This window comes from Patella vulgata, chromosome 8 (assembly GCF_932274485.2).
Source record: "Patella vulgata chromosome 8, xgPatVulg1.2, whole genome shotgun sequence".
Classification (NCBI taxonomy): Eukaryota; Metazoa; Mollusca; class Gastropoda; family Patellidae; genus Patella; species Patella vulgata.
In genome coordinates this window covers 19,683,346-19,827,524 of record NC_065886.2, presented here as the reverse complement: position 1 = coordinate 19,827,524, position 144,179 = coordinate 19,683,346, and the positions used below count along the sequence as shown (strand labels likewise).

Here is a 144,179-nt window from a genome sequence, read left to right as displayed (position 1 = left end):
ACTGTGTCTGTTGATATCTCATTGGACTGCCGGCGGTAATTGCACAAAGACAGATGGACGACTCCTTGGTCAATTCTGAAAATTCGACTGGTTATTCGATTGCAAAGAATTCAAATCGTTTCCGGGTGCCACAAACAGAGATCTTGATTCCGAATAATAAATACCACCCGACGGATTAAGAGACTTAGAATTACGATTTGAAAATCAGCAGGATTAGTAAGTGGACTGTCAATTACTTAGCGGTTTCGACACTATACTCATTTTTTTTTATCAAGAAATGATAAAGTAGAGAGGTGATAACTCGAAATAATAATCAGTAAATGTATTCCATTCCACGGAACTGTGTCATTCTTACCCAGTTAACCTTTAACATGATTTAATGAAATGCTCCAAACTTACCTTGTTTTGTTCACGGTATTATCATCAATAAATAACGACAGTTGGAACTTTACTATTTATAGAAAACCGCGCCGCTTTAATGATTTGGAACACGTCATTATAAACTATATAACTACAAAAAAACACTAATTTTAATTAAGTAACAAGTAGTTTATGATAGAAAATTCTTTTATATCGTCACGTTCGTGGATCAATAGCGCGTTTATATTTTTATAATTTAGGTTAATAATTTACCATTTTAATTATGAATATTTCTATCGAATAAAACAGAATGCTTTTGTAAAGACATTGTGATATTTTGGCCCTATATATTGAGTGCCTTTTTTGGTGAAGGAGGCTGGTGTGGTCATGTAACTAGAAGACTTAGCTCTCGATACCTACCTCTGCGGTCTGTTTCTTCTCTTTACTTTGCATGCTGTAAAAATGCATGTCCGGACTGTACTTAATTTCTACTGTTCTAGTCGCGACATAGTTTTTATGAAAGTATACACACAATGTATACTATAAATAAAAGTTGTGTAGAAATGAAAGAAAATACAATAGGGTTTAGCACAAATTTTCCCTGGACAGCTGTAAGGCTCTCCAACCTACACCACCGGCAAGGGGGAATCACGCTGGAAAATCCCGAAGTCCTTTCTTGGCTAACACCAGAGTCGAACCTCCTGGTTAGTGACCCAGTGCGTCCTTTTCAAGACTAGAGGTATGATTGATCTTTCGTGCGGTCCATTATCTCCCAGGTTCTATCAAAATCGTCAACTTTGAGGTGGACGCGATGTTGTTGTTGGGGTTCATGTTTTGCACACCTTTGAGGATTGAGACATTCAAAATGCTACAAAAATAAGCAATAAACAATTCCGAAATTTTGTCGATTATTATTATTAAAACGAAATTTATACAGCGCTCATCTTCCACCGCAAAACAATGCTCAGAGGCGCCTTACAAAACCATAAACAATATAAAATTTAAATGTACATAAAAGACTACATAATAAAATTACGTACATATTGAAAATAACACGCACAAATTTATGATTAAAATGCTATAAATACAAAATCTTTTTAATTAAAAGCCTATGCATAAAAATTGTGTTTTTAGCGGTTTTCTGAATATTGTAATAGACTCTCTTGACCTTATGGAAACGGGGAGCTTATTCCAGAGTTTCGGTGCCTGGGAAGAGAAGGGTCGTTCTCCAAAGGAAGAAAGATTAACAGACATGGATATAGGGCGAAAGGGGTCACTAAATGATCTCAAATATCTGGTTAGTGAATATACAGTGATCAAATCTTTTATGCTAGAGGGTGAAGGGTCATTAAAACATTTATAAACCAGTAAAAGTATTTTAAAATTAATGCGGTGCTTAATAGGTAACCAGTGTAAAGACACCAAAATTGGAGTTATGTAATTATTTTTTTTTTTGGGAAAGAGTTATCAATCTGGCAACATAATTTTGAACTTTTTGAAGTTTATCAAGGTGTTTTACAGGAAGACCAGCAAGAGCGGAGAGGTGTATAATGTAAATAGAATTATTTACACACCCTCTTGAATATCCATTCCATCCAAAGAATGGAGGCGGTGGAGTTTTCATAATCGGCTGTGAGGAACATTACTTGTGGTCATGCCATTATAGCAGGATGAGCTAGTAATGCAGTAGCCGACGAGATATTGTTGCTACTGCATCGACATACGGCAAATAAAAGACCTGGCACTGGATCTCCATATTGAACTCGAAAAGTGATTAGAAGTAATGACACATGATTACTATATGTGATTGTACATTGATACGCCAGACTGTTAGGTCTATCCGACTTAGAGGCATCAGGTACTGGTCGGTTATCCGCGACCCTGTAATTGTATGAAGGAATTTATGAACATAACTTCGCAGTATTTGAAATATCCAGTAAATTTAATTCAAAGAAGTAAATAGTCATTTTTTTATTTTGTGTATATTGGTGTATTTTTTACGGAGTTCGGTAAGGGACAAAACATGAGGCACTACAGAATACGCAGCGCGATACTCAGTGCGCTTACGATAATAAATAACTGATTAATGTAATAATTGTGATAACAATAAGATAGTTGGATCTAACTGCAACCCTTTATTGCTTTTAAGCACGTATAAGAGTGTGTGATGTGGTGTGGTGTGGTGGGCCAGAAACAGCTGGTAAGAAACTCAACCAAAATAATGCCTTCTAGGAATTATTTAAAAAAGATCAAAATGTCATTTAAAAGGTGTGATTTAATTGTTTCTTTAAATAACTCCTAGTGGTGATTATACGGATTGTGACATTTGCTTTTTCGCTAATCCGAATAGTGCATTTAAATTTCCGCTTACAATCTCATAAATGGTTTCAATGGCATTTAGTAACTGAACTGGAATATACAGGTTACAATTCTATGGAATACAATTACTGCTTATAACTGAGCGACGTTTCGACTAGGCTTCTCTAGTAATTAACAAGACATTGGACCCTTTACTCTCATTAACTAGAATGCGATAATCACTATCCGCCTGGTACTGCTGCACACTAGTTTGTTATATTTTCTTTATACCTTGAGTTTTTACGAGTTCCATATGTTTCTTGTAAATTTGGAGACGCAGAAAAATGGTGCCGTTTTCATTATTGAAACATGACCACTTTTCAGTTTTTAAAAAAATCATAATTGGATGAAAACAATTTATTAATTCTGGAACGTGACTATAAAATCAATTTTAATTTTTCTTAGGATTTCAGTTTTAATGATGTATCACTTAGGTTATAATGAGGCGTTAAAAATAATTAAAACATAAGTTCATTTATAAAGAAAAGAAACCTCCCACACAAAGTAGGAGTGTGGATAGCTGCAAAAGATACCATTCTAGTCAGGAAGCTAAACTATACATAATACCAATCACTATTTTATGCAAGTTTACGATTAAACATGCAATATGTGGAGAATAGCTCATGATATGGAAGATTATTCGGATATTGTTCGGCTAGTGATTGATCTTTATGCCAATAATTCCAGAAACTTTAGTAACTTTACAGGACCGGGAGGATGTGCGGACGCTGATTAGGTAAGTGAGCATTGGAAGGTATCAATTTCTTGTAGTTTTGTTTTAATATTTACAACACCATTGAACTTTAACCGGACTTTATGTTATTTAATGTAACGAACGATTCAATCTGATTAAAATACAGATCTGTATTTCGTTTCGTTTTTTATACTTTCGATGTCCTGCACTACATGAAGATCTGACCTGGAGGTCGTGTCAGGGGTCATATGAGCGGCTTTTGACCCTATGGCGTCAGACATCTGATTAACCAATCTGCGTTGATGTTTCTGGTGGGATACCCACAGTTCCGTGCTCCGCACGCCAAGAACACGCTAATCCCTCACATCTTCCAGAACGCCGCTCATATAACAACTCTTCCAGATCCCAGTGTAGGAAGGCAAGTAAAACGAAATTTTAAACTATAAAAAACGAAACGAAATAGGATCTGTGTTTAATCAAACTGGGAACGATTCAGTAACATTAAGGCGTCTTTCCCTAATAAACCCAATATCGATAAACTAGTAATGTGTCTATCAAATGATGCCACTGTATTCTTCAAACTGCTGACCATTCATTATGTAAATCGTTTGCTACTTTCAGCGAATTGTTAGAATGTATGGTTTGAGTGATGATCAAGAACGTGCTCATTTTGGAATGTGGGCGATGTTCGCCTCTCTCCTGTTGCTGGCGGCTGATTTAAGTACTAGCTAATAAACAAGATCCACTTGGTTTGTCGATCCGTGCAAGAATATCCAAATCAACTTCTTCTTTGGGTCTATATTGGTATTTTATGTAATGTGCGTCCCATTACTATCAACCCAAGAATTTCGATGTCTTTTTTAAAGTAGCAATGGGGATTAACTGGCATTAAGCCGTTAATTTTATAAAATTAAGACAAATCTGCTTACGAATTATGTTTCAAGATCTGCTGCATAAGGATTGGGGGTGCGAGATGTGAATGCGCGGATATGTCATTTTTTATAGCAAAGATTTTTTTTTTCAGTTGGGCCAAGACAATGTCTACCAGTTTTTGAAAGAACTAGCTGGCAATAGAACAGCCGGATTACCATGGACAACCTGGTAGAGCCACGTTCATGCTCAACTAACTTAGATTAGCCTATGGAAATGTTTACAGCTTCTCTGGCGGTTTTATTGGCATGGCTCGTGGAAAGTATATGCCTGCTACAGAAATGAATATAGATGTTAACCCTACTGGCATAGTAATACCAGTGTAGATTTAATTAATAAAATTTCATTGCTATTAAACTTTACAACGAGGCCTTGTGGTTATGAGAGGACGAACCCTGTACACGCTTCCGCGGCCTTACGTTTGCAGCCCCCCCCCCAACACATACAACCACCACCAACAGTCCTTTATCGAAAATGTTGTTAAGACAATAGAGAATAAAAGTTTAACTGATTCTCCTCAAATGTGGTGGGAACACTGAAGATCGCGAGAGCACGAACCCAAATCGACGATCAACATCCAGCGAATTTCCAGTTTCCAAATTTAAAGTTTTGTGCAAAGCGTCCGGGTCGGGGATATGATCCCTGTTGATTTCTGCAATTTGGGACTTTCGTGTCCGGAAAAGCTTGCGACCACAATAGACATCATACAGATTTCTTGCAACAAGAAAGAATCCTTATTTAATTCTCGATAATTTGAAATTGATATCTGTTAAGATAAGTGCTTTCAATCTGCATTTAAGTTTACTTTGACATTAACGCAAGACCATCTAGAACTGCGGGGTTGGTTGTATTTTTTCTTTAAAACAAGCGTCATTTTGATTGATAACTAGCAGTTGCGAAATTGATATCTGATACGACGAGTACATTTAAACTACAGGCGAGCTTACTTTGTCAATAACGAAATAAAGAGTCTGTAATCTCTTCGGGGTCATCACCATCTAGAACTACCGATTTACCGATTTAATTTTAGTCTCCTTTTATTTCTTTAAAACACGCGCCATTTTGATTGTTAATAAGTAGTTGCCCCCACTAAGTTTCAGGTGAAAACAAGCAAATTGCAGACTATCCTAATACTTCAACAAACTGCAAACATTTTAGGGAAGCTCGTCAGATCTAGGACAAGGTGTTTAGCAAAAGAAACGTCAGTACGATTTCAAAATCAGAGAGGCACTTTAATCAAATCATTCTAGAAAACGACTTACTAAATAGATCAAAGCAATTCTTTGTGAACAGTATGTTGACACATTAGTGATTAATTCATCACAATTCCAATACATTACGAGAAGGTTTAGAGTCTGTACACAGTCTATACATCAGCATCTGGTGTGTCCACCGCGAGTGTGAATAACAGTCTATACATCAGCATCTGGTGTGTCCACCGCGAGTGTCAATAACAGCGTCTGTACATGGAGTGGACCAGACGATTGATGAACGCCATTGGCACCTGGAACCACACTCGCAGAAAAGCCTGGCGCAATCCATCGGCTGTGTTTGGTCTCGGTACGACGTTATTAAGTCTCCTCTGAATTTCATCCCAAATATGTTCACTCGAGTTTAAGTCGCAGAAAAGCCTGGCGCAATCCATCGGCTGTGTTTGGTCTCGGTACGACGTTATTAAGTCTCCTCTGAATTTCATCCCGTTCTGCTGTAGAAAGTCCCGAGTAACTTTGGCGGTGTGAGCACGGGCGTTGTCATGCTGGAAAACGTTGTTTTGATGACATGCGAAATGTGGTATGAAGTGGGGTCTGAGAGCTTGATCGATGTAGAACACTGCTGTGATGCCGCCTCCTCTCCCTGGACCAAGATTTTGGAACACCACAGGACCCACTCTCTGGTTCAGGCCGATTCCACCCAAACCATTATGCCTGGACCTCCCAATGAGTCCCGTTCCATGACACATTGGTCAGAATAACGCTGTCGCACAACATGGAGGTTTTGTCGCCTTGTGGTAACCCTTGGTCTACCAGTTCGGGGGCGATCATCCGTGGTGTTGGTGGCCCGAAAGCGTTGCTGAAGCCTGTAAATGGTCCGAACGTCCTGGAAGTGATTGGCAACGGCTTGGGCAGTGTGGCCAGCGTCGAGTCTTCCAAGCGCCTGGTTCCTCTGAGCTGTCGTGAGTCGTGGCATGCTGCTGACGTAGTGTGAATGATTCAACCAGGTATATGGGGGGGGGGCATTTTATAGGGCTGATCCCAGTGAACAGCACGCATAGCATGAGTTACATGTTAATCATGGAGAACACATTACCATCTCAGAAGTCAGGTTGCGTTTTTAAGAACATTTCCTGGGTTCAATTCTGTATTTGGAAAAGAGCCTTATTGCTCAGGTAAAGTTGGAGACGTGGTCACAAATATACAATAAACACATTTGGCAAGTTTTATGCAATGCGTCTATTCAGAGTAACATACCAACCTGATGTTTCTTTTGCTGTTCAGTATATTTTGAATAGTTGGTGAGACATACGTAGGTCTAATAACAGCATTAACCTAATCTTTAACTCATTCTACTAATATGATACCGGTACATATATAGTAGATTAGGTGGAGGATTGACAGCGCTCGGTCATAATGCATGCCCTTAATCATGTTTTATTCGATACATATATTATGAATCAATATTGATGTGCCGACCTAGGACTGTTAGCCCGAAATTTGAAATGTTTGCTTCCTTTTATTTCTGTTTTCTTTTGCCGTATCGTCGGTTTGATATGATACCTTGTAATACACTTTTTATGTCTATTTTAAAGTGTGTTATCGATGTGTGTTGTTGTTTTGATCCCATGCCTGTATGTGACAAGGACAAAGGTCGACAGTTTAACATTTCCCTGCCAAAGACCCTCTCGTGCTAGCAAATTATTGAATAAAGTTCCAAAATAACATAGTTTGTGTTAAATTTCATTTCTCGCCAATGTTTCGGGGACGTCAATCTTATAGCATTTAAAACTAATTCCCGACAAGGAGTAAGGTCAGCTCAATCAACTTTCTATTGCCTACTTTCTCCGGGTTTCTTTCCCTGCCAAAGACTCCCCATTGCTAGTGAATTATTGATTAAGAAAAAAAAAACAAAAACAAAAAAAAACCCAACAAAAAACAGTGACGCCAATCTCGTAACTAATCCCCGACTGGTGTTGTTGCATAATCATGTTGTTGATTCAGCTGGTCGGCAATATCTTAAAAAGTTTGAGCTGAGAGTAAGACCTAATTAGGTGTTAGTACATTTCTAGTACATGAAACAAGGCGATAATGAAGGAAAAAGGGCGGCGATGTTTAAAGGGGGCGGACTACAGCGTGGGAGGAACCGGAGTTTTTGAAGAAAAAACAACAAACTATGCTAACTCCTCAATTGGGAAATGATGCAAGGCGTTTTAGAAAGGGGAAGTTTGTCTCACTCGTTTTCGCTTCAGGTGTATCATATTGGAACGCAAAAAAACAGATGGCGTTAACATAATACCATGCAAAACACTCGAGAGAGTTAATTATAATTTCACTGGATAAAAATCCGACAAAAATACAATCTCAGCTTCACCGTGTCTGTTAATATATTATTGAAATGACGCTATTGACACAAAGACAGATGGACAACTCTTTGGTCAATTCCAAAAATCCTTCTGGTTATTCTATTGCAGTGACACTGGGCAAACCTCAGCAGATTCCAGTACCCAAATCTAGCCTCGGATGTATGAAGAAGTCCGCCATTGGAACTACTTTCAAGTTCCCGGATTACCAACGGCGTCGTCATGGGCAACGCCGTTGAAGAATGGTTTATCATACAAATATTTCAAAGTCTGGAGCTGTTTTTCTTTCAAGTTTATCCTATTTTCTTCAAACAAGGACAACTTTGCAATGACAATTTTAAACACGCTTCGAACGACGCAATTTTGTAACTTCTTTTTAAAAGCGGCAAGTTTTCCTAGTAAGAGCTGAGGGATTGCAGATAATTCAAATCGTAACGTTTCCGGGTGCCACAAACAGACATCTTGAATCCGAATAATAAATACCCCCCTGTGGATCAAGAGACTCAGAATTCCGTTCTTAACCTGTTACATTAGTAAGTGAACTGGACACAGGGCACAGTTCTATGGAACCGAATCCTTACTGTTAATTACTTAGCGGTTTCGACTACGGTTCCCAATTCTTTATCAAGAATTGATAACGTAGAGTCACGGTCAATCGAAATAACCATTTATTCCATTCCATGGATATATGATTCTATTTAACCTTTTACCTGTATTGGGCTTTGACGGAAAATTTTGCCTTGACAATTGTCATGGGACCCCGGTTATCTGTCTCACGGGAATGTCTTGACAGTGTACCTTGTCGAATCACCCGTCCTGCAGCAAAAAGCAAGGTGAAATCACACTGCGTCAGTGAATGAGGGAAATGTGTAACAGGGAAAACACGCGTGTTGTAAACAGGGCGCTGTATATGAATATAGATACATAGCACGATTCACTGGACGAAAGTGTCTATAATAACGTTAACACATAACTAATATGCAGACTACTGTACAGGCGCTGGAAAATCCAGTGCTTTCTCGGCGAACACAAGAGTCGAACCCCATGGTTAGTGACTCAGTGCATCTTTTCCAAGGCTAGTGTGATGATTGATCTTTCATGCGATCCATTTGATCCCAGGTTCTATCAAAATCGTCAAATTTGAGGTGGAAGGGATGGGGTTGTTGGGGGTTCATGTTTTGTACAGCTTTGGAGATTGAGACATTAAAAATGCTACAAAAATAAGCAATAAACAATTCTGAAAAAATTACCTCAATGATTTATGAAATCATTTAAATTTTGGATATGCATATCGATAATATATCTTACCCTGTTGGTCACTTCTTGCAATAACTTAGGGAATAATTGTCGTTCTTGTTGGTGATTATAAGGACCTGTCATATCATGATATATCACAAAACATGCAGGGAGGTGGTTAAATAGTACTAAGATTCAATGAATCTATCGCCCGAGCAAGTATAGTCACGCCCCTTGCCAACAACGTGATGGGCATCTGTCCCAACATCCAACATCCAACGTTTTTCGAGGTTTCTGAAATGGTCAATGAAAGTGGCATTCTTTTGCAGAACGTTCACATATTCAAATGTTGGAATTTAAACAATACTCCCATACTTTTCATTCTAAAGAAAATTTATATAATGATGAAATAACGTGAACTTGTTATGGAACATTTCGATTTTATGACGACATAATCTGGGTTGACGTGGTGTATACCTATTGTTGTCGGAGATAATGAGACGCTTGATTTTTCCCAGTGTGCATATGTACTCAATGTTTACCTGCAGATGGCGTGTTCCATGGAGTCTATCTGTACCGATTTATTCATATACACTCCCATTTTATATAACTGTCATGTTGGAATTTGAACACCACACGTTTTACACGTGGTTTTGATATCAAATAGGGATAATTGAAACACATTTGATTTCAAAAGAGAGAGTAATTGGTGTATTTTGGTGTTCAAGGAGATTGCTACCACAAAAAGCTGTTTTAAATGAAAAATAGGTTTAATATTAGCATATTCTCGGCCCCGCGAAATTTTAAAAGTCATTCTGATTATCTTTAAGGAAAAACATTCCAAATAACTCTAATTGACATGTATACATCTGCAACACCGTTTTGATTTTTGTCGTGAATAACGTCGAAGACGACATGGGTTGTGAACATCCTTTTGAAACTAAGCACTGCATCCCGCCATTTTGATCCGTCTTCATTAGCCCAGTCGGGGCAGAAAAGTAGGACGTTAAACCCCATTTCATTTCATTTCATTTTGACTAACGGGAAGAATAGATATGGTCAATTGTCTTGTTTGGAGATGTACCACTACTACCAACACTAAATATGGTAGAACGTGTCATTTTTTAAAACTTTACAAGAGAAGAAATATAGCGATGTCACCGGTCGTCATCGAATCATGCTTCTCTGTTCGGAGCATCGGGTCATCAGTCAATCGAGTGATCCAGCTCGATTGAAGGAATATGTCGATCATAGCTATGCTAGTATATTAAAGCTATGCACGTTACGCCTTCTGTCCCTCCTGTCTATAAAATCCAAGTGTGTGAAATAGAAATGACTGATTTAACCATAGCAACGACGTGTAAACAACACAGGATTTTAAACTTAATCGAATTTGAGATCAACTGACATGTGGCATTATGCCCATAATTAATTATATCTGTAAAACCTACCTTCTCCACCTCCGCTCTATCAGAAACATTCGTCATCTCATACTCAGGTTCCATCGCTCGTTTTATCAAGATTAGACTATTGCAATAGCGTGTTATCTGGAATAACCTACAAACTGATATCAAAACTCCAATCCGTTCAAAATAGGTCGCTTACTCAAAGAACTTCATTGGCTGCCAATTAAATTAAGAATAGATTTTAAACTCTTTTGCCTTGCATACAAGTGGTAACATGGAAACGGACCTTCCTATCATGTAGATCTTTTATCACCATATTTTCCTGGAAGTACACTCCGTTCTCAACAAGAACACCTTCTTATAATCCCAAAATATAAACTCAAATCATTTGGATACAGATCGTTTGTTCACATTGTGTATGTTCTGTGGACTTCATTACCCTTGAACATTAAACTATCGTCCAGCCTAGACACATACAAAACTAATTGAAAAACTCGTCTATTTATGACCTATTATGGCACCCAGGCTGTGTAGCGCATTGGGCATGCATATTAGCATGGAACTACTAAAGCCCAGAAGACTCATTCCAAATTCCAAATTCCAAATGCGAAATTCCAAATTCCAAATGCGAAATTCCAAATTCCAAATGCGAAATTCCAAATTAATGACTTACCAATCAAATGAATCAAATAGAAAATTGGCAGACCCCCCCCCCCCCCTCATTAAACAAATTAGAATTTAAATAAATTGTAATTTTACACAACTTATTAGTGTAATTAGTGCTAGTTTACCTATCTGATGCCTGGGCCGGATAAACACCCGTTCCAAATTATTAAATTTGAAATTGCAAATTCCAAATGTGAAATTGCAAATTGCAAATTCGACATAATCACGTGACATTACAATCATCATGGCTGCTGCAGAGAAGATAATGCGCCCACAGCAGCTAAATCGTCCGCGAGTCAACAAGAGTTGTCGCATATTTTTACTTTTTGCGGTAATGAAACATTTATAATACACAAAAATCTGCTTAAGAGTAACAACTCGTTAAATAATTATCAGAAAATCATTCGAATTTTTTTGATTTTTATAAAGTTCTGCCCCATGCTAACGTTTATTATCACCCAATAATACATTCTACAGTAGATATCGCTTGTGTGATATATTTCATAATCTACTGCGATATCTCCTTAGGAGATATCGCTTTACATGAATTTTTTTTATTAAAAATGAACTATTGTTATTCAATTGACCTTGATGGAAACACTGGGTCAATATAAAGGACTTAGCAATGGTTGAATTGCTGTCAAAAAATGATGTATCACTACGCCATAATGTTCAGTAAAAGTTAAATCTACAGCAAAGAATAATATTTATCTATTTGTGCATGTAAGAAGGGATTGGGTGATAAATAAAATCTCCTACTCGTCTTTTTTGATATCAAAAAAGACTGGTAGGAGATTCTCTATGTATACGAAACATTTAATATCATGGATTTAGATGTTCAAGTTATCAAAATTCAATGAAAATCAGTATACTTGTTCGTCTCATGACCCTAAACTCGTGTATCAATCTAAAGTCAAGCGGATTATAACTTTAACCTCTAGAGCGTCACAAGATTTTTCAAAGTGATCAAGGGCCATAACTTTGGCAGTAATCATCGGAAATAGCTGAAAATCAATAGGCTTCGTCTATTTACATTGGCCTTTAGAGCGTCCACAAAATTTTGAAAGTGATCAAGGGCCGTAACTCGGGCAGTAATAATCGGAAATAGCTGAAAATCAATAGGGTTCTTCGTCTCACAACCTTAAACACTATGTATAAATTTAAAGTCAATCGGATATTTACTGTGGCCTCAAGAGTAACCACAAGATTTTTTGAAGTGACGAAGGGCCATAACTCTGGCAGTAATTATCGGAAATCGCTGAAAATCAATAGGATTCTTCGTCTAGTGACCTTAAATACTGTGTATAAATTTATAGTCAATCGGATATTAACTTTAGCCTCTGGACGCCGGACAGACGAGCGAACGGGCGGATGGACGGGCGGGGGCGACTACAATATACGACCACATTATACGATCGCATTTGGAATTTGGAATTTCGCATTTGGAACTTGGAATTTCGCATTCGGAATTTGGAATTTCGCATTTGGAATTTGGAATGAGTCTTCTGGGCTTTCGTATAGGTAAACTAGCACCAATTAGTTGTGTAAAATTACAGTTTATTTAAATTCTAATTTGTTTAATTGAGCGGAGATGCCAATCGCTATTTTATTGGTAAAACATGAATTTGGAATTTGGAATTTGGAATTTCGCATTTGGAATTTGGAATTTGGAATTAGGAATGAGCCTTTTGGGCTTTCGTATGGAACTGTGCGCGTTATAAATGTACATTATTAATTCGATTGTGTGCTGATAGCCATACTGGTGTCAATCTTTTGTATGATTTAACTGTAGTTGTTTCGACTTCCGCCCCAATCTCGGCATGCACCTATACACCTCCTTTTTCATATCCATTCCATCCAAAGAATGGAGACGGTGGGGTCATTATAATCTGGTGTGTCAACATTAATGAGGTGATGCCATTATAGCAGGATAAGCTTGCATTACTTAAGCGGCGCTGTAATAGTGGGAGCCACTGCGCGTCGTGTCGTAGGAGAGACTGATGGTACGGCATAATGGAAGACCTGGCGTTGAATTTGACGCTGTTAGCGTATCTCCATATTTAACTGGAGACCCGGCACTGTTTCGACTAGTGATTAGAAAAATTGCCAGTCTGATAGGTCTATCGGGTGATCCGCGACCCTGTAATTGTATGTAGGAATTCATTAATTAAGTTTCCAGTATTGCAGACTAAAATACAAACATTCCCAGACTAGGAATTAATATTCGATGATATTCGAAGGACCTTACCGGTCACAAATAAATGTAGGGATAAAACAGCTCCCACGCTAAAACAGGGAACGGAATTGTTACTTAACTGATGATGATTCACTTGAGTCCCGTACACAGAGAACCGAACTTAACCGGGTACTGGGTTTAACCGGAACTCCTAAAAAACGTTAGATTTTAGATTATGTTTCCAGTATAAATTAAGTTGACCTATCTAGTAAATGCATTTCAAAGAAATAAATCGCCATATTAAGGGACAAAAGATAAGGCACTACCGAATAAGCCCTGTGCCTCCGATATTAAATAACTTATTAATGCAATAAATGTGATAAACATAGGATAGTTGGATTTAACGGCAACCTTTTATTGTATTACACGTATATGAGGTTGTGGTGTGGTGTGGTGAGCCAGAAACAGCTGGTAAAAAACTGAATTAACCAAAATAATGCTGTTTGGGGAGTATTTGACTAAAAAGACAATAATGTCATTTAAATGGTTTGGTTAGTTTAGTTTCTACAGAATGAGCAAGAGCAATATGTAACACATGATCAAAGATCTATTGATAACGATGACTGTGGTTTTGGACTTCTTTATTTTAACAGTACAGGAACACATATTAAAAATTATTACATCTATAATTCTAATAGCCAATACAGGACAAAGGAACACAACATTTTTATATTGTAGTCATTGCGGCCATCGTCCTTATTCCCATCTGCCCCCATTAACCCTCGTTCTGTCTTGAGCTTCCCAGCCCCTCTAGTGAGCAACTAGAGCCCGTCTTTCTGTCTGTCCGTCATAGTTAGGTTTCTACCGGAGATCATTTATAATGGTCCCGGTGTTATCAAAAACCTTATTAGTATTTAACAGCCATTCACAAGTTATAATACATATACATTAGTAGCCTTCATTTAACGGACAATCATGTAATATTATCTAATAATATGAGGGGATAGTAACTTAATTATTAGATGTGTGATACATCTGCCAATACCATTATCTTACAAATAACTCCTAGAGGTGATTATCTGAGATTGTGGCATTTGCTTTTTTCGCTAATCTGAATAGTACATTTCCCGTTTACAGCACTTACAAGATGTTCAGATATCAAAGAGGGTAGGAACTCTGCAATGTGTATTCACGCCTTTCCCATATATACAGTCACTATAAAATTCAAACACGTCCAATACATGTAATATAAATCAAGGACAATAATTCTGACAGTTATGAGAAGAAACTGGATAGATGCATTGGACTCTATGGTCTCAATAACTACGAGTAGAATGCATTAATAAATATCCGTCTGGTGCTCTAGATAATCTCTGCTGCGCACTAGTTTGTTACATTTTTCTTTACATCTTGTGCCTTTACGGCGGCTTCCATAGGTTTCTTGTAACTTTGGAGAAGCAGAGGAATGGCGCTGTTTTCGTCATTAAAAATTATAATTGGATGAAAACCATCTATTAATCCTGGAACGTGACTATAAAATGTTATTGTTTTCATCATTAACTTGCCATGCAATTAAAATGTCAACATCTTCGTAATTCAAATTTACTTTTTGTTAGGATTTCAGATTTAATGATGTATCCCTTAGGTTATAATGAGGCGTTAAAATTAATTAATACATAAGTGCCTTTAAAAAGACAAAAACTCGCAGTATAGACACTTATTGTTTCGCCAATCTCCATTCCATTTGCAAGGTAAGATAGTTTCGACATTTTTCGTTCCTGGTGTGATTAATAGTAATTCATATTTTGTAGCAGGTATTGTACGTCAAATATTATTTCACTGTCGGGATGTCAATTATTTTGACAAGTTCTTATTTTAAAAGTACACTGTCAGAATACAGGGTACAAAGGAATACTCTGGTGACTTTTACTAATGGACGTTATTGCCTTTTAATTATACTTAATTAGTTGGGGTAAACAGCTGTAAAATGTGTTTTTCTAGCCAAGAAGTGGAGCTATGTATAATACCAATAACTATTTTTATTATTAAAGATAATGAGCAAGGGTGTGGGTGTTTCGCTCTTTTGAATAGTGCATATAAATTACCGATGCAATAACAGCAACGTAACCAGGACGGACAATGTCCAAGTAAATCCATGTCACTATGAAATGAATTCTTGTCGGAACAGATCAGGGATACAATTTAAAGGAGCAGTTTAACCCATCTTATCGAGATAGGCCAAATGTACATTTGTAACGATCGAGATGTAGAACCCTATTTCAGGAGTTGGCATTAAGGGGGTGTTTGCTGGCCGAGTGATCCCACTACTCCACATGATAAGGAGTAGGGTCGTTTTCTCGATCTTCGGTTTCCCCGACTTACAAGACCCATGTGCGCCATCTTCAGTAGAAGGCTTGATCTCGTCTTAACTACGTACATCTTACATGTTGTAAAACTCCTGTTCGTTGCTTCAGGAACATGCATGTGCGCAGACCAATAACTGACATAAAGTGTACCGTATAACAATGTTTCTGTTGTGTGGACCTTACACCCCATTTGTCTAAAATGACTTTTAATGTTACATTTATATTGAGATGCTTTACCTTTTTTATATAGTAACAGCTAAGATGATGAAACTGATTCTTCTAGTGACTGTAGCTGCTTGTACAACAGCTCAATATTTTGATCAGTTTGGCCAACTACTGACACAACCGAACACAGAATCCGGATTTCCAACACAAGGATATGGTAATTCAATACAAGGGTATGGTTATCCACAAGGATACGGCTATGGCTATCCTCAGGGATATTTGCAACAAGGAAGCGGAAGCCACGGAGGAAAGTCAAAGGGCAAAAAAGGAGGCAAGTCAAAAGGAGGCAAGTCAAAAGGAGGCAAGTCAAAGGGAGGCAAGAGCAAGGGGGGCCATAGTGGGGAAGGGTACTACGGTGGTTACCCATACGGTTATCCACAAGGATACGGCGCTTATCCACAAGGATACGGCGCTTATCCATATGGCTACCCTTATGGAGGATATCAAGCTGGTCAGTTCCCAACTACACAACCTTGAAGCGGCAAGAAAGATAATCTTCAATCTATCCATTGTTTGTTTCTGATTGAACTTATTTAGTGCATTTGATTTGTAGCACAGTTTAAATCTGCGTTGTTTAATAAAGTTGAACTTCTGGGCTTAATTATGATTATTAATTTATTCGGATTGTTTTTGTTTGGTTTGTGATGTATTGCAGAGATGTATTGCTGAAACACAATTTAAAGAGCAGTAGGCAAAAAGTCAAGGGCAGTGGGGCACTCTTCAAGGGTTCCAGTGCCCCTATGTTTTAGTAGACCTGATGCTGAAGAAATGTCAAACACCATTTCATCAATTCATTTGCATTCCTTTCGCCCCCCCCCCACCCCCACATGGCACATTGATTGTATTAGGCGATTTACGTATTGCCCGAGCAAGTTCAGTGGGATTTTCCGACGTGGTTTTCCTTGTCAGTGGTGCAGGAGGGAGGACATCTGGCTAGTCGTTCCGAAGCCCCGTGTATATATTAGCATGCACGTAAGAGATCTCCAGGCAGTTCAGGGCAACATTTCCCTCGTCCCTCATAGCGGACTGTATGGCGTATGTCTGTTTTCAATAGCCCAGTATAGGAGAAGAACAGTGTGACGTTAAACCTCATTTCATCTCTTTTTATATAACCGCAATTCAATTATTCAAATATGAATGTGTGGTTTTATCGGGGGGGGGGGGGGGCTTTAGTCGCGCTTGTGCTCAGTGTCTTAGCTGTGGGGAGAACCAGAGACAAAGCAAAGAGGTTAGACAGCTGACTTTGACTCTTCTTGTTGCCTTGACTAAACAGTATAAATACCATAATATAGACAATACCATTAGATGTATGTAGAAAGGGAAAGAAAGAAGACACAATGAGTTATCGAAATATTTATGGTAATGTTCTCGGTTACGATACATTTATATTTTCTCACGATTCAATTCATCTCACTATGGTGTTGGCCCTACTGCAGTTGCCTCCTCTTCTGCAGTTAACTCGTCTTCTTGTGAATTACTTCCGGAACCGCTCCCGCTTTTCGAGCCACTTCCGGAACTGCTATCACTTTTCGAGCCACTTCCGCTTCCGGAGCCACTTCCGCTCCCAGAGCCGCTTCCGGAGCCACTTTCGCTTCCGGAGCCACTTCCGCTCCCAGAGCCGCTTCCGGAGCTACTTCCGCTTCCGGAGCTACTTCCGCTGTCGGAGCTACTTCCGCTTCCGGAGCTACTTCCGCTTCCGGAGCTACTTCCGCTTCCAGATCCACTTCCACTCTCGGATTCAGTCTCGTCCTCTACCTCACCCCCGTCCTCTAATTCAGCTTCGTCTTCTAATTCAGCTTCGTCTTCATTTTCAACTTCTTCTTCTGATTCACTTCCGCTACCGGAGCTGCTTCCGCTACCAGAGCCACTTCCGCTACCAGAGCCACTTCCGCTACCGGAGTCACTTCCGCTTCCTGAGCTACTTTTTGAACCGCTTCCACGAAATAAACTTGCCCAATCAAATCCCATCGGAAAAGGGGGGAATAATTGTTGTGGATCCGAACCTTGCTGAAGCGTTTGGGCGAAGTCGTCAAACCCGGTCTGACCTGATACACAGACCAGTAAAACAGCCATTGAAATTAACTTAAACATGATTGCTGGAATAAAAAAAAACATGTGAAAATATATAAAACGTTAAGAACAGTTGGTTCGCGTAGAGTTGATTAGCGTAATTCGTATAAAATGAAGAGAAAACATTAATAGTATGGGGTGTTACTCTCTGTTGTTATCCTGACACAACTTAGATCTAGCAATCTAGTCACACATGTTATGTCGTTTCTCTGGCTAACCAACTTTCTACCCCAAGAAATTATTTAATCGCAGCGAGGTATCTCAGATCCAATAATAATCTTACCTTTGTATCGTCTACGCTGTTGCAAGAAATACTGCAGAAAATCTCCAAGAGCTTTTATTTATACTAATAATGGAGGGGTTCTTTTTCCAGTTAATTGTCAATTATTGAAGTATTTACTTGAGTTGTTAAAATTTCCCTTAGAATCTTTAAACATGTTGTACTGTACAGCCAATTACTATTGTATGCTTTAAAAAATGATGTACCACTTATGACTTATCAAATAATGATTGATTATGAAATAATCGATACAAATAATCGTTCGTTTCACACCATAGATGTGAATACTAGCTAATCATCAAAACAACTAGGTGTGAAAAACATGTAATTTGATCAGGATTGAAATATTATATTGATATACTATTTTCTTCCCTGTTAACTTTATATCACCGGGGTGTCGGTTAGACATCATAATATTATATACTATTCAAAAAAAGTAGGGGATATTTGATTTTGGGGGCATAATACTAAAATATGCAAATGACTACGAAAAAAGTCACTATAGAACCTAACAGAAGCAACATTTCCAGTTACATGTGACGCCCAAACGCACCAATAGCTACCGCATGGAATGCAGGTGATGCTTGGTATCATCATGGGGGTCCAACCCAAGATTTGCACGACTCTGACTTTGAATGTTATAGTCATTGTGGCATTGAATTCCAGGGTGGAAACATCAGTTTAATTGTTTTAGTGACCAGAAAACAAATTTTGATATGCGTCGGCTTACCCAAAATGAAAGGTTACGTGCCCTTGGCATGCTACAGATCGGCACAACACAGGCGGTTGTGGCGCGAACGATGAATGTTTCTCAGTCTGTCATAAGCAGGCTATGGTCCAGATACCGTGATACACAATCTGTACAGGACAGACCACGCTCAGGTCGACCAAGGGCGACAACTCAAGCCCAGGATCGATTTATCCGTACCTTGACCTCGAGAAATCGTGTCATCATAGCAAATCAGATCAGCGCTCGTCTTCAAACAGACACTGGTGTGAGAGTGAGTGGCCAGACGATTCGGAATCGACTGCATAGGGGTCACCTTCGCGCCCGACGTCCTCGCGTGATCCCTTGTTTGAGAGATCATCACATTCAGGCAAGACGTCGTTGGTGTAGGGATCGTCAACACTGGGATAATCGACGCTGGAGCAATGTGATGTTTTCAGATGAGTCAAGGTTCACTGTTGATTTTTTGGACAGACGTAGGAGGGTCTGGCGTCGTCGAAACGAGCGCTTCCAAGACGTTAACGTCATCAGACATGATCGATTTGGGGGTGGTTCTGTTATGGTGTGGGGAGGCATCACTGTTGCTGGAAGAACGGCTTTACATGTTATTGCAGGGCGTGTTACAGGCCAGTATTACCGGGACAACATCTTGGCAGTCCATGTTGTGCCGTTCGCACGACGTCATGGCCGCCGTTTCATCTTCCAGGATGACAACGCAAGATGTCACAGGGCCAGGATCGTTACATGTTACCTCCAACAACAGAACATCACCACATTACCTTGGCCAGCACTGAGTCCCGACCTCTCCCCCATCGAGCATGTCTGGGACATGCTTGGACAGAGGTTACGTCAACGTCAACAACGTCCTGCCAATGTCCAAGAACTTGCTGCTGCGTTGCAACAGGAATGGGGCAATCTGGACCAAAATGACCTTAGACGTCTCATTAGGAGTATGCCACGTCGGATCAATGCTTGTTTGGCAAACAGAGGAGGATTTACCCGTTACTGACTTGGTTGTGATGCTGTGGTAACTTTGCTGTTTGACCCCGGGTATCATTTTACCCTTATAATGGTCAGTCTGTGCCTTACTTAGTCTAACGATCATTTGGAATAAATCGATGAATGTGAACTTCATTTCATTTTGTCATTTGTTTCTTCGTCAGTTTCATTAGGTGACTTTAATAACACTTAAAAATCAAATATCCCCTACTTTTTTTGAACAGTATATGTGAATGTTGGCACAATTTGGGTGTGTGTGTGTGTGTGGGTGTGTGTGTGTGTGTTGCCTACAGGCCGCAATTCTGAACAGAGCCTGTTGAAACTTTGCATACATATTCCTTATACCCTATGGATGATCCCTATTGTGTTTAATAAATGCCCGACCCCCAGGGGCAGAGCCATATCCTTTTTCGATTTGTTACCCACAGGTCACATTTCTTAATGGATCGACTTGAAACTTGTCCTAATTTTTGTGTTTCCCGTATACAGGCCGCAATACTGAGTGTATGGCCCGACCCACAGGTTGTGGTGTCACACCAATTTTTTTTTAAAATGATGCTCTTGTTATAGTTTGGTGTCTATTTGGCGGTCCTGGCTCGGTAGCCTTGAGGTTCATCGGTATTTTCCGATGTGGTTTCCCCTTGTCAGTTGTGCAGGACGGATGCCTGACAAGGGCAGCTTTCTAGTCGTTCGGATGGCACGAAAAACCGAGGTTCCGTGTATACATTGATATCCCCTGGCAGTTAATTCGATATAAGAATAGTCCGGGCACAATTTCCCTCATAGCGGACTGTGTGGCGTATACCCGTCTTCATTAGCCCAGTCGGAGCAGAACAGTAGGACGGTAAACCCCATTTATCTGGCGGTCATTTTGGATTTTACAATGCGTTGTCTATCTAACGTTCGCTTTTAATGGGATGCTTAACCCATAAATCCTCGGTATAGACAGCAAAATATCCCCTCTCCTCAGGAATAGCATGGCCGATGTTGTCAGTTACTATGGAATGGCGCAAACTTGAACGTCATCTTGAATTCTACCTCTCCTTCCCATATTCCAGAGTAGTCACCCAAGTTTCCATATGACTCAAGGGCCAAACTGAGGGAACAAACAAATACACCCAGGATAACTTTACGTTTCGTTCTATTTAAAGAAATGTGTGTTCATAGAGGTTCTGTTGATGGATCAATTACATGAATCTGAATTCGACTGTTACTGAAACAAGCGCTTGCCATGCAAGATTTGTCGACATTTTGCAAGAGATGGCAGACAGATAATAACCTAAGAAAGCGATTTATCGTACAATCAAGGGCCATAATCCAGGCTATCATGGTCCGACATGCGTCAATATCAATAGGAGCCGAGATCTTTGGGATACACATGTATAATATATTTCAAATTTCATCAAAATCGGATAAACATTGTGACTTCTAGAGGGTCCACCAGCTAAATATGTGATTTTTCGTAAAAACCAATATCAAAAAGAACCGACATCTTTGGGTTATAAACATACATTTCAAAATTAATCAAAATTGGATAAATATTTGACCCCTCGACAAGTTAAATACGTGATTTTTCGTACAATCAAGGACTATAATCCATGCAGTTACGGTCTGATACATGCCAAAATCAAAAGGAACCGAGATCTGTGGGATATACTCATTTTTCGAGTTTCGTCAAAATAGGAGAAAAATTGTGACCTGCAGAGAGTCCATAAACAAAATGTGAACGGACACACGGACGTCCGGACACACAGTGTGAATGACAATTATATCCAAATGAAAATGGGTTGTATAAAAAAATCCCCCAATATAGTTGTAAACGTGTATCAGTAATTGGATAAAAGTTAATTTCTATAGGGAGAGAGAGAAATTGGGTTTAACGTCCACTCGACACAAACTAGGTCATTTCGGGACTAACTTATGGTTCAATTTTATTTCTATAATTCGCTTGTGCGTAGGGTCTTTAACAGTGGGAAGAAACCGGGGGACCCGGAGAAAACCCACGAGATTGGTAACAGGTGAATTCAGATTAGATTGAATCATTGATTCAGAACCTTTATTTAAATACCCGAGGGGATGTAAGTTCATTGTTATGTTCATGGGGCTATTAGGAACGGGCATGATACGCCACACAGTGCTATGAGGGAAGTTTTGACCGGACAGCGGCGATGCGGCTTACTCTTATACCAAATCCAAACTGTCTGGGGGTATCTCTGTTTCTCGGCTAACACAGGGACTTCAAGATTAGCGAGTCAGCACCTTACTCACTGATCCACCACAATACATCGACATACAATGATGGGCTTGACTTCGAAAACTTAAACAAAATTACAACAGGTCAACAAGAGGCGAACATATCGATTTCGTTTGGGCGTGTGTTTAGCACAGGTCCTAATATGAGTGGCGCAGTCACGAGCCGAGCACTGCCGGTACGAGCTTTCTAGGGGGATCGGGGTCATGCTCTCCCGGAGAAATATTTGAATCTAGTGTACCTGAAATGCCATTTCCTGGATTTCGCGGGGGGGGGGGGGGGTGTCAGAATTCTGATTGTCAGAAAACACCCATAACATCAGTAAAATTACGTACTACGCATGGGAACGTACAAAGTACTGTGAAAGAGATAGTAATTTCATCATTTACATGGACCTATATCTTCGTTATATTGTTGCTTATATCGGGTGCTTATTTACAAAAAAACCCGTTCATTATATTACAGGCGGCAATTCATTATGAAAATTGTGAAACCCTTGTGGTTATTTATTATGCAAGAGGTAGCACAGTCCTCGTCCAGTTTATACACACACTATACATGTATATAGCATGACAGAATCATGCAAAATTTCATAAGCTTCAGATTTTGTAATGGCGAGGTTATAGCAGATGATATAATGAACAATATTCAATATTGGGTGTGTGCGATATAATCAACATCTATCCCATCATTCCGAGTATAGCAGAGTTCTGTTTACCCCCTAGATTCAATCGTGGAAACAAAATTAAGGCAACTATCAGTTACTAAAGAAAGTTAAAAAGCAATGTTCCATTAATTTAATGTTTACATATATTTATTGGAGAACAAACGTTGGATCACTGCAAAACCAATGCCCAACAGCACTGGCGTTCACGTCCAAACGGACTTGTATTTAAACTCTATGAAAATCGGAACGATCCCTTTAAGGTAGGGTAGGGTTATTGAAAATGGTTCATGGAATGCTCGTAAAGATGAAAAATAACCTATAAATATTATCACACAGAATAAGTTTTGAGACCGGAGTATAACAATATAATAAGAAACTTTGTAACGATGGTATCAGTATGAAATGTACGTGTTTTCCCAGGATTTACAAGTGGCTATTATAAAAATGTCTATATTATTAACAAACAAGAACATGTATTTGTTTTCTACGTGAACAGATGCTCTTTTATCATGAGAAAATAGACTATTTTAAGTAAAGGAACATTGTAAAATTACAGATAATATATTGATTGTAGTTTACATCCAAGTCGTGTGAGACGAGGTGGTATATATGGATAGATGCTCACGCTGATTTATAAGGTAATGTGTTAGTTTTTATCTCTTTTTGGTATCCAAATCAGAACTTTAATATTGCATCTTCTCAACTATGTAATATTTTGTTTACCTTTCATCAATTTAAAATAAACTTTACAAAAAACAGTTCATCAGGAAGAGCCGCAGAAGTGGGATAGTAATTGAACTGTTTGTGGGTATTATGTAAGTCTTTAATACCCCGAATATTTCGGTTCCTTCACCCATGGAGTACATCACGACGTCAACTGCATCATCCGTCACTATGCTGTACAATATTCGGACCAGTAGAACCTTTACTTCTGTTTGCGTATCTGATTTTCGATTTAGCAATAAAATGAAATGAAATAGGGTTTAACATGCGCCATGTCGTGACTACAAATTGCCAGACCCCCCGTTTTGAAAACCAGGGGAATATCCTCGCATTCCTCGGTCAACACGGGGATCCAACCAGGGACCTACCAGTTAATGAGTGAGCGCAATACTCCCACCGAGCCCTTTTCTGACACGACGTCAAATATAAATTTCCATCCGAACTCACAAGAGGTTACCGATTGCATCCAGTTTTGTCGAAAATGTCAATGCTACTCCCCATCTCCGCATGTGTGATATACCAAATAAAGCTACAATAAAGATATTATTACAGCACTTCCCTGGTGGATGGGAAAAAATACTAGTCTTTATATATAATAGAGTAGGGATGCCAGGTTCTTGCATTTAAATGTAAAGTACATGCTTTATGATCGTTCAGCGTTTAACAGGCCTCGTTTTCGTGAACGCCTCGTTTTCATCATAAGCGTCATACGCAGCGTCTGTTACATGCCGTTCAAGTTAGAAAAATAGTTACAAGAAATCCATTTCATCCGCAGATTAGTTATCGAAATAATCGACAATAAAGTATTCACAAAGAGCTATGGTAAGTTTCAAGTATTATATCCGAGCTTTCGTCAATATGTTCCACATCCTGTACCGGTACGCGGAATCATCTTTTGTAAGCGAGCTGCATACTTCACTATAGAAAATTTTGCATTGACCAGAATTGTTTAAAACGTGTTTCCTTCTGCAGGGTGACGTTCTAGATAAAGAATGGCCAGAGCCAGAGAAATGTTGTTTAACGTCCACTCGTCAGAAACTGTCATTTCGGGACTAAAATGGTACAATTTTATTTCAATGATTCGCTTGCGCCTAGACCCTTTAGATGTGAAATCTGAAACTGCGCGCTGGATTTGGATTTCTTCAGATGTCATATGAACATGGCCGAATTTATTTGTGAATGTGGGTCACTGTGCGCATATACTTATTGTACAGGGGTCCCACACATATTGTACAGGGTCCTAGTGATTTTAAACATATTATCAAATAAAATCCCCGGTGTACGCTTCACTTGTTCCACGCTGCACGAGAAATTAGTTTCAGATAGCCCCCAGATACCCGTGGGCCCTATGCTTATTGGTAAATTCGTCCCTACATATGAAGTAAAGAACGGGGGCTGAAACAAGGAGAGACGGGTTTGCACAAATCTGAACCTTATAACCAGTGCAATTCAAATTATAATCAACCAAATATTTAGAAACTCGGGGTACTGACACGGCGCCTCTGGGAGACCAATCGGGTGGCAAATATCTTTTGCCATTTGGAACAGTAGAAGATGCCAGAATTGGCCTGAATTACAATGCTTGCAGTAACGGCTTTGCTCTCTCGGTTCTTGACAATCCTGATGTTTTTGTGAATTGTATTGCGGCGATTAATTAAATCAGTCACGTCGGCGATTGGAAGCTCGAGAGCCACTAGCGATTTATTATGGATACATAATATAAACTAATGTCCAAAAGAAAGTATACACACTAAAAATATGACTAAGTTTTGTTTAAATAAAAAAAAACTGAACATGTCTCGTGCGTCCAAACTCAATATTTCTAAGCAAATAAACGGCAAAACAAATGGACATTGTACACAAATACCGCATGCAATGGAAAAACGACTTTGTTTGAAGCAGGACAAAATGCTCAGTGTATTCTTTCTTTTGGACATTAGTATATGTGTCTGTCGCTGTACGTTTATACTATCACGCAACACCTACAATTTCCGTAGGGGTGGTAAAAGGGCTACAGTGTCAGTTCTAGTTGAAGCTGGTCAAGGTCACCCCCCCCCCCTTCTTTGTTTTACGGACCTACAATGTAGTCGGAAGGAATAATGTGTGATTTAGTCTGGTAGTAGGGTGGAAACATGGACTCGCTCGGAACGCCTCAGATCAAGCCTACGTTAAAGATGGGTTCCCAGAAAAGTATTTATCGGGTGGTTATTTCTAATAAAAGTATGGTAATTTTGGTATATATGGAAAGTAGAGATATCCAATCTTACTAGAAAAATACTGGATTCCCCGAAAAACACTCATGGAGCGTATACAGGACAAAAATGTAAGGGTTCCCCTAATCAACAGCCCGACGATTAGGAATTTCTGCACGCGTGATGTACAAGTTGATAAACTTTATGTAGAGTTAGACGTGAAACACTTTCTGAGATAAAAATGACGGAAAAAGACGCGGGTAGTGGATAATTCGAGAATTTAATTAGGATTCGATATTTGTAATAAATAGTAAGCAATTAAAGACAACATCGTCTTATGTATGCAATGAATTCTCCTCTGACTTCCAAGAGAGGTAAGTCGCGTGACCTGGTTTGATCGAATTTTTATAGCAGGACATTCCTTCGCAATTACAATGTTTGAGAAGGATTTGAAGCAAAGTTATGACAAATTAATTAGTTTGAATATGTTTTTAGTCCATATATACCATTAAATCACGGGGTGTTGGATGGCCGAATTGTTAGCACGCGCGCGTTTTATCATACGGTCTGTCATTGAGTCAACTGGCGGGGTTTCGATTCCCCAGTTGTATGTGACAAGGAGTAGGGTCGCCTGCCCAACCTCGAGGGTTTTCTCCGGGTCCTCCGGTTTCCTCCTACTGCTAAAGACCCCTACGCACAAGCGAATTATTGAAATAAAATTGAACCATGTGTTAGTCCCAAAATGACCTAGTTTGTGTAGAGTGGACGTTAAAACCCATTTCTCTCTCTCTCCCTCTCTCCATTAAATCACCCCGTTTGTACGCGGGAACCCATCTTTAACTGCATTGTACTCAACTGATATTTATTGTGGGTGGCCCTGAGACCTATGCCTCGAAAGACCTATTGTCGATCCGGTACTGCCACTCCCTTAAAAAATGGAATAAATGTTATGTAATATCGGAAAATATTACTGTAATATTTTCGGAAGGGATAGATTTCATTTTTAAAACGTACCAAATAGTTTTGATATGAAATCGCGATAGTTTTCTTGAGAACATATGCATATAATAACTCATATTCAGATAACAATAGTATCCCAAAATTAGACTGTATGTCTATTAGGGAGGTATGAAGGAGATGGACCTCTTGTGTTATAAGGGAGACAAATCTTTTGGTCATAATATAGGAACCAGACCACCATTTCTCTATTAACTTATAATAATATGTTAATTCTGGTCTCTTTAATTGCTTCCCCTGCATAGGCGTACGAGACGGGGGAGGGGACGGGAGAGCACCGCCCCCCCCCCCAATATTTTCATGAAAAAAAATTGAAATCTGAAAAGAGCTCAGAATTGTGAGATCGGTCATTAGCCGAGGAGTTTTTGAAAATGGGGTGGGGTAGGGGTATGGCCTTGTCGGGGAAGGCTATGGTCTTCTCGGGAATGAATGCTCAGTTTGTCGGGAAGCGTCGCGCCGTCTGTCGAGTTTTCAATATTTTTAATAATATGGAAGCGGAAAGAAGGTAGTCTAGTCAATGATGAACACGTACGCCATCTGAATAGAACTAGCACGTACACATGGCCTTTCTCAGTTCTTGAGTACTGTGTTCCTGTATACTGGCATCCTACTCCATGCACCGGACGAGCCCAGTGATAGAAGTGAGTCTTCTATCTTGATTCTAGATCTATCTATCTTAGATATGGATAAAAAATGTGAACTGTCATATAATGAAAAACGTGGCAAAAGTAAATCGTAATACGGAATATATAGATTGTAAATTTGAACTCTTTTAAAATGGTCATTCATATATTAAAAGTAGATAAAGTATATACAAGTCTTCTATACATCTGAGATCTGGATAAAAAATGTGAAGTCTCATAAAATGAAAAATGTGGCAAAAGTAAATCGTTCGACATGTTCTTGTTTTCGTAGTAATAGAGCTTTTATTTCAAAGATGACTTTTTACCAGTTTTTATGCTGCAACTGACATAATTTACTACCCACTCCAAATTACTAGAAAGTATTCGAAATGCCTGGAAATCGCGTCTACGGCCGTCTGGTTTTCAAAATTTTATGGGGGAGGCCCCCCAGACCCCCCGTCGGACGCTTCGCAACTCCGGGGCTCGCGGGCGGACGACTTCGCCGCGCGCAGCTCCGCGGACTCTAAAGAAATATATTTGTCGGGAAAATATGCTGTCCCCCCCCCCCAAACAAGTTCGGCAACGTACGCCTATGTTCCCCTGATAATGGTTATTGTGAAGTATTCCTGTAGTATTTATTGACAAAGATGACATATTTTATCAACCAAACCAAATGACCCCAAACATGACCTTTATGAATAGGCTGTAGAAATCTGAAACCAGATATTATAAGCTTTTCAAGTGCTACATATAATTGGTTCATTTAGAACTTTTTACATAATCTGCTGCCAATAGGGCTACGCATTTATGAATATTATTAGAGGATAAATAGACAAAACTATTATTAAACATATCTTCCCCACCATCTGACAGCCATTTCTTTTTTGATAATATCCACTAACAGTCAATGTAGATTCTTTTAGTTGAATTTTGTGTTTTGGCTACAGCCTGGAATATCAGTCAGAAACCATAAAATTATATTTAAAGCTTTATAAAAATATTGATCTGCAGACTCTGGATTCAACAAGCAAAAACATGGCTTCCGTACAATCAGGGGCAATAACCCACAAAGTTATGGTTTGAAACATGACAAAACCCATCCGCTATCCTTGGAATATAAACATACATGTATATTTTAAGTTTCATCAAAATGGGATAAAGTTGTGACCTTGTAGAGGGTCCACAATTAATGTGAACAGACATGAGGTCATATCCTACCAATTCATAATTAATTAGGGCAACACATACAAACTCCTCACAAGGCACTAAGTTACATGAAGGGTGTGTGAAATCTGGTTGTCTCTATATGTACATGTAGTACATGACAAGTACTATGAATGTTTATGTATTGCAGAGGCGTAGGCATATGGAGTAAGTAAAGGTACAGAATTAAAATAAAAGTGCAAAATTTTTTTTTCAGTTGTTTTATTAATTATATAAATTTCTATTTATATACATGTATAATATAATTATGAATGAGATATGATATAATGTACATGATGAGCAACAAATGAGAACTGATCATAATCACTTCGGTAGTTTAAAACAATAAATTAAAAAGGACTTTAAAAGTAATAATAATACCAAAAAATAGGAATACCATTCCTAGTCAAAGAGCAAATAAAAATTATTTTGATATGATATATGAGAAAATTGAGTATTCTTGTTTGGTATTAATACTAAATATTTAAACAAATAATAACTTTGGCGTTTTACTGTTTTGTAAATTTAATAAAACAAAATCCATTGGTCTCAAAAATTAGTATAACTATCGGATTGTAGTGCTTTCAGATCTTAAATTATCAGTTTCAAATCTTATAATTCCATAATTTTGACTTAACTGTCATGTAAATTAAAACAATCCTTTGGTCTAATATTAAAACATAATCCTTTGGTCTAAAAAAATTAGTATAACAATTGCATTTTTAGATCTTAAATTTTATTATAATTTCAAATGGTAGATGTCCACAGAACTTGGTCCTTTCTTAGTATTAATTTCACAGCGGATGGCAAGCAGGATACTTTAATAGTTCCATAAGCTCAAAATGAATAAACACAATATTGCAATTCATCCAGATCTTATTTTTCAAATATAAGTATTCTGTGATGATGTCACTAATAAAATATTCAGTATTTGAAAGCCTTGTATTTTGCCATTTTACTTGGATTCAAGTATATATTTTATTTAATTTGTCTTCAAACCAGATTTTATCAGAAGAAAGCATATTCTATCAGTCAGAATACTCAAAACCTTTCCTGTTGTTTTTGTTCTTTATTTTCTCTTCAAACCTGATTTTATCAGAAGAAAGCATATTCCATATTTTGTCTCGGAACAACCAAACCTTTCCTGTATGTTCAGTCTTATTGATAAAAAATAACAGATTTATCTTGAAATCAAATATAGGAAAATTCCCAAATGGCTCTTCCACCATAGATAATACAGTATTATCTATGCTTCTGCATGAACTCAATTGTTTCATTCATAAAATCTTTCATCCTTCGTGTATTGTTAAATAAAATAGTTTTTATCACAGGATTAGCATTTTGAAACGGGTAATTGATCACAGACACCTAATAATGTCACTTGTTCTGGAATTGGAGAGGGACATTTTTCTTTGATTGTTGGCAAGGTTGTAGGTAAATAAATAGGTGCAGTAACTTCTCTATATGTTGGACGTTTCGATGGTTCTAAGGTAGCCAAATATTCTTCTCTGTGTTTATCAAGAGCTGGTCCCCAATTTTCAGCAGGTTGAATCAATTTCTTGATTCTCTGTAAAGGAAAGAGTGACGGTAAAGTATGAGTGACTGACACTTAAGGAGAATTTGAGTCCCGTTAAGCAAGTTATCTTAAAAGTTAAGCTAATGTCTCGACATCAATATGGGTAGATCCATCAAACCTTGTCTGATAATCCAATCCAATTAAAGGTTCACATAAAAATTTCTACCAATGAACTTTAGTTGCACGGATTTACAATGCTTACCAACAGTGTTAATGAACAGACACTGGAAAATGACACCCTTTCTCAAACTACACATTAGAATAATTTTATTTATACTTTATTAGGTGCATTCAATTAGAAATATTACATCTCAATGTACAGAAATAGACTAAAACCTTTGATAGCCAACAATAGCTATAATGGCAAGAGCTCAAAACTAACTACATTTCTAGGAACAGACATGTAACAAAAGATATATCTCACCTGCAAAAGAGGTCCCTCTTCTTTATATATCTCATAAATAGCTACAATAGGTAATGGTAGAATAGATATCACACTTAAAGCCCAGCCAATTGATATAGCCCAAGAAGGATACTGGTAGTCACCATATGATACAGGTTTCATAGAAAAAACACTGAATATCCATATAGCCTGAAATAAAAATAAACATCTTGTAAAACAAAGTGTCAATACAGCAAAAAAACCCAACCCAACCCATTATTACTTCAAAGCTGTATTCTGATGTCAATCATCAGACTATCCCCAATTCTGTACTTTATTTTGACCCAAATCAAAGAGGCTTAGGCTGTAAAGCCTTCAATATACTAGAAGTTTATGTATATTAACAGGCGATAGGATTAGCTGTTGTATGGATTAGAGGTTGCTGGTTGCATCTATCTATCTGAAGTTTCCATGTACAATTGAATGGGGTTTTAGATATTGATTTACGACAAATATACTTACAATAATAAGTGTTGGGGTGATGTATTTCCAGCAAATCTTCCACCAAGGTCCAGGTTGATAACCAATCATAAGTTCAATATCTTTGTAAAATCGGTCGGCTCCTAAAAGTAAAAAAATTCCATATTTTATTTGTGAACTGAAATATGAAATACTGCCATTTTCTGACAAATAGCGGAATTGGTAAATTCATGAAAATCAAAATTAGAAGTACTTGTGAGGGAACTGAAATCTGGAATATTGTGATTTTGTTAATATTCTGAAAATATAGTAATTTGAAATATGTGAATCGCTTATAATATACATTTAAATTGATAGAAATCAAAATTGATGGTACTTTTCAGGCCAAAGTTTTCAACTTACCATATATCCAAGCAATGACAACACATTCTGTTAGAGATAATAACATTAAGGAGAATGAAGAAGCATACCAATCCATGATTTGAAGAATGTAAACACCTCCCTGAAACAAAATTCACAAATATATGAATACTTATTCAATTACTGGTATAATATGCTTGAGTAACAAACTGTGCTTGCCCAGAGTTAAATTATAAATATTAGGTAATTCACGAATCATAATTCATAAATCTATAAATATACTAACTTGTGTTACACATGGAATACCCAACACAAACTCAACCAGGCACATCCCAACTGTAAAGACCATCTTCTTATGTTTTAAGAATCTGGGGAATTCATCCACAAAGGCACTGGTCATAGTTTCAAACATTCCAAACTAAAAAAAATAAAAGCAGTTGAATTAAGTAAAAGTATCAGTGACTAGTTTCTGCTGAAAGAAAATGGATAAAGTGAAAGCTTACATTATAACCAAAAAGCTGCAATTTCAATATCCGCATTAAATATACATGTTAGTATGGTATTGAAATGTAATGCACCCTCAATGCTTATGAAATATATATGTAATTTAGCAATTAATTTCAAAATACAACAGCTAATATCTGTCCATTCAATATTTTCCCATTTTTTTAAAAAAAAATTTAAAAAAAAGACAGCTTTTTGGTAAATGTAGATCATTTATTAGATCTATGAACAATTGTATATAAACTTAACCTCAATTAATTGGTGCTGTTTTGTTAATAGGTTGGTGATTGTTTTTAGCAAAGTTTCTTTTACAGAAATGTTCCTTTTTAACATTTTGAAAATTAAGGGTATCCCAAAAAATAGATTTATATAACAAAACGTTCATAAACCTATTCACATGTTCACAAATGTATATTTTCAACTACTCTACAGCGAATGATTTGAAAATTCGAACTACAGTTTTATAGTTTCATTTACATCTTGATTTGAAGAATGATTAAATGAAAGTTTGATCAGGAAAGATGATTTAAAATTGAGTTATCTAGATAGATCAACTAAAAACAGTTGTGAACATGTTAAAAGATGAAGTGGGGGTTAATATTTATCAAACATCTAGCAAGACTTTTTGAAGAATCATTAATATATTATTTGTGATTGAAGACACTTTTATAATTATAATTTCATCATTTTTGTGCTGAACATTTTCAGATTTCAAAAAGGGAAAATATGCCCTTTAAAGTGGAATTATCTGATGAAAAGAAATGCAATAATACAATCAGAATATAAATAGTAGGTCTTCAAACTATACAAAAAATTTATTTGAATTTTAAATGGGCAAAGACGGTACATTTCTTTGGAAATACAATTTTAAAGATACATTTCATACTATTCGTAAGCATGACGGGCCAAGAAATATTTCAGTATGTCAATAATGATGAAGTTTAACATCAGTTTATAATTGCATTTCCTTGAATTAAAGAAATGTTTAGTGTATTAAGGTAAGGATATGGTAAAGCCAAATTGATCCAAAAATAAAACTTTAAAAAAGTCTTGATAGAAATTTGAGTTTGAAATATGATATAGATTGATCAAATGACATGGAGACTTAACAACAGTTGTCAAGGTCAAACCCTCAATCTTCTGCAGGTCATGACCTTTGGCGACCCTTTAGAAATGATGAAAATAACATGATTAATATAAAATTTAACAAAGGCTGAGAATGGTAACATTTTTTCTATTCCACAATACTAACCAGTTTTAAACCTCACTATCAGTCCGCCTGCTTTCATGTTAAAATGGCTTTTCTGTAAAATATTAATTTACCCCCACATTGAGTATAAGTTTTCAAATTTAAAGGTGCATTTGAATTCAGATGAGATGTATTATAATGTGCTAAAGAAGAAAGTCTCTGCAACAGATTTTCAATATGTGTGGTTTGTAAGTGTAATGCCCTGGTATCTTTCCTGTGTTTTTTATTTAAAAATCTAGGACACATGTAAAATTGACTGCTTAGTAATTTTTTGAAAGATTATGGGTACAATGTATTCAATACATGTAAGCATAGTTGTGAATAAATTCAGGCTCTATTGTGTAATTTAAAATTTGAATTCACAATTAAATCTGGTGTACTTTCTTTACATGTTGAAAATAGAATTGAACCAAAAATATTAAAGCAATTAGGTAACTCATAATAGGTGATTTAGAAGGGCAATTGGTCCTTTCCTATCCTTGTCCCCAAAACTCGACTCAGTGTGTAGAATGTGTGTTCTTTTTGGCCCTGTTCAACAATTCAATGATCTGTGTTTGTTAACAACAACAACAACAAAACATGAATATTAATACATCGTGTGACAAAAAGTAATGAACTTTGTTATTTCCTTTGGGGAATATAGGATTCAATTCAATATCAAAAGAGGTTTATCTAAATTTAAAAAATACCTGCTTTCAATGCTACACCAGTAAGATATAAAACTATATTAAATAAATTTTAATTTTGATAATTATTTAGTTTTCTTTTTTAAAAAGTTTTGTAATATGTTGTCCATAAGCGGAAACAATCAGTTCTTCAAACTGGGACACCTACTGCCTGGAAAAGGTTGTAAAAAAAGAATTAAATTCTACATTAAAACCTTTTTCAGGAGTCATAAATGATAACTACATGAAAAATGCATGTAAAACTCTTAAAACATTACGCAAATTTACAAAGCTTTTTTTAGTGTGAAAACTAAATAATAAAAGTGGGCATTGAAAGAGGCACATTTGGAACTTGTAAATCAAAAAATCCTTATTCCAATAAACACCAACAAATAAAACAATTCAGCCTTTGTTTAGCAATGAATACAAAAATAAAAACACACTATTACATTATTTTCATATCACGTAAAGTGATTACAAGACATATTTTTACTCTTTTCTGAATTACTTACTATTTTATATCTTAAAATGTTATCAGAATTCTTTACAAATAGAATTTTTTGATTCTCCATAACTTTAAATTTAGAATTTGTTCAATCATTTCTCAATTGTTTTCAGTTAAAATATCTCCAATCTCTTCATCTATTACAATTTCGAAATGAGTAAAAATATGTTCTTATTTACAAAAATACTCCCCAGTAATATATAATTAACCATTCCCATGGATTTAACATCCCCCTCAAACATTCCCAAATAGTTATTTATTATTGCTTCCTAAAGTAATATTTTAAAACAGAATTTTCGAATCAAAAAAAAATATATTTACGTAATGTATATTTGTACAAAGTTTTAGAAAATTCTTTGATAATAATTCATGTTTATGATTTAGTTTCTTATAGGATATTACTCAAGTATTCAAAAATTACACCTAACAGCATCTTAGAACTCGATCATCTTTTCTTAAAAATATATTACAACTTACTGTTACCTCGAGAATAACAGGTTCTTGGTGCAACCATGCCCATACCGAGAACACTTTCACCCACTTTCTTATAAAAAAGATATCAACCCCTCAAATATATCGCACCCTAACACTCAACTCTCTCACCCCCAATTCATACCTTCATGCAACCACGCCTAGTTTTATTCATTCACTCATAGTTCTTACGCTGAAACTAAACTAAAGACATTTTAATACATGTACAATCCTAAAAGCCACAAAGTAAATCTGGTTAATTTTACTAGAGAACCTAAATCTAATTTTGAAATAAACTGAATTTGCTGCTAAGTATTGCAAATAATCAAAATCAAACTTTGTATTATACAACAAGATTTACCAGTGGCAGTCGTATTGTGAATATGAACTCTTTTCAACAACGACTAATCAAATGATATGGATAAATTTTGATTCTGAATCTCAAATTTACATGTGCACATATGTAATTTATGTGCTTTGATAATTTGTCATATAATTATGAAATATATCTCTTCCAAAGGGTGTATTATTTTTAGAAATTCAATTCTTATCCAAATATCCATAAAATGTAATTAATCTTTTGTTTTCAAAGTCGATAGCTCAAATGCATCAGTGAAATAGGTATAGAATGCTATTTATGCCAAAATCATTTAATTTTTATTCCTTGTATGGTATTATCACTTTTAAACAGCATTTTAAATTGTTGGATATAATTTATAGATTTTCAGTATGGTATCTAAAGGCTTACTGTTTGTTAAATACATAACTCCTTTTAACAGCATTTTCAAATATACCGAACAACATTAGATGCTAGTAAGTTATTTATGTGTCCAAGGGAATCATTAAAAATAATTTCTACTATGGTTTGTTACAATTATTAGAGTGTTTTTAATAATTTAAGTTTTCTAAATGCAAATCTGCAGTTCAAACATCATGTAACCACATTAGAAAATATTTATAAACAAAATAACCTTAATGCAACTGTATATAATAGATTATAATGGATATCACGATTTTCAAAAATGATAAGCTTAAAATTTTGAATGTTTTTAAGGCTCAATTTGAATGCATTTCATGCTACATTGAGGCTGAGCAATTACTGACAAATGTTATTTTATGTATAAACATCCATATAACCAGTCATATAGCAATTGTCAAAATATAAAATTAATGAACAAACCTCACCCATTGGTTGAAGTTTGTCATATGATGAATGATCGGTGGAAAAGATCTAATGTTGTTACCTACTGATGCAGTTTGCTATTTGTTGGTGCAATGTTACGCATGTGATTTGACTTCCAAATAAAAACATAAATCTTACCTGGCTATCAAGACCAATAGTAAACAACATAAGGAAGAAGAGAACAGCCCATAATGGTGAAATTGGTAACCTAGCAACTGCCGAGGGATAAGCAACAAAGGTTAAACCTGGACCTGAAAAATGGAAAGTACATAGAAGTATTAGAATGATATTTGAAATAATTTGGACAGCTAATGTAAATCAACATATTTGTTTAAAATCATGAACATTTATTAGTCATGGACAAACTTAGATATTTTATTGACCTGGTCTTTGGATAGCAATCTAGTGGATATTTATCAGCCATATGCAAATTTAGTTATTCTTTTACAAATAGTCTTTGGGCAGCAAGCGTCTTTAAGATAATTACTAGGATTATTTACCTTGTGTAGCAACCTCAGAGATGTCCACACCAGTTTCTTTAGCCATAAAACCCAAGACAGAAAAAATAACCAAACCGGCAAAAACACTTGTGCCAGAATTCATCAATGGAACAATAATAGCATCCCTGGAAAAGCAAAGCAGTGGAATAAAATAAATTTGATGGAATAAAGGAAACTTGCTATGATTTAAATACAAAGTATTGCATATTGATAAAAACTAAACGATCAATTGTAGATGAAATCAAACAGATTGACTGAAATGTAGCCTATGTAAGTCTTAAAGATACATTAGTTAAGAGCTAAATATGCTTTTTGCATGTCTTTCTATAGGCTTCAAATGTTATAAAAATTAGACCTTTATTTACATAACAAGCCCATTTAATTATAACAGAAAATTAAAAGTTAATTTTACCTGTAGACATTATTATGAAATTTATTATATGATGACATGGTAATTAAACCACCCCAAGCCATACCCATAGAATAGAATATCTGTATAGCAGCATCACCCCATACCTGAAGTAGAAAGTAAAATTTAATGATAACCACCCGAATTCTTGTTATTATGTCAAATAAAATATTAAATCAAAGGTGCCTATGACAAGATAAGCCATTCAAAGACATAATTGGAGGGTCTAGAGCACAAGTGATCTAACAACCAACTAAAATGGTTCGTAGTTAGATCACTTGTGCTCTAGACCCTCCAATTGTAAATTTGTACAAAATTTATATTCCCGGTTAAAACTTACCTGTAATGTAAAGAGTTTGTCCCAATCAGGAATCAGATAGAATCTAAGACCATCCATGGCGCCAGGTAAAGTTACACCTCGTACTAATAGAATAATTAAAACCAGGTAGGGAAAGGTAGCTGTTACGTATACAACCTGATAATAGAAAACACAATAAATACATAAACACCCTTAAAGTTACAAATTCTTGTTCCTGTGAATGTGATTAATCTGACATTTTTTAAAGTTTATGATTTTACAGTAGAAATACAAAATTTTTAAAATGTAGTAATTTTCAACATACCCGTCCAGAGGATTGAACACCTTTACATAAACACAGAAAGATAACAACCCAGGCGAGAGCTAGACAACCAAACAACTCCCATCTGATACCTCCAATATCTTCTATACCATCAGTTATCTGTAATACTGCTCTTCTGCAAAACAATTTGAACTTATAAGAACTTGTGGTGTGGTGTGTGATCCTTTTGCATTTACTTTTAGATTTTTGTGTACATGTATGCTTATTAATAACAGTAAAATATCTTTTAAAAAAATACTGATATCTATTGGTTTAACTTACTGCCAATATTCCTTGCTTGGTGGTACACGGCTCATGGTGGTGGCATTCGACATAACAGAGATGACGGTTCCATTAATACTGGTAAATGTGTCATTAAATAATGTGGTGAAGTTACCATTTGTTGAGTAATTAGACAATATAGTATTGTTACCATGTTCCCTTAATGCACATTGTTCTGTATTCCAATCATTATCACAATTACTCCATGGCAGAACAGACTGCATGGAGACAAATAAATAATATAGCGTCCATGCTATAATAATATTATAGTAGATACAAACAATACCAGATATAATAACCATACCATAACCAACACCTGAAAAGGGTAAAATGATATTATAAACATAATGAATAAACAAAGTTTACCTGTGGGCTTATAAAAAGGTGCTGATGAAGCCATTAAAATCTTAATAGGTAACTATGGGTTTATATTAACTAATCAAATGGTTCATCTGCATACATTGGCTAATCATCATTTACTTAATTCTTAAAACAATCTATTTTACAAATAATGATGGTGGTCACAAACTCATATGAGTAGTACAATACATGTAGGCATGACAAAGTTCGGATAAGACAAAACAGAAACAGAGTTGTTCCCCTTGACATAAATATGTGAAAGTTATTCAGTTGGTACGCATAAAGTGAAATAAATTTGATTTTTACCTTTAAAAAGTGGGCTGATTCTCCAAATGGTAATTGGACTTAAACTAGCAAACTGACCAAAAGTGATTTCCATGAACAGTAGAGGCATACCAATTATTACCATAAAGAAAAGGTAAGGAATCAGAAAGGCACCTGGAGAAAAAATAACAAACAAATTTATAATGTGTTAATCCTAATCTGCATCTTTTTTTTTGTCTTTTCAAAAAACATTTATATTTGTAATACATACTTTTCAAAAGTTTATAAATATTTACTCTATCAGAAAATTTAATATCTCTATTTGATTATAATTTATCCAGGATGTAAAAATATTATTTAAACCTGTATTTGTAATACCCTACCATTATTAATGAGATCAAATATTTAAATTAAATACTTTTTTAACCATACCTCCTCCGCTTTTGTAACAAAGATATCCAGGATGTAAAAAATATTATTTAAACCTGTATTTGTAATACCCTACCATTATTAATGAGATCAAATATTTAAATTAAATACTTTTTTAAACATACCTCCTCCGCTTTTGTAACAAAGATATGGAAATCTCCAGATATTTCCAAGTCCAACTGCATAACCAATACAGGACAGGAGAAAATCCATCTTTCCCTTCCAATTTCCACGATCAGATTTTCCATCGCCATCATCACTGCTAGTAGTGGAGCTAGAACTGGATATGGTGGAGCAGGACATTGATGATCCAGATGACTGGAACAATTCAGCATCTTTACTTGGATACTAAAAGTAGAGATTTTGTAGGATATATAATAATTTAAATTAATAAAATCCACAATACATGTATATTGGTTTAAACAATATTTTATTTTGAGTATGACACGAGTATATATATATATTATATATCCAAAATTATTAGCACAACCGCAAAGCTGCACTACTTCGTTTCACGGTAAATGATGAAAAGATAAAAGGTATGCCGACACAAACTATATATATTTATATATATATATATAAATTATAGTACTAGTGATATACATGTAATGGTTTTGAAAAAAATATATTCATTTCAGTGAACAAAATAATTAGCATCTCTTGTGACCATGGATATCTTTTAATGAAAAAAAGTAATTCGAATCAGCTTAAACACTGGCTAAAAATTACTTTAAAAACACTTGGACTGGAGAAATGTGATTTTTTTTATGGAATTCACCAGTGACTTTGATCGTGGGCTTTAAGACTTATTAAGTGTAACCAAAGTGATGTTTATTTAACGTGAGTATTAAGTTGAGTTGAAATCAGCAATTTCCATGAAAAATAGTTGAAAAACATGTACATTATTTGTGGGAGTGAGTGAAAGAATTGATTTATTGTTTTAGTTTACATTTATGCGTCATAGAATTAGTCACTACAAACGTCTGTTACCTGTACATCATCATAAATATATTATATCCATGTGTCTACATTCCACCCTACTAATGAAATCAATAAATGGCAAAAGACCAAATAGTTTATGAATGACGAATGTTGAACAGATGTGGTTATAATTTTATTTTAAACTAAGCATCTTCCGCCTCGAACAACATCGAGCAGTAAAAATGAAGCATACACAGCTACATTAGTAGTATCAGTAGCTAAGGTGAATATTATTTATTGCTAAAAAACATTAAAAGTGGTATTACAGAAAATTTCCATGGATCGATATATAACGGAAAAATCCACATCTTGGAATCGAATATAGATAATTCATTGGCATCGCGCGTGCTGTCTGGGCATCTGCAATCAATATTCCACCTGTGTGCCAGTGGTTCATTACGAAGGCTGCAGATGCCATCACCATATAAGGCCAACGAAAACAGTCTACGTGTTAAATTTTCTATAATTACGTTTTAAAAAAATGGATTTCGATAATGAATTGCGGAAATATTAAGTAGACGTTTACACAATGCTGAAATTTATAAGTCGTCTTTTGACAAAAGATTGCGTCGTCTTACGTACACATATATTAGAAGCTTATAAAATAACCAAAAATTTCAGCCAGTGATCTCCATTAAAAGCACAATCTGAATCAAATAAACGGATACAATTCATGGATCAAGTGAATTCCCGCAATTTAAATAACGGAATATATCTTTTATCACGTTGTTTAAGGTATATTTTCATAATACGATGTTTATTGGGTTTTTTTTTTGTTTGTTTTTTCAAATTAATAAATTGAAGTTTAGAATATATTATTCTCGCTATATAAATGGAAGATCTAGACAACAATGCTGGTAGTTTGACATTGTGGGAAAAAAAGATTGACCCATATTTTCATTCACACGTATGTACACACATGTTGTAGTGTAGTAATAGTAGGCACACGACGTGTCTGATTTATTCGCCGAGAGATATTTTCTAATTACTGGTTGTATTTGATCGGGTAATTTTAAATACAACTCACCTCACATCCCTTTATTTCTTGAACTTTTAATAATCCCATTTTACTTGTTCAGTTTATTTCTTCCCATAAATTTTACCGGCAAGGTAAAGTTCTAAGAATGAATTTTTAGGTCAGAGTGTTAGGTGCTTATATAGACATGGACGAGTCCATTCCAATCGTCAGGGTAGGTGGGGTAAAATCCGGCCAACATAACTCTTTAATTACGGGTAAATAACCAAACAGAAACGAATAAAAGCACGCACGTCATACCTTGTCATAATATAACATATTTTATCATTTTGTTACAGGTTATTGTTTAATTTGTCAAATTTGGTGTATTAGGAATCATTACAAAATCATAATATTTATCGATCCTAAATTGTTTTTACATTCTTTGGTTGTGGCGCGCGGCAACGATGACGTATTTGTTCTGGTTTTAAGGTCTAAAAAAAGAATATGCCGATGTATGTACATGTTTTTATCCAAACAATCATGTCTATATTATATATTACTGCCCCGCCTGCTGGTATACGATTGGGTTAGTGGCACCTATCCTAGTAATAAATAATTACTGAATAAATCTAAGACACGTGTTTTAAAAGCAATTGAATTACTTGGCAGGCATATTTATTCTCTTAGTAAGAATTGAAACAATGTGTTTGTTGGTTTTGTAAATGGAAATGTTATAATGTATTTTTACAATTCAAGATAACATTTTTAAGAATAATTTATGAATTGTCGCTGACAAATTTTACAACGAAAATCTATATTACCCATTGTTGGAGAAATGGGCATCGCTGTTTGTGTCAAACTTTATTTTATCAAAGGCTTATTTCGGAAGACTTAGTGTCACTTAAACAAATTGGTAATGTTTTTATCAAAGGTGTTTTGGCATTTTAACATTATATAAATAGCCTTGTGTTACGCTTTGTTGTGGGATAAATTTAGTTACGTAATTGGCAATGTTTTTGCCACATTCTAAAAGGGTGGGATGTGACGGGCGGGGGGTACCCATCTTAATTTCATTCATGCATGAGCAGTTGATTTATGCTATTTTCTGACCCTTAGAATGATATTGATAAAATTGTATGCCTGCCACCACTGCTTTAGAAACAGTTGTATTTGTTAGTGGTATAAAATCTGCTTTAATGAATGAAGAAGTGGTGTTTATTAAAGTGTTACAAGGCATTTACATATTATTCATTTAAAGGTTAATTTAAAAGTATATTGCTCGATCATACTAGACACTATTTCTAAAATACAGATTAATATCAAATAAAACATAAAACATTATAAAATACAATCACATAAATTTCCCTGTTCAGTAATGGAAAGTTTGGCGACATTTGGATGACATCATGACCGACCTTTACAAGGATATTAGTTGAAGACGGTTGTTATTTGGTTAGGAATTAACATCCTTGTGTTCTACATCCTTGTGATAGACAAACAGTCGATTACGAAGCAATGATTAAAGCCAGCTTTGTTTTCATGAATAATTAATTAGAAACATTCCTACAAGATTTTATACTGATTACATTACTTCTTATCTGTGCTGATTCTGTACAAACAATAAAACTATGTCCAGTTCCATCGATTTTTCCAGAGAGAATCCCACGTCCCCCCACCCCCTTAAAAGATCACTGCCACGCCACTCAAGGTTTTGAGTATTCTGACTGATAGAATATGCTTTCTTCTGATAAAATCTGATTTGAAGACAAATTAAAGAAAATATATACAATTATATTACTGTAAGTGTTTGAATCCAAGTAAAATGGCAAAATACAAGGCTTTCAAATACTGAATTTTTTTATTAGTGACATCATCACAGAATACTTATATTTGAAAAATAAGATCTGGGTGAATTGCAATATTGTGTTTATTCATTTTGAGCTTATGGAGCTATTAAAGTATCCTGCTTGCCACCGCTGCGAAATTAATACTAAGAAAGGACCAAGTTCTGTGGACATCTACAATTTGGACATGTACTGTTTGAAATTATAATAAAATTTATTTAAGATCTAAAAATGCAGTTGTTTTAGACCAAAGGATTATGTTTTAATATTAGACCAAAGGATTGTTTTAATTTACATGACAGTTAGGTCAAAATTATGGAATTATAATATGAAACTGGAAATATTGTTTACCTGCCTCAGATCCCCACAACGTATATTTGCAAACATGGTTGCCCTTTATTTTTCTTACTGGCATTATTATGCATATGAATTATAGACAGCAGTGCCGGATTTACCTAAGGCTGGGGGCGGAGGGGGCGTTTATAAGTGAAATAGACTCGGGTCTTTTATGCGGCATGGGATATTTTGTTCATTAACGGGTGCTAAAAAGGATTGGAAATTTTTTTTTCAATTTTAAAGCCGACTTGTTTTCTAAGAATCCCTGTACCGATATTCAAATTATTCATCTACTAAAAACACCGTGTTGACAAATGAAGCTATCTGATATTAAAACACCAGATAAACGTCACATGTATAACTAGAACTACTTTATATGACATATCACGTCACAATTGTATGGGCATTGTCCTATGACACATAAAAAACATACCGGTATACTTACATTGTCATGTAAAATAACCCAGTAATTGATCACATTTCAGGACATAGTAGACCGCATTCGCCCAGAGATAGAGCGTTCACTTTTTTCTGTATTTGATTAAGGGCAAAAACTCTTAAAGTGATCATTAGAACTTACTGTTATTATTCTTTTTTTTCACAATCTGATTGTTTTTAAGTTGGTTTTTTTTTCATATACATATTTTAATAGCTGTGATTCAGATAATTTGTTTTGTGTCAGTGGGTTTAAAAGCTATTTGTACAAATGTATGTCATCGGCATGGATTTGATTATTTTGTGTATGCCATATTTTCCAGCTTTGTTTACTGACCGACTATTTACAGTTGATGTTTAACAGTTGTTTTAACGATAGATTGAGAAACACAGAATAATACATCCTGTTGCTCATATTGTTGAGAAGAACTGGACAACTGTGGCCTACCAGATAATAATGTAAAATCCATAAAGCGTTTATTGTTTTGATAATACAGGAAACCTGACGACATTTTATGTAATATAGTCAGCAGTGCCGATAGGTCTAACAATACAAATGATGCACAATTTTGACTATCGTTGCGTTGGACACCTTAATGTCATTCGAAACTTTCAATAAACTAGTTTTGGGTACTTTTCTATAATATTATTTTCATTTATGGCTGTTTTTAATTGTTTTGCAGTACATTTTATAAGCAGTTTTGATATAGTTTGATGCCAGTCTACAACGTAGTTCTTGTTCAGATTCGGGTCAAGGGATGTTTTTTGATAAGGGGTGTATCTGGAGCAACTTTGAAACAATCTGGTAACTTTAATTTCTTTAGAAAAGAATTTTTTATTGTGGACAGCAGGTGGAAGTACAAAGTACAATGGTTAGGAGCCATGTTTATGGAATCTACAGAACAAAACGTCAACTGCATCGATTCACAAGCTTTGATATTCAAGAGACGTGAATGTAGCAAGTGAACAGCGTAAGAGATATAATGTACAATTTTGGTTAGGCGGTGAGATGAATGTCTTGACCGAGTATGATGATGAACATTTTTTGCTTAAAGGAGCTAAATCGCTAATATTTGGGACCTAAAAATTGACACAAATTGGTTGCAACACATATAATAATGTAATATGAATGTATATAAACTGATTTACATTCAATCGTTTCCCTTCTTACTCTTATTTCAAGTCAGTTATGTTCGGCAAAATATCGAATGGCAATCTCCAACGTCTGGTTATTCCAGTCTACACCCGTAGTATTTATTGCGCATGTTCTCCAGATAAGAATATGAGGTCACCGTTTGACATGACTTGTAGAATATGTCTAGCCCCGTTCTTCGAGTCCCTTGTTACAAATGGCGCTGAAACGCATTCTGGTTCACGATTTGTGTACCAATGATAAATTCTTTACTTTGTCTTAAATATTGGATATCAGAAGCCCATCTATTCCCGGTTAGATCACAACATCAATGTTGATTTAAATTGACAAATAATTCGTCTTTTCAATGTCGGAGTCTGTGGATGATATTGAGTTAAGACTTAGCTACTTTAAGCTAAGTATGCAATTTCGATTATTTGAAACACGGTAACTTGATTCTAATTGAACCAGAGTGATGAAACTCATTCCATGGATACTTTGACTAATTCGGATGATGAGCACGTCGAAGCTTTGGAACACTCTTATTCTAATTAACTGAGAATGACAAAACTTGCAGAATAGTGTCATTACATCAATACCGTGACCAAGTTCGATTATGAACATTTTCATTTTACAGGGAGAATTGATTGCTCGATGTTTTATAATACGAAATGCTAGTAATTAATGAACGTTATACAATACCTATTTATTTTGGAAAACTAGCCTCATATTGTTATTTGTATAATAATTGCACTAAGTCGTTTCAATGAGTTTATTTGATCCCGAAAGAGTTACAATTTCGAGAGTATATTTTCCTTGGTAGATATTTGCAGAGATTAATCAGGAAATCAATAAATTCTTCACAAATGAAATGGCCAGTAAATATGCTTCCAAAATAAAACCAAATATAAGCGCTAAATCTGGCAAAAAGCAACGGTAAAAATAATAAATTACCAGAAAATCTTGAAGAATCCCAGATAAGAGACAAATTATTTGCAATAAACGACGTTATAAAAGAAATAGATAGATAAAAAAGTAGTAAAGCAGTAGGCCTGGATTCGGAAATGTTAAAATGTTTGGATGCAATGTTATTACAGCCAATATAACTAATTCATGTTGTTGGAGAAAGCAGATATTGCCCCACTTCATAAAAGGAGACAAATCAGGCCTTGGGTTCACAAAGCATTCTCAGACTTGAGTTAAGAATTTACTCAACTTTCCATCACTGTTTATATGAGAAATATCTTTAATTCAGAAACAAAAATCTCTGCACATAGTTTCTTATTGATACATTAAAACAACTCAAGTTTTGTAAAGCGCTATATTTTAGTTAAAACAAGATGAACAATTGTGAGTAAATTCTTAACTTAAGCCTGCGAATGTTTTGTGAACTCGGGACCGGCAGATCTTAATAATTTCGGTGCCTAAAATGATATTTATGACAACACATTATCTGGCACAGTGAATGAATTGAAAATGGCAATTTCATTAAAATATCTTATTAAAAAATGACAAGGTAAAAATATATAAATATGATTGTAATGAAATTTGAAATTTAATAAACATACATATGCTCAACCAACAAGCAATATCTTCCATCAAGAAGTAGGGTCTAAACATTCACAGCAAAAAGAAAGATAAGGTAAATTATGGATATAACTATTGTGTGTTGCGAAACGTCGTTGTCTGTGTGTGTTACAAAACAGAGTTAAATCCATATATATATAATAATTGACTGTCACTAGATAAGAGAAAACGAGAAAAATAGAAAAAGTCCGTGCATTACCATGTTTTTATTAAGTATAGAATGAATAAAAACAAGGGATTGTATGGACTATTTCTATTTTTCTCGTTTTTCATTATCTATGAAATCTTTATAACCCATCTATCGTAGCAATAACCTCTGTGTTAAAATTATATTTGGAACGTGTTTAACCAGTTCTATTACAATATGTGATAATGACTGACGCCAATATCGTCCTTTAACACAGAAAGGATGTACGGCATTTAGCATTATCATTACCATACATCCAAATGAAGTCTGATTCGTATCTTGTACGGAAACTTCTTCTTTCTCAAACTCCAGACATGTAGTTTATGGACATAGACCAAAATAACAGCATGTTAGAGGCGGATTCAAGGCTCGCCCCCCCCCCCTAATTTTCGACAGTGCCCTTTTTTACTGCTGAAAGTGCCTTTTCTCAGACCCAAATATGTCCGTTCCCAACCCGTTGCAGGGATCCCAAATGACTCAAACCATCGATTCAAAAACACAAGTACACTGGTCTAATTAATGTTTCCACTTTCAAACGAATTCTTGTTGTTTAGCTGACGGTGCCCTAATCCTATAGAGTGACTATAGACAGACATCTTGTGGAATCGACGGCGTATACACTCATGTCCATCACCGACGCGCATGAGTGCAACTTGATGTAGCATTGTTTCATGTGTGGACAATACAAAGTACAAGTTACAAGGCTTAAATAGTGAAGTGGCTAGGGAATAGATTCCTTTTTATTTCCCATCATAATGCCTCGCTCGCCCTTGACAATTTTCGAGCCGCATGTTCAACTGGCTTTTTTAAGGCTCTTTTTCAACGATTTCCGAACGTTTACTTAGACGAAAATATCAGCCAAATAGCTCTTGGAATGGCTACAGATGCAAGGAAATGACGGATAATTTTCTTGCCCACCCCCCCCCCCCAAAAAAAAAAATCCCCGCTGAGCGGCGTGCCCCGTCTCCGCGGTCAGTGCCCTCATTTTGCGGCGGCCCCCCCCTTTTCAAAATTCCTAGATCCGCCCCTGTATATATATTGGCAATCATGAGAACAGTGAGAGACAAACGTACTGTAGACTCTGCGAAGGCGAAAAAAGAAGTTGTCAAAGGATAATCCAAGAATTTACTTAGACTTTGATATATATTTTTTTAGAAATAAAAGCTAGGAAATAGATCCTTCCCTCAATCAAATCACATGGCAAACAAAGCAGCTTAGAATAGAGTTTTACAGCTTGGGGTGGGTTTATTGTGATTAAATTGTTTTGAGAGGGATTTGGAGCAGCAAACTATGGATAGATAGATTAGTTGGAGTATGTTTTAGTCCAAATATATCACCAAATCAGACAATCTGTATGTTGGAAGGCATCTTTAAAAGCGGCAATTAAAAAAAAGAAATATTTAAAAATTGTTTATCCTACTTAGATTCAACACTGATAGAAACACTGAAAATGTAGCAATATACATGTAACTACACGCGAGATATGGTATGTATAGTTTTATCAGATGTATAATGGAAAAGAATAAAATACCAACGTTAAACGTATATACAAAATTGCATTAGGTGAAACACGAGCTCAACTCACATAAACAGGAAGGTATAATATTTGTCAAGAGGTCAAGAATGGAATTCGTTTTTATACCCAAACATTTTCACGTGGACGTATTATGCAGTCGACCCTGTCCGTCGATTCACGTTGGTTTGTAGACACTCCACAGGTCTGCAATTTTTTTCCGATTTGCATTCCTTAGATCTCGGATGGGTTCGATTTTGACAAGTCTAGGGGCGTATCTTCCTCGATGATTGCCCCTTGCTAAACTGAAAATGTATGTTTATATCCCAATTGGATAGGTAAGATTTTGACGCATATCGTAACGCATACTTCGTGGAATATTGCCCAAGATTTTCCGATTTTCATTAACGTTCAAATAATTATTTGTTTTTGCACCAAAATTACGGATGAATTCGATTTTCGTAGCAATCTCTCGTTAAAATGGCCCATTTTCTTCATGCAAGTCATGACAAAGCATGTAGTAGATGTGAAATTAAGATAAAGCTTAAAATATATGTTAAGGGTCAAACGATCTGGGATGACTTTGAGTTTGGTGCGCATATAGGACCTTCTCTTCAGGAGGTATGCTCCCTTTTCCAAAAACACATTGTTATCGCAATTTCAAATTGGGTGTGTATAGCGTTGGGGTCATGAGAGGACGAATCCTGTGATATTTAGCGATCCGTGAAATTTCATCCCGTGGCTACACCCCTTTTCCGAAAACAATGAGAGGACAATACCTATTGATTTTCCGGCTCAAACCATCTACTAAAAAATGTGAACATATTTGCGTGGCAACCGCTTGTTGTAAAATATACTTATTGGTTTTGTACCTTTAAAATGCACTGCTACCTGCTGAGTGTTTTATATATCCAATGTCTTGAATGCGAAATGTCTTATGTGTTTATACATTTATCTTAACTTAATCTGTCGACCTACCTTATAAATCACCAAAACGTGACATTTAATTATATCCTTTGACTTTTTTCTAAAGCATATATAAATAGGCTTAGTAGTGTTTGTTATTCCTATGCGTCGTGGAAAGTTTTAGAAATTATGATATAAAATTATTAATTAAGTCAACTTTTTAAAATAGCTGTAAATCGTGTTAGGTTATTCTGCACTAATTATCGTTAATTACTAGCAGTGGGATGTGTCTGTCTACAAAACATTTTTTTTTCAAAATGAAATGAAATGGGGTTTAACGTCCTACTGTTCTGCTCCGAATTGGGCTAATGAAGACGGGCATACGCCATACAGTGTGCTATGAGGGAAATTTTGCCCGGACAGCGGCACTATGGCCTACTCTTATATCGAATTCCAACTGTCAAGGGATCTTTTAAGTGCACGCCAATGTGTACACGGGACCTCGGTTTTTCGTACCATCAGAACGACTAGACAGCTGTCCTTGTCAGGCCCTCCGTCCTGCATCACTGACAAGGGGGAACCACGCCGGAAAATCTGGATGAACTTTCTCGGCAAATGCAGGGATCGAACACTCGATCTCCAGGCTAGCGAGCCAGCGTCTTACCCACTTAGCCACTTTTTTTTCAAGCCTGACTGAAATTCAGGGCTTATGGTCTTACGCGTGCTTTAGATCACAAGGTCTGTTATTAAGTCAAGTGACGTGGTTTCGATCCAACACTTGTACGTTACAAGGAGTAACGTCGCCTGACTTACTACTCGGATTTTCTACGGGTCCTACCCCACTGTTGAAGAATCATACATGTAGCGAATTATTAGGTATAGGCCAATAGTAAAAATAACTTTTATGGTTTACCTATCCCACCTTTGTATTAAGCCATTCCCAAGATAACAACACTATTGTCGTTGGCCGCTTTCTTATCGTGTATTTACTTATTTTAATAATTTCCCATGAACTCAATAATTCATTCATTATTTATTTACCACCATGGAAATTCACAATAAGAAAAGTGATCCGAATCGTTGAACGGATATAATAGATAACGAAAGAAACATTATGCAAGATTTAGATAAAGAGCTGGTTGTTCTTTCTATAATAGTTTGAAGGGACTAAACCTCTAACTTAGTATTATCCATAATATTTGAAATTAAAAACACGAATGAGACTTCAATATTGGTCCATCTTAATCAAGTCTCGATTTTCCATTTTAACGTTTGGCGAAGATATGACAGATATGTCTCAGTCATCCGATTTTCTAGAGAGTTCATTTGGTTTCAATCGGCAGATTTAACCCTTACATTGAATATAGTATCGTTATATTATATTCAACATTATCTCGACCCATGCCTATTATAATGTACACGCAATATGTAGTTTACTTGAAGCCGGTATTATGCTTTAGTCAATCATCTCTTAAGGTTTTAATGTGACACGTCAGAAATTTTTAAAAATCCAAGATAGCCGCTATAATACTTTTGGAAGAAATGTTGCTTTTTCTAGATGGTACATTTGTATTCCTCGTGACCATGAAGATGTAGGTTTATAGACACCTATATTACGATCCTAAGTGGTTTAGAAGCTGAGGTGGGTAAATATATGTAATGGTTAGCATCTGGAAAAGGTGTCACTTTGACTGTAAGTTTGGAACAACCACATCAACGTGCTAAAATGTCTAATTATCATTAAGAGAAAGTAAGTTCAATTCGGACATCCAGATTAGAATGTGACCCTTTACTCACGAATCTCTTTCACTATTTCTACAAGACATCCCCATTGAAATCCAGTGACAAAATGAATCTGTCACATTTGAAGGACGTTTTCATTCATAAATAAGGACATGCTCGCCATCTTTGACTATGACCTTGAAATTTATATTGGCTGTGTCTTATATTGAAAATATTGAATATCCATACATATATATGATATATTACATAGGATAGGAAGGACCAACATTGTGGAAATCGTGACAAAGAATGGAATAAAGAGATTATGGAATAAATTATGTCATTTCATTTTGCATTCAATTGATGTATTGTTGTCGATCAGTCGTTATATACGCATTTGTATATGTAAACTTTGTAAAACATTAACGAATTGAAATTTGAAACTAAATGCATTCAGGTATGTACTTTGTCTTCACAAGCCCATTTCGAAATTGTATGCAGATATCTGATATATCGTTGAGGGGAGGGGGGTAGATGGCTGAATGGCTAGCACGTGCGAGCTCTATCATAACGTCTGTCATTGAGTCAACTGGCGTGGTTTCGAATTCTCCATTGTACGTGACAAGGAGTAGGGTCGCCTGTCCAACCTCGTTAGTTTTCTACGGGTCCTCTGGTTTTCTACCACTGTTAAAGACCCCTAGGTGCAAGCGAATTATTGAAATAAAATTGAACCATGTGTTAGTCCCGAAATGACCTAGTTTGTGTCCAGTGGACTTTGTCATGTATGACAATATCTTTATTAGATAAAAAAAATAGTTTACAATATAGTTTGCTGTGGATGTTGTTGTTAGTTAGTTGTATTTTACTTCCGCTTCCACCGAGGTGATATCGCAGACAAGTTGCCGTGGATGTACCAAATAATAAACTGTAATAAAAAACAATAAGATATATACTATATTTATTAATGTACAAATACTTGTGACCTTGAACCATTCAGCAATACCAGCGTTAATATATATTGCCGTGGATGTACCAAATAATACATATTAACGCTGGTATTGCTGAATGGTTCAAGGTCACAAGTATTTGTACATTAATAAATATAGTATATATCTTATTGTTTTTTATTACAGTTTATGACAACTGGTGAACATGTTTTCAGATTGTGGTAATAAAGTTTAATTTTAAACATTTGACTTTATTGTTTATTTGTAAGATGTATGATAGTTAATATTTGCCAAGGTTGAGTAATTCACATGTCTGGTTGCAGGTATGATTGCATTGAATGCATGTGGACTGCCTGTTTTGTTGTCGTGGTTTGATTGGTTGTGAGTGAAACTGTTGTTTACGTGGTGGGAGATATGAATTTATTTATTCACTCTAATGATGGATTTTGGGAGAATCATAAGTATTCATTGATCATTATTCATGAATCATTCCTATAGATATTTCAACTAAATGGGTGTTAGACTGTGCGCCTCGTTGGTTTGGACTGTGTGTCTTTATAATGGTAATCTCTTGATTAATGAGTAAGAATAGGTACATTTACTTGGAATTATTGTTTGATTTTTGTAATGTTGATAATCGTGGAAATGTAGAAATATTTTGATTATTTGTTAAACATTGTGTTGTGTTTTATAGGTGACCTGTTTCTGTTTCTGATAATGTTAATGTGCTACGGATAGTGTTACTATATTGTTACTCTGCTCGTTACTGTTCCGGTTATTTATTTTATGGTGATTAAAAGATCTACATGAATAACTCATCAACCTTATCTTAATCATCTTGCTGCGGAGAGTCAAATATTTAGTTTAGTGACTGCTGTGTGCGCGTTTACCACCAACTCATCGTCATTTTCATCAACCTAGAAAGGTTGTTCGTCGTGCTGTTTCAATCAGTGATATAATGAACTCATTGGAGAATAATTACATGTATTTATATTATAATTGTATTAATATTGTATTTTAGTTAGATATAGATATTTAAATTATACTATGTTTTTGTTAATGTGAACTATAAGTGACCGTCAATCCGCCCCCCAAAAAACCAAAGGTCCAATTTTGTGACAGACCTTAAACCCCATTTCTTTCTCTCTATATATATTGTTGACTTATTATTAATAAGAAGGATTAGCACGTACTTGATTCAATCAAATGGAGGGTGGTAGTGGCTGAATGGCGTGAGCTGTGAGCTTTAGATTATTAAAGTTTTGTCATTAAGTCAAGGGCATGGTTTCGATTCCCCGTTGATAAGGAGTAGGGTTGCATGTTCAACCTCGTGGGATTACTCATGGTCCTCCGATTTCCCCCCACTGCTAAATACCCCTAGATACAATTATTAAAATAAAATTGAACCATATGTTAGTCCCGAAATGACCTTGTTTGTGTCGAATGGACGTCACACCGCATTCTCTCTCAGCTTGTGTTGAGACTGTAAGAACATTTTGTATTATGCCGTACAGATGCTAATGATTCGCATTAGCTACCACAGACACCATATATTTGCAAATGTTGGACGCAATATCCCGTCGACCTTCATGAATTATATACAAGTACCTATTAGTGTTATTGTTTACGGTACAATCGATAAGTGGATAACTAGAGGTTGTTTATGTAGTCTGTGTCATTATGACAACCGAGTTGAAAGTGGTGTTTCCGCAGGAGAAAACAAACTGGCCCCGCAACTGTCTCGACTGCAGCGCCAATTGAGAACTTATATATGTGAATATATGTGAATAATTTAGAATAATACCTTGTTCAAAATAACCATAGATTCGTTTAATTATCAGAAATCCAAGCTCTGAACAAGTACATGTATTTGTCTGAAAAATTCGATAAATGTCTTAAATTAAAATATCAATCGTTTAAATGGCAATAATAACTCATACATTTTGCATACATCTAATCTGAACATTCCCACTGCGTTACTTCAAATCTTGTATTTAGCATTCGGAGAAGAACCCGGGCTTTATATAATTATGTTAATTATTCTACTAATACCAACTAATTTAAAGGTGTTTGGGGGGGGGGGGGCTAATCTGAAAACCCATTCGGCATAATTACCGTTTACTCATACCAGTCTAGTGCAGGTCAGAGTGCCTGACAATGGACAACGTGTAGTCGTTCGGATGGGGACGAAAAACGGAGGTTCCGTGTACACATTGCCATGCACGTAAAAAAAATCCCTTGGTAGTTGGAATTAGATTTAATAGTAGACCGTAGTGCCACTATCCGAGCAACATTTCCCTCATTACATGTCGTATGTCGTATGCCCGTCGCCATAAGCCCACTCGAGACAGAACAGCATAACGTGAACCCCCATTTCATTTCATATACCTGTCTGTACAATCTTCACACTCATGTTTAAATTATATACCCCACATCTTCCGGATTACAAGTTCGTGATACGAAAGTTAACTGTACTTTCAAAACGGAAAGAATTTTAACATCAATTGTTAATAAATTCTAATCATATTTTCCCCTACGTTGTCATTTCTTTGATAATTTTCTTCCTTGTAATTATTGCGGTATAAAGTTCAAGGTGATCCTGACATGACACAAAGTGTGTGTAGTATAAAACATTATTTTTACATTATTTATTTCTTATCGAATAACAACACTTTAATATTTTTGCAAATCACAATCCTTTTGAATCGACCGAACAAATCAGTATTGACATGTGATCAAAGACCATGTAGGTGATAGCGTTGATGCTGTCGAAATCATAAATATCAGATTCAGGATGTCGATTACTTGACAATCCACAATCACCCTTACCGAATCCGGCAAGTTTAATATAAACCCAGACCTTTTAATGTGAGAGTCGGTGTTTTTTTTTTAGTGCGGTGGTGCACTGTTTTCATTTCTCCATACAGTGACATCAATGATATGCTCTGGTCAAGATGAGAATAACATGTACCACATAACATCAATAAATATATTATTTAAATTTGCACAATTCACTTCCCTTGTAGATCTATTTTATAATGAGGATGGCACGGTTTCCTATTGGATACGGTATTTATTATAACACTGTTATTAACGGGCATTTTTGGGGAAATTGTTGAAAATTTGAAATTATCGTGTAAATAGATTCCTTGACAACGTACACGTAACCCAGGAAGTGTCTTAAATTGACATGTGCGATTAGTATTAAGTAAACAAGATATTTATAGCTTCTTTATAGTCTTTTTCTCAAGTAACACCTTAAAGACAGTTTAACCTTGAAATAGATGGACTTTTTAAAACGGGTGATATTTCTATATTGTCAATGTAACCGTAATCTGCCTTGCACGGATAGGCGTTGTCTCCGGACGCAGTTCCCGATGCATTAATAATTAGTACGGTAACGGAAAAGTGCTAGGCTTGAGCTATTTTAGTTGTTATCTATAGCAAACATGTGTCTGCCGAACAAGGAATAGTTCCTTTTAATTCTCACTTGAGAAACTATAAATAGTAATTGCAGGAAAATCTCTCTTTTTGTTATCCAAGTGCAAGGTTAAAGTGCCCTGCCGATTCATGTATTAAAATCTAAATAGAAAATATAAAATGGGTTAGAAAACTGTCTGGTTTCTATGTCCCGAACAATCGATTCATATCTGCGTGAACTCAGTTGCTAAATCTAGGAAACAATACACTTTCAATTTGAATAACGGAACCAAATACAATATAACGGCAAATAGATGCTCCAGTAAAGTCCGGTCCAGATGATTACACAGTTGGATGATGGTAGTATGATATAATAATAATTGGACTTCCGTCAGCCCACATTCTTTCAAATTGGCGGGAATATTACTTTACTGACACCATTCATTACATTAAAATGGAGACTCATGGTGCCGCTGCAATGGTCATAATGTCATAGGACCGTCCGAACTGCCCCTGGAACTGGACTGGACTTTTAATCAGCGAAAGTCCGCCCTTTTTGTATAAGGGGACTGCCATCTTGTATGTCGCATTATATGTAAAATCCCTACGATTAGGCAAAACTTACATACAGGTAAATCGAACAGTTATGGTACGTAAATATACCTTTTAGGCTTGGCAAAATCGGGCCCTCAAAGAGCGGTGGAGAGGAATGTATTTTACTTTATCTGCTTTCGTTTTATATACATATAAAAGAATATGATCTGTAGAATACATAATTTATTTATGAATTTAAGAGGTGAATGAATGTTAGCCGCGAAAACTATGTATTTCTATTATAATACATGCAAACACATTCTGATAATGGCCATGAACATAAAACGGCATACTTTATTAGCCGATTGAAATGAACACGTGTCTTTTAAATTATATACGATGGTGTATTTTTCTTAGAATGTATTTAATATCCTTTTTTTTCTGCTCGAGTCACGTCTGAAGACACATATCTATTTGACGAAAATAAACAGTAAAAAAATCCACATAAACTTTAAAGCGCCTTAGGAATATCGTATATAGTATTGTTTGCGCTATATAAATTCTGTGTTAACTGACTGATGCATTTTAACTTTCGCCCGGTGATTCTTGCCCCATTAAATGTTGGATGTTTTGGAAATATGGCTACAGCTCTAGGTTTCGATGCATGTCGTGCTCAAGGCGGGGATGTTTGTACAGAACACGTGATATCAGTTACCACGGTTAGAGCCTAGAGGGGGTTCACTATTTCGAGGGATTTTCATTCCTTAATTTAAATTTCTTTAATTTAGCTTAGTGTAATATATGATTGATTTAAAAATAATTGTTCGACATCCCATTTTATACCATATTATTTAGACCTAAATACACTATTTCCAAATAACAACGAAATATGATATTATACGCTGGCCTGAAGCCAGTTTATTTATGTGGGCCCTTAATACATGTTATGATAATAACTACCACCCTTGTTTAGATAATACAATACACCCCCTCCCGCCATAATGTAAGCTATTGTAGTCTGGTAGTAAGACATTCACCATAATATAAACTATATCGTATTACGAGTAGTCTGGTAGTAAGACCTCATTAAAGGGTTAATTTGCTGACCAAAACTTCAAATACCTATTGTTAATTAATCACGGGTCCGTCCGATCTCTTTAAAATCTATATATGCTGTTTACATTAGTGATAAGAAGAATTGTGAAATTTCAATGTTAGTTAATAGCTCCTGTAGCATTATTGCCCTCGCTTACTTTTGAAATTTACCATCCTATCTCTTTAAAATGTATATGTATTGTTCAGTCAGTGTGATAAAGAAACATATTGAATTTCAACTATTATTTCCATTAACGCTCTAGTGGTAATTATTATCCGATCTGCTCGATATTTATATGCATTTTTCAGAGAATCCTATTAAATATCTACAATTTACATTAATTACGTGTAGATTTCCTGTCCTCTCACCTCGTAGAAACCTGTAAAAGCTCTAGCGAAGCCACAATATGACCTACATTAAAAGATATATAATTTAAGTTTTAGATAAAGAGCTGACCGCTGACCATTCTTGCTATATTTCAAAAATAGATAAAAATGAATATATTGAAAATTTCATTCAAATTACCCTATTCTGAGCAAAGTGTTGATATGATTAGCGTAGTCTTGATTTTCATTGCTACCACTGTTACGATAATAAACCAAGTTACGATTATCCAATTTTAAATTAAATTGTTTCATTCCATTAAACCCCAAGACCATCCGATGGTCTAGACTGTTGATTATGGACTAGTCATGTGAATAAATGTCTAATTATTAATTTATATACCATTTGAGGCCAAAAGAAAGACCTGCAATACGCATATTTAGCTCTTACATGATGTATCTTTAATGCGAAAACCCTTATGAACTGAACGGATCAGTTAGTTGCTGTGTACCCTGTATTTTTTTTTCTTTTCGGTTAGTGAACTTCTCCTTTAATGTGAAGTAGACCAATCCCCCGCAGAATGGACATTCCTGTATAGATAACATCTGTGAGTTTATACCCAAGTGAACTTTTGTATTTAATCTATGTTTGTACTTAAGGTCAAACTTACTATGGCCAGAGAAATTTATCTTGGTCACAATAACAATATAATTTACTGGAACTATATACTGAACAGGCAGTTTGGAACAGCCAAATTCTATTTAAAATCAGCCCCATGATAATTAGCATTTTCGAACATAGGGGATATTTTCCTCGATCATTCTAAAGAGAATTTCGTTCACGTCTAAACAAATAAAGCAAATTTGTCTTATGACTATATTAATATACCTACCTTCTGGGGTTCTGGAAAATAAATGAATACGATATATGGATTAGATATACTCTGAAAATAAAAAAAAATGTCTTAATAATCGAATAGCTACAACGCCCGACAAAAATGTCTTAATTAACAATAATTACATTTTATGACCTATGGGGTGTTAAAGTATATACCAACCTCTGCAAACCTTTAAATTTGAAAGTCACTGTAACTGCGGTCATGACGGTTAAATTATACTAACAATAATGTTTGGATTCGGTCGGTAGATCCAGGGGCGTAGATCCAGTTAGTACTTAACTGACATTAATTAAACAACACAATTTATATTTAACAGGTTAGAAATAATTAACATCGTTTTAAACATATTTTTACAATAAATGTTCAAGTCTAAATCTGCCAATTGCAGGTCATATTTCTGGTTTCAAGCGTTATAAATTATTATTTATACATGTACATGTATTCACATGCCAAGCTTAGACAACCCTTTAGTACATGGGGTATCCGAGATTTAAATGGATTTGAACATCCGTGAGATTTAAAAATTTAACGATAAACTGGATAATCGAAACTTAGATTCGGTTGTCAACCACCGTGGCCCAGATATCAAACTGATTAGGACATCCGTGCCATTTAATAAATATATGTTAAAATGGATAATCGAGACTGTGTTTATTATCGTAGCAGTTGTAGCTAAACCTTGTCGCTCAGAATACTATAGTAGGGTGAATTTGGACTCAATAGTAAATGTTTAATACGTCATGCTAATCCGCACAGTATTACATAATTCAATCAATTATATTTTAATGGATCTTAATCCACCTTAATTACCCACCATTTATATCTACTTCATATTGTCTTATATATTTCATTAATCACCTGTCTCCAGTATTCTTTGTTTTAAACTTTAAATTGAGCTTATAAATTATAATTAACGTCAACGGGCTATAGCGTTTAGTTACCAGGGTATATTGTTTGTAGATTTATAGGATTAATGCCCTAGGCGATGCATGGGGATATATAGACCCAAAATGACAGAATTTGAAAAGAGCTGGCTACACACGTGTCTTGGGAGATCAACTTAGATCACATACCTAAGGACAGACCTTATTTACCTGTATTTGGAGACATAAGTTTATGTCAATTCCCATATCCACATTGGAGCTTATTTACTATTAAGCATTGGACCAATAATTGTTATATTAATTGTCTGTTGTGATATTTGTTGATTACTGTTTACCAAAGAATATAGAGAACTATTAACAACCATCAACAGTCTTGTCTTCTTTTAATCAACAACGAAGATTCCAGAGAATACACTAAAAGTGCACTTGTACAATACGGTAAAGTAATTTGACTGAAATTTTCAATATAATATTATTCATTTATATTGTCTATTTTTAAACTATTGGGCAAAAGCATAAATGCTCAACTCTGTATCTAAATCTTACATAATGTATCTTTGAATTTATTAAACATACATTATGCAAGAGCTAAATCTGCGTATCGCAGGTCTTTCTTTAGGCCTGAAATGTTATCTAAATTATTAATTAGACATTTATTAACTCTCGGTGCCATCTGATGCTTCCGAATTTCCTTAGATTTGATTCCGATCTGCCGTTCAACAGCCATTGGCGATTAACCGCAAAAATAGATAATCGAGACTTTGTTTATTATCGTTACAACGGTATCAATGACAATCGAGGCTTAGAGTTGAGTAATTTGACTGAAATATTCAGCATATTCCCGTTCAATTATCTATTATTTAACCATTATAGCTAGAGCTGTCTGCAGCTCTTTATCTTATCTTCCATAATGTACCTTTAAAAGAAATGTGATTAAAGATCGTGTGAGACCGGTACATGTGTAATTCAGCGATGGAAAATAATTGGTAAGTGATGATACATCTAACACATTTCCTTCAGTTTGTATTACATAATCGGTGTGCTATTTGTTTTAAAATATCTCTTTGGGATATGAATGATACACGTCCGGGGTCCTGTGTCCTCATGGAAATGACCGAAAAATTGATGTTATTATTTTGTTTGAAAATGTCTTGTTTAGCTCGAGGCTTGGTTCTATTTAGTGAGTGCTGAGATTGGATGATTTTGCTTTTTACAATCTACAACTAGTCGTCGAAAGGTCGATACGCATCGCTATCAAACAATTTGCAAGGGGCAATTGGTGTGCAATGGTTCTTACCATAGGTACCAGATTTCAATGTATATTATGGCACTCCCACCAAAATCACACTTGCAACTGAAAGAATTGAATACGAAACAGTTGAAAAAAAATAATTTGGTCTGTGTTTATAATCCTTGATTGCTATACCAAAACAGAAAATCGATAGACCAATAGCGGAATTTTCCATCACGCTGTCTAACATAAGTGGAAATTTTCTGTACTCGCTCTGAGCCAATGAAACGACTCGTTATAAACACCGTTCGTCTTTCGGAACAGTCCATTCTATGAATGATAAGCCAAGTTGACGTCGTATCACGTGGGCAGCCTTCAACCAGCTGCGTCAAGGAAAAAAAAAACCCCTCTTATCCGGCCATATATTATATTGCCTGTTGATAATAGCTACCTAACTATAAGTTACTTTAGTAACGTATTGTATCAGCTCTGCCCTCTACTACGTTACTGCTGCGTGCTGTATACAACTAATATGAAAATAAGCCCCCCCCCCCTCTCGATTTTAAGACTATTTTGGGATCCTTATACCGTCTATTTTTGATCGTGATTCTTCTTTGATCGCCAAAAGGAATCATTTCTTGCCACATCCGGTACAAAGTTTTCATGTAGAATTGTGCGATACAAAAACAAAAACAACTTTCATTTGAATTGGTCGCCATTATCAAACTCACGCTCAACCAATATTCCAAATTTAGGAATGGAATTTGACCGTGATGGTCCATGATCAATTTCATAAATCTAGTTGATGCTTTAGAGCCTCTCAAATTATTATGCGACTGGCTTGAAAAATATGCATGGCGTTTATGGCCATGAGGACCCGGAGAAAACCCACGAGGTTGGACAGGCGACCCCACTCCTTGTCACGTACAACCGGGGATTCAAAACCACGCCAGTTGACTCAATGATAGGGGGGTGGGGTGGATAGCTGAATGGTTAGCGTGCGCGCGCTGTATCATAAAGTCTGTCATTGAGTCGACTGGCGTGGTTTCGAATCCCCGGTTGTACGTGACAAGGAGTAGGGTCGCCTGTCCAACCTCGTGGGTTTTCTCCGGGTCCTCCGGTTTCCTCCCACTGCTAAAGACCCCTACGCGCAAGCGAATTATTGAAATAAAATTAAACCATATGTTAGTCCCGAAATTACCTAGTTTGTGTCGAGTGGACGTTAAACACCATTTCTCTCTCTCCCTCTCTCTGACTCAATGATAGGCTTTATGATACAGCGCGCACGTGCTAACCATTCGGCCATCCAACCCCCCAAGCCCCCTTTAACGTCGAAACTCAATCTAGAACAGCCATTCTTTGTCACTCTCAGTCATGCATTGCTTTCAACCAACCGGTCTGTTGGCAACTTTTGTAAATAAATTGACGATTTGCGGTTATTCTTCTCTTCTCGAGGCTGGGGCGAAGTCGTAGTCAGTCGCTTTTCGTCATGCTCCATTATACATTAAAAGAGTACCCCTCTTGCCCTTGAAGATCCCTCTTATCGCCCAGTGGGTTCTGTTAACTTGCTTCTAAAATGTTAGGGCTAATGAACTTCGTCCGTTATAGTAGAATATGTCAAATATTTCATTTCGTCCCCAGCGAATATCGAAACACCATCCCAAATATTATTATCACGCGCTCAGCGATCTTTTCCAGGGTATATCTCATAACCTTTCAAGATACCTTTCTGAAACTTTGTACACACATCATCCTATTACAATAGTTGTGTCTTTTGTTATTTAGCAATTTCTGGGATTTATATTTTTTGTGTTTCCATGGAAACAAATTTGGTGTATAATTTTGTTTCCGGAGCATATTTTATAAACCGTTCAAGATATATTATTAAAACTTTGTACACACATCAACCCATTACAGTAGTCGTGCCTTTTGATATTTAGAAATTTCTGGGATTTATATTTTTTGTGTTTGCATGATGTACAATTTTGTTTCCGGATCATATCCCATAAACCATTCAAGATATATTCATGAAACTTTGTAGAAACATTAACCTTTTACAGTAGTTTTGCCTTTTGCTATTTAGGAATTTCTTGGATTTATATTTTTTGTGTATCGATGAAAACAAATTTGACTTAGTTTTTGGTGTTCAATTTATTTTCTGGAGCATATCTCATAAACCATTTAAGGTATCTTTATGAAACTTTGTACAAATATCAACCTATTATAGTAGCTGTGCTTTTAGCTAATTTAGCATTTCTGGGATTTAATAATTATTGTGTTTCCTTGGAAACATATTTGAGTTAGTTTTTGTTGTTCAATTCTGTTTCCGGAACACATCTCATAAACCATTCAAGATATCTTCATGAAACATTGTACAAACCTATTAAAGTAATTGTGCTTTTTGCTAATTTGGGATTTCTCGGACTTAATCATTTTTGTGTTTCCATGGAAACAAATTTATGAGCATTTCTCATAAAGTATTCAAAACATCGTCCTATTGCAGTAGTTGTATCTTTTGCTAATTAGAAATTTGTCGAATTTAATAATTTTTGTGTTTCCATGTAGCTAGTGTGATCAGAATATGAATCTTCTGACTAGTCCCGTTGATATTCCAAGAAGTTGTTTTTCCTTATGCCTTCCAAACAAGTGCAAGGGCGCGGGGTGGTTATGACTAGTCATCTTGTTAAGTTTATTACAAAACATTTATGTATAGCTGTCCTCACCAAGGTACTTCGACGTGTTTTACGTATATGTAAATGTCAACAAAATATCTATATGACAAAAAATATATAAAGAATGAATTCTGTTTTGTCATATAATTTAAAAAAAATGATGAACACAGGATCCATTCACTTAATTTGATATTTGTTTATTTGGTGCAATGTCTATTTTCTGTCTTGTCCGCAGGTTTATCTTGTAGATTTTTGTTTTACGTGTAGCGCGGTCCTCCTGCACTTACTATTAGATTGATTTCATTTATACACAGTTCTATGGTGGCATATTAGATTCAAAATTCTAAATTTGTTAATGTGTCCACTCGACACAAACTAGGTCATTTCGGGACTAACACATGGTTCAATTTTATCTCAACAATTCGCTTGCGGACGGGCGACCCTACTAATTGTCACGTACAACCGGTGTATCGAAACCACACCAGTTGACCCAATTGCAGACCTTATGATACAGCGAGCACGTGCTACTAACCATTTGTAGTAACTAATGTCATGTAGGTAGCCTATAATGAAGGTATTAGAAATATAGACTTCCTCGCAAGCCATTAAGCGGCTAGGGACTTTCTTTGAGCAAGTTTTGTACCGTTTGATTCCCTTAATTTCCAATTAAACAAACTGCCAACAAAGCATATTTTACCTAGCTTTACATATAAGAGTTCCAAAAAAGATAATGAAAAATGAATATATTGAACATTTCATTCAAATTACTTTATTCTGAGCGAAATCATGACTGTTTGAAAACGTAGCGGTGAGCGTTTATTATCGTAGAAACGGTGGCTGACAACCGAGAGTAAGTCTCGATAATCCAGTTTATCGTTAAATATTTAAATCTCGCGGATGTTCGAATCCATTTAAATTTCGGTCACCCGAAGCTTGGCATGTGAATAAATGTCTAAATAATAATTTATATAATACTTGAAGCCAGAAGAAAAACCTGCATTAGGCAGATTTGGCTCTTACATAATGCATCTTTAAGTAACTGCCAATCCGCATTCCACGTGACAAACTGGGAAAATTTGAGTTCTTAGCATTTTTTTTTCGCAATTTCGGGTTGCTTTTGCTGAACACGCTACGTCAAAAAACGCCTTGCTGGACTGGAGCATATTTTTGGTCAAATTATACGATGTTCAATGCACCCGACTAAACAAGTTTGGAAAAACTAACAAAAAGTGATGAAAGAAACCCTTGTCTTTTTTCACAGCCTCAAAATGTATACGACTCTCGGTTCTTTGGTCATGATAATACAACGTGCTTGGCTGTAAATCAGTGTGGGTAGCCTTGCAAAGGATTTGATTTATGTTTTCATAGCCTAATTGGCAAACATCGATCAATATATCTATATTTTGTAATTAGTGTATTATTGTGGGATATCGTCTATTGACTACGTGTCAATGGTTTAATCTCACTGTGCCCCCCAATCAACTGGTGTTATAGGGTAGTGGTGTGAAAATTTAAGTAAACAAAGGATTATAGACTGTATCCTTATTAGTACTGTTCACCTAGTTAAAATTTAATTATTTTAATGATTAAAATATATAAGTTAAGTTCACGTGTCATCGATTAACGAGTATCTTAAATATTATTCACCTACCTTTCATTCAGACAGTACTCATAAATCAATCAAATATATGATTAGAAACTCACTATCATTATATAAGGATAGTTGTCACCCCCAATTACATTATATCTTTTAAAATGGCTCAAGTTTGCATAGGGTTTATTCCTAATTCTCAAGGAGGTCAAAATTTAGTTAATTTGGGGTATAAGTACAGAGTAAAAAATACGAAAACCAATAGCACCAGCAGACTTTTACTGAAAATACAATAGTTCAATTGGATAACGGGGGACGATTGCCCCCTAAAAGACGAAAATATAAAAGAGTAGAAGAATCTATTAATGATCTAAAAATCAAACTGTTAATGGAGTAAAAAGTGCAATTGAATATACTGACGCCATATCACATTTAGTAGGGTTATGATTTATGTTTGATACATGTATTTGTTGTTACTTTTTTGAAATTTATTGTGAATAAAGTTGTTAATTAGTTTAAACCTAGTAGTTTAAAAAAACAGACTATACTTTTAACACCATTGTATTCGATAATCCCCTTGCTTGATTAATCCCCCCATGAGAACAATAGCAGGGGGCACAGTGAGATGTCCCCGTGTCAATCTATGCCACAACTCATAAATTGTACTTCTTTTTTTCCTCTTATTCATGCAAGATACGCCACGCATTTTGCAATAGATGGATGGAGTTCAGGGAAAATAAATAGGGATCATCCTTGTAATGTTCCGAACTTTTCTGCCCCTTCTTCGACAAAACAATGGAAAAACAGGATATTAATAAAACAATTTAAAACTAAATGATCTTATTATTCCAAACTCATATTTAGCCTACAAGGCAAAAGAAACAACCAGATTATACATACAGGAGACTGCGACTTTCTTGTAGCGACCTAAACGGACAGTAAGCAAGTAGTTCTTTTTAAACTTACGCTCCATATCTTTTACAAATGGGCCTTTCGGAAATAAAATTCTTTCGGTTGTTTTGCAGTAATTGCAGAGGCGTAGCCGTGAAATATATATTGTGGGGGTCTGCAAATGAAATTATATAATGTTGACAATCTGTGACGCCGGAGGCACGAGGATGCGCAGCAGCCGATGTAGCGCGAAAGGGAGAGTGTCGGAGGATCACCCTCTCAGGGGGGGGGGGGGGCACCCCCATAAGTTTCAGTCTTCTGTAAACACTGTTTTGGCATATTTTACGGGGTTAAACTAAAACATCACACCAATACAATGTTTATCATGTTTAAGCCAGGGGTGCCGTATTCATATTTTTTCATGACTTTTACATATTGAATGTTACGCTTGAGTTATGAACAACAGGACAAAGAGAGTTTAGTAGGGGAATTTGAGGAGGATCCAAATGAAACAAAACTTGATCACATAACTTTAGTTTATGAGGATGCATATTTGACAATCACCTTGTTAACTACAATACTATATACATATACACATTGACATTTACAAGAATGTTGTATAGATATTTAAAGTATTTTGACAATTTTGCGTATTATAAATGGATTTCAAAAAGTAAACATAAGTGTTTGTGTTTTAATTTGTACATTGTTTTATACAGATAGAATCTTAACTAATCCTTATAATTGTTGTAAATAAATAGGAGTAAGGGCCTACTATGTGAATTTTTTTTTTTGGGGGGGGGGGGGGTCCAAGTATATTCAGCCCCCCCCCCCCAGAAAAACAATTGGTGCATGGAGCCCCCCCCCCCCCGAAAAACAATTGGTGCATGCCCCACCCCCTGGGACAGAGCCACGACCAATTTGTGTGTGTGTCTGCGTGTCGCCTACATGCCGCAATTCTTATCAGATCCTTTTGAAAATTAGCATACTTATTCCTTATACCTTAAGGATGATCCCTATTGTTTGTGGAGAATAACAGACCCCAGGGGCGGAGCCACACCCATTTTGTCCCTACGTGTGTCTATGTACTGCCTACGGGTCACAATTCTTAATGGGTCGCCTTGAAACTTGGCATGTGTATTCCTTATAGCCTAAGGACGGCAACTATTGATTTTGGTGCATGTCCCGAACCCCAGGGGCAGAGGAACGCCCAATTTTTGTTTATCGTATACAGGCCGTAATTATGAATGGATCATCGTGGAACTTGGCATATTTATTCCTTATACCGTATACATTTATAGTCTTTACTACTTTAGGGTTTGCTTGAAATAAGTTAAATATCTATTTCAGAAAACTATTATCTTTATTTAATTCTTGATCACATCTTTATCCATATGCTAATCATGCCGATTTACGAGTGTAAAGGAGACGAGTGATAGCTTACATTATTCGATTAATATAAGAGTGACTCAATCCCTGTTTCTTTGGAATGATGTAAGGGAGGTAACTATCAAAAAATGAAAGGTAAATGAACGCAAACCACCAAAACATTTATTCCTACGCTCCTTTTTGTTGAGCTGAACGCTCTCCACGACGTCGGCAATGATTTACCCCAATTTACCCTAATGCTTGTGTGACCTTGACCATAGAAAACTATACAGGATATACGGGATTTTGAAAAGGAGCGGGGGCTGTCAGTCTCAAAAGAATGTTTTCACCTTTTCTTACGATTTTTTTTTTCGAGAAAACCCCCAAATAAAAGGCAAAGTGGATTAAAAAGTGCAGTTTGTTACCGGTACATATTACATTTAAACAGCTTGTGCCTTTCATATTTCCGTTTCATATCTTTGCGCAATCGTAGTATGGTTTTGATTTCTTACCGATATGTGGAAACACCTATCATTCCCGGTAAAAGGGCATCAGAGCGGACACAGCCAAGGAAATGAAAAGTGGATTTAACGTCCTACTGTTCTGCTCTGACTAGGTTAATAGAGACGGGCATACGCCATACAGTGTGCTATGAGGGACATTTTGCCTACTCTTATATAGAATTCCAACTGCCAAGGGATCTTTTAAATGCACGCTAATGTGTACACGGGACCACGATTTTTCACTCCATTCCCAACAACTATACATTGTCCCTTCCCGGGCCCTCTGTCCTGCACCACTGACAAAGGGGTGCCATGCCGGAAAATACCGATGAAATTTCTCGGCCAAGCAGGGATTGAACACGGAACCTTCAGGTTAGCGAGCCAACATCTTACTCACTGAGCCACTGTGGCTTCCACAGACAAAAAAGTGTGTCCTAGCTCTGAAGCTTAATAATACAAATTTAGTTTGATATAAAAGCACAATCGTAGAAGTATTTTACGTTTTTATAAACGAGCAAAGCGATGCGAAACAATTTTTTATTAATAATTTTAATTTCCCCAATAAATTTCCAGTTCCGAGCAGGAAATAAACAAAACAAACCCCATGGTTCCCGCAGTCAATAACTGTTGGACAAGGGCAGTATTACGGTGGTCGTAATCTGTAATAGTGAAATGTCTGTATTAGTGAACACAGTTTATAAGGTATTTAGAAGAAGAAAATTAGTTATTTTAATATGTGGTCGTATACGTGAGTTATCGGTAATACCAAGTTGGTCGTTAAGCGGGATTTCACTGTAAATTGATGAGGAAGTAAACAGTGTTTATCCCGAGGGGCGTTTCTTACTCAAGTAGGTTTATCTATGATATCATATGGTTCAGTGTTAAGAAGGGATGTTGGACAAACAACGGGACAGACCAGAGGCGAAGGAGGGTAGGCCGACTAAACTTAGGGCGCCGGAAACATTTTGGTTCTGTGGCACATGCTAGAATAAATCTGAAGTATATCTGAGCCATGGCATTCCGTACCTTGACCCTTTGTTGAGGGATTATGATTAAATCCTGAAGATCTGAACATGAACATAGATAACAACAATCAAGAACTTAACGACCCATGAGTTCAGACAACAAGCATGGTATTCCTTACAAATTCCTTACAAAGGGATTCTTGCCAAATGGTACCTACCAAATTACATGTGATTCTGTTAGCTAATGAGGGGGGGGGGGGTAGCACTCCAGAGTAGAAATGAGATAACCCCAAGAACAAAAATATGACCAAGATTTAGACACCGACTGTGGCCCCGGTATAAAAAGTTTACTTTAAGCCTGACCAAGGACGTTACTGATGAACGAATGCATGTCATTAGGGTTCGTGGTAACTATTATTATTATTATTATTAGCGTATTGGGTTGTGTATGCTAGCAGCTATAAATATTCCAGTTGTCCTTCAGAGAAATTCATATTGATTGATTTTGATTTCTGAATATTATGGAAATATTAATCCGACCGTGAAATCTAATCTGAAAGCCATCAGTACAAATTGATTGGATGTTGAATCCCGAAATAAAATAACAAATCTCTCAAAATATCATCCCACTTCCTTTTCTCCAGCCCGTCTTCAGTAGCCCATTAGGAGCAGAAAAGTAGGACATTAAACCCCATTTCATTTCATTTCTATTTCTCCAGACATTTGTACCAAACTCTACACCTTATTGATTGTTATCCGTATAGCTGTATTGTGTTATACTTTTGGTCCAGGTAGGCCCGGCGGAGTGGGGGTTCTAGGGGGAGATTTGCCATTAATTTTGCCGCAAGTACTCCTTTCTCCAGGTTATTGCACGCAAGTAATTATGCTGTTAGATACGAGGCCTGATTTTAACATAGGGGTGAGACTTCTAGTACGTAGACTTTCAGTAGAAACCCCTGTTCATACTCCTCGCAGCTAATCCCACTGCTCACTGCTGTAAAGGGGGCAAATTCTTATTCTAAATTATGACTGGTCAATAGCCCGATTAACAACCAATAGCTAATTGCGTAACAGTACCAAACAGAGCTCCAAATTGGACCAAATATGTTTACATAACGTTACGTCATGACTCACGATTTTATTATGCCCAATTAACCAGTGCATAGCAGAATATTGCAGAAAAACTAATTGTGTGACAATTGAGACGAACAACACTTTCACCGTTTTTAATACCTTAAATCACTGTTCAAAGTTTTTGGGAAGGCCCCTGATTAAAAGAAGAGCTGTCGTGTTGCTGTGCTTGGGGATAGATTTGATTGAACGGGAAAAATAGACACACTCCGTCAAAAGCGCAAGTATCAGAAGCTAATCCAGCAATGGCCAGAGAGGGATTTCTCGGGTCATTGCTTCAGGAATATGAACCCTGCTGTGCTCTATACTGATCCCTGGGTTGAGAGACCTCCAGTTGCGAGGGTTAAGATTAGGTCATTTGATCCTTCACATATTTGTTAAGTTTCCTCAGAATGGGACAACAATTGTAGCCTCTGGAGGGCCTACAAAATCCATACATATTTCACATTAACTTTGCATAAAAAGCAGGGCCTATAGCTCTACAGGTCTTATGCGTAACAAAGTCGAACTTATCCAAGAACTTTTGATCCTTAACACATAGTTTAAAGGAGCTAAATCGCTAATATTTGGGACCTAGAAATTGACACAAGCTAAAAACGTGATATTTCGTACAATCAGGGTCATAATCCAAACAGTTTCAAAGTTTCAATACGCGCCCATATCGAAAGGAAACCAGACCTTTGGGATATATCAGATTGGATGAAAATTCGAACCTCTTAATGGTCCACAACCTGGGTATTACATGCTTTTAAGGGTAGCGGGGGTTTTGTAGGGCAGTTTTGGTCCGATATTCACGAAATTTGCATTCAACCGTAATTATGGTGTAACAGTGATAGGCCTATATTTGAACGGTTTTTACAATTTGCCAACTATAGAAGAAATAATAATTTTTGTTTTCACTTTACCTATCTGCATTATCAAGCATATCCGGTTTCTTTTGTACTTGTATTTAAATACTATATTTTTTTTTTTTTTTTTTGTATTATGAGTCATGAGGGCAGGATAGGCGGCTACCTACCCTCCCAGCACGCCTCTTGACCTAGGCTTGGACAGACGTTTTCATGGTTCTAGACATCTATTAATGAGCAGCTTAATTATGTATATTATATTTAGCTTGAAATTCCAGCATAGTTGCTTGGAAATACTGGTTGATATTTCAAGAAATGTTTTTATACACTATGTGGCTGTCTGAGTCCAATAGAGAGTTAATTCACGTGATGCATCACGTGGTCAGTTGATCGTTCATCACAAGAAATGTGTGCCAATCTTCTGTCATTACTAATGTAACTTTTAGCTTTGATTGTTACGTTAGACCTGAGTGTAGGAATTCAAGAAGGAAGGTAAGAATGAACGAGACCAGCCAATTCTTTGTCGTGATTATTTATTCTACTCACTCAGTCACTTTCACTAAATTTATTACCGTAATATTTACTGTCACTGTGGTAAGTCGTAATTTGTTTTTTGTATTTCCGTGGTTGTTTGGGTTGGCCAAGTCTAGTAGCGATTGGTGGGCTATATTTTACAAGAACACTTCATCTATCTTATCTATGAATATATCACAACGGTATATCCAGAGGCTTCACCGTACAAGCCATATCTGAGACAACGACTCCTGTCATTAGTAGGTCTATTACTATTAGTGCCGGACGCAGGACTTGTCAAAAAAAAAATAAGGGCGTTGTACAATAAACCGAAATCTGTCACTGACAACAATTCCCTTATAATATAGCACACTGCATGGCATGACTGTCTTAATTATTAGACAGGTTAAGGAAGTTTTAAAAGTTGAAAAACCCAATTTTATTCATTTGTAATTGAGTGATCCATATACCTACATGACTGATTAAGTCCTCGGTATTTTAATATTGTTGATAGCAACCTTGTATTCACATTTGAAATCTGTAGGCGCATACCAGCAAACACACCCTTGGTCCATGGCAAGTAGTTCCTTTAGGAACTATCTCTGATCAGACGATGTCCGCTGACAGTAACAGTTCCTATCGCTTTCTATATAGGTTCAATATGAAATTACTGCTCATTCCCCACCTTTGGTCTAAGGCTATTTTGGAATCCTTACCAACTATTTTTCATCTTTATTCTTCCTTGTTTACCAAAGGATTCATTTCTTGCCACAGCTGACACACATATAATAATTCAACACAATTTTCAAGCAGAATTTTGCGATTAAAAACATACACAAAATACGTTTGAACTGATCAGCCATTACGAGACTTGAACATGTGCAGACCGATGTTTATTTAATCGCTAAATTCTACTTGAAAATAGTGTTGAATTATTATAAATTCATGTCAGATATGACCAGAAATGATTCTGTTTGCGAAAAATAAACATTCTCAGTGAAATATAGAAGGTAAGGGTTCCAAAATAGCCTGAGAACAGAGGTGGTAGACGAGCGGTATTTTACCGTATTTTCATATTGCAGCTATATAGAAAGTGATGGGAACTGTCAGCGGACATCGTCCAATCAGAGACAGTTCCTAAAGGAACTTCATGGCAAGTTGTTCTAATGATAAACAAGTACAGTTAATGCTCAAATATTGTAGAAGACATACCAGCATGCTAATGTGGGACTAAACTCAGCATTTTAAAACTGCAACCTTTTTAAAATAGAAACCGAAATCAGAGAAAATTGGATATCAGTCGATCACCAGCAACGTTGACTTGTTCCCTGTCCTATAGTTCAGAGCCAACCAGCAACGAGGAGTGATCAATGGTTCATGTATGTTCATTGGTTTTAAGTATCATTGGATCTGGTTGGAACAAGGGAAGTAAGAAAAGAGAACACAATATTGTCATCAGGGTACTAATGTGGGCATTGTTTGACTATTGGAGCTAGATAAGTCTTTCAAAATCAATGGGTACTTTTTCACAAAGGAGGGTACATAGCCACACACACTTTATACCCTGGTTTGAAATTTCATCTGATTCAAGCATTATCAAAAATTTTTAGTTCCCTTTGTTTTTTGTATTTATGAGGGCAGATGCCCAACAGGCCCCTACCTAGCAATTTTGGTAATTTTTAAAGATAAGATTTAATTTTCAGATTTGAATTATGATAATTCAAGAAGTGAAAAAATAACCTGAATAGAACCTTAACAAGAAGATGTTGATATTACTTCTGTTTTTGTCTGGAGTTTGGTTAGAGAATGGTGGAGCACATGTGCTCAGATACAACATTAACAGCAACCCCGTCGCATCCAACCTGGATAGTTTCATACAATTTTCTGACCAAAATAAATTTGTTTCAAGTTTCCATCAAGTAAGAGGTACACAACATGAAAAGGGCAAACCTTCAACTCATGGGGAACTCCTGAAATTTGTAAATAATACAATCACTAGAACCCTATTGGCAACATTTGGTTGTACTTTCTGTAAGGCTTCAGTTGGCTTACTGCAAGAATTAGTGGCAGAGAGTTCTTCAGAAGAGGAAATAAGAATACAGATAGAAAGATTGTGTATATATCTAGGAATAGAGGATGCTAGAGTGTGTGAAGGCCTTAGTCATGAGTTTAAGGTAGGTATGATTATCATATATAGTTGACAGAAGTGATGGAGTATTTATTAAATTTTCTGAAACAGACCATGTAACGAACCATCTGAAAATTAGGTTGAATCATAATCCAATAAGTAAGTTCTAATTACAGTTCTAATTCAATTGTATGAGTCATTTGATGATTAGGAAGATCACTTGTCATTACCGCATAATATACCTGTACATATATGTACATAAAATGTAAACTTCGCTATCCGGGCACTGAAGATAACATGAAACATGGCGACTTATCAGCAACCAGATATGGAAACTGAAGTTTGGTATTTCTGTATAAAATACCACAGTGATTCAGATAGTCTTGCAGGTTAAGGATTAAGTTTTCCAAGAGTATTCCACACAGAGTTAAACCACGTGATTCAGTAAAATATATTAGGAACAGCACCTTTGATGATAATGTTTAGTGCATTTTAACGAACCGTGAAAGATGCAGAAGATAAATTTAACCTTGCTTTAATACTAAGAAGTTGTCACATACTTTTTACTTAACCACTCATTGTTTTTGTTAATTGCAGACTGAAGTATTGACAGTATTTGATCAGTTGATTCTTAGACCTAATGAAGTATGTGCACTTCTATTAGAGAATTGTGGAACACCATATAATCCTCTAGATGACTGGAATGTTACATTAGCAAATAGAACAAAACCACCAGTAGTACCTCCAAAACTTCCAAAGGTAAATTGGAATTCATTTCTATAAATTTCATAACATAACTATTATAAGCTAAACCTGCTTGTATTTCATTTTGGTCAGAAATAGAAATGGTTGATTTTATTGAAATTTAAGTGTTGGTTTCTTTTGTGTCATTAGATAAGGCCAGTATTGAGATAACTTAGTGTTTCACTGTCAACGCAGTAACACAAAATTTAAATAGAAATTTAGTAAACAAGTCCACTTCGGCCTAATCTTTAGAAACAATTATTTAATTGAATAGAGTCATCGATAATCAAAAGAACATCAAACCAATTTAATACTTTAATTTTGACCTGAATGAAAGAGGCTTAGCTCCTTTCGTAATCCTGTTTATATAAAATAGAAATAAGTTTGGATTATCATAAGGGGCCAAATACTGTTCTTGATTAATCCCCTACCGATTAAGCTAGGGGAGACTACCGGTACTATACATGCAGTAGTAAAGGTTTTCTACTCTTCTGTCTGTCATTTTTGTTTTCTGGACTTAAAGATATTTTAAGATATATGATTGAACTTTATTAGTACATTGTTTTAAATACATGTAATGTTGTTATACTAATTGTCTCCCGCCTTTCGAAGAAAGCAGGGGACTATTAAAATGGGTTCGTCCGTCTGTCTGTCCGTCACACTTTCTCTCCTTCTAATTGACCTAGAATGTTCAAACTTGGTGTAGGTGTTTATTAGGTCAATGCCTTGATGGAGTTCGAAGATGAGCATTTTCTGCTTAGGGTAAGCAGAGATAAGCAATTTGATTGGTTGATGCTTTGGGACACGATAACTTAAGTTCTAATTAAGTGAGAGTGATATGAAACTTGGTGTATAATTTCATTACATCAATACCTTGACTCAGTTTGATGATGAGAATTGTCTGCTTAGGCTAAGGAGCAATAAGTATTTTGATTGGTCAAGACTTTGGAACATAACAACTCTGCTTCTAATTGAGGTAGTATGTTTAAACTTGATGTAAATGTTCGCCTTGACTGAGTTCAATGATTAACATATCAAGCTAAAGCTAAGCAGAGATCAGCAATTTCCTTGGTTGATGCTTTGGGACAAGATAACTTTGATTCTATCTGATAGAGAGTGATGAAACTTCGTGTATAGTTAATAACCAGTTTGATTGCTCGATACTTTTGAAAAAAATAGATGTGCGATTAATTAATATGTGTCATCTATTTATTTGGGGATTTCGGCGGGGGACATCAGCCTCACTATTGGCTTGTTCATTGAAAATTCATTTAAGCAGAATTTATTCCAGCCTTATAAAAATATATGTCTGTTGGTTATATATTGATAGAAACGTATTCACATTCTCAACCTTTTTTTATAGTATGCATGCATTGTAAATTTTATAGGGGCATGTATGTATTGCTTCAACTGTGCTCTCAGAATGCTTGTTTTATTTTCATTTTAGGCTAGTTCACCAACTCTAAGAGTTCTGCAATTATCAGACATACATCTTGACATGCTTTATAAAGTAGGTACAAACGCTGAGTGTAATGAACCACTGTGTTGTCGACCACCTGATGGTCAGCCTGGTGAGTGTTCAAATTATTCTACCATTCAATCTGATTAAAACACAGATCTTGTTTCGTTTCGTTTTTTATAGTTCAAAATTTTGTTTTAGTTGTCTTTACTACACTAGGATCTGGAAGAGTTGTGATATTACACACGTTCTTGTTGATATGAGGGATTAACCAATGAAACAGTTTGTTACAGCGAGTTCTTTATGTGCGGTAAAACTTGGAACTGTGGGTAAACAACTAGAAACGTCAATGCAGATTGATTAATCAATGTCTGACGTCATAAGGTTAAAAGCCGCTCGTATGACCCCTGACGCGAACTTTCTCCAAAACCTGTCATCTTCATGTAGTGTAGGCCATCGAATGTATAAAAAAAAAAAAAACGAAATATAGTTCTGTATTTTAATCAGATTGTCTACCGTTGAGAGTCTGGTTTATTAGATTTTTAGATAATTAGTTTAAATGGGTAATAGATGTAAAATAAACACATTCAATGGTAACAAAATAAAATTTATGTAATTATTCAAATGGCTATAATTTAAAAATTAAATATGTAGTCTACAGAAAGAAATAAGGTCAAATATAATCAATCTACAATTACCACTTAGCTAGCATGATTTAAAAAATAACCTTATTTGTGTTCCTCATTCTCGAGTTTTTTCTCAATATTGTTTTAGTTTTATGTAAGATAGTTGGTGTGCTTATCAGATTTTATAGGTTATTTACATTAGTAAGACCAGCAGAAGAAATAAGGCCAAATATAATTATAGTACATCAAGCATCATTTTTAAAATGTCCTTATTTATTTGTGTTCCTCATTCTGGAGTATTTTGTCAATATTTTTTCTCCAAGCTTCTGAAAATCTGTTGTTACATTTATTCGAGAGCGTTCCATCAACACGTAATTCAAAATCGGCGAGACATGTTCCCATATTGAAAATATAGTTCCAGGTTGTGTTGTATTTGAGATATTGTATTTGATGATGTACGTGTGCAAACGAATATGCCGGCCATAGCTGCTGTAAATATGTTTGTTATTCAACAAGCATTTTAAGAGTATTGAAACACATGTTAATAATTTCTGTATTGAAAACTATTTTGATTACAAATCTATTAACTATTACACCTTACAATAACCCGAAATCGATGTAGATAACAGTTTAATTTAAATTGTAAACCTAGTGTTTTTATTATTTCCAGCTAAAGGTGTACCTGGTGCAGGTAAATGGGGAGATTATAGAAATTGTGATACAACATCGTGGACTTTAGATAACATGTTTCAACATTTAGTTAATATATCAGATCAGGTAGTTGAATATTCCCAATTACAAGCACAGCTATTACTCATTTATAGTACTCTGATGTTTACTTTGGTGGGTTATTGCCCAAATATTACACTGTTCCAAATAGCTTTAACTTATATTAATTCTCGGGCCAAATCATTGCTAGTCTCTATTATCCAGAAAAATATTTGAGAATAATAGGTCATTCGCTCGATTGTCTGGTCTTTTACATTATCATAAACAAAGTCTAAGGGAGGTAACTTGTCCCAAAACAAGATGTTGATGCCCATGACATTAATTTAAGCATGTCATTTCCGAAAATCCATTTGATTGCATTACCAGTTCAATATCCAACACTCATAATTTTTTTATTGTAAAATTTCTCTCTTCATGGGCCATATCTATTATTTTTTTTAAATTAATTCTAATTCGCTGTCCCGATTCATGTTTATTTAGCCTATAATAATGCAATATACAACTTTTTTTTCCAGTTTGACTTTGTTTTATGGACAGGTGACCTACCACCTCACAATGTATGGAACCAAACACGAACAGACCAATTGGGCATATTGGATACTTTGACTGCAAGATTTAAAAAATATCTTCCAAATAAAATGATATTTTCAGCGCTGGGCAACCATGAAAGTTCTCCAGTCAATAGGTATGCAACAGCAAGTTCCTGTTTTGATACAGATCTTACATCTTTTTGAATTGTTCTCGGACAAAAGCTTGTATACAGTCTAAAATGTGTCAATTGAAAATTCAAATACATTAAATTTAAATATATATCATGGGTCATTTCAAGTTTAGAGTTAAATGAAGTTGAGCTAGTGTTAAGTTATGATCTGTTCATTCACATAGAGATCTTTAATACTTCTTTCAAATTGAGATGTTCACACAGAATTATGGTTTTGGTATTCTGTCATCAAGACATCTGTTTGCATCAGAAGCAAATTTTAAACACTTTGTATTAGTGTCGGGATAATCCTTTTATTTGATTTTCTATGTAGAAAATTGAGAAATCTTGTTTCTTTTTATTATGGTATGAATTATTAACTATAATAGTTTAAAAATAGATAATGCAAAATGAATTTATTGAAAATTCCATTCAAACTGCTCCATTGCGAGCAAAGATATTAGCTTTTGAAGGTTTGACCGGATGTGTGCATTAATTGCAGCCACTGCACTGGTTGTTTGAAGCTTAGCCTCGCTTCACCATTTTTAGATTAAATCAATATATGGCTGAACCGTTCTAATCTACTTAATATCGGAGATATCCGATGACATCGAGAGTTGGTTATCTTCTTGTCATGTTAATAAAAGTCTAATTAATAGTTTATATAACATTTAAGGCCTTAAGAAAGACCTGCAATAGTGTGGTCAAAGGAGGTACATTGGTGCTGTATGCAACTATGACACGAGGTATTTCTTTTAAATGAATTGGTTGCATGGAAATGTGTTTTATTTAATCCAAATCAATATATTTTTGATTTAATTAAAAAGTTACCACTCACTATATGTATTTTTTTTGCAGTTTTCCACCTCCTTTTATCAATGGTAATGAGTCTATTGATTGGTTATATGAGGCATTGGCAGAAGACTGGACAACCTGGCTACCAAATTCTACAATAGCCACAATTAAACAGTAAGCTAAATAACATCTCAGATATTCTAGAATATACTACAGTTCTGGAAACCGATAGCTTTGATATGTCATTGAGTAGTTTTAAAGTGATTTCTTGAAATAAAGATATACCATGAGTTAGTCCAAACATGATATTTCCTGTTAGGTCATATGCCCAGGATTTATACTATGTTAATTCTGAATGATTGGTTTCTTTAAACCAAACTTTTATTCTATTTCATGGCATTGTTGTTGGTCTCTGTTATAGGAGGAAATGATTTAGACAAATTTTATAATTGTGCACCAGGAAGGTAAACATGTCAATCTAATCTTTTAAGGAGAAGGAAACGTTTCCCTATTGTCTGATTTCTGAACAATATATTGTGACTATCTACATTTAATGTAGATGACTATTGTGGTCTCTGTCGTCTTTTGGTCTAGCCCAAGTTTGCTTATCAGTTCTCTTCCTCTTACACAGTACAGTTTTTAAAACTTGAAGGGATTGTTTGAACACAGTACAGGACAAAGTTCTTTATATATTTGTACAGGTTGGTGGGATTGTTCATTAAGGTATAAGTAAGTTTTAAAAAATCTTTTATGAACTTAATTGTACTAAACTTAAAGTCGAAATGTGAAGGGAAAAATAAATTTCAAGTGTTATCTGTTTTCATATGACAATTTCTAATTTCAAGCAGTTAGTCCAGAACATAATTTCGACTCGATTTCATACATTTATGTTTCTATAGGGTTCATTCTGAGGCCCAAATGAACAATAATAACACCATGTTTTTAAAACAAAATAAATTGATAACTTTTTCATGTATCATGTTTGCAAGCTTTTAAATAAGACCGGAAAATCAACCGTTAAACTCCTTTCTAAAATTACAAGGGGTGGGGGGGGGTAGATGACCGAATGGTTAGCATGTGCGAGCTGTATGTAAGGTCTCTGTCATTGAGTCAACTGCCATGGTTTTATTGAAATAAAATTGAACCATATGTTAGTCCCGAAATGACTAGTTTGTGTACGTTAAACCCCATTTCTCTCTCTCTCGAATTATGATCCAACACACAAATCATTTAATTTTAGATTCAGCACAGTTGACTTAGCAGCTGGAGGGGGTATAGGGAGTCTGACAATCCCCCATACTGTTATCATATCTTCTTTTTTTATAGGGGTGGTTTTTATGAAGTATCACCATATCCTGGTTACAGAATAATATCAATTAATACAAATTACTGTAATAATCAAAACTGGTAAAGTATGACTTAATACAATTTATTAATAACCATAAAGCTTATATTTTTATCTCCATACCTACATGTAAATTGACGAGATTTCTGGACCGTAAGAATTATTCAGCTTGTCTGCAATATATTAGGAATGCCATTTGGAAAAGTAAAAGCTTTATTGTATTTGTCTAACATTATGATTCTGTTTTTAACTCTTTTTTTTATACGTGCACATTTTCATGTGGATGTATATTGTCGTCACCCCTGTCCGTCCGGACGTCTGTCCGTCCACAATTTGTTTGTGGACACTCTACAGGTGACAATTTTTATTCGATTTTGACGAAACTTAAAATATAGATTTATCTCCCAAAGATCTCGGTTCCTTTCGATATTGGCATGTATCGAACCATAGCTTGTGTACACTCTAGAGGTCACAATTTTCATCTGGTTTTGATAAAACTTGTAATGCATGTTTATAACCCAAAGATCTTGGTTCCTTTCTATATTTGCACATATCGGAGGGTAACTTCCTGAATTATGACCCCTGATTGTACGAAAATTCACGATTTTTTGCTTGTGGTCCCTCTATATCACTGTTACACTGTAATGTTGGTTAAGATCGAATTTCGTGAAAATCGGACCAAAACTGACAGACAAAATGGCTGCCCCTCGTACGCAAATAGTGTAAACATATGGTATATCAAGGTTGTGGACCCTCTAGTGGTCACCATTTTGATCCGATTTTGATGAAACTGAAAATACATGTTTATTACCCAAACATCCTTTTTATACGCCCACATGGAAATGTGGTTGTATATTGCCGTTGCCCCCGTCCGTCGGTCCGTCCGTCGTCCACAATTTCTTGTGAACACTCTACAGACTACATTTATCATCTGATTGTTTTGAAATTGATATATGTTGTTTGCATTAGTGAGATGAAGAAGCCTATTTAATTTCAATAACTTCCGTTAATTTTGTCTGGAGTTATGGCCCTTGTTTCACTTTGTTGCACTTTGTTGCACCTTGTTGCACCATGTGGACGCTCTAACGGCAAAAGTTATCAACCGATCTGTATGAAATTTATATGCATCATTTAAATTAGTAACACAAAGAAGCCTATTTAATTTCATCAATTTACGTTAATTACATCTAGAGTTATGGCCCTTGTTTCACTTTGTTGAATCTTGTGAACGCTCTAATGACAACAGTTATCATCCGATCTGTTTGCAATTGATATGCATCATTTAAATTAGTGAAACGAAGAAGCCTATTCAATTTGAGCAATTTCCGTTAATTACGCCGTGAGTTATGGCCCTTGTTTCACTTCTTTGTACCTTGTGAATGCTCTAATGACAAAAGTTATTATCTGATCTGTATGAAATTTATATGCATCATTTAGATTAGTAAAACAAAGAAGCTTATTGAATTTCAGCAATTTTCGTTAATTACATCTAGAGTTATGGCCCTTGTTTCACTTTGTTGAATCATTTGAACACTCTAATGACAACAGTTATCATCCAATCTGTATGAAATTTATATGCATCATTTAAATTAGTGAAACGAAGAATCATATCGAATTTCAGCAATTTCCTTTAATTACGCCGTGAGTTATGGCCCTTGTTTCACTTTGTTGTACCTTGTTTATGCTCTAACGATAAAAGTTATTATCCGATCTGTATGAAATTTTTATGCATCATTTAAATTAGTAAAACAAAGAAGTTTATTGAATTTCAGCAATTTCCGTTAATTACATCTAGAGTTATGGCCCTTGTTTCACTTTGTTGAATCATTTGAACACTCTAATGACAACAGTTATCATCCAATCTGTTTGAAATTGATATGCATCATTAGTGCTATTGAATTTCAACAATTTCCATAAATTACACCGTGAGTAATGGCCCTTTTTTCACTTTGTTGTACCTTCTGAATGCTTTAATGACAAAAGTTATTATCCGATTTGTATGAAATTTATGGGTATCGTTTAAATTAGTAAAATGAACAAGCCTATTAAGTTTCAGCAAATTTCCGTTAATTACATCTAGAGTTATGACCCTTGTTTCACATTGTTGAATCTTGTGAACGCTTTATCGACAAAAGTTATCACCCAATCTGTATGAAATTCATATGCATCATTTAAATTAGTGAAATGAAGAAGCCCTTGTTTTACTTTGTTGAACCTTGTGAACGTTCGAACGACAAAAGTTATCATCCGATCTGTATGAAATTGATATGTATTATTTGAATTAGTAAAACGAAAAAGTCTGTCGAATTTCAACAATTTCTGTAGATTACTTCCAGAGTTACAGCCCTTGTTTTAGTTTTTAGAACCTTGTGAACCCTCAAACGACGAAAATTATAATGTCATCTGTATGAAATTGTCCATTAAATGCCCCCTAATTACCTACAAAAGAACAAATATACAACAACTCTTGTCGACCGCTCGGACGATTTAGCTGCTGTGGGCGTATGTTTAGTTGCCTGGCAACCTATCTTTTTTATTTTTAGCTTCTTCTCTATCCATCTCTTGCAAAATGTGGGCGTATCTTGTCAGGCAGCCGCTGGTTTTATATTAAATTGATGGTAATGTTTGCTTTTTGGGACACCTGATAACAAATCTCACATAATTTAAACCCTTTTTATACTAGGGCATAAATGTATATTCAAATAGGTTGTAATTAACAGAATTAAGCAAGGAATGCCGTTTGAAATAGTATGATGCTGGCTCACTAACCAGGAGGTCCAGGGTTTCAGACTGGGGTTGACCGAGAAAGTTCCCTTTACAGTTAGAATCCGATGAAGAATAAAGGGATCGAGGCACCGTTTCCCTCATGTGACATTGCATGGCATTTGCTTGTACAGTTTTCATTAACCCGTTTGGTGCAGTTTTATAAATATTATTAAAGATACATTATGTAAGATTTAGATAAAGAGCTAGCCATTCTTGCTATAATGTAAAATGAATAATTTGAAAATTTAATTCAAATTACTCTATTGCGGGCGAAGATATTAGCCTTTGAAGGTTTGACAAGACGTGTGCAATAATTTCAACCACCGTACTGGTTGTTAAAGCTAAGTCTTGCTCCTCCATTTTTAGCTTAAATCAAAATATGGCTGAACTGCTCTAATCTATTTAATATCGGAGAAATCCGATGCCATCCAGAGTTGATTATGGCCTGGATAAGTTAATTAATGTCTAATTAATAATTTAGAAAACATTTCAGGCCTAAAAGATGTACAATAGGCAGATTTAGCTCTCGCATAATGTATGTTTAAATGTGATATTTATAAATTTTAGGTGGTTATTGTTAAATACAACTGATCCTGCTGGTCAACTACAGTGGTTAATTGGTGCCTTACAACAAGCAGAAGATAATCATGAAAAGGTAATTTAATACATTGCTAGATATACAATGCTTTCTGATTTCCGATAACATGTAACATGCATCGTTGGAATTAGGTCAATAAACCAGCATTGCTAGATTTAGTTTTAAACTTGCCATATGTATTCCTCATAGCCTAAGGGTGGCAACTGTTGATTTTGGTGCATGTCCCAACCCCCAGGGACAGAGCCACACCCAATTTTTGTGTTAAATGCCTGAAGGCCACAATTCTGAATGGATTATCTCGAAAGTTTATATACTTATTCCTTATACCCTAAGAACAGCATTTTCTGCTTAGGATAAGCAAAGGTAAGCAATTTGATTGGTTGATGCTTTGGGACAGGATAACTTTAGTTGGAATTAAGTGAAAGTGATGAAACTTGATGTATAGTTTCATTACATCAATACCTTCACTAAGTTCGATAATGAACATTTTCTGCCCAGGGTAAGCAGAACGATAAGCAATTTTATTGGTTGAGACTTTGGAACATAATAACTGTCCTTCTAATTGAGCTAGAATGTTCAAACTTGATGTAGGCGTTCATTAGGTGAATGCATTGATGGAGTTCGAAGATGAGCATTTTCTGGTTAGGGAAAACAGAGATAAGCTATTTGATTGGTTGATACTTTTAATTGGGATACAATAACTTTAGTTCTAATTAAGTGAATGTTCAAACTTGGTGTAGGTGTTTATTAGGTCAATGCCTTGATGGAGTTCGAAGATGAGCATTTTCTGCTTAGGGTAAGCAGAGATAAGCAATTTGATTGGTTTTTGCTTTGGGACACGATAACTTTAGTTCTAAATAAGTGAGAGTGATGAAACTTGGTGTATAGTTTCATTACATCAATACCTTGACTAAGTTCAAAAATGAGCATTTTCTGCTTGGGCTAAGCAGAGCAATAAGAAATTTGATTGGTCGAGACGTTGGAACATAACAACTCTGCTTTTAATCGAGGTAGAATGTTTACATTTGATGGAGATGTTCATTAGGTGAATGTCTTGACTGAGTTCAATGATTAACATTTCAAGCTGAAGCTAAGCAGTGCTTATCAATTTCATTGGTCAATTCTTTGGGACAAGATAATCTTGATTCTATTTGATAGAGAGTGATGAAACTTAGTGTATAGTTTGATTGCTCGATACTTTTGAAAAAAATAAATGTGCTACTAATTAATATGTCATCTATTTATTTTGGGATTTCGGCGGCGGACATCAGCCTTACTGTTGGCTTGTTTTTTGTACTCCAGGTTCATATAATTGGACATATACCACCTGGTATATCTGATTGTCTGCGGGCATGGAGTTGGAATTATTATAAAATTGTTAACAGGTAATAAAACATGATCTCAAAATTTATCATTACATATTTTATTCACAAAATTCAAGGTTAAATTTCAAATTTACAATTGTATGCATTAAAGTAACCTTGAGCAGAAAGATGATGGAAAACATTGTCTCCTACAGTTTTCAGTTGTGTTGTAATATTGGGAAGGATCATGTATATTCTCAGCCACAACAATGATGAGTCATTGTGTTAGGGAAAAAAAGTTGTTATTGTTTAGTAATTTTAAGTTCACAAATTTGCCCTGTAAGTATATTAAATGAAGAAGATTACTGTATTTGATTTGAATTGTTGTTTTTTCTAGGTATGAAAGTACAATAGTGGGTCAGTTTTTTGGTCATACTCATGGAGACCATTTTGAAGTCTTTTATGATGAAAAAGATTTTAAACGACCAACTGGTGTGGCTTATATATGTCCAAGCGTTACAACATTTCCTCAACTGAATCCAGCATTTAGAATTTACACCATAGATGGTAACTACACTGGGTCATCGTGGGTAAGTTATTTATAATTCAAACAAATATTTTTACTGGGTTGGTATTCTCAAATTTTGTGGATATGCCTATCGGCACAATAGTCTACATTTTTATCTGATTTTAATGAAACTTGATATGTGACTTTGAATGCATTAATCATTTACTGGAGTTACTGCCCTTCCTTGACATTGTGAGAAACATTGGATTTTATAAGTTAGGATTTTTTCTTTTTTTTATAGGCTGTATTGGATCATGAGACTTATATAATGAACTTAACTTCAGCTAATCTTTATAATAAACCAGAATGGAAATTAGAATATTCAGCTAAAGTAAGTACTGGTAGATGAATATTATTACATTAAATGCTTTAAAGGGTTAGTCCCATCTATTACAGGACCAACAAGTTAATAGTGGTTTTAAGTATTAAATTAAACGCCAAAATATGACGATGTAGCTTTTTTTACAGTGTATGAAAAATTCAAATCAAAATATTAAGCAGTTTGGATGAGTTCAGAACGTAAATCTTGTCAAACTGAAAGCATGTATTTCTTGAAGTACCACAATGTTTCACATGTTGCACAGGCCGGACTAGAATACAATTTTGCAGCAGTCATTCATGCTTAATTGAACAAGTGTTATTAACTATAATGTATGTGCCACATACTATGTGGACTGCTCCTTTAATGTACCACAGATTGATAAAAGAGACTTGATAATTTTGGTATCTGTTGGAACATATATCTTGTATAATGGATGCCTGATCTGTTTTAGTTGCGCAAATGTTTCATGCAGAATAGTTGAATGTAATCTTTTTGAAACTTTATCTTGTGTTTCAAAACATTATATTAAGCCAAAATGATTAAATTATGTGTTCTGTTCCATTTTATTATAGAAAGATTATGGTATGCCATCTTTATTTCCTGTTGACTGGAATAATTTGATTGATAAAATGTCAACCAACAATACTTTACTATATCAGTTTTATAGGTAAGTCTTTAATTTTACCTTAGAAAAATTATAATGGGTTCATCCGTCTGTCTGTCTGTCCGTCTGTCTGTCCCGTCTGTCTGTCCCGTCTGTCTGTCCGTCCGTCACACTTTTTGGGATACAATAACTCTCTTCCTAATTGAGCTAGAATGTTCAAACTTGGTGTATGTGTTTATTAGGTCAATGCCTTGATGGAGTTCGAAGATGAGCATTTTCCGAGAATGTTCAAACTTGGTGTATGTGTTTATTAGGTAAATGCCTTGATGGAGTTCGAAGATGAGCATTTTCCGCTTAGGGTAAGCAGAGATAAGCAATTTGATTGGTTGATACTTTGGGGCACGATAACTCTCTTCCTAATTGAGCTAGAATGTTCAAACTTGGTGTATGTGTTGATTAGGTCAATGCCTTGATGGAGTTCGAAGATGAGCATTTTCCGCTTAGGGTAAGCAGAGATAAGCAATTTGATTGGTTGATGCTTTGGGACACGATAACTTTAGTTCTAATTAAGTGAGATTGATGAAACTTGGTGTATAGTTTCATTACAGTAATACCTTGACTAAGTTTGATAATGAGCATTTTCTGCTCAGGGTAAGCAGAGCGATACGCAATTTGATTGGTCGAGACTTTGGAAAACAATAACTCTCCTACTTTGATTGTCCCCCGCCTTTCGAAGAAAGCAGGGAACTATTAAAATGGGTTCGTCCGTCTGTCTGTTTGTCTGTCTGTCCGTTCCGCTTATGGTAAGCAGAGATAAACAATTTGATTGGTTGATCTTCGAATTGAGTAAATGTTCATGCTTATTGTCCCCCGCCTTTCGAAGAAAGCATGGAACTATTAAAATGGGTTCGTCCGTCTGTCTGTTTGTCTGTCCGTTCCGCTTAGGGTAAGCAGAGATAAACAATTTGATTGGTTGATGCTTTGGGACACTATAACTTTAGTTCTAATTAAGTAGATAAACAATTTGATTGGTTGATGCTTTGGGACACTATAACTTTAGTTCTAATTAAGTGAGAGTGATGAAACTTGGTGTATAGTTTCATTACAGTAATACCTTGACTAAGATCGATAATGAGCATTTTCTGCTCAGATTAAGCAGAGCGATAAGCAATTTGATTTGCTGAGACTTTGGAACACAATAACTCTCCTTCGAATTGAGTTAAAATGTTCAAAATTGGTGTGTATGCTTATTGTCCCCCGCCTTTCGAAGAAAGCAGGGGACTATTAAAATGGGTTCGTCCGTCGTCTGTTTGTCTGTCTGTCTGTCACACTCCTTCGAATTGAGTTAAAATGTTCAAAATTGGTGTGTATGCTTATTGTCCCCCGCCTTTCGAAGAAAGCAGGGGACTATTAAAATGGGTTCGTCCGTCTGTCTGTTTGTCTGTCTGTCCGTCACACTTTTTGGGACACAATAACTCTCCTCCCAATTGAGGTAGAAGGTTCAAACTTGGTGTAGGCCTTTATTAGGTCAATGCCTAGATGGAGTTCGAAGATGAACCTTTTCTGCGCAGGCTAAGCCGACATAAGTCATTTGATTGGTTGATGCTTTGGGACACGATAACTTTAGTATTTGGTTTTGTGCATAAACAGCTTTATACCGAAGACAACATATTAAAAATAGTAAGTCTACTAAGTGATGCGTCGAGTGAATAATAAAATAAATTAAGCGTCACAAATAGAGCGCGTGCTTTCGCCGTAAAACGGTGTCGTCTGCTAGAAAGACAAAACGTGATTTATCATCACCCAGTTGTGCAAACGAAACGTCTTTATACAAACTTTTCCTTTTTATAAGCTCGTTTATATAGTTTATGCTTTAGTTCTTGAAGAAGCTTTCCAATGTATTACCCCTGTAATTCCTCCTCTTTTATCTGTACAATATTTTCGAAAAAAATGAAACGAAATCCACTTATGTATACATTTAGGTTACATTATAGCCTACATGTCCCGACTCAACTTGCCACATTACATATCATAATATTATAACCAGGTATTGATAAAAGCATCAATTGAGCAATTCCAATACAATCCAATACAATGAATATAGGCAAGGTAAATAAACAAATAAATGGAAAAAACAAATTGAAAAAGAAACTATTATAAATTAATTAAATATGTAGTATGCAATAATGAATTGACATTTAATGACAGAAAGAAAACAGTGAACTTTGCACAACTTGCAGCAAGATGGAAAATAGACCCGTTGATACAACCAAACTCTAGATCTGTAGGCATAGAGCATGTTTTCCCCTTAATATGCTATAATTATTCCATCAAAAACATTGTATGCTTAGACTATAAGTAAAGATATACTGTTTGATTGTTCAATACTTTGTAAAAGATAATTTGTGATAAATTTATATGTGTCCTCTAATTATTTTCCTATTTCGGCGGGGGACATCAGCCTCACTGTTGGCTTGTTTTGGTTGATGTGAGGAGACATATTTCATTTTTATGATTAATTAGTCATGTTAACATCCAAATGTTCAAACTAAGCTCACGCATCCACCACCCTCCTCATGTACATCAGATTTCTGTTGGATACAGTTTATTCTGTGAAAGAGTAGTCACGATTTGTCAGCATCATATCAATGCAATTGACTATTAAAGTCACCAATTTTGTCACTAATAACCAGATAATAACCCTCAACTTTATAAATTGTTAATGACTGTGGCATGTCATGAATTGTTGAATTGTTAATGAGTTATTGACTGTGGCACGTCATGAATTGTTGAATTGTTAATGAGGTACGTCATGAATTGTTAATGAGTTATTGACTGTGGCATGCTTAGTTTTTGCGAGTTATTCTCATGAGCATGACTTATATATGACTGAAAATACATGTTAAAAACTTGTTATTTCAGATATTATTATAAACTTAGAACTGATGGCAGCTGTGATGAAACTTGTCGTAAAAGAGTTTTATGTTCTCTACGAAGTGCACGTTCCCGTGATAAAAACTTCTGTATTTATTAATAAGAGAATTATTCTTTAAAAGAATTGCCTTCCAAAATTATATGTAATTTTTATTTTAAAACATACACACTATGCAGTGTGTGTGAGAGTACATATAAATATATAAAATGCCTTGCAGGGTATGTATGTAAAAAAAAAATATATATAAAATGGCTTCTGTGTGAACACAACCTTGGTAAAAAAGATATTTTGTTATTTTCTGCGGCAGGATAATATAGCATTAGTAGCTACTTAATGCTGCATTTAACAGTAAAACTATATTTAATCATTCGTGCATATAGCTGAGTAAAGCAGACTGGATGACAAATCTCAGCATTGTCAATCCACAACCGTAGAATTCGGATCAATCCAAAACTTATTCTTATTCACACAATGAATTGCAATTTCTTTAATAATGCTCATTATAAATACTCATTTCTTTCTTTCTTACTGTGCCCACATTTCATGTGATAATATAGTATCGTCATTCCTCTATTTTTGTTAACAAGTATTATAATATAACATTCTACAGGCTGACTTTTTGAGGTTTTTAAGGGAAAACCCAGTGTTCATAAATGGGTGGCATAGTTATTGCCCCTGTTGTCAAAACAGTGTATAGAATAATCAACTGGTGAAAGCCACACGTTCTTGCCCGTGTAATAGAAACTTTATGAGAATTATATATTACTGATTATGTTTGTGATAATTGTTATCAGTAATTGTTGTTTATAAGTAATTTATTTATACATACCGGTATGTAATTTAATGTTTAAGTTTGTAGTGTTTTGGAGAATTTGTTGGTTTTTTTTAAAAAAAAAATGTTAATGTAATATTTATAGGAGGTGGTGCTCAGTGATATAAACATATTTCTATTATTGGTTGATTTTTTTATTTGACACTCTTGAAATATGTCATATGAATTATAGGTGTCAGGAATTATATGATGTGATTATTCATATTTTTGATATGTGATTATTCATGAAATCTGTGTGATTATTGATAAAAAATCTTTCATTTCATTAAAGATACATTATATAAGATTTTCTTGCTATAATAGTTCAAAAATAGATAATGTAATATGAATATATTGAAAATTTCATTCAATTTACTTTATTCGGAGCCAAGTAATCACTGTTTGTAGTTTTGACAAGATGTGTGCATTATTATAACCACAGTACTGGTATATTTGAGTTTTGGCTCGCTTCTCCAATTTTAAATTAAATCATTAAATGGCCGAACCAATATAATCTACTTAAAACCTCAAGAATCTGATGCAAGAGTTGATTATGGTCTTGTCATGTTAATAAATGTCCAATTAATAATTTATATAACATTTAAGGCCTAAAGAAAGTCCGGCAATAGGCAAATTTAGCTCTTGAATAATGTATCTTTAAGCTACCATGCTATATTAGTCAAGGTTGATTTTATTGCCTCTCTCCAAGATAGTGGGGAAAAATAATCAGTTTGTGCTCATGTTGGTCATTCCCCTAGATTCTTAATATAATTAAATAACTCGACTGAAACATAAAAAATTTATTTCAGAAGGGAAAAAATTAGAATACATTAATAAATATAATTGTGTACAAAAATATTAATAAATATCACAGAAATAAATTAATATATAACAATTATTAAGATAGATTGATAAATTGCTTTTCTAGTGTTAGAAAAATATATATTTTTGTATAAGTGCTGTCATTAATGTTTAAATCAGAATTAAAAAAATCAACTTAATTGCTTGACTTGTTTTAGTATGGCCACATTGTTCATGAGTTATTACCATATCAAGTTTCCAATATAAATTTATCTTTCAGGGTTAACTACTAAAGCTTGCAATGGTGTATACCAGACAAAATTCTCTATGGAATTCCTAAGACATAGTGGGATTATTCCTTGCCTAAATGGGGACATAAAGGGGAACCCGAAAAAATTTGTACCCCGATTACCTCTGTCTTTTAGCTGACAAGGGGCAAAGAAGCAATTAAAATTCTGGTGCGGTGCAATCAGTGCCCTTAAACATTAATTTCTGGTGTGAGTCGAGCAAGATAAAAAAAATGTTTGTTGGCCTGGTTACAATGAGAATGTGTTGGGTAACACATTAAATATGTTTTATGGAACATTATGGGCTCTTATGTAGTTTTAATGAGAATGTGTTGGGTTAACACTATTAAAAATGTTTTTTGGAACCTTATGTAATTTTGGTGCGAGCCCTGTTAAAATTGTTAGAGATTTCCGAGGAATAAAAAACATTTGAGCAAATTCATTACTCAATAACACATTCAACAAAGGATGTTCTTCTCAACATTTTGTGAGATATATTGGAACTATGCAACAAATCGATTGCGATGACAGATACTATATAGTGAAATGTAATTAAAAGTCGGACTCTGCTCATTACTCCTCAAGTAGCTTGCTTTTGTCTAAGAAATTCTCTTGAGTTCAAATCAGCCTGCAATTAAATAAAAACAAATAAATGAGGGGTTCTCCTCCATAATGCTATGTCATTTTGGGGTAAAATCATAGTTTCCCTGGAAATAAAAGACAATTATATCAATCATGTTAAAATAATTTTAACATGCAAGAAACACCCACATTTTGCAATAGATGGATGGGGGGTCTCATTCTCTCATTGTCGCAATCAATCCTGAAAAAATCGGTTTAAAACTGTATCCTCCATCACTTGAACAAGGTTTTCAGAAGAGGGTGGAATGCTTCATATGATAGGGTTCGTTCTCTCATAAATCTGTTGTCGCATTCATAAAGTTTTTAGCAAATGGGATCAACTCCAGGGTTTGTCCTGTCATGAACTCAATGCTTAACCCCAAACTTGAAAATAAATCTGTTAAAAACTATTGATTCTATTACGTTCAACTAGTGTTCAGAGAAAGGGGGCAGAACTCTAGAACGAAAGGTCCTATCAGAGATCTTATGGTCCTCAACATTATATTTTAAGTTTCATCTAAATTGGACAAACATCGTGGGCTACAGAGGGTCAACAAACTTTGTACATCTTTCACATTTTGCATAAAAGGTAGGGACAATAATCCAAGACGTTGTGGTCTGATGCGCACCAAAATCAAACTCATCCAAGATCATTGTATCCCCAATATATATGTTTAAGTTTCATCTCAATTGGATAGACATAAAGAAAATAGAATTAGTTCTATGGTGATAATTACTTTTGTACAGAGTGTCAATGGTGATCGAATCAATGTTGACTGTTCCATTACCAATCAGCTTTATGGTTTTAAGATTGTTCAACTATTTAACCAGTATTCATGCAGACTGAACAGACATTTTGTTTTGCAATCGTTCCAAGTTGGCTTTTGGAACAAGATATCACTCTCACGTTTAACAATAATGCCTCGTTACTGAAGGAAGTGAGTGAGGGCACGTGAACAAGATAGAGAGAGAGAGAAATGGGGTTTAACGTCCACTCGACACAAACTAGGTCATTTCGGGACTAACATGGTTTAATTTTATTTCAATAATTCGCTTGCGCGTAGGGGTCTTTAGCAGTGGGAGGAAACCGGATGAACAAGATAGAGTATATTGGACAATGGTTATATGAATATAACTTACCCGTCTAACTGGTTCTGGTATCCTATATTTACAACAAGCTTTAACTAGTATTACAGCTGTATCTAAACTGACCAGATGACCACTAGATATATAGATAGGATTCGTTGTACTATCCAAACTACGTAATGCCTGCAAATTAAAAAAAAAAGTTTTTAAATTTGTGAACAGCTTTTTGTAAAAAATGAATCTTGCAACATCTTTATTTTACATGACCAATTCCGACCAAATGTTATTGCATTTTGACCAACCACCTATAAAATATATGGAGCATTAAATGACCTAAATTTCCTTGCTTTAGGTTAAAATAAAGAGTGTAATCAGGGTTATTGGATGTTTTTTTTGGATTAGCCATAGAACAAGCTGATACTGGCCTCCAGTCTATACATCTCATGATACAGCACAAGCTTGCCTGTACCCATTCCTATTATTTATTAAAAATAGCTGTTTTTCCTACTTTGCTCTGCATTTTTTTGCAAGGAAGCTCATACATACCATGCCCAGTGTGTCATTTTTATTGTCTATTAATGGCATCACATCTCCTCCTTTCTTTAGTTTTAATTTCTAAAAAAGAAACAAATATAACAGATACTGTCGAGTTTGATCTGTGATTTCAAATTGATACTCAGACAAAATAGCAAGATTATAATTTTTAATTTTCAGAAACAACTTATATGTCATATATGTTAAGTAGAATTTTTAAAAAAAAAATTAAAATTCTACTACTGCCTGTTTATAAAAAGATATCTTGATGGATGTTTTCAAATTTTCAGTGATTGTTTATTTGGTCACATGTAAGAACCCTATAAAAATAGCAATCTAAATTTCAACTTACTTCAGTCTTGAAGTTTGCATCACTATCCATAGCATCAAGATGAATCAGGTTCTTAGCTACACCTAAACATGGTGTATTTAATAATACACCAACATGACAAGCTACTCCAAATTCTAAAGAAAACAAAATATACAAAATTACAACATCAAAATTAATAATACATTTGTAGTTTTAATTGGACTAGGTAAATATTACATGTTTTAATAGGATTTATAATCTTCAGGGGTGTTAGTTCTGTACACTGAATGTCTGAAACAAGCATTTTGAACAAACCCTATATTGTTTGGTCCAATGTATTAACCAAAACAGGACAGAACTAACCAAAGCCAATGGTATTCATATTAATACCAAAACCAGAATTATTGGAAGATTTAAGGCTAAAAAATACAGTGAATCTTCATTCAAAATTGTCAATATTTAATTTTGGCAATCGATTTTAACCTAATCTGTTTTAGCTTGGTGGGTTTATAAAAGTTTGTCTCTTTATTCCAGCATTATTTTCTAAGCAGGTCTTTGACCCATCATCTATAGAACTATACCTTTTTTACAGGCCTACAAATACGGTCATGAAGCACTTTAATTTTTTTATTATTTGATAAATGATTCACTTGAATTTAGTAGTTTTTAGTAGTTTAAAAATCGAGAATACAGTTAGTAGCAATTTACCTCTAGGATGAAGCAAACCATTTCCATCCAGAAATATCACAGTAGGTTTGAGGTGTGGATGTGTAGATATGAGTTTGTGATATCGATCAACCAGAAAACTGGCTTCACGAAAGGCAAGAAAACCAGGAATGTATGGTGCTGTTAGTTCTATCATTTCATAATCTTCATATACCACCTGAATCACACAAAAGAAAAACATGGCTGAAGCTTTGTTTGGCACATAGTACCTTTTTTTCAGTTTTTAATATTTCTTGAGTCTGCACATGTAGTTCAAGGGAGGTAATTCAATTATGGCTATGAAGGAATTGTACCACAAAAGGATTTCCATTGATGTCAATTCTTTACCGTTCCCCTGGGCTCTAACTTTTCACAAATTTTTTATTGATATTAATGTTTCGTACCACATATAGAGCAACACATAACTATGTTTTGCTTCAATGCGTACATATGGTGAACATGTACTGTTACACAAAATGGCAGTAACAGTAGTAAAAATATCACAGTAACCAATCTTTCGCCTCTAAAATCATGCATCATCAAAGCCTGGTAGAAAATGCAAATCCAGAATGATTTTTTTTTCTAAAATCTAGACCCAAGTGTAAAAAAAGTCATCATGCCAAAGGGGGGCAACACTGCCAAACATAACAAAAATAGTGAAAACCTGTAACTAATGGTGCTACCTGCATACCTGGGTTACTAGATAAAAATAATTCCATTCACTAAAATCATATCACTGTTGAACGTCATACAACAATCATTTAAACTGACATTATTTATACATGTACCATACCTCTAAACTTGGAAAGCTGAGTATAACCAAGGCAGCACATGCATTGACGTCATCCCCTTTAATGAAAGATATATCCATTCCACCTAGATAGTATTTTTCATTACCATACTGATTTTTCTCGATAGCTCGTTTTAATTTACTGACTTCTTTACTATCTTCTAGAATCATTTTAGCCTTTAAAATATTCTGCTCTCTAGAAAAAAAGATCATAGAATGGAATTAATGCTCCACAGTCTCGTCAAATTAAATTACATCATGTCTCATCACTCTCAGTGAGACTTTCACTCAAATATACAATCGACTCGTATTTGGAATTCCAACTGTCAAGGTGTTTTACATATACACCAATGGTGTGGACTGTATAAAATGGATATTGGGCCCAAATCTAAATATGGACCACCATACTTTCATTTCTTTTTTCTACTGTGTGAGGTTTCTACATGTATTTACACTCCAGCTGTGTCTGACAACCTCTTGAAGTAGTTTGATACAACATTATGATCTGACCAGAGATGTCTTTTGTCGTTAAGCTAATAAAGTCATAAAAACGGAACAAAGATCTGTTAACGAAGCAGTTAGATCTGTAGGTAGTGCAAGGCAAATAAACACTAAAACAATGACAGCTAGATTGAATTTGTACAATTACCTTTTCCAACTTTCTCTTATTGCTTCACTGACTGCACTTTCTTTATCACTTGTCCATTTTGGTGTTTCTACATTTGAATTATGTGAGTTTGTCAAACAGAAAGACCTGATATCAATGACTATTTCATGAAAACTGTCTCCTTGACAAAACTCACATTTACAGCTTACAGTACCATTAACAACTCTAGAATCTGTTTTTCTATTACTTTCATCACAAGCTTGACAACGAAATGAATTAGTGTTTTGTGTAAGATAGCCACAATCAATACAAAACTCTGATGGTAAATGTGAATTGTATTGTAATTCTAGACTTGAACAAATTGAACAGATTCCCTCTTTAAAATGTCCATCTATCTTCAGCATATACCCACATCTATTACAAAAATCCATGGTCAGCTGATATCTGGGGGAAAAAAAACAATATTATAAAATCTAATAAATACATTACTCTACATGCCAAGAGGCCCAGACTATCCATTGATATGATTATTTTTGGCTTCTGTAAAGTTAGTGTGTTTGTTTTAAATCTTCTAAGGGTCATCCTAGTCGACACCTGGCAAACCCAACAAATAAATCTTAAGATATAGCCGAGTTTGAAATTTCAAATCAAAATACTGTGTCATTCGGAATTGAGCGTAAGATTTGCTTAACAGGGTTATGTACCGAAGCTCATTATTCTATTGTAAGAGTGACTTGATAATCATAACATCATAACTTGGGCAAGTTTATATGGCCTGACATTGTGGGATATAAATGTATGACCATTCGCCAGTGGGAAACCAAAATTACAAGCCTCTATTTCGTTGTAATATATCGGAAATGAGTGCTAGAATTGCTCAACAGTAACTTTACCAATGGTACATGTATAGACAGGCCTGTCATATAGAGGGAAAGTTTAAATGACTTGGTTAAAGGTTTCCGTGAGAGAGAGAGAGAGAGAGAGAGAAATGTCCACTCGACACAAACCAGGTCATTTCGGGACTAACATATGGTTCAATTTTATTTCCATAATTCACTTGTGCGTAGGGGTCTTTATCAGTGGGAGGAAACCGGAGGACCTGGAGAAAACCTACGAAGTTGGACAGGCGACCCTACTCCTTGTCACGTACAACCGGGGATTCGAGGTTTCCATGAGACTTTCACATGTGATATCATCTTTGATGGTGGTGTACCATTATTTCAAATAACGGTGCTGCAGGCACTTTGCCAGTCATACCTTATTTATAGAGGATGGGGTAGAAATTCACACTGTAATCTGAATTATTAAGTTGTGTGAGTCTAATGCCTTTGTGCAGCACCAATAAGTATAAGCTACTTAATGTCTATTTCTAGACCTTTGAAAAACACTTATTCACTGCCACTGGAATATATCTGCTCCATTAAAGGGGAGGGGTTAACACTGTTAAATTTAGTTTGAAACATTCAAAGAACCAATGTGGCTAGTTTTCTACCTGGAGTCATCCTGCTTCCTATTTTATCTCAACAGGTCTTTTGGTATATTGGTATTTTTTAAATTCAACTGGACTGTTCTGCCATGAACTTGCAGCTCATAACATAAAGACGGACAGGAATGGGCTAGATCTAATTATTAATGCCACCTGCAGATTTTGACACGGTCGCAGAGATGTAAATTAGATTAGGGCACATGCTTGTTGACAAGATTGTGGGTTGGGGTTAGGGTTAGTGCTAGACCTGTTTCCATCTCAATTAGATTAGCGATGCCAAACGCCGCTAGAGGCGCTGGCTGTCCTATTATTGGTGTGCTAAAAAACCTGACCGAAAAATGTACCGTTTCTACTACGGGGTCTCATGAATATTCAGGAAGTCAAAACGTGGTCACGTGGCACTTTTCCGGAACCTGGTGAGCTAAAGTTAGCGGACTGCCATAGCAGGTAAGATTTTGATCGAATTTTCGCTTATTTTTCTTGTTTTTAATTTTTAAATGTAATAGAAACTTTGAAAAAAAGAGCATTCCGCTCGAGATATCGACATTTTTGGATAGCCTGGTATATATTTTGTATAGTTTGAGCTTTTGTTTTGCCAAAATCCCCCGTAGGAATTGGCAATAAGACGGAAAGTAGAACCGGGAAAGAATCAGGGAAAGACAACTCTTGGTAGGTGCGTGTATGGGATCAGACCACAATGAACGATTTTTTTTTTTTATCCTAACTTTTGCAAACTTAAGTGTGAACTATTTAGATGTTTTTGCAAATTTAATAACATTACTTGTAAAAAAAATGGACTTTTGAGAAAAATATATCCCCAAATATTGAAATAAGACTGACTTTGCATAGGCAAAATGAAAATGTGTATCTCATTTATTTTAAAGCTTATATTTACTATGGAAGAAGAGTATTCACAACCATTATTCATAACAGATTCTGAGGAGAGTGAAAAAGAAATTGGAGAAAGTGAATCTCAAGTAAGGCATTTCAATCTGTACTTTAGGACAATTATTATACTATGTTTATTTGATGCAGCACTCTTTTATTATAACTTTAAAAAACATAATCGGAAGAGGCCAGTGATTATATTGCTCTGTACAAAATCAATTTTATTTTCCAGGCACAGACGCAAGCTCCAAGATTCATGCCACTTTTCACTCCACGCTTTAGTTCTGAGAATACAGATTCTGATGACCAAAGTTTAAAAATTCCAGAAAAGGTACATTTATCTAAATAATTATGATGGTCAAATATAGAATGTTAGCCAGACTACAAAAATATGTGCATTGAGCAATCTTGCCAGTTAAATCGGTACAAATAGTATTCAGTTCATACTAATAGTCCACTTGTACCACAGTAATGTACAGTATACGCCTATCCTGTCTCCAGTGCCGGATCTAGGGGGGGCAATGTGGGACAAATGTCCCGGCCCCCCACATTTAGGGGCCCCCCACAATTCTGGGTCATACTAATATTTTATCCCGGATTTCACTAAAATAAAGTAAATGAAAACATCATAAGAGAAAGAGTCTGTTTTAAATACTCAAATTGTCAAAGAATTCTAAACATCAATGAAATCGCTGACTAAATTGTCTTAGATGCACTGAAATTAATCCTAATTTTAAAAAAGAATTCCTGGAGGAAAACACCCCTGGCACTCAAGGGGGCGGAGTACATACTAGTACGATCCGCGGTCAATACGAACATTTTGAACAAACAACATTGGGGCCCCCGCACAGTTGGTATGTCCCGGGCCCCCACAAGGTTAATTGGGCACTGCCTGTCTTGCCAAGAGCACCCTGAATGATAGTTGTGTGTTTCAGTTTAGCATGATATACTTATCAGACAACAAAATATATTATTTATTTATCTTTCAGGTTGCAAGATTGGACACACAGTTAACCTTTTCTGCATCAACATCAGAATTTGATTCAAGCCCGAAAATATTACGGAAAAAAGTAAAGAAACCAAAACGTGACCAGAACACAAAAGAATGTCAAACTATAATCGTCGGTGAAATATTTGCTAACACTAAAAACATGATTATGAGTGATGATATCCAAGTCAAACGAGATGATAATTTAAATGTAGGAACACAAACTGTTATATCTGGACCATTTATGCTTTATTCCCAAAACTTGTATTTTAATTTTTAATTACTAATATGATCATGTAATCAAATCCCCCAATTATAATCCTCATGTCTTTTTGTGTCAATCTTGGATTTACTGTCCAGGCTGCATTTTCTGACAGTAAGCCCAAGATTAGAAATTTGACTAATGGGGCAGTCTTGGAGCTTTTTGAACATGGTAGGTCTGTGAATGCAAAAACTATGGATGTGATTCATATAATGTGTGAAATTTGTGATGTTAAAGACGCCAATATTACTGGGTGTAGATCTAAGGTTTACAGGATGATTGACGCAGATAAGAAAAAGCGAGCTGAAGTTCGAGATTCATATAGGAATCAAATATTTCATTTTCCGTCTTCTGTTCCAACATTAAGCACTACAGAATCAACGACAGAGTTAAAACAGTCAAAAGATGTTTCAGAGAGTAAGATAGAGGAACTGCGAAACATAAAAGAAGCAAACAGAATGCTTAAAAGAAAAGTTACACGTAGGGAGGACTCCTTAGAGAAGAAAGTAGCTGCAAAGACTCGAAAACTAGAAAAAATTACTGAATCAACTCAACAGAAGTTAAAGAAATCAGAGGAGTCATTGAAACAAAAGACTGAGATTCTCGAAAAGAAAAGGCAAAAGCACAGTCAAGACATTTTTAGCTTTAGACAGTTAAATAATTATGTTAAAACCCTGAAAAAACATATCGATGGTGTTAATGTAGTGCTTAAAGAAAGATCTCGTGAACATAAAGTTTTGGAGGAAGAATATATCATTCTACAACAGCAAAACAAGGAATTAGAAAAAAGTGTAGAGTATTTGCAAGGATTGATAAACGATACTGATGAAATTATTGTTTGTGATCCTTCAATAAATATTTATTCAAATAGATTAATTGAATGTGTGATGAATCTTACTAACTTAAAGATCGCAACAAAAAATGTTGGGCCTGTTATACAGGAAGTGGCTACACTTTGGGAAAACGAGTGAACCGTCTTCCATCCCGCCAGACTGTTGACAATATTGTGGATAGAAAAGTGTCAATGTCACAAAAGCAAGTATCACAAACTATAGCGAAAGAAAAAGATACCACCCTTTACACTGATGAAACAAGGAAGCATGGACATACTTATCAAACCTACATTTTAACCGATAAGAGTCAGAATTCTTATCTTTTGGGCCTTAGAGAAATGGTAAACAAAAGTGCACAATGTACATTGGATGTGTTAAAAGAAATCCTATTTGACATCTCAACTCATTGTAAGGAGCTATCCGAGGCAAAAAACTTTAGTGTTGGGTATGAATTATTATGCAATATAGCAAATACCATGTCTGATAGAGCCAGCACAGAAAAAGCATTCAATACCTTGCTAGAGAGCTACAAAGAAGAGGTCTTGCCAAAGGTTATAGATAATTATAATGAACTTTCAGTCGAGGAAAAATCTCACTGTGGGAAAATTAACAATTTCTTCTGCGGATTGCATCTTCTTTGTGGGATGGCTGATGTATGTGAGGCTGGAATGAAGAAATATGAAACTGGCTTCTTAGATGGCAAGGAAATAGGATCTTCTGTCAAGCCTGAACTGAAGCGATTCCATAAGGCAGAGAGTGGCACATTAAGACTACTCCGCTCTTGTAGTAAATCGTTTGCAAGAGGAGAAGATGAAAAAAATGGAGTGTATTTGCCTTTTACTACATATTTAAGTCAAAAGAAAGAGAAAAACCAAATTTTAAGATTCAAACATAACAGATTCAATATGATATTCATGATGGGTCAAGCCGTCTATTACCACAAGGAAGATATTTTTATATTTCTTGACAAAGAGCATGGTTTTACAAACACCTTACTTAAAGCAGTACATTTGGACATTCAGGAAAAGCTCTACTTATCTGGATGCAAAGCACTCGGACTGATATCTAAATTTGTAACAGCCCCACTTTGGAGAATTATCGAAGCACCTGGACACATTTTAGATATGAATGAACAGTACTATGCCCTAGTGACATTTTTGGATAAAGCGAGTAGTGATATTGATTTTACTTTGAAATTTATGAATGGTGAATGTACCCCGTTTGAAAATACCAGTATTGATGATAATGATAAAATCTCAAGATGCTTGTTAATACCCAATGAAGAAGTTGATGTAATCTTAGGCCCACTATTGCAGTCATTATTTACAGCCATAAAAGAACTGTTACTTAGAATGGTGCCAGAACACTTGCCAGGAGGCAAATTTTGGAATCCAGATGAATCTTTACTGGAAGAAGTTTCCTCAGCAAAAAAGCATAATAAACTTCCTGAATTCGTATTTGGACAGTTAGACCATCTAATATCCTACAGACCTAATGCATCCTTACTTGCAAATGAAGCATACATTATGTTCAGTTTCAACAAAACATCTACATGGTTGAGAGAACTTAGCGAGGATGAAAAAAACAGGCTTCTAGATGAATCCAGAAAAGAAGGAAGAGAAATAAGGAAAGAATTCATTTCAAGAACAAAATCCATAAGTGATGAGCGTTTCAGGTTACAAAAGCTAAAAAAACAAGAGATGGAGAGGTTGGAAGCGAGTAGGATTCAGCGAGCAGAGTGTATGACAAATGATGTGTGTTATTATGGTTTATGGCAGACAGTGGATCAGATTAAAGAAGGAATGGACAAGTTAAGTGGTAATGATAAAGAATTAAGATGTGCTCTTCAGACTCAATTAAAGTTTCGTAAATCAGTACTCCATCAGAAGCATTCCGACAAACAAATTTTCAATTTATCAAAGAAAGAACCAGGTGGCAAATATCGTAAATTATCAGTAAAAGAACTAAGAGACAATTTATGTGAATTAGTTAAAACTGCCTTGGATGCCGGTTCTAAGTCAGAAGTTTCTGCCTATGATGTGCCTTTATTAGTAGATAAAAGGATTTTACACAAATTTGCAGATGGACAAGAATATCCCGGTTATGTGATCAATGTTGTTCCAGGCTTCCCTCAATGGTACAATGTTAAATTTGATAATGATGATGCTATTTACTCATACAATTTGCATGAGGATTATAAGAGGGGGGACTTAAAACTGTCAGTTTCTCAGGAAAATGCTTAAACATTTTAAAGTATAATACTTTTTGTATTTTCAGAAGGCATTTGAGTTACTACATGTAATTTTACTATTCTTGCATTAAGATTGATATTTTTTATCATTGTATGTGATTTTTTATAATGTTATAATCAGAGATATTTATTATTTTTAGAAGAGAACGGGTGATTCTTTGTTTGTTTAACAATGATTTATTATATTATATACCTATATTTTTTTGTATTTGCATATGACTTTGATGACGTCCAGCCATGCCAAAAAAGAAATTATTTTGTCATGTGTAATCCCTGTGATTTTTTAAAGTTTTGATTTGTAGTTGGTAAATTATTTTGTCATGTGTGATCCCTGTGATTATATCATATATTGTTAATTTCTTAAAGTTTTAGTTTTGTTTTGTAGTTGGTAGTTTTCATATGATTGATGTTGATCATGATACATTTTTGTTTTCTGCTATTTATTTTACAATGTATGTTTTAGCATTGATATATTTATCTGTTTATGGGATATTAAAAAAGATATTGTTACTCATTGTTGCAAGCTAGCATATTGTTGATTTATTTTTTCTTAATAATTTATAACCATAGATATTTGTTTAATAATGTATCATTACATACAATTATGTATATTTTTTTGTATATGACTTCAATGACGTCCAGCCATGTATGCCAAAAAGTTTTATTAGGTTTGTTAAGAATATATCTATTTAAGAATATATCTATTTATTAGCCATGTGCCTTTAGCATTGATATTTTTTATCACTGTATGCAATTTTTTACTCATTGTTGTACATCTTTTTTTTTTAAATTTTATAACGAGAGATATTTGTTATTTATAGAGAAGGGGTGATTCTTTCTTTAATAATGTCATAACAATCGATTACTTATACATGTAACTTTTTGTATTTGCATATGACTTTGATGACGTCCAGTCATGCCAAAAAAGAAATTATTTTGTCATGTGTAATCCCTGTGATTATATCATATATTGTTAATTTCTTAAAGTTTTAGTTTTGTTTTGTAGTTGGTAGTTTTCATATGATTGATGTTGATCATGATACATTTTTGTTTTCTGCTATTTATTTTACAATGTATGTTTTAGCATTGATATATTTATCTGTTTATGGGATATTAAAAAAGATATTGTTACTCATTGTTGCAAGCTAGCATATTGTTGATTTATTTTTTCTTAATAATTTATAACCATAGATATTTGTTTAATAATGTATCATTACATACAATTATGTATATTTTTTTGTATATGACTTCAATGACGTCCAGCCATGTATGCCAAAAAGTTTTATTAGGTTTGTTAAGAATATATCTATTTAAGAATATATCTATTTATTAGCCATGTGCCTTTAGCATTGATATTTTTTATCACTGTATGCAATTTTTTACTCATTGTTGTACATCTTTTTTTTTTAAATTTTATAACGAGAGATATTTGTTATTTATAGAGAAGGGGTGATTCTTTCTTTAATAATGTCATAACAATCGATTACTTATACATGTAACTTTTTGTATTTGCATATGACTTTGATGACGTCCAGTCATGCCAAAAAAGAAATTATTTTGTCATGTGTAATCCCTGTGATTATATCATATATTGTTAATTTTTTTAAGTTTTATATTTTTGGTTTTGTAGTTGGTAGTTTTCATATGATTGATGTTGATCATGATACACAGTTTTGTTTTCTGTTATTTTTAGATTTAGGTCAGAAGTTTTCACCCAGAAAAATTCTGTAATTTATTTATTTTTGTTGATTTTAAGTTTTATTGATTTTGTTAATTGAAATAAAGATATTTTTATTGATCATAATACTTGTGATTTTCCATTCCTGAAACAACTATTTTTGTCAGGTAAAAAATGAACGCTGTCTGTGTGTTTTGCATGTGTATGTATCCAGGAAAAGACTGTGAATATTTTAATAGCCTCTAGACCTACAGTTGACCCGTGACCTTACACTTTCTGTATGACCTTGACATGGTATAGTCAAAAAATGCAATTCGAGTAGCTGATGCCTAATAAAAAAAACACGATAACAATGTGAAAACATTATTTGTGTATCTATCACATCAAAAAACGGGTTGGGTAAATATTTCAAAGCCCTGGGACTTCTACATGGTTTGTTATTAACTATCACGTCATTTTTTTGCTGTGACCTTGAACGAAAATTGTCTCGGTCGTAAGTTTGAGAGTCTGTAGCATACACACTATATAACCGAAGAGTCTCCCGATAATTTGATTCAATCCAGTACATCTTGAACTTCCAATTCTGCAAGTTTCGTGGATCTACCTATTATAGTGTCTGAGATATTAGCTTCGGTCAGGTTTTTTACGTTTTTAAAAAAAAGCCGTATTTTGGTGCCTCCAATTCGCCGTCTTCAAAATGCCATAACTTTTTTAATTTTCAATATTTTTTCAAAATTCTTTCAGATTATTGAATCTAAATAGTTGACGCTTGCAGTGCAATAATCATATTAGAGACATTTTGTGTATTTAAAAACCCTTTGGCAACGCTATAGATCTACCCAGACAGGGATACCAGAGAACTTATCCGCTCAAAGACTTCCGAAAGGATATTGGTTGTGGGGAATTCCCCTGGTCTTCATTTCCCCCACAGAATCTACAATCGCGAGAGCATTTTATTCAACATCAGAGTAGCCTATTTCTTTCTGATTTTTTTCAGAACGGAAACACTTGGTCCTGATCAAAAAAAGTTTACTTTCCAAAGTTATAAACTTACAATACTAACTACTAAAACTTACCGTTGTGAATTGCTATACTTTTATGATACATTGTTGCCCTTCTATCATGTTCTGGTCAAAGATTCTCGTTTCTTCTTTCGTTCATAAAAGCATGGTGCAATCATAGAAAATACCGGATTTATGGTGCAATAGTTTGACATTGTTTTTGTTTACAGTGAGGGAATCCCCACTTCCGGGTGAAGACTCGACTAATAAGTCTCTTTCGCATTATCACTTAACAAGGCAATAATTTGTCTTTGTCTGTTCTCAAAACTGTTCAACACTGCACAATATGGCATAGCATGGCCCCGGGGTTAGTCCATTATAGTTTTATAGAATAGGCTATTATGATATCACTAAATTAGGCTATTTCCAAACTTTTAGAATCATGGAATGGATAAAATGTAAAATAAACTATACACACACAGCTACTGAGCTAGTTCAAATCACAATCATTCATTCAATGCAGATTATAATTAATAGTTTATAAAGAGTCAAATTTAACCATGTTTACATAAAGCGTCTCCCAGTCAACAAAAGTCCTGTGGATAATTGGTCTGGGCTAAAGTGTCACTCTTTACTGATTCCACTACTGATGTCTTAACTGTCTTGTTCCAGCCATATTTGACAACAAAAAAAGTTACTGACCTAAAACTCCCTTCATTTCCAATTTAATAAACCAATTCCCATTGAAATAAAGGTGAAACAACCTTTGGTCTTCAAAGGAATTACTAGTGAGCAGAAATTCGCCCGTATATCCGTTATCATTCGTCACATCAGTCAGTTTTATAGAGAGGCGACTCGTGTTTTCCTTTGGCGTTCGTCACTTCCGATTCAGAAAAACTGTATTACTCAGCTATCGTAGCAATGATCTCTGACATAAAATTATATATGGAATGTGTTTAACCAGCTCTATCACATATGTGATAATGACTGGCACCAATATTGTCCTTTAAGTCTTGGGTAAAAATGGTTTTAACGCATTAAACGGATAAACCTATACGTTGTGATGTATAGGCCAACCTAAATTGAAACCGGGAAGATGTGGTTTTGATCGTCTGATGTAAATCTTTGGATTACAGGAAGTCACGATGGCTGAGCGGGTAAAGTGTTCGATCCCGGTATTGGGCGACAAAATAGTCTACATCGTTTTTTTTCAGAGTGCTTTACCCGTGTAAATGATGCAGGGCGGAGGGTCAAACAAGGCCTAGTCGTTCTTATACGACGAAAAACCGAGGTCACGTGTACATATTGGCGTACACGTAAAAGAATGATCTTATGATACAGTGCGCACGCGCTAACCATTTGCCCCCCCCCCCCCACACACACACACACACACCACCACCACCCGGTCGAAACGTCGCTCAATAATACACAATTTTATTCCATAGAATTGTGACCTGTATATCCAGTTCATTTACTAAATGTCATTGAAACAATTTGTCGGATTATTATGATTAACCAGCTTTTCCAATCCTTTATTTAGGTGGGGTTTTTACTTTGTTTGCTTTTCCGTTTAAATGACAACAAGTACTAGCTATTTATGTTTTCGATAAACTGAGAAAAGTACATTCTTTCGGTATTTTCACTAAGATATCTGCTTTGGTCGGCGTATTTGTATTATATCTTATTATATCTTAACGGGACATTACCGAATTGATGACCTACTGATTTACAGTGCAGCTTAAACTGTACACTAAATACGACAGCTTTTCAATATAATTATTGCTTGGATAATCGGTGCAAAAGCGAATACATCTTCAATAAAAGGCTTGATCTCTCTTTAACTCCGTACATCTCATGTTGTAAACCTCGCGGTCGTTGCTTCGGGTAGATGGAGGAAATAGAGATGATAACATAAAACAAATACATGTACATGTATTTCGAAATGCACTATTATTTAGATATCTGAAACGGACCCTTTAATTCTGATAAAAACAAAAATGAAGATCCAAAGGGGTTTGGTATGAAAGAAACAAACGATAACATGAAATACAAAACATCAAGTTTGTAAGTGGGGAGTGACAGAATTTTATTGTTCATTGCTCTCTTCCACTCAAAAGAAACTGTTGGTGAAATATTTAAATATAAACGAGAGATTAAATAAACTGAAGAATGGACAATATCCTACTACATCCTTTAAGACAGTTGTCTGTCAATATCCCTGCTAACAAACCAACGACAATTGACGTTTTGTTCGATAACAGTGGTCAATAAACAGGAAAAACATAGTTTAATTGTTTATGTCATTGTGTAATTAATTGAAGATAAACATAGAATTGTGGGATTGAGGATTAATCAGATATAAATTGTTTGAACTATAATCGTTTTGTTTATTTCCGGAATTAAGGAAGGTTGGTCGGTCGGATCTTCTGTTTGTTGTATTTTAATTGTGTATGCATGTGGATGCATTTTTTGATAGGTAGTCTTAAAACAAATCAATTTTTTTGAACAAGTACAATCTTACTATGGACCAGGAACTAACCATGTTTGTGGATGAAATTCAAAAATCTAATTCACCAGATCGATGCAGAATTGTTCAAAGAACAATCATGCCAATTTTCATGTCGATCGGACTTGAATTGACGGAGCCTTAGGCTTTTTCGAAGAGCGTTACCACAAGAGCGTCCAAAAGTTACGATGTATCAGATCATCAAGGAATGTTGGCTCAATGACCTTAGTCCGATAAGTGAACTATATTATGTACTAGATTATTTTAACGTGCAGTCACGGTTACCTTTCGCACCAAGTTTATGTCATCTTTTATTGTATTTTTAAATTAATGTATGTGTGACAAGAAAACCCAACTAAATCCAAAGTTATGTTTTATTATTTGCCGAGGAGGTGGAAACGACATTTAATTTGAAAACAAATTCTTCCTTGGCCTTTGGATATCTTGCAGCAGTAATGCAAAAACACGATTGTGCATTATTAAAGTACTAAAACACTTTCATAATGGGAATATTTTGGGTTTATAATGTCAAATGTAATGTCATTTTGATGATCTCATGCATTCCTCCTAATAATGCAGGTGTAATAAGCGTCTGACTGCAGATCATAAGCATCTGAGATCCTGTGAAGACGGTTGAAAAAATCAGTCATTTTTTGTCAGACATTCAGAACACGCATGACAGTAGATTATGAGAAATGTTTTAATGGAGAGAGAGAGAGATAGATGGGTTTAACGTCCACTCGACACAAACCAGGCCATTACGGGAATAGAATATGGGTTCAATTTTATTTCAATAATTCGCTTCCGCGGAGGGGTCTTTAGCAGTGGGAGGAAACCGGAGAACCCAGAGAAAACCCACCAAGTTGGACAGGCGTTCCTACTCCTGTTCACGTACAAGCGGGGAATCGAAACCACGCCAGTTGACTCGTGACAGACCTTTTTACAACGCGCACGCGCTAACCATTCGCCCCCACCCCACCAGGTTGTAATGGTCCTCACATCTTGCTTGTCAGTTTGAATAATATCTTAGGGAGCATCGATATTACTTGAACAATGATTTCGTTTCAGATCAGAATAAAAATCGATAATAGCAGAAAGTTAAGAATTATATTAACTAAACTAGGTTATGGGTGGCAAAAAGAAAACAAGATTGAGTCACAAAAAACAGAAAGCATCAAACATTACGACGATGACAGAGAATTTCTTTGCTGTAATGTAAAGTCGAATCGGGTTCTTTTTATATCTAATATGATGTTTGTTCAACTTGTTGAGATCTGTGCGATGATCATTTGGTATTGTCAGTTTGTATTTAAACAGGGACGTTTATCTCAAAATTCCCTTTCTTTCCCAGCCAGGATGAAACAATGATGTCCATTGTGATTGCTACACGTCTCATTATTTGCATAAAACCAGAGAGTAATCGAAATGTATAGATGCCTCCTCTTCCTGATTTCCTGGCCAGACATTATACGTCGATCAAAAACACCGGCTAACACATTAAAACAGGTACACCTTAGTTACTAGACGCTTTCTCACACACTGATCAGCGACAGCCATTATAGTATATTGCTTTATCCATTCATGGAATTTATATGGTTTGCTGATTACAGGTAAGTAAAATAGTAAAAATACTGCTTTTAGTGATTTAAGTTAAATTTAGATCCATTGGCCCGGCTGAGCTAAATACAGCGCCGATGTGCGATTGAACCCCATTAATTTCTTGCAGTGACTATAGATATATAAATTCTATTTACATGTATAATATTGGACATACAAATTTTATGTATAACATAAGGTTATTCACCGTTTATTATGATGGTCTTTTTTAAAGCTTAATTAGAATCTGCATCTGTCTACTTAGTACTGATTTAGTTTAGGAAATGGTTACAAATGGCGGTATAAGTAATATGGGATCTTGACGCCCAAGGTACGCTAATTTTAAATTCGTGACATCCCTTTTGGTACAGTAATGGCTCTAAAGAGTACAGAATATTTCTAAAGAGTACAGAATATATACGCAAGAAAACTCCAAGAACTCGCATTGTTTTCCTTTTGCCCATTTGCATTTGATTGTGAACATTCTGATTTCCTTTTACAGACGAAAATAATTTCAAAATACCTGATATACATGTACATTTTTGGGCACAAGAATAATTTGGGTATTTCTATATGGCGACGATTTATGTTTAATTGTGCAACGTTTCCTGTGATAAATACCGCAGTTCCCAATATCGAAAGCGGAATTTGTGTACCCGACTGGTAGGCTTACCCTTTTAAGAACACTTTAATCCAAACGAATTTAACACGTTAACAAGGTTATATATAAACAATGTTGGGGGTTTTTTTAGTATTTTTTTTTATCGATTTTACAAGGGAATATATTATATCGGGTAAATTTTATCGCTTTTTGTACTTATATAGCTACGGTAATATTTTTGTTTGGAGTTCTATGTTAACTTCTAATTTTCCGCCTTACAAGGAATAGCTTCTAGTTGTTCGGATGGGACGAAAAATTAATGTCCTGTGTACACGCTGATGTTTAGGTAAAAGAAACCTTCACAGTTAGTGTTAGGCCCCGGCCGTGCAGTTTAATGTCCACTCGACTCCAACTAGGTATTTCGGGACTAACATATAGTTCAATTTTATTCCAATAATTCAATTCGCTTGAACGCAGGGATTTTCATTTATAGCACGGTTGGTAATACATTTTATTTCATTTTCTATTTTTTTTTTCGTTCGGTTTGTATCCAAGAGGACAAGTGCACGAATTTAAAATATCTTTCGATGAAAACCTGATATTTTCTCACCAAGTGGGCGTATTAACAGAACAATACAATTATTACTATTAAGACTTGTTCCTGTGTTGCTGTATTTACTTGTATTGAAGCGAACTATTGTCTATTTCTAACAGCAAGTATTTACATCCATTTTCACACCTTCATCACAGTCAATATTGTATCAAGTGTCGGGGTTTTTAAACTAGTAAACACTCCTGTCCACAATTAAGTGCATGTAGCGGCACGCTGGCAATTAAATAACGGTAGTCAAATATTTGCGAAAATACATGAAAATTTGCTACTTTTACTGGATTTACAAGTATTGTTTAAGATAAAATGTCAATATGTTCAAAGCGAGGTGACTCTGATATGCTGATTTGAGTAGCATGAATTGTATATTTTTAATCTGTGTGAGACTCAAAGTTGTGTGAGAAACATCCGGGATATACGGGTTGAAGAAATGAAATGGGGTTTAACGTCCTACTGTTCTGCTATGACGCTACGGTCTACTCTTATATCGAATTCCAATTGCCAAGGGATCTCTTACGTGCACACCAATGTGTACACGGGACATCGGTTTTGCGTGATTGTTTTCCATATAATATTGTGTTCTACAATGCATATATTATTCAAAAATATTTCCTAGTTGTACCTTTTAAAAAAGATTCGAAGTTGATCTTAAAGAACAATACAAATATGTTTTTAAAAAATAACTAAAATAAATATCCAAAAACCTCATTTGAGAAGTGGTATCAGTTAGGGTTTAAATATCTTGTACGTGAACAGGAGTAGGATCACCTGTCCAACCTGGTTGGTTTTCTCCGGGTTCTCCGCCTTCCTTCCACTGCTAAAGACCCCTCCGCGCAAGCGAATTATTGAAATAAAATTGAACTATATGTTAGTCTCGAAATGACCTGGTTTGGATCGAATGGACGTTAAACCCCCTCTCTCTCTCTCTCTCTCTCTCTCTCTCTCGGTTAAAGCGTGAATATAACATGTATAGTACAGATAATAAAAGATATTCTTTGAAATTAAGCTTATCTTTAATGCACTCGGTTTTATTGCATATAAGTGGGGCGGGGAGAGCAGCTTCGGTTAAAAACGCCACTGAATCAAACATCAGTCAATGTAATTTTCAGTTTGTCTAGTGTCCATTAGAAGCTATTTAAGACAGTCGGTTCTTTTCGGGAATGTGAGTAAATCAGACAGAATGTCAAATATCTAACAAGATAAAGAACATGTCCGAAACATAAAGTGTCAATCAATAGTCTTGAGGTATGTGTGTTGTTCCACGCTGAACACTATTTCCTTCATACTTAACGGGCTTTGGGCTTCGCACCGATAATCAAAGATTAAAAGCCTTGGGGATCGTTCAGACAACTAATATTTTAAAACTAATTTCAAATGAAAATACCTTATAAATATCTACCATATTAGGAAGAAAAATCTATTTGGTGTGCATATAACTCCACATAGAACACCACGTAAGTTGTGCTTATAATCAACGAAGAATAGCTTTAATGATCGTTCTGAAAACTAAGATAACTGTAAATTAAATTTGCTATGAAGATGCCTTATGAAAATTTTCAATATTATGAAGACAGCATTTATTTTATATCGATTTAAGTCGGCTTAGTGTTATAAGGGATATAACTCCTGTTTTAAAATAACATCAGGGTACAGACCACCATTTATTTCCTCATTGACTTAATGTTAATTTTGTCTCCTTTCATGGCTCCATCTTTTCCCAAAATTTTAGTTGGGCTGAATGCTTTTCACTGAAGATAGAGAAACAAATATTTATATCTTCGCACCAAGTTTTGTATAAGGTTGACCACCAAACATTTAAAGAGAGAAAGAGAGAGTTGCTATGAATAGACGAACTACAAAAGTTGAAATTTAATGGTGGTCTCTATCAGGACTAAGACTAGTTATTCTCTCTTTATTGACTTAAATCCATGTCATTAAGTGGCCTATAACTTTCTGACGACTTTAATATTTATAACGATAAAGGGTCCAACGTATCACAATCATCTGATAAAAAGAAAATATTGAAGGGGTGGACCATCTCGATTTTCTTATGCTCTGAGAAAGGAATCTATCGACTGTCGTAGTCATTTTGTAGGTGATTTTCCTAATTCATGTCTGTTATTAGCTCCAAATCTTTCCGTGTCAAAGTCTCAAGTATTCAACACTTTCCCTTTATTCTAGACCTCTGCATACGCACCAAGAGTTAAGATTGCGGAGGATAATTGCAGGTTACTTTATGCTGTTTCCAGATTTCCATGGCCATACGTACGTTTGGGCAAGACGATGTCACCTGTTGCTCCATCTGTGGTAGAAAGCATACAAGCCAACGTAAATTGTTGGGAAAGTTACGGTGATACATGGCCGTCTCGTCTCTCAGTAAATTCAAAACGGATGTCCACGCCATGGATTACAAATTTCTACACTTAGGTTATAAATCAGGCGTTCTTTGTTCATCATAAATTGTATCTATATTGATTTCTGATAAAACTCCTGTTAACATCGTGTATCCAGAATAAAGCCTAACGCCAGATTTGCTCGATTCTGGGAAGTAAATTAAAATATCAAATCTCATATGGTAGATAAAGATCTTGTGTAAAATAACTTTGTGTAACGTCCATTTTCCATGATGTTTTGATATCGCAAATAAAGATAAAGATCGTCTGATTTGAGGTCTTATAACATACGAAATATAATTTCGATTTCTATGTAATTAATGGTGTATAGACATTTGATACCTTTCACGTGGTCTCCCAATATGTTTATGGGTGGATTTTAAATTGATGTATCATGACAACGACATGACAGTGTGCCAGGCACGGTGAAATTGATCATGTTCAGATTGGGGTTGTGGACGTTATCGCTAATATCGCAACATACATGTATATAATTGTAAAATGTCGATGGCATCAATACCATTTAACCTTCGATGCAATGTGCTTTGGTACATTCTTTGGGTTTTTTTAAAATAAAAATTGCAGAGTTTTCTCCCTTGTTACGTCTTAATCATTCAGAAGTGGGTTCTCTATGAATTTAACTATGACATTTTCGCAAGTAAAATGGTGGGAAAATATAATATGCAATAAAATAAAGTATTGAATAGACAGACCTGATAATAATTAGTTAAAAGAGATATGCAAATCAAAGATTTGTACTAATAATATACTGTTGGGTTTCATAAATACAGTGGCAATAAAAGTGAAGCAACATTCTCGACCGTTATAGTTTTTAAATGAAAACAAGGATCCATAAAAACATATTTGGTAAAAAAAAAATCGCATGCAAAAGAACCCGAGACGACACGGATACCGTAGAGTCAAATCACGACACCGGGCTAGAATCCGTTAATACCACATGACACCTGTATACATGTACCGTTACGTATTCCACATGTTTCCTTATTTACATTAATGTTTATATCATTAAAGACTACTAGTTTGTAACCTTAATAACGTCGAGTAACCGCGATATTCATTCTTGAACCACATCATAAACATTCTTCTTGTGTGCATCAGACGATGAAATATATCGTGGAGTTTGAAGTATCAATTCTGGTGTTAATTAAGATCTTCACAAATTTACACGTGTTTAATTGTTTTTCCAACCGGAATTCAAGTGAGTGAGTTATATAATATTAGCTGTTAATTGGGCTCTATAAACCCCACTTTATAATCATCTAATTAGAATAGCAATAAACCATGGGCTGTTTAGATAATTTGGAACATTATACTGATGCCTTACAGGTCCACTTTATATATTTATTAGCCCCCATACAATAATTCTACTTGTAGCAAAATGCTGTGAAAATTTTAAAAATAACCGCAGTTGACGAGATGCCCGAACTCACATAATCTGGAATTTTAAAGATACGAAAATAGGAACTTTATCTCAACGACAACTTTTTTATTTTTTTTTTATTAAATTCATACACTGTTACACACCGAATCTTTTACATGTAATAAAGCTGCTTTGCAATTCTAAATCCGCGTATTAATGTGATATATTTTCAAAGCACCGAGAAGAAACTTTTGCGTGTTGGCTTATAGCCTGCACTTTTTATTTTCATTAAATTCATGCACCGTTACCACCGAGTCTTTACAATTCTAAATCTACATGTTAATGTGATCTATCTTCAAAGTACCTATAGTTGAAACCTATGCTATTGACTTATACCGTGTTCCGGATTAAGAATTCTCCCAGAGCTCAAAGGGAAAAGGCATGTTGAAAGCATATTACAATTATATAGAATTGCTTTCATCAAAGACTAAGTTGGGTATCAATGACATGAAATGTGACGTGTTAGATAAATATGAAATAAGCTTGATCAACACTTTGAAGCATGTCTTTCTGTATTATAGCTCAGTGGGATGTTACAGAAGCGAGTATTTGGTATACAACACCCCCTCCCGTCTACAATTATTTATGTCTCGCTAGGGGGCGTCACTGACTCTATCCCATCATTCATCAAAGTGTGACCCCGTGCCTCATGGCCACCTGTTCGCAGTGGGGAGCGCTCCTTTTAGTATATACAGCTGTATCGGTACCGGATAAATGACAAATAATCTAAACGACTTCTCCCTGCAGGTTTTCGGAAGCTAAGGATTTGGCAAGTGTTCCTTGTTTAGCAAGAGTCAACTTTTTATGGTCTAACGAGAAAATTATAGTTGTTTTAGTAGTCCAACATTTGTTGTTCATTATTAAGACGTATTGTGTCCAGTTCGTGGTTCAGTGGTCTTAATTAACTCTTCCCATTCGCCATAACAATTTCTTGTAACTGATACAATGCACTTGAACACTTTTAATTACCTAATGAGAAAGTTGCTCCCAGGGGGTGGTAGTAATTAGCTATTTCAGATTTTAATGAAGATATACCCAGAGTAATGAAAAATACCCCATGAAAAATATCACTTCTCAGAAATGAAATGGCGTTTAACGTCCTATTTTACTACATCAACCGGTCAACACGGGATCTACCATCCGAATGATTAGAAGCTGATCACACCTCAGAACTTTTATATTAACTATACTTTGTTTGTAAAAACTTCGGCTTTATCCGCTCCCCCCACCCCACCCTCCCCTCTCTTTGTTTTTAATGAGTTCTAATAACTGAACAAAATATTGTTTATATCCAGGTATTTTAGCAAAGAGAAAATCCATCCAAAAACATTTCAACTAAAACATCTAAACTTCTTCTAAATCATTCTATTAGGTTTCGATGTGGTCGAAAACATATATATTCTTTAATCATCTAGTTTATGGGACATTTTTAGCGGTCAAAAAAGAAAGCGAGTGGGTTTTACAAAATATAAAGAAGAACCACCGCTAAATCTTTCAACCATAAAGGCAAATTTTAAAATGAGAAAGTGATCTTATCAACTGGAGGATGACTCTCATATGGTGCTTTACGATTTTCTTTGAGGTATTGTAATGATAAGAGTGACCTTAATTCATGCTATCTCTTCAACTAACGTGATTTATTTGGCTAACTCTTCCAATTGTCTAATATATCAAAAATAATCACCCATTTGTAACTCGTCATATCAGAATAAATGCGATTCGTATCGGACGTGTGCTTCGTATAAAACAGTGCAGTGACCGGTGGATGTTGACCTTTAAGACGATGGACACTGGTCAAACGAAGTGATACTCTCCCGTGAATAGATTTTAGAGTGCCCCTCTTACATTGTCAGATCGGAATGCTAGTATTCTACGTTGTTCTGTCTTATGAATAATGACTAAATCTTTTAAGGTTTGAGGATTTGCGATGATCATGTCATTTTAACGTGGGAATATAGTGGAATTTTCATTTGGCATCTTTAAATATTCTTTTGATTGAAGTCGCAATTTAAGGAAACTCCTTGTCTGCTTACATCTAATTGTACCCTTTTCTGGGTGACACGCAACAGTTTTGGGTTGGCTTTTTACCCTTCTCTTGAAGTGAAAATTAATATTTTCTGAAAAATAAAAAGAAAATTAAACATACATTATGCAAGAGCTATTAATTAGACATTTATTAACACGAAAAGACTATAAAGAACTCTCGATTCCATCTTATGTGTCCGAATTTCTTTCGATTTGAATCTGATCTGCTGTTCAACGCCCACTGGTGATTTATCTCAAAATTGGATAATCTAGACTTCGTTAATTATCGTGACAGCGGTAACAATAATAATCGAGGCGATAGTGATTTTAAAATAGGATTTTCTCGGCTTAGAGTGAAGCAATTTGACTGAAATTTTCAGCATATTCCCTTTACATTATTAAGTTTTTAACTGTTATAATGAGAACTACCAGCTCTTTATCTACTCTTCCATAATGCTCCTTTAATATACTATTTAAACATATAACATAAAAGAAGGGACAGAGCTGCTAACCTTGTGATATACCATTGTTGTGTTGAATAAAATTATGATTATTATGATGTCATTTAGCGACTACAACCTTGAATTAAATATATTTGATGTGAATCATGAGAATTTTAGCAATTAGACGGGGAATAATGCATACAAATTTGAAAGAGGAGACAATTGAATTAAATATTTAAAGTTTATACAAGTGGTCTCTGTCTAGACATCTGGAGTTGATATAACAATTCTCTTCAAGTTTTGGAGGGTTCCCCGTATTGTCCTTCCGATACTAGCTTTTAGAACACACGGAATCAATAGGAATTGTTAGGATTCTCACAGAAATCTTTCTCTTTCTGTAGCATCTTCATTAACATGGTACATTTACAGGAATCTCTTTACTTTTAAACTGTTTTTCTTCAGTTCTTCATCATCAAAGATAGGTTTTTAGTCGGGGGTAAACTGGGTACATAAAAACATTAAAATGTTATACATCCTTTGTTTTGTGTTATTCCTAAAATTGAATTATAAGACCGGGAGACAATAATAAAAGTATAGTATCGGCGCCTTTATGCAGAAACCTTTGGAATATTAGATTGATATTTAATACTGAAATGTATCTGTCCATATGAGTACTAAAGGAGATGGCTAATATGACGATAACGGTAACAGCTACTAGAATCAACTTTCTAGATGCTTCTGTGTAAGCGACACATAAAATAAACAAATTACTAAAACCATCTAATCGCTATTTTTCAATTTGGTGACGCCATATTGAAAGATGTATATATTTCTATGCCTGATAGTATTACTGACGTCACCAACGCCTAGAATGTTTCTGAAATAACTTTCCGATCCAAGTAATAAATTCCGTCGCAAATACATAAAGGTATGTTAAGGGAATAGATATGTGCGTGGCTTGGGATACTGAATTTTGATTGCATTTTCGTTTTATTTATGCTTTATATGATTTATAGTTAAGATTACACACCATGGGATTTAATACAGTATTCTCAAGGGATACATACATTATAGGCAGTATTAATTCTCATATGTATGTATATTTGATAAGATTTTAAAGATAGAGTGTGGGTGGGGGTAATTAATATGGTAAAGCAGGTAATAAGAACAGGTGAAACCACTTGGTTACAAACTAAAGACAAGATGCTAATAACTGTCATGTAACCAATTGCTTAACAAGTACCTCTTTATCTAATGGCCATCTCTGTTATTGTTTCATTGATCAGCTTTTTATTTGATTGTTTGCCATAACAATTCGTCATTGGCATTCAATGGTTGGACAAGTGGTCTCCTTTAAGAGCTACGATGGGGTATGATGAGCTATTCGCTAAGAGTTCAATACCAGTACCTCGTCTAGAATGATAATAATCACCTGAACAGTTGCCTAACAAGTCGTTATTTAAATGGTGACAGGGTGTTCGTATTGTTTGCGACCGGGGGTCGTCATTTGTAGACGGTTACGAAACAGAATCAAATGAAACCTTCTCAAATAACGTCTTAGTGCAACTGTAACAATAGTGACACAAAATGAACAGGTTTTTTTAGGCTAGGTCGATCCTCTCTTCTTTTCGGATTTACCATTGATACCATTACTAAATCGTTTAGTTTAAAAGCGGTATTACCATTGAAGAAGTTTTGTATCGTGCTGAAAAGAATGACAGATCTCGGGCAAATAATCAGCCAGCAATGGGAGGACATCTGTCCAGGGTTAAACCACAATAATACATCAATTCATGGCCAGTGGATTAGACTTTAATCCGGCTTATTAACTAGATACAAATACTCACAAATGAACCGTGATATGATGCGCGGGAAAATGATAAGCAAGCTGAATATGGGCGTTATCACCAGCGATATTAGATACAAATGGGAATTCTTTTACATCATCGCCGCATCTTTGATTCACTGAGTTGATTTTCATAGTCAACGAGCTATTAATAAATTATTTATTTGAAATATGTCTTATTAATTGTAAAGAAAGTGCAATTATAAAAGGATCTGAACATTATTCCATTTGTTAATGAGGTTTTCGAAATCTTCAATTGACTTTTGATCCGTTCCATAATTTGTAATTAAGTTTATTTACGTTTCTATTGTATTGTGTGTATGTGTGTGTGTGTGGAGGGGGGGGGGGGGTAATATAAGGATAAACATTATTACAAATCTCCATTTCGAAAAATCACAACACGAAATTCGTAATTTAGAATTTAGAAAAAGATCTGAATATTGACATCCGTACATCGTTCACACTGTTATTGCTATTTCCAAATTATTCCCGGTTTTCTTAAAGACAATGGAAAAGAACAAAAAGGATGGGTTCAGAGAAGATCCCTGGGAAGCACATTCTTCATTTAACTTGATAATGAATGTTTGCAACATATAACTTTAAAACATTACTAATATTTGAAAATATGTCACATATTTATTTATTTAAATTCAATTCATATTACAGCATTTAGGAGTCGACGCTTCAGATATAATCTTGGTATATGTGGGAATTACCCTACAGACAAATAAATAAACATGTCTGTCACCGCATGCATCACTCTACAGTTACATGGCTATAGCTAAAACATCCTAGTAGATATATTTACGTATCCTTCACGATTGATATAGAAATAGAAGTACGGGTTGGTAATCCCCTGAGATATTCCTTCTTAACGAAATGTGTCTGGGGGAATAACTATTGAATCCCTTACAGCTGCAGATTAACACATCGTATATATAGATAAATTTATTGTCTTTGCTACTGATAATGAATCCTCTTGTTGCAGACAAAAATATATATATCATGTTCGCTAGGATTAAAAGCGATTGTTCCTTTGCTACAAAACTGAACCCTTGTCGATTTGTATAGCCCTTATAACTTAAGAAATGGGTTTTATTGTAGGTCTATACATCTTGGCATATGCTATCAAAATTCCTTAAGACGCCGAGAGAAAAAGCATTTGCTAAAAGTATAATTGCTTTTCACTCCTTTACAGTTTTAATTTATTTGTTCTGTCATTTAGGAAGGATTATTGTTACTCTTCTATTGCTGAAAGTGTAGTATTGATGTGTTTAATATAGACCAAGATATTAGAAGAAGGGCTATAAATAAAAACTAAGTAAATTGTGGGTTGAGTGTTCAACAATAGATCTAGTATTGATACGTGTGTTTTTAATTGACAGGATTGAAATAGACACCAATGAGTGAAATCTACCGTTAAATAATGAATAGAAATAAGAAACACTTTAGTTTCTTGAAATGATAATAAGCTATGCACGTATTCAGTTGTTTTCTTCGATGTGTATCATTTTATTTCATTGAATCGGGTGGGTAAAATAAAAAGTGTTGCGTCCAAGGACTAGTCATGGATGGAGGAAAGGCTGTACTGGTATAGCTCTCAATACCAGACATGTAGAAGTGGGAAATTGGAGTATTCCTGAAAGTCATTAATCCCTATAACCTTACTGCATTGTTCAAGGGACAACTACTTTTACATCGACACAGGAGGAAAACAGATTAAATGCTCAAACTGTTTTGCATAGATGAATTAAACGAGGTCCCGAAAATGGTCTACAGGCACCATGTACCTAAATGTCGAATAAAAATGTTTCTAACGGTCGTGGTTGGTTTGTGAACTATTCCATGTGATGGTTGGTACTCGGATTTCAGAAGAGTAGGGTTTCCTCCCACTGCTAAAGACCCCTACGCGCAAGCGTATTATTGAAATAAAATTAAAACCATATGTTAGTCCCGAAATGACCTAGCCTGTGTCGAGTGGACGTTAAACCCCATTTCTCTCTCTCTCTCTCTCTCTCGGATTTCAGAACCAGAAAACTCTTGGTAAGGAAGGTATCCCCAAGGCAATGATCACAATTATCAAATGGCATGTACAATTGAAATGTTGATAAACTGAGCACGTGTATTTCTAATTGAACATTAACAGTAGTAATAAATATAAGTATATAATCACGTGTTTTATCATTCAGGCTTTATTGAAATGATTGACGTATTAAAATGATTGACATGTCATAATTTGATGAATTGACTTGTCAGTATGATTTCTACAAACAGTAATTATAGAGATTATCTCCAGTCATTACAGAATACTGATAACATCAATTAATGTGTTAATCACGTTGATAATCGTTATACTGATGAAAAGATGCGATAAGGATGAAGAAAGAGATTACAAACAGTTGAAATGTACAACGTGGACATGAAATATGGGTTTTACATGCTTTTACTGATAAAGATACCAGGCGTTCAATTAAACTCTTTATCTCGTGGATTGAGATGCACTTTACATTAGAGCCATTTACAATAATTCCGCAATAAATTAGAAGCCATGCCATCCAGTCATTGCACTATAGGTCTTCTTGATCATTGTGATTCTTTAAAGGAAATAGAATGTGGTCTAATGTCTCATCAACACAGGACTTTGGGCATTTTGAGACGAACGTGTGGCATTTCTTATTTGTATGGTGAGCTATGCGGTGTATGAGAATTTGGGGCGGACAGTTGTGTTTCCGCCTTTTTTTTTTCATTTCAAACTGTAAAGGGTTCTTTCTTTTACGTCCACGCCAATGTGTACACGAGTGGACTTCGGTTTTTCCGTTCCTTCCAAACAACTATGCACACTCTCTTGTCAGCTTCGCCTACTCCACGCATGATAGGTGAAGGCCGATGGTTCTTATTGGTTCAAGTGAAATGGAATGAAATGAAATGGGGTTTAACGTCTTACTATTCTGCTCCGTACAGGACTAATGAAGACGGGCATATGCCATACAGTGTGCCTACTCTTATATCGAATTCCAACTGCCAAGGGATCTTTTACGTGCAAGCCAATGTTTACACGGGACTCGGTTTTTCGTCCCATCCGAACCACTAGACAGCCGTCCTGCATCACAATATTGGTTCAATACAGGATTCAAACTGGTGAAACTGTGCCGAGTGGTCAGTACCCTAACCATTCGACTACCACATAGCACCCGATACTTCAGGAAACATAGTATGGTTTCTTTATATGACGTAACACCTACAATATCGCTGCTCTGGTAATAATGAACACATAGTATAAATATATAAAGACAAAAAATCTAATATCAAAATGTTATTTTTCTTACATTTTTAGAGGGTTATTTGGTAATATTGTTATTGAAAAGTACTTTATATTTTTGTCTTATTTGCTGTTCTTTGTCCCAGAAAATAGTTTGTGGTGGAATACTTAAATTCATATCTACAGCAATTTAGAAGATCGAATCAATAATTGTTTAAAATTGAAGCCAAAAAGGACAAACACTTTAAAAAAATTGAATCCTAATGAAGGACAATTAGGTCTAATTTGTACGATAAATGTTTAGCACTTTCTCCTAATGATTAATCAACGGTTCAAAGACCAGTCCCACATCTGTGTAGATTTCAATCAAGGCTTTCTGACACCTGCTTTACTTATGGTATATTATAAGATATCGTTGTCAAACCTCCTTTCAATCAAGCCCATTAACAACGTCACTCACAATAACACTTCACGCCTGTGGATTTCCACGGGCATTGATTGGTCGAACGCTGAAAAAAGAGGTGGAGCTACATTTATTATGATGCACGCATGAAATCTATATCGTGTCCAGGATGGATTCCTTTATTGTGTTAAATTCATTCAAAACATTGGAATATTTTGCTATATAGTATATTAGTATATAAGTATAATGCTATCTATTCATGTGATTAATTAGAGAGTTAAATTAGCTATCTACATATCACAGGGACTTGTTACCTAAGGCTGGAAATTTCACGCTTTTTAAAGGGTAAGTTTAATTTTCCACTATAAGAAATTGAATGGCCTATCCTTATTCAGTTGTGAAATCTTGAAAGAAAATATTGTTCCCTTTGTTTTGGAAATCTATCATTCTTTAAAGGAATTCTAATCTGTTTTTCATGCCTGATTATGTCTTGTTTAAGTCCAGCTGTATTCTGCCCAAGCCACAATTTTCTTGTCTTGACAGAAATATATCTTGACAAGTCCAGATAAGAAAGTATTAATAAGACATAGTTATATAGATATAGATAATGATGCCGATTTTCTTACAAAAGTTCTTCTACATGGTCATTTCTAATCTGACTTTTATTTATATCTTTCACTTTACCATTTCCCAAATTTGACTTCCACTTATTCATAAATTTTTCGAATTCGATATTCAATTATTTATTACATGTATTATTAATCTTTTGTCTAATTTGACTTATATTTCAAGCTTGCACTTTCACGTATCCATCTATTCTCTAATTTGACTTTTATTTGAAGCTTTCACGCGTCCATCAATTCTCTAATTTGACTTTCGTCTGGATTTGGCATTTTTTTCTTTTACTCGACATTCTTCAAGGACAGCTTACATTTTTCATGTTTTCTCGAATTCAATGTTCATTTATCTCTTATTATATTACACATTTCTACAGTTTCACATTTATTTGTATACAGAGTATTAGTCATTTACATTTGGTCATCTAGTTATTGACTTGTGTTATTCACCTTTTCTACTTTAACTTTTATCTACACCCTTATTCATTTTCCCTCTAACTGTGTACATATCTTACACATATTTATATCTTACACTTATTCATTTTCCCTCTAATTTGAAAAGAACCATAATCATGTATTTTGATAAGGTTCATTTTTCCAATAAGTATTTTGCGTTGTCGAAAGATTTTTAGCTGTTTTTACCTCCTTGAACACTGTCTCTAATATACATGTAATGTGAGTCCAGATTTATTTGTGGAATCATGTTGCACATGGAAAGTTAGGAGTTGCTATGTTAATCTTAATAAAATACTACATAGTTACATTATATTAATTTACTCACACTACATCTAGAGACTAACTATTTCAACAAGTACTCACTGTCAAACACACAACGGCAACACTCAATAGGTACAGCCCATGTTATGGGAGATTCTTTATGTCAATGAAAAGAAATCTTCAACAGCAATTTGGCATTGATCTAAGCGACTGGACAAACACGAGAACTCGGAATGAAAATTATATCTTTATGGGGTTTCAACACTTTATTGAAACTCAACCATGTCAAATATTGACTTTTTATTATACAGAAATATTAATAATAGTCAAATATACATAAATGTATGCAAATTTCTAGTATTGGTTGAGATGAAGACAAATACTTGAAATTCTATGATGTATAAGTGATATTGCATGTTCTATATAACTTGTCCTTACTTTGATTTCCATATGGCTGAGAACTGTAACCTTGATGTCTCATTATCATCAATTAAACCAATTACACGTCATTTATTTCACACGTAATTTTATTACGATATAGATTAATATTTACACCATTTTGTCTACTATTGCGTAAAAAGCGGGTTAACACCTTAAAAATCAACTTTGCATCATCGTTCAGCGCGAAATTAAATTTTATCATTGAAAAACTTGAAATAGATGGGAATTGGTATCTTGTTTAACACGGGAAACCTAACATATTCTAAATGTACGTATTTTTGTAACAAAAAAAGAAAAGATTATCATTCACTTGAAAAATATAAATATTTGTTTTATTCTACTGAATTTCGCCTAAATATTGTACTATTTAGAGATTTAATATCAACAAATTCGTGAATTAAACTTATCAATGTTTTGAATAACTCCCAAAATGACGTTAACAGGAGGAACTAATTAGTGTGCCAATTCTGTGTATTTTTTATTTTATTTTATAAGCTACACTAAATTATTGAACCCATTGAAACCCCAATATTGTAATTTTTAGCAATGATCTTTTATAGTGTTATTTACAGTATCAGTACGTTGGTTGTTGAGACTGATCAAGTTCTATAAATATTATTAAACACCGGTGTTGATTCTGATATGTGAATTTATTGTTTCATCTGTAAATCATATCTATATTAAACATGGCTACTCACAGCTCTTCACATGGTCACTGAGTTCTTCCTTATAAAATAAACTTTAAAACAAGACCGGGTAAACAGTCAGTCTTTATTATAAAAGGTCACACGGGAATCTGGTAGGCATCCATATACAAATGTACTAAAACCTTGTGGCTAATAATGAGAAGATTCGTACATGCATACATATTGTCAGTTCGTACCTAGTATGGAGAGAATTCGATCCAAATCTTGCTGGTATCCAGACACATTTGGAAATCGATTAATACAATGCGTGTAATTCAGAACATATTCTCTTAATATAATCTGGATGATTTTATGGGCTTTTATCTGCTGGAGCCATCAGAATTACCCAGAGTTTTACGACTTCCATTTGAAGCTGATGTTCTTTTTACGAAACTAAGCTAGGTGAACATGTTTTTACATCAAGAAAGGGTAAAAGCTAAAATATGCAATGATACATCAATCGATAACGTAATAATCTTATAAAATAATTCTCCGCGTTCCCGGAAGAATTAATGAAATACTGAATACTTATTCATTGTCTGAACTGAAATACGATCACTTTGTCTTTAATCAAAAACGGAATACAAGTCCTAGAGTATCCACGGGATACTGCTACACGAGTGATACATAAAACAGCCTGAAATATCCAGATTTATGTATTTACAAGACTGCACTCGTAATGACGGACTCGCTTGAATAGTTCATTAATGCCAGCATTAATTAGATACCATTAGTTAATTATAGGGTATACAGTTACACTTTTAGTTATATAGCCTCGTCACGAGCTTTACCAATATATAAATCAAACCATTGGAAACGGCAAAAACCTGCCCCGCGGCCATCTTAGATTGGTGCAAAAATCTATTAATTATACATGTTGAATGATTTGGATTCACGTGCGTATTGAATTCAGTATGAAGTAAGATTATACGTGTTCAAGCATATATACACGTGTATAATAGTTTGACATGTATGACAATAGAGATGATGTATTAGGACCCGTACCTCTGTCGAGATGCATTCCATGTATTTGACCATCTCGTTTCTTTCATTTAATATAGCTTTGACCATACGAACATCTACTCAGCTTGCACATTTTTAATCTAAAAACTATGACAACAAGGAAGTAATAATTTAGTATCGATTAAAAGAAGTTCATTATATTAGAACAACCCATATACTTTTCTTTATTCGGTGCATATTTCATGCTTACCCAAAGAATCGTTTCACGTAAGTACAATATAGAGGTGTATAGTAAAATGTTCGATTTGTGTGTACGCAAGTCCTACATTATTATGCCCCATCAAATGGGACGCTGCTACCTAAATCTAAAATCGTAAAAGTTTCCATACATTATTTTTAATGTTTTCTTTTTCTGTTTTTTTAGAAGCACCGGTATATGAATGACGACTTATAGCCTTGAATCTTCCAAAAATGGATCTGACTAACCTGTTTCTGGGCGTGGCTCTTATGTTAACCCCAGTGTGTGGAGATATATTGTACACTTTGTTAGAAGAAAGACCAACTGGATTTTACATCGGCAAAATATCCGACAAGGCAGATCTTCAATCCACGGTGACCGAAACAGCATTGATTACGTTGCGTTACAGCTTCTTGACGCAAGGTTACCCCCAAAGCAAATTCTTCAACTTAACGAAGGACGGACAGTTATATACGGCCGTAAAACTGGACAGGGAGGACGTTTGTGGGTTCTCAGACACGTGTGTCCTGGAGACAGAAATCGCGATACAGTCGACCATTAATCAGTTCTTTCGGAAGGAGAAGCTGAAAGTCACGCTAGAAGATATAAACGACAACGCACCAACCTTCAACAAGGATTCTCTCACATTGGAAATATCGGAAGCCGTGTCCGTTAATTCTTCGTTTATCCTTGAAAGTGCACTGGACCGCGACGTCGGTAATAATTCACTCCAAGGTTACGATTTGATATCAGATTCCAATATTTTCGATTTAAAAGTCGTCAAAAATCTTGATGGAGGTACCGTGGTCAGTCTGGTCGTACTTAGTTCTTTAGACCACGAAGTGCGGGATTTATATACGTTGACCGTTGTGGCGCGAGACGGAGGAGTAAGTCCTAGAAAAGCTGAACTTAAAGTAATAGTCTCAGTCCTTGATATTAACGATAACCCACCAGTCTTCGACCCACAGGCCTATAACATTACAGTAAAAGAAAGTACGCCCATAGGCGAAACTGTTGTCCAAGTGACTGCTACTGATCTAGATGCTAAACTGAATGGGGTGGCCTATTATCGTTTTAGTCCTTTGGTGCCAAGCGAAGTACTACATTATTTTGCCTTGAATGAATCCACAGGAGAAATAACAGTATTTCAGTCGTTGCATCCGGTCCAGGGGCAGATAATGCGTTTTATTGTCGAATGTGTCGACGGTGGGTCACCTCCCCTGGTGGCCCAAACTGAAGTCATCATCAGTATTGAAGATTCCACCAACACCTCTCCGACCATCAATTTAAATCTTTTTGCTGACGGCAAGGTGTCCGAATTTGCTCAACCAGGTACAACTGTTGCCCACGTGGCCGTTTTAGATCCGGACTCCTCTAAAAATGGCATCATTCGTTGTTTCATTATTAGTGACGCTTTTGAAATTCAAGGATTAGAACAGAACGATTATAAAATTGTGGTCTCGCGAACATTGGACAGAGAAAAGGCACAATTTCATCGGGTTGTTTTGACTTGCGAAGATGCGGGAAACCCTCCACTGAATGACACCAAGGTGTTTAGCATCGCCGTTCTGGATGAAAATGACAATGCGCCATTTTTTAAACAGTTCGACTACCTTGGCAATATCACGGAAAATGCAGAACCAGGAGAAGTCATGGCCAAAGTAGAAGCTGTAGACATTGACGATGGAGAAAATTCTAAGATTTATTATTACATACCGCTAGGAGATGAATACGGGGTGAAAATTAGACAAAGTGGTGAAATTATATCAGACAAAACCTTTGATCGAGAGAGAACACCTAAGTTAAAGTTTAAAGTGTTTGCGACTGATCATGGACGACCTTCCCGAAACTCAAGCTGTACTGTCACTATTATAGTAACAGACGTCAATGACGTCATACCTACATTTAGCCAATCAAGGTACATGTTTAAAGCTAAAGAAAATCAAGAATCGGGAGTTGTAATTGGACGATTAGAGGCAGAAGATGCCGATGAAGGATTAAATAGTGAAATTCTTTACAATATACAACTGTTGTTTGATGAATTGGAATATTACCCAATCAAAGTTACAACCGATGGTTTTATCCAAACCGCGTTTTCACTTGATAGAGAAATAAAGTCAAGGTACGAATTTGTTGTCGTTGCTTCTGACAGGGGGTCACAATCGTTGTCTTCCTCAACCGAGGTCATCATTGAAGTAACAGATCAAAACGATCATGCGCCATTGATAGTCTCGCCAAGCTCCATGAACCATTCCATGATTGTGCCTTACCACATGCACACCGATTATGCCTTATTCACAGTATTAGCCAAAGATGAAGACGTGGATGAAAATGCCCACTTAGAATTTATTTTAAAACCAGAAAATGGCCATGACATTTTTAAGATCGATTCGGTAACTGGTGTTATCAGATTATCTCGATTTTTAGACGGAAATGACGTCGGAACTTACCAACTATACGCCATTGTTCGGGACATGGGAACGCCATCTTTGAACACTTCCGTTGACTTTAATATTACTGTTTATAAATCCAACGAAACCAACACCTACTTGAAACAGGGGTTGGGTTCGGAAGAGAATACGATGGTCGTGCTAATCCTGGGAAGTGTTACAGGTATAATCGTGGTTGTTGTTGTCATCGTCATCCTTATTATCAGGCGTTCTGATCAGGTGAACAAAAAGTTTTTTCAAGCAAACGTCATCACCCACATTGAACCATGTAATCTACAGCTAGATTGTTCTATGGACGACCTTGTAGATCACCGAAGAATGTCAAAAGCGGATTCCAACAGCTGGGACAAGAGATCGAATATATTTCCTGGCTCAGATGACCTGGTGTCCTTGTCTGAAGTCGAGATCGAACAGTCAACCAAAGTAAGTAAAATCTTTATGTTAAAGCACAATAAAAGAGGACGTTTTACAGTCCTGGGATTGTAATTAAAATTTACAAATATAAATTTCAGAACACGTATGTAATATAACAATGAAATAGAAGTGAACTAATATTCCAATATATACTCCATAAACATCTGTGCACTTGCTAAGCTAATTAATTAAGAATGAATATCTTGCAGGAAACTGCTGGTTTATTTTAGTAAAACGCTGTTTCCTTTTTTTTAAATCTCTATAAATGTTATAAGGCAATCAATAACAATGAAACGTTGGGTGGGGGTAGATAAAAATTATAGGATATACAAATGGAATCGAAACAAAGCTTATAAAAGTTCAATTTTTAGTATATTAAAACTCGCACGTTGTCAGTTTTCAATTGTGTTTTCATATCCGACATCCTCTCAATTTTCACATACCAATGATTGTTGGGGGAGATGAAACGTCATGGTTTTGTTTAGTTTATAAATATGTATTGTATATGAATAAAGAATAATGAACTACGTACCGGAGTACAACAATTATTGAACATGAAGGCAATGTGTTAGATGTGACCCATACACACACGACTTCTGGGAGACGCGGAGGAATATTTACACAGGAACAAAGTGCTTTAAGTAAATATCAATACGCGACTAATGCAACGAAAACACCTTTTTTATTTAAAGTTGTGAAAAATGATGACCGAGGCTAAGGGCCAGCTTCAGTTTAATCACTGTCCAACTACGTGTATTATATTCATATACAAACGCTTCGGGCATGTTTTGCTAACGCTTTCATTTTTTCTCCTGATTCTATCTAAGAGAATAAACGAAACCCCCCTGGTTCAATTGTTGATCAATTTTCATAAAGTGGTTGACCCTAACAGGAAAGACGCCGTGAAACCTTTTGAAAATGTCGGCACCTTTATGCATTTCAAAATGCCACAAACAATATTCTATTATTACAACTTTCCGTCTTTTTCGTAATAGGCGGATATGAAATTGAAAAGCTAGATCCCGTAGCCCTCAATTCCTTTACGCGGTTGCTCAGAACTGTTGTGTATAGTTGATCCAATAGGAGTCATTAAAGATGAGAGATATATCCCTTAATCAGAAAAAAGCTATAAATCCAAGATTCTTGATTACTGTAAAAAAAAATCAACGTTTTATGAAATCTTTTAAATTTTGAATATGCTATGTAGAATATACGTGTATAAAATAAAATGAAATGATATGGGGCTTAACGTCCTACTGTTCTGCTCCGACTGGGCTAATGAAGACGGACATACGCCATGCAGTGTGCTATGAGGGAAATTTTGCTACGGACTCCTCTTATATCAAATTCCAACTGCCACGAGATCTTTTAAGTGGACGCTAATGTATACACTTGACCTTATTTTTTCGTCCTATCCCCTTGTCAGGCCACTCGTCTCCCACCGATGAATTTTCTCGGCCAACACCGGGAGCGGACCCGCGACCAACAGGCTAGCGAGCCAGCGTCTTACTCACTTAGCCACCGTAGCTCCTACATATGTATAACACATCTTTCCTTGTCGGTCACCTTTTGCAATATTTTGGGCGATATTGACGCGCTTGTCGGTTCTTGGCTGTGATAAGTAAGAGCCATTGATAGAACACACCGTTTTGTACCAATTCTTAACATCTTTTATGGAAAACCATTTTAAAAAGAAAAAATATATGTTTAAGAAATGAGGTCATTGGTGTGTCGTCAGCTATGGAGATTATAAAAAAGGGGAAAGTAAACAAAATTGTCATTAAATATTCTAGTTATCAATTTACTCAAACTGTAAAATTTGACAGAAATAAGATAATCAAAAAGCGAAACAGTAGTTTTCAATATCAATGCTATTTGTCTTCAAGACACGAGAACATAATATTTATAAATTGAAACTTTTGTTATGATTTTCTTATTCTCTTTTAAATTTCCGAGATAACGTTTGAAAGGGTATTTTTCATGGACGTTTTACGATGACATTTTCAAAATAAGAGGCGTGTCGAGATTTCAAAGATAGATCGCTATTGTGATTGGAACAACTTAAAATTAAGCCGGGTGTTGACTGAGACTAATGTCAATCGGGAGTCTATGTAAAATGATTCCTTAAAGAATAGAAACTGTTACCATAGAGTCTAAAGGACCGGGTATTAGCTTTGAATAAAGATGCCGATTTATCTGACGGCGATGTATCTACTTTAAAACCCTTAAATGCGGAAATATATTGTTAATCACGGGCGGAGATCGCCCAGATCTGACCAATAACTATAGACTTTAGAAATTATCTCTGACACTGAGGCGTGACATGGCAATCTAGTTAACGAAACCTATACTTATTTAGGGTTACACCACTAACTACTCTGTTATTAAATAGGGTGCTCGGGGCCGAGTTTTTGTCAAACAAACGTGACCTTCATCGTGGGTCGATTTTCTGGAAAGCTCTTCAAAATCCGATTTCAAGTCCTCGATGAAAGGGAGAATTTTTCGGTGGTTAAATTATTTTCTGCGGATGACTGAATTTTTATCATCAATATTTTGCCTCTGTTGGCAAAATTTGCCACACGAGTAAGTCAAAATATCTAATTACCTTAAACACCCTGGGGTAGACTTTAAGTAGCTTTGTAAATACATTTAACACCTTGGAAGAAAAAGACAAAAGCATTTTTCTGCTACAAAGCTCCCTTTAAAGATGCACAAAGGTGAATCGGTTATGGCCGGAATTTCGAGTGTATGATTTATAATGAATAAGTTATCGGCGGTCTCTTTAACACAAATTATTCTTATCCACATTTTGATCGATTGATTTCAAATATTCCATAATATAAATGAATTTTCCATAAGCGGAAAATTTGTTATGAGTTCAGTGAAATGACCCGTCTATTAATTGACATATCACATTAATTATCTTCAATATATACAGCTATATAATGATTTATATTGTCCATTTTGTTAGAAATAAATTGTGAAAATTTTCAATAAAAATACAAATCAATTATGGATACATTAAAAGTTTCGGATTCAATTAAAACAAAATGGGATTATGTTAGGTCAATAGGTTACGAAAATGAAATACCAAACATCTATGCTTCGGTTTATGTTTAAATATACACGTTGAAATTTTTGGACCATAAATGCTAAAACTGAACCACAATAGTGCAGATTTGGGTCACGTTTATGATAGAAACATAGGGTTTGGAATCAGTTCATAGATGTTCAGGATTTCATTTCGTAACCTACTGGCCTACCTTAATGATTTTGGGTTGTTACATGGATTTTAAATATTAAGACAGAGATTTAAGATATTGAACCACATAGACAAACGGGACCCTTTTCCCGAAAAATCTTTGGTAACTGTCCAGATCTTTGGACACATTGAGAAGGAATTCAGTCATTAAAGTTTAAAACACATGTGTTGTTAATGTTTAAAGCAATCTTAGTTGAAACAGAATTCCGGGCTGATTATAAACATATGGAATGGGTTTAATATTCCTCTGTGTACCACAATAATTTGTAAAGAGATGGTATATTAATGGCAGATACGATTGTATTAATACACAACGTTCAATTTTCACACTTCTTGTATCAATACACAACGCTTAATTTTCACACTTCTTGTGCAAAGTGCAATCATTGGTGGTTGACAAAATCATCGCTTCCAAAACAAACTCAACAACCGAAACGCAATTAACAGTAATCGATCTTTGGTATACAGATCTATGTATTGTCTGGCAAGTGTTAAAAACTTGTTAATCTGCTCCACAAACAATTACCGGAACGAAATTGATCAAATCAAGTAATGTGTAACTCGCATTGACTTGTTTTAACAGCCGCATCAAACATACACAAAAGAAACGAAACGAATTGATGAAATCAAATAAATGCTAAGAATAATTAAATACAGAATAGAGTAATTGATGATGTGTTAAAATCTCTTTTGTTTGGTCAGATTAAACTGTTTTTAAAGGTGTCTTCAGTGACACCTGGTCTTCGGGGATTTCCCTTAGAAATAACCCTTGTTTATAATGATGTTTGGTTAAAATGTCGCCTGAACCCGAGGCATGTTATTATAAAGAGTTGGTATTATTTATGTTACACATGTAATAAGTAGTTAGAAATACAATTCACTACTATTTGAAATTAAAACAGAATCAGTCATTGAAAGATGGACTTATATGTCAAAATGTATTTTTTTAAAAACATGGCGGATTTATACAGGTCTGGAATGGTTCATTTCCAAATATAGGCACGTAACTTTCAAAACAGCAAGGCATTCAAAAAATTGGCGTTGGCTTTACGTCTAGTTATATCAGCTAATTATGAATCGATACATCGTTTAGTGTTATATATGAAGTGTGAAATATAAATAAACCACACAAACAACAGACATTCCATTTCTAAAAATCTTTACTTATTGCAAGAATTTTTGCTTTATGAAGTTTTTGTCAGCTAATATATTAATGTAACGTTAGACAAAAGGTAATTATGTGTTTTAAACGAATCATTATTCATGCTATCTATACCTGTTATGTTACAGAATCGTGAAAATGTACAAGGTGCTTGGAATGAAGCCATGAAGAAACACGAAGCTTTACTTAAATCATACGGTCTACCAACAAAGGTAAATCACCCGCATCTCTCTATTTCAGTACACCCTTTTCAACATGCAGTATTATCTATCAGAATACCTTTATGGTTATTGAATAACTCCATTCTATTCACGGGGGTGCAAATAAAACTCTGCAAATTGTTTTGATGTAACTTATTGTTCAATGTCATCAAGGGTTTAATATTAATATGCGGTCTGTTAATGGGTCAAGTGTCGCTTTCTCCGGGTCCTCCTGTTTCCTCCCAATGCTAAAGATCCCTACGAGCATGTGAATTATTTAAATATAACTGTACCCTATGTTGGTCCCGAAATGACTAATTTGTGCCAAGTAGACGTAAAAACCCATCTATCCCTCCCTGAAGCGGACTGTAATAAAATGTCTCACTTTCAGAATTAACTATCAAAAATTTGTACTCTTCTACACGTGCATCGTCATTTGTTATATGTTTCTGAATTTTAGGTCTCGATACGCCGTGGCGTAACACCAGTTCCGGTCAGCCAGCAGGAAGAAACAGGAAGTCATACGTCAGCAGATACTAGTACCAGTGATAGTGGTCGGGGAGGAAGTGATGACGAGGGCAACAATTTAAATAGATCTAATCTAGGTAAGAGAGAGAGAGAGAGAGAGAGAGAGAGAATGAGAGAGACAGAGAGAAATGGGGTTTAACGTCTACTCGACACAGACTAGGCCATTTCGGGACTAACACGTGGTTCAAATTTATTGCAATAATTCGCTTGCGCATAGTGTCTTTAGCAGTGGGAGGAAACCGGTGACCCGAAGAAACCCCACGAGGTTGGACAGGCGACCCTACTTCTTGTACGTACAACCGCCAGTTGACTCCATGACAGACCTTATGATACAGCGCGCACGTGCTTACCATTCGGTCATCCACCCCCTAATCTAGGTTAGAAGGATATAAACTAGGACAATAATAAATCAAATAACTTTAACATAACTGGTTATTATGAATAATGTTCAACCTAGCCTAAATTAAGCCCACTAATATTTTTTATCCAATTGCGTCATGAATTATGATTGTGATTGCAAGATGTTTTGGATGATTTACGGTGATATACTGTTCTATTTTGGTATACGTGTTCTCTTTGAATATTTGGCATGGGTCTTTTTCTAATGCTCTTTTGTTCAATAGCTATACAGAACATATATTCTACTTTGAATATGAAGTTAGGTCTACGGATATGAAGTAACTCATAAGTAAAAAGAAAGTAACATTATTTGCTCAGATGTACATGTTTCCAATCTACTATTAATATATTTTTAATCTATTCTTATGTTTTTCAGAAAATGGCCCCGATGTGAATCAAACAGCCGTTAAAAAGTTGGTAGCCAGCGATTCATTGTTGACGTGTGCTACGCCCAACCGGCGCGTGTCCGATGGACTAGGATTCGATTCAGGTTATCAGCCGTCCACGGTGTTGAGGAACCCATACACCAATATGGACATAAACAATAGTTTTACTAAACGTGTTAAATTTAACCTTGCGGAAAATAAACCGTGGCTGACTACACCTACCGGAAACGACCTTGCTTTAGCTCGCCATCGTTGCCATGGTAATCTGACAGACGCTCAAGACCAGGAAGAGTCATGTGACTCGGAAGTGGATAGTATTATATCGGATGTTCACGTGACTACTAATGGAAAATTCGACTTGCAGAGACAAAAAACAGAAGACGTGTATGTGTAGTATTGCTCATAAATTATTTATAAAAATCTATTGACGTTTCCAACGATTCCGACCACAGACAATTTTAATGTGAAACGGGGGAAAAACGAGGCTTTATTAGTGCTTTCATATTGATTGTTTAATACCCATAAATGATTGATTTGATTCAATTTGAATAATACCGAATTAAATAAAAACAACATTATACCAAAGAAAATTAATTTATCAGCGTTTAGGTATTTGTTTTAAGGAGCAGTGCCTGGATTAAGAGGTTGTCCGTTGATATAGGTGGGTTTAAGTGGATACAAATCAAACGTCAAAATGTCCCGAATACCGCGTCTGAAAGTTTCAGTTTCGAAAAAAGAGCTGTTTAAAATTTTCTTAACTTTTTAGGAATTACTCGGTTTTTAGTGATTTAAAATTTGTCACGGTCGCTTTGCCATTATAATGTAGGCAAATGTGACTACATGTTTATACCATGTGATAACGTGAACCTTTACGGAAACGGACAGTCTGTATTTCTTTGAAGGCTTATGTACAGAGAATTAAAAGACATGTTTGGGACGGCTTCTTTAAAGATGGGTTTGGGGTGGCTTTCTAAAGAATAGTTATATATTTATTAATTGTATATTTTACAAATGAATACTTCCATGTGCGTCTAGTCAATCAAATATTCTCATTTTGTGATCATCGTTTTGTGTTGTTTGAATCTTTATTGCTAAACACATGTTTGTGAAAACCTAAAATGTAACTGTATGCTGTTGTATATTGAACATGTTGTTGTATATTGAACATGTTGTTGTATATTGAACATATTGAACATGTTGTTGTATATTGAACATGTTGTTGTATATTGAACATGTAATTATTTTGAACACATGAACTGATTGATTTGTTTTTTAAAAAAACTAATTTTAAATGTTGTGTCTTTAATTTATTTGCTTACCTTTACTTAATGAAATGAACAGGGCTTTTATAACTGAACTAGGTCAAAAATAAACATTGTTGATTTGATTACAGTTTATGTGATGATTGTTTTGTAAAGTGTGGGCGTCCAAACCTTTAAGTCCGCAGATGAAGCCAATGTTCAGATATAACAGAGTATATATTCATTTTGAAAGTTCAGTTCAAAAATGAGACTGAACAGAACGACTACCCCAGAATGTAACGTATATCGCTTGCCCTATCTCTTTAACGGGAAAACCAACGGTTTTTAACAAGGTTTCCATAAATTATAAATTCACATTCAGAAATAATCCCCTATGTAACACAAGCAAAAAGTTTTTGTAAGCGAGAATTTTTTTTATTAAAACCGGAAGTGACGCAATTTTTTTTCAATAATTTGCTTGTAGGGGTCGTTTGCAGTGAGTGGGAAGAACTGATGATCCGGGGAAAACGCCACAAGCTTGGCATCGAAGCCGCGCTAATGTCAGGTCTTGTGATCTACAGAGCACACTAGACCACTCACCCACGCACCGAGGCCCAGTCCGCCCCTGCCTCCAGTCGAAGAAGAAGACATAATCTTTCACCACTACCATAGAAACTCTAGTAGGACCAATTAAACCTAAATATAGCTATATAGCTATTTTTTTGGCTTCCAACTAGAGCATTGGCTGCAAATCCTGAGTGTTTAGAAATTTGAAAAATGATCAAACGAAATTCATAAATATATGTCCAGAATCAGCATTCCCAATACCAGTACATTAGTGAGATACGTTTGATTTATAGAGGCAGTTTCTGATATTGGTTCGCACCAGATGTAAATTGTCTCCCGAAGTTCATCCGCCATATTGAATTTGTCATAGCGGGTATCTGTCAGCTGCCCGAGCATCTCATCATAACAGATTCCTGAAATTTATCCTGTAAATTACCTAATCTGACAGCTGATGTAAACATGTCAGTAGTTGACCTATTTTGTTTACGCCAATGTATACATGCACATCTTTTGGAGGGGTAAATTATCCCGACCACTGTTTACATTCGCATGCGCTGTGAAGCAGAAGTTTTCGATGCGATCTGAAAAGCGTACCTTAAAAAATCTAAATTCGCCTTTGAAAACGACCCAGACATCAAACTGTTTACACGTTTAAATCTATTTAACCTTCACATTCTGTTAACAAACTTTATCTTCAAATCTTTTGTAGTATTTTTTATTGCTAAACATCCTCCCGCGGCTGTCTAATTGGAAATCTAAATCAGTGCTAATCAGAGGAACGGAAATAATAATTATGGGAAATTTTGAAACCGAAAATAATCAAAATAGAATTCAACCCGTGAGAATAGATTATACACCACTATTTAGAAATAAATGAAAACGTTAAAAAACAAAAGGATGTAAAAAATATAGTAAAGGTTCTCTCAGGAAGTTAATCGAACAAAAGGAAATGTCTGCTTATTAAACATAGAACAGCACAATGTCAACTCAAATGCCAAAATGAATAGCAACGCCCTCGACAACGAAATAAAATTTTAATAATACTCACAGAATATGGAGGTGTTATAAGTGGCTTTGTAACGGTTTGTTTTTGTTTTTTTTTAAATTTCCATCAAGCAGTTTATCTCCCTTAATTTTCGGAGAGCCAAGAAACAAAGTTATTAGAAGGTACCCCTGCGTCAATCAGATAACACCTGTGCATTTCCACGTAAGTAATACTTCAGAAGCTATGTAAAGATAAAAATACTCTCGAAAGTATACATTACAATTAGGCTACTAACCAGATCTGGTTTTCAAAACTTAGAGAGCAAACTTTATTGATAAAGGCTGTTAAACATTAAATAATTCAAATTCAAATAAACATCTAAAAAAATGTCTTTAATGGGTGCCCATAGATGTAGTCAAGTTTTCGAAAAATCGTACCAAAAATTCTGAATCATACAGGTGTGACCGATTTGTGTAAATTCCTTTATAACAAACCTATGTTTTTTGTAATATAATCCCTTTTATCCATAGGGAAATTAAAGAAAAACACTACATAAGATAGGTGTATCACTTGAACGTTTAATTAAAATTAGTAGTCAATAAAGAGAACAATATTAAGGATTAGCCGGAATGTATTATAACCCACTTCAATCTGTCATTCAGATTTATTGGTATTTTTAGATAGGTAAAATGGGTAGTAAACCATATATCTACATATTCCGTTAAAAATACACTGTGAAATAACCTATCTTAAATTCAACACTTTAGATAGGTAAAACGGGTAGTAAACTATATATCTACATATACCGTTAAACATACACTGTGAAATCACCTATTTTAAATTCAACACTTGCACTGATTCTAATTTGTGTCACTACTCATATGAATGAATGACGAAACATATTCTGCCTTGTGCATGCCACACATCAACTAGTGTGTACTGTGATGAGTCGGCAATGGTATTGAAATGGACATTTTTTCGTACAAAATATTTGTGGAATAAGTTGGTGTGGATAACATAATATTGCGCAAGTGTCTAGTCGTTCCGATGTGACGTAAAACCTAGGTCCCTTTTCCACTTTGATGTGTACGTAAAAGAACCCGTGAAAAACTTCCCTCCAGTCACACTCTATGGTGAATACCCGTCTTCATTCGCCAGTTGATACAGACCATATTTCATTCATACATTCTACAATAATGTGAACAGATTGAAATGAAATGAAATGGGGTTTAACGTCATATTGTTCTGCTCCGAACTGGGTTAATGAAGACGGGCATACGCCATACAGTGTGCTTTGAGGGAAATTTTGCCCGGACAGCCTCACTACGGCCTACTCTTATATTGAATTCCAACTATCAAATGAATCTTTTACGTGTACGCCAATATTGGCACGGAACCTCGGTGTTTCGTCCCATCCGAACAACTAGACAGCTGTCCTTGTCAGGCCCTCCGTCCTGCATCACTGACAAGTGGGACCCATGCCCGAAAATCTGGCTGAACTTTCTCGGCCAATGCAGGGATTGAACACGCGACCTCCAATCTAGCGAGCCAGCGTCTTCCCCACTTAGCAACCGTGACCCCCTGTATACGGATTTGAATATAGCCAGCATAAATAATGCAATATAGTAAGGTAGATGGTGTAAAAAATCCAAAAATGGGATTTAACGACCTATCGTTCTACTCCGACTTGGCTAATGAAGACGGAAATTCCAAAAACAGAAAAGTGAAATATGGAACACAGCAACACGATCGATTTCAACAGTTTTATTTTATAGTGTAATTGAGTATACAGTCCCATCACAGCTGTGCTCGTAAGGGGTAGTAATTGAAAAAAGTAAGCTCTCATTACAAGATATTCATTTCGTCCGTTTCACGGCTTATCGATAAATATAAAGTGTTTTAAGGGGTTGGTCCATAGTACTAGGTGTAGATTGAAGCCTCGTTGACACGTTTTTACCTATATGTAAGTTTAGTAAGTACTTGTATTAATACAATATACTAACACTATAGTACACCCACATACCCTATAATATAATGTTATATAGTACTTATTTACTATATACCTACATAAGGTTATATAGGATCTACTTATACCAGCCTCTCGACTTCTAGGGATTGTCCATAATGTCTTGATGAAAATAGAAAGTGAGGGGAAATAAGTTAACGAACTGACTGGGTTGGGGTGAAGCATCTCGTCAACACAATACATCGATACTTTTGAAACCCTCATTAAATATTTCTAACCGAAGGAGTGATCTCTCTTGCCAAATTATACTGCGAACCCGTTTCTGCAATGTAAACTTATGATATTAGAGTTTCGTAAATGGTTCCAGACCTATAGGATTAATACCATTATGACATACAAATACCAAGACACATTTTCCCTTCCTACCCCAAAGACCTTACCCTGATAAATGGAAACTCGAGCTTGCAAAATCGCGAATGTTCTTTCTGATCAAAATACAGTTCTATTTTCGTTTCGTTTTTTTTATGATTAAGACATATAAACGAAGTTTAAACAATAATAATAAAAAGAAACGAAATGCTATCTTAAACTTAAAACTACAGCAGCTCCTTAATCTCTCAAGAACATCCTGTTTTAGATTAATCGATAATCGCTGTTAAAGTAGCCAAAGAAATGATCTCAAATAAGTAGAGTAGTTTAAACATATATATGATTTATATATGTTTTACAACAATTTAAAATACTGATGATGAATAAAAATATAGAAATTTTAAAATGTTTAGGAGCTTTTGTATACAATTCGTTCATGTCTTTGTAAAGTTGTGTATCTTTGTATAATTATGTCCATGTATGTATCCTTTGTTTGTTTCATGTATATTTCTATTATTTTATTTGTATATGCACATAACCTTGTTAGGTTTTTATGCAATAAAGTTTCTTCTTCTATATATTTCAGACTACGCGCGTTTAAAATATCTACAACATTTTCAAAGATAAATTCCTGCATGCGTATCTAAACATGCTTTCTTTTTAAAATACACCAGTGTTGTCTATTCGACACATCGTAAAATCACGAAGATTGCTGTCTCATCACATTAAGATTCGAACTCGGAATATTGTAATCGATAGTCTAGTTACCTAACCTCTCATATCCTTTCTCGTGAACGACACCTATTGTAAATAAATGGAATTTTTCCGTTCATATGAGTTATGTAAATATAATTTAATGTACATTTCAAATACACTTTTTATGGGTTATGGATATGTTTAGCAATTTTTATGGATATTCAAGCATATTTTATTATGTTCTTCCAGGCATATTCTCTCATTATCTGTGCCTCTTTCATCGGGTAGTGTAATATAGAGTACACTCATGTAATAATATCTTCTGTAACCATAGAAAATATGTATTTTACATATCATAAAGCCCGAGTCTTTCATCGCTGCGATATTAACCCTATAACCTCCAGACAACATCGAGTTCAGATATTCTGAGAAGTTTTTAAGAATCCAGCTAGTAAAGTAATTATCACCCCATTGTCTTACAAAATGAGTTGCCTTGTAAAGGAAGACTATTTCAAGACCGGGTATTTTGACTGCTGTATTCTCTTCTGGCTGTAATTTCCTTTCATTCACTCATTCACCTTTCAATACAGTTTTTACTCTCTTAATTATTTGTTAGCTTTTCAGAAAAAAAAATTCTACTTTGCTTACAATAAAAAGACAACTACTCACTTACAAATGCTAATCGAGATGGGAGCCACGGTGGCTCAGTGAGTAAGGCGCTGGCTCGTTAACCTTGAGGTCCTAGGTTCGTCGATCTCACTGTTGGCTGAGAAATCCCCTCGTGATTTTCGATGAAGAATAAGTGGAAACGCCACTGTCCTGACAAAATGTCCCCATAGTACACTGCATGAAGTATATCTGTTTTCAGTCCTCTGGTGGTGCATAGCATTAAGACATTAAACCCTTATTTCATTTAATCGATTTTTTAAATTCAAAAGAAGTTTTACACAAAATTTAAAGTATTTTTTGGTAAAAACATTTAGTGCAAATTGTAAAGGGAAAGAGTGCACTTTTGCATCTCAGCAATGGCTTGGTCGATTTGTCTCAAAGTTTACATTACAAACCGATTAGAATCACGTTAAAGCACCTAAAATTGAAAATCATAATTTTAACAATGGACGAAGATCTTCAATGTGCTAAGTATCTTTAAAGTGCCGATGGTGTTTCTCCTATAACGAATTAAATTTAGCGATTTGTAGTCCATGATCGATATAACAATTTACTTTGCATAGTCCGTATTAGGTCTAGTAGTCTAACTGTTGCGTTATGGATATTTGAGGCGGTATTCTTAAGTTCACGGGTTTCCTCCGGCCATGTCCAAGCGCCTAGTGGGTGAAATTAAATGTATCTGCATGTCCCGTATATATTTGTACTATATACCACTAAAGTAAAAAACTCTTGAAGAACATGTACATAAATTCAATATTTTCATCAGCGAGATTTCCCTTTTAAACTGTGTCTATATTATACACTTTTTTTTATTATGTCTTTTATCTCACTTCCTCTATTTACAAACAATATTTTTCTTGTAAAAACATTTTCTTTATTACAATGTTTAATAGTTAAACGAGGCATGTCAACATTTCTTAATAAATTTAACTATGCCTGTTTTTTACATATATAATTTTTATAGCCAGATTTGTGGTGGAGGGGCATCTGATATTCAGATTGCTCCCATGTGTAAAATTAACAACATGTCCGCTCTACACATGGTGCGAAATTTTCGAGATTGTTCTTAATAATTTACAGCCGTTTACAGCTTTTATGAGTTATCCACGTTGTTTATGGTTGGTGTAAGAACCAGAGAACAGATGCCTTTGAACCTCATCGAGGCACTTGCTACAAGCACCCATGTCCGCCTTAAATATAAACTTTTACAAGTTCTAAAAGTTTAAAGGGACAATTTGCCTTATTTTCACGTTTAAAGCATATCAAAATGTGCTTTCACAGTATCGTGCGATATATGATGACTTCATTTTTGAATTGCAATGGCTCAGGCTATGTGTGAGGTAAATGATTTTCGAATTATGGAAAGCTTACCTAGATAAATATTAACAATACCCAGGTCTTTGGGATTTACAGATTAAGACATGATGTCTGCAGAGGTAAATGATCCATGTAAATAAATAAAGCTTTATAACAAAATTCGTTACTTGGTGAGATGTCTCATTAACCACGGAAATAGTTTATCTTATATTTAACAATTGTTTATGTGAAACGATCAATAGTTTATTTTACTCATATTTAATTACACTATTATACTCTCACCTAAAGACCGGATGTGCGCCCATTTTGATTATTCAGACATAATCAGTAGAAATCTGTTAGTTTTTGTCACTTTCATTTCTAAAAGAATAATATAGAAATACGTTCAAATTACTTTACATATTCTACACAATCGATGAAACTGGGCGTAATCCCTGAATTTAAATATATTTAAATATTTCTGTCAAAATCATCAACAATACAATAGAATACACAGCAAAACTTTGCTGTGTAAACTTAAGTATAGCTTAGACTGCATTATATTTATCAGATTGGACAGGATTTCTTTTACTTTCTTCAATACATGTATGTAGTTTCTAATGATTATGAAGACATGTATGCTAATAAATTTTCAAAGATCAAAAAAAAAAAGAAAAAAAAAAGAATATTTCATCAAGTGTTGAAGTAGTCATAAATACTAAGTCGATAATTACAAAACCATAGCTTGATGAGGTGGTAAATATGTCGTCTAAAGATCCATACCAGTGAACACAGGAATGCCGGGAAATTAAAAGTAGAGAAAGGCTTTATTTACTGCTTCGGTGATTCTAATCAAATTATACGACCTTCATTACACATTCAGCTAACCCCGAACTATTCAACGGACTAATGCTTGACAACAACAAATCAAGGGCTTCTGAATACCAGTTTAACAAGAGAGGTCAAATTAAGTTATTTAGTTAACACTAAAAGCTAATTTATATGACAAGTAATAAAATGGTTAAAATGATTCTAATGTCTAGATGTAATGTATAAATCTACTAGGCGTGTAGCTTTGTGATGTTGATAATAATTCGTGTTTTTGATTCTGTAAATCTTTCGAGTTTAAATGAATCTGTCTGTATAAATCTTGTTTATAATAGGCTTTTAATGAAATAGTGTAATCCTTATTTATTACTTCTCATTCGTAATTTACAATGAATAACACAATTTTCCTTGTATTTATTATTTTAACCTGTTGGGTTTTAATTAATAATAACACACCTCCGTTTGTACTTTTTACTTGAACTCTTTGGAATTTACTGCAGGGGCTAGTCCAGGAATTTGAGAGGTGGGTGGGGTGAGGGGGTGGGGGTGGTGGAAGCAACGTGATGTTTGGCGTGAGGTCTGGTGGATTATCCGAGAATTGTATAAAATCAGAAGCCCCAACACAATATTTCTACTCCTTTAGGTGTATACACTGTACTTGTATGTGATTAGAATGGACAGGCCAAAACCGCGACAATGCTTCAAAACGTTTGTTTGTTCGACGTTATTTGGATGAATGTAAGAGAATATGCTCTGGACACGTGTCATATCCTACTGTGTTCGATAAAAATGACCGATGTATATTTCAAAACCAGAAACAACATAATGACGCTTGTTTTAAACAGAGAAAAAGACTTTCGTGTAAATCTAATTCTCAATCACAGACGACTTAAACCATTTTCTAGTAACTTTGATGAACATATGGAATACGAGAATAAACAAGCCTACTGGACTACAATGCAAAGAATGATAAAACGTCATTTTGGTCGTTAAGAGTCATTACTAATGTCGATTACATGTCAATATCGCCTGTGTCCATTGCAGATTTCCACCTTATTTAACACGTAGGACAACAGATGTCGCTTCTGTCAGACTTCTCAAAATTACGACCACCGTGGACATGACAACTGCAAGATAGGCCCCTCGCCAGGGACTCTACAAAGTGTGTCACCTGTAAGGTGTGAAGCCTACATGTCGCGAGCAAGACATCCCCATCTCTTATTTTCGTTGACGTCAGGTCATACCTGAATCGCTCTCAAATTGTAGTCCCGATTAGTATTCCCACTATTACTAAATTGTCTTTTAGTGATGATCCCGACAAAAATATTAGATTAATTTCAACTGATTTGTTAAAGATCGTTCATTAGTTCCGGTGTCATGGCCGACAATAGGTATCGTTACTAGGGTATTCAAAACGAGACAAACCATTGATGACGTCTGAGGGGAGACAGAAGAGATTTCATGCTTCGTTTCCGAGCCATTGTTTCGTATATTTCCTGGTGACAAATCTTACCCTTTGATTGGCAGATCTAATGTGATCTTTCTGACAAGGTATCGCTTATCTCATTATCTACTTAAAAATAAAGGAAATCGGTTAAATCATCATCAATTTGTGTTGATTTCTTTGTTCTGAGTGAGACGCCTAGGTACCAGCTTTGTCGTGAAAACGTTTCTTTTTGCAATAAAGAAGGAGTGATTTGTAAATACACGTTTTGGTTGTTTGTCTTTTTTAAAGTAAAGCTGACTAGATTGTATCCTTGAAAAAAGCGCCTTAGTGGGTTTTTCTCAATACTGTTTTTTAAAAGTGTCACTTGACTTGTAACATATCAAGTATGGGATCCATTCAGCCGCTGAGTTAGAAAACACAAGTTTTCTAAAAAAAAGATATGTCAAATCTTTAACTGACTAGGAAATGGGCCTCTTCATTTGGACGCAACAAAAATTCTACCTCCACTTATGTACATAATTATTGACGTGCACGTAAAATAATGAAGTTTTGAAATTCTGGGAATAGT

General features: G+C 35.2%; 5 protein-coding genes and 1 long non-coding RNA gene across 8 annotated transcripts; 3 read left to right on the top strand and 3 right to left on the bottom strand.

Moving 5' to 3' along the window:
• Positions 1-29,267: 29,267 nt before the first annotated feature.
• On the bottom strand, positions 29,268-33,976 carry LOC126830758 (sodium- and chloride-dependent glycine transporter 2). Its single transcript, XM_050561158.2, has 6 exons — positions 33,298-33,976; positions 31,828-31,959; positions 31,584-31,683; positions 31,224-31,324; positions 30,744-30,911; positions 29,268-30,310 (listed from the first exon to the last, which is right to left on the bottom strand). Exons 2-6 carry the CDS (start codon positions 31,951-31,953, stop codon positions 30,077-30,079), a joined length of 729 nt encoding a protein of 242 aa, XP_050417115.1. The 5' UTR covers positions 31,954-31,959; positions 33,298-33,976; the 3' UTR covers positions 29,268-30,076.
• LOC126830756 (sodium- and chloride-dependent glycine transporter 1) lies at positions 33,857-41,093 on the bottom strand. The gene is made up of 9 exons (XM_050561156.2): positions 40,991-41,093; positions 39,108-39,330; positions 38,596-38,727; positions 37,930-38,245; positions 37,651-37,783; positions 37,368-37,502; positions 37,031-37,134; positions 36,619-36,743; positions 33,857-36,369 (listed from the first exon to the last, which is right to left on the bottom strand). Exons 1-9 carry the CDS (start codon positions 41,027-41,029, stop codon positions 36,176-36,178), a joined length of 1,401 nt encoding a protein of 466 aa, XP_050417113.1. The 5' UTR covers positions 41,030-41,093; the 3' UTR covers positions 33,857-36,175.
• Positions 41,094-47,847: 6,754 nt separating this feature from the next.
• LOC126830754 (sphingomyelin phosphodiesterase) lies at positions 47,848-89,834 on the top strand. 3 transcript variants are annotated; one of them, XM_056102695.1, is made up of 14 exons: positions 47,848-47,928; positions 72,103-72,573; positions 73,125-73,286; positions 74,719-74,842; positions 76,027-76,133; positions 76,601-76,770; positions 77,644-77,754; positions 78,907-78,987; positions 82,259-82,346; positions 83,592-83,674; positions 83,991-84,183; positions 84,403-84,492; positions 85,056-85,150; positions 88,010-89,834. In XM_056102695.1, exons 2-14 carry the CDS (start codon positions 72,163-72,165, stop codon positions 88,119-88,121), a joined length of 1,827 nt encoding a protein of 608 aa, XP_055958670.1. In that variant the 5' UTR covers positions 47,848-47,928; positions 72,103-72,162; the 3' UTR covers positions 88,122-89,834. The 3 variants fall into 3 exon arrangements, with proteins under 3 accessions (XP_055958670.1, XP_050417111.1, XP_050417112.1); XM_050561154.1 differs by lacking the exon at positions 47,848-47,928 and adding an exon at positions 59,105-59,124; XM_050561155.1 differs by lacking the exon at positions 47,848-47,928 and adding an exon at positions 70,259-70,378.
• Positions 89,619-104,449, bottom strand: LOC126830757 (endonuclease V). Its single transcript, XM_050561157.2, has 8 exons — positions 104,037-104,449; positions 94,617-95,018; positions 93,971-94,163; positions 93,181-93,355; positions 92,515-92,627; positions 92,175-92,243; positions 91,683-91,811; positions 89,619-90,549 (listed from the first exon to the last, which is right to left on the bottom strand). The coding sequence occupies exons 2-8, from the start codon at positions 95,003-95,005 to the stop codon at positions 90,502-90,504; spliced, it is 1,116 nt and encodes a 371-aa protein (XP_050417114.1). The 5' UTR covers positions 95,006-95,018; positions 104,037-104,449; the 3' UTR covers positions 89,619-90,501.
• Positions 96,332-98,921, top strand: LOC126830759 (uncharacterized). Its single transcript, XR_007683966.2, has 4 exons — positions 96,332-96,507; positions 96,945-97,037; positions 97,181-97,279; positions 97,938-98,921. It is a non-coding gene; the product is annotated as an uncharacterized LOC126830759 (long non-coding RNA).
• Positions 104,450-121,315: 16,866 nt separating the features above from the next.
• LOC126830752 (protocadherin-11 X-linked) lies at positions 121,316-134,896 on the top strand. The gene is made up of 5 exons (XM_050561152.2): positions 121,316-121,429; positions 124,933-127,619; positions 132,163-132,246; positions 132,695-132,839; positions 133,538-134,896. Exons 2-5 carry the CDS (start codon positions 124,980-124,982, stop codon positions 133,939-133,941), a joined length of 3,273 nt encoding a protein of 1,090 aa, XP_050417109.1. The 5' UTR covers positions 121,316-121,429; positions 124,933-124,979; the 3' UTR covers positions 133,942-134,896.
• Positions 134,897-144,179: the final 9,283 nt, after the last annotated feature.

Bases quoted from the DNA above. Each gene is read 5' to 3' on its own strand.
- LOC126830757 (XM_050561157.2), bottom strand. From the start codon at position 95,005: ATGGATTTTTGTAATAGATGTGGGTATATGCTGAAGATAGATGGACAT. The intron at 94,164-94,616 runs GTAATTGTACAA...CTTTTTTTCTAG, and splicing joins ATAAGAGAAAGTTGGAAAAG to AGAGCAGAATATTTTAAAGG. The intron at 90,550-91,682 runs GTAAGTTATATT...ATTTAATTGCAG, and splicing joins TACCAGAACCAGTTAGACGG to GCTGATTTGAACTCAAGAGA.
- LOC126830752 (XM_050561152.2), top strand. From the start codon at position 124,980: ATGGATCTGACTAACCTGTTTCTGGGCGTGGCTCTTATGTTAACCCCA. The intron at 127,620-132,162 runs GTAAGTAAAATC...GTTATGTTACAG, and splicing joins AGATCGAACAGTCAACCAAA to AATCGTGAAAATGTACAAGG. The intron at 132,247-132,694 runs GTAAATCACCCG...TCTGAATTTTAG, and splicing joins CATACGGTCTACCAACAAAG to GTCTCGATACGCCGTGGCGT.
- LOC126830756 (XM_050561156.2), bottom strand. From the start codon at position 41,029: ATGGGATTATTAAAAGTTCAAGAAATAAAGGGATGTGAG. The intron at 39,331-40,990 runs GTGAGTTGTATT...CTCTACTTTTAG, and splicing joins AAGAAATAAAGGGATGTGAG to TATCCAAGTAAAGATGCTGA. The intron at 37,784-37,929 runs GTAAGTTAAACC...ATTGTTTTGCAG, and splicing joins CCAAGCAAGGAATATTGGCA to AAGAGCAGTATTACAGATAA.
- LOC126830758 (XM_050561158.2), bottom strand. From the start codon at position 31,953: ATGTTTGAAACTATGACCAGTGCCTTTGTGGATGAATTCCCCAGATTC. The intron at 31,684-31,827 runs GTTAGTATATTT...ATTTTGTTTCAG, and splicing joins GTATTCCATGTGTAACACAA to GGAGGTGTTTACATTCTTCA. The intron at 31,325-31,583 runs GTAAGTTGAAAA...TTTTACTTTTAG, and splicing joins TGTCATTGCTTGGATATATG to GAGCCGACCGATTTTACAAA.
- LOC126830754 (XM_056102695.1), top strand. From the start codon at position 72,163: ATGTTGATATTACTTCTGTTTTTGTCTGGAGTTTGGTTAGAGAATGGT. The intron at 82,347-83,591 runs GTAATTTAATAC...TTTGTACTCCAG, and splicing joins CAGAAGATAATCATGAAAAG to GTTCATATAATTGGACATAT. The intron at 84,493-85,055 runs GTAAGTACTGGT...ATTTTATTATAG, and splicing joins AATTAGAATATTCAGCTAAA to AAAGATTATGGTATGCCATC.